Raw genomic sequence first — 144,179 nt, 5'->3', positions numbered from 1 at the left:
ACACGTACCCTGCTGAAATCGCATGTGGAACTTCCCGCGCACCCATGGAATACACGTACCCTGCTTGCACGGGGCCAAACGCATGTGGAACTTCCCGCGCACCCCTGAAATACACGTACCCTGCTGTAATCGCGTGTGGAACTTCCCGCGCACCCCTGGAATACACGTACCCTGCTGAAATCGCGTGTGGAACTTCCCGCGCACCCCTGGAATACACGTACCCTGCTGAAATCGCGTGTGGAACTTCCCGCGCACCCATGGAATACACGTACTCTGCTTGCACGGGGCCAAACGCATGTGGAACTTCCCGCGCACCCCTGAAATACACGTTCCCCGCTTGGCGTTTGCTGTTTGCCAGCCCGGTGAACTGGTCCAGGGTTAGCGCAGCCCTTTGCGATGATTTAGCGATTTTGATGGCTTTTCCTTGCGTGAGGGCGTTCTTGGGGGCGTTACTGGCGCTGCTGCAGGGTCGCTGCGATTCTCTGCGCCACGGCTGGTTTGGGAGCCTAAAATCCATGAATACGCTGTGCGCGGAAATCGGTTTTAGCGCACGTGCCTGGCACAGACAATCGCACGCGGACACTCTGCGCCAGCCGCTTGCGACACTTTTCTGCGAAATTCTATGAATTACCCTGTACATGTCTCTGCTACAACTTTTTAAACCATGGAGAAAAGAGGAAGAGATACTAGATAACTATGACTGCTATGAAGATGCTTTCAAAGCAAATGAAAACGCTATCACCGATGTGAACTTTACACAGTACAAAACAATGTTGCACAATGAACAACAACACGAAGAAGAACTTCAGGCCCAACTAGATAAGGACTCTTCCGACAGTAGTCAACCTTCTGTAACAGGAAGCCAAGAACTACTAGGACAGCCACTAATAGCAAATGAGGAAGAATTAGCTATGACAGAAGTGGAAAACACCATGTGTCACTATCAAGAAGATATAGAAAACTTAACTGTACAACAAGCAAAACTTAACAAAGATCAGCGCACCATTTTTGAAGATGTGACAAAACAAATTGCACATGGTGTACAATACGAAAATAAAGAATGTACCGGCCAAAATTGCAAACCTATACTGCTGTACGTCAGTGGTGAAGCTGGGTCAGGAAAAACATTCTTAATCAAAATCACCAGCAAGTTCTTTCAACAATTGACAAACCAAAAAACTATCAGCAGTTGTAACTGCCCCCACAGGTTTAGTTGCCTACAACATAGGCAGTGTCACTTCACCCCGATTACTACTTCTTTCAGTAGAACACCAAAACAAATTAGACTATTACAAACTTTCTGCAGAAGCTGCAATAGAACTATGCAGCGTATTAAAGCAAATGAAAATGCTACTAATAGATGAAGTGAGCATGGTCTCCAACCTAATGTTGGCTTTGATTCACCTCAGATTGCAAGAAGTACTTAAAACAAACTACGAAGAACTCTTTGCAGGGAAACACATTATCGTTTTCGGAGATCTTCTACAATTGACACCAGTGAAAGGTGAACCTATTTTTAAAACCTTAGGGCACACACTCTACCGTAAAACTGTTGGCAGCATAGGAAATGTCAACCTTTGTCAACATTTCCAATACAGAGAATTAACAGAAAACATGCAGCAATCTGCAGATCTCACTTATGCCAACATCCTAAAAAGTATTAGAGTTGGTGTACTATCTCAAGAAGCACAAGCAATATTGAAAAATCAGCACATTCATGCACTTTATGGCGATAATGCATGTGCTACTGATATTATGGTACAATTAGCGCACAAAAATGTCACTTGTATGGCCTTAATGCCAACTCTTGCAAGCTGTTTCAAATTCAATGAAACAATGTTAAATAAAGAAATGCAACCAATAATGGAAATTTGTGCCACAGACAAACTAGACGTACATGGTATGATACTACCCATGTGTGAGCAAGCTACAACAAGACTAAATAGCTTAGAAAATTCAATCTCCAACACAGCTGGGTTGGAAAAAATATAAAAATTATCCTTAAATTGTAGAGCAATGCTTAAACGTAACCTTGACGTGGAGCAAGGGCTAGTTAATGGGGCACTGGGTACAGATGTTGGCTTTCAATCATACCCACGTGACAACAACATTCAGTTTGTCAATATTCGCTTTGACAAACTTTCAGAAGTGAAAAGAATAGGGCACTTAAATGCTCGATTCCTTCTCTTCAAAGAGATGTATGTGCGTAGAGAACAATTTTCTCTAACTCTTGCATATGCAGTCACCATTCATAAATCCCAAAGTCTAACCCTAGACAAAGCATTGATAAATATAGGAAACACAGTCTTTAAAGAAGGCGTGAGCTACGTAGCACTATCACGCCTACGTACACTTGACGGTCTATTTCTAATCAACTTTGATGCAAGTAAAGTGAACGCTGATATTCCTTGTATTTTAGAATACAATAGACTATGTTCACTGTACACCCCCCATCTGAAACTATATCCTGTTCCAGAAAAAGTAAAATGTGGTAAAAGAAAGGTAATTCAAACGGAAATGCAGCACATTCTGACAGCAAATCTTTCAACGAAAAAACAAAAGAAGCTAAATTTTCATTAATTACCGCAAGCAAAGAAGAACCTATTAGGGAAAGTAAACCAGGTACTTCTTCAAAGAAGGAACAGAAACTCAGAAAAAAAGCACTCAGATACAGAACTAGCTGGTCCATTCAAATTTTCAAATAAAACTGGTGTAAGTTGCTATGCAAATGTAGCAATGAATATTCTATTTCGATTGCCACCAATTGTTAATAATATTTACTTACACAGTACAGACCAATTGTGTTTGCAAATGTTAGTCCTTCATAGAAACGCAAAAAACAATCCTGACAACCCGTACAGTGTTCACGGAATAAGACAAGAATTGGACTTCTGTGCTGGAATGGTGAGATTCACTATAAACTCACAAGAAGATCCACAAGAATTTCTAATGTACTTACAACAAGTACTAGAAAACAAAAGCATACCTATAAATGAAATCTTCCAGATTTCATACATGTGGAAACATACATGCACTCTCTGTAGTAATGTGATACAGGAACAAATCCCAAATGAGTGATTTGTGTATGTATCCATACCTAATTGTGAATTCATTCCATTTCAGCAACTTGTACAGAATGCAAACCATGGCAGATTATGTACTATGTGCAATTCAGACAATCGCTCTACCTTACTGATACAAACACATAGTAACTACATAATACTTATGCTGCTACGTGATAATGCAGATGGTACCAAAAACAACTGCAAGCTGACTGGATTCACACACGGTCAAGTGTCACTTGGAAAGAAAACCTTAACAGCAGTAGGTATAATCTACCATGCAGGAGCTACAACCAATGCAGGTCACTACACTGCATATATTAAAAAAGAAATGTGAATGGGTGGAATGTAATGATAGCACCATAACTCTAAAGCAGAGATTGCCAGCTAATCTTACAAATGCGTATTTAATCTTCTTAAAGCCAACATTTAATAACTAATGTGTACTTCAACATTACCAAAAAATGAAGTGAAAGACTACAAACAGTTAGAATACGCCAACAGGTATCTAACTGCCCAAGAGTGTATAACAACGACACAGATAAATGAATACCACAGAATCGTAACAACAAATGCACGGTTAGAATACGCCAACAGGTATCGCACTGTTGTTAAAAATCAGCAACAAGGCAACAAACATAACATTAATCAGAAAGAACAAGGAAACACTCAAAGAAAACAAAGAAATAGTTTGTAGCATAGCAAATAAAGGTTTTTTTTTAATCTGACAAGGATTTTTTTTCCCAGACCCAAGGATTTCAAAAACAAACACAGAAACTGAGCAAAATGCACAGTACACTGGTTTCTAAACTAAATATGAGGGTAAAGAAAGAAAAGCTAAACCGTCTATTATACAATTTAATAAGTCTTCATAAAATGCAAACACTAACATGCTTTTTTCTTTTGTCACAGAAATTAAAAAAGAATAGTTCTGACAAGTACTAAAGTCATGTAAGTCATATATGGATTCTGAACAAATGTAACAGTAAGTATAATTACAGTCATTTCATACATATGCAAATCTACATGTCTAATCTATGGCAGTAATGTGGTGCAGTGGCTGTAGGCTGGGCCTAGCATCTTCGATGTATAACCTACACCCTAGGGACTCTGGGTCCTGGCCAGAACCACCACAGCATATCGCAACCATTGTGGCTTGTAATTTCACTACGTATAAAGTTGGTTGTCTGGGTCCTGGCCAGGGCCACCACAGCATATCGCAACCATTGTGGCTTGTAATTTCACTATGCATAAAGTTGGTTTCCCAAAACGCTACGCCCTCCCCACAACCACCTGAATGATGTTTCATAGTACGAGTGTACCTTTACCTTTGATATGCTGCAGTAGTTGTGGCCACAGCCTACAGACTTGGGTGTAAGGCCATATATTTTTCAATGTATGGGTATGCAGTATATAAAATCCATAGTGGCTTACAACTGCAGTGCTTATAACTTTGATCTTGGGTGCATGGCCTGCACCAAAGACTCTACGTAGTGGCCACAACTATCACACCATATCATACCCATTGTGGCTTGTAACTTCACTACGTATAAATGTGCTGTTGGGTGCAGGCCCTCCCCACAGCCACCTGAGTGATGTTCAATACTACGGGTGTATCTATAGCTGTGATATGCTACAGTGGTTGTGGCCAGGGCCTAAAGTCTTAGGTGTATGTCCATACATATTTCAATGTATGGGTGTGAAGTGGCTTATAGCTCCAGTGCTCATAACTTTGTTCTTGGGTGCATGGCCTTCGGCCATGCAGCAAAGACTTTACACACTCCCCACAACCATCTGATCGATAACGAATACTACAGGTGTACCCATTGCTGTGACATGCTGCAGTGGTTGTGGCCAGGACCTAGAGTCTTGGAAGTATGGCCTATGGCCTACGGCCATGCACCCAAGACTCTAGGCCCTGGCCACAACCACCACAGGATTTTACACCCATGGTTGTTTATAAATCTGTAGCACACCCATAGAACGAAACATTTTAACTCTAGCATGTACTTAATTTGTACCCAAGACTCTAGGCCCTGCCCACACCTACCAGATATATAGTTGATTGTATGGGTGTGATGTATGGATGTAAGATGCTGCAGTGCTTGTGGGCAGTGTGTACATGCTTGGGTGTAAAGCATGCAGCCATGCACCCAAAAGTCTATGTCTTGCCCACAACCACCGCACTATATGAAACCCACGTTGGCTTATAAGTTAAGAGATTATAACTTTAATGCACCCAAGACTCTAGGCCTGGCCACAACCACCGCACCATATTACACCCATGGTCGCGTATACATCAGTAACACACCCATAAAATGAAACATTATAACTGTAGCATGTACTCAATTTGTACCCAGGACTCTAGGCCCTGCTCACACCTACCAGATACATAATCGAATGTATGGGTGTGATGTATGAATGTGATATCCTGCAATGTTTGTGGGCAGGGTCTACACTCTTCGGTGTATGGCCTACAGCCTGCAGCCATGCACCCAAAAGTCTATGTCCTGCCCACAACCACCGCACTATGTCAAATCCATGTTGGCTTATAACTTTAGAGTTGATAAGTTTGTTCTCGGGCGCATGGCCTTTGGCCATGCACCGAAGACTGCAGGCCCTCCCCACAACCACCTGAGTCATGTGCAGTAGTACGGGTGTATCGATAGGTGTGGTATGCTGCAGTTGTTCTGGCCAGAGGCTAGACTCCTAGCTGTATGTCCATAGATATTACAATGTATGGGTGTGCAGTGGCGTATACCTCCAGTGCTTATAACTTTGCTCTTGGGTGCATGGCCTTTGGCCATGCACCCAAAACTGTACACACTCCCCACAACCATCTAATCGATAATCCATACTACGGGTGTATCCATTGCTGTGACATGCACTCCCCACAACTATCTAATCGATAATCAATACTACAGGTGTATCCATTGCTGTGACATGCTGCAGTGGTTGTGGCCAGGGCCTACAGTCTTGGAAGTATGGCTTACGGCCATGCATCCAAGACTCTAGGCCCTGGCCACAACCACCGCAGCATGTCACACCGATGGCGGTGTACTAATCAATAGCACACCCATAGGAAAAAATAATGTAATACCGACATGTACTCAATTTCAATGTTCGCTAACACCACGCGTGTCCTTAGAACAGTTTCAAGGTGCCTGTGCACAGCAGGGACTGAAATACTACCCTTATTAGACCCCTCATTTTCGGTACATACAAACATCCAGAATAAGGCGGGCATAGAGAATAGATCATTAACACCTACCGCCTGAACGAATACAGTTTTTCACCCATCTCTTACTGTCTGAACCTCCCCAAGCACTATGACACAGCAAAATAGTTTTAGAAATAGCATGTTGCCCCTGGTCACTGCTGCGCTGTCTGCGGATCCAAGATGTCGGGCGCATCCAAACAATCTGACGCAGAACACGCCTCACTGCAGCCAATCGGCAGAGACGTCGCGTGTGCACGATCATGACGCCAGCCCCTTAGCCAATCGGTAGCTTGTCTGCGGAGCGAACAGGGAAATGTGACCGCAGAGCGGACATAGATATCACTAATTTTTTGAGACCTCCTTTTTGGTCATTTTAAATAAAACTACTGCACGGATTATCACCAAATTTACAAAAGCATGCTTTCGGGACCAAGCCCCTGCCCCTGCCACAAATTTGGTGAAAATCCATCCAGCGGTTTGGCCTGTAGCAATGCGCAAAGTTTTTCCCCCATTCAGTCTATGGGAAAAAAGACGTTTTGGGACCCCCCTATAACTTTCACCCAAATAATTCAGAGTGGCCCATATACTTTTTTTTCAAAGTTTGGTGAGGATTTGTCCAGGGGGAGCAGAGTTATAGGCCGCCCAACAAGTGTTCTTCCTACGGAAACAGCAACTTAACCATAACTACACAGCCACTACCGTGGCTGTGTGATATATATATATATATATATATATATATATATATATATATATATATATATATATATATATATATGTATATATATATATATATATATATATATATATATATATATATAATTTTTTTATGAAAGAGGTAAAGTTAAATCAACAAAACGTCACAAATATATACGTTAAGGTAGATACATAATACATGTTATCAATAATTTTAAAAATATTAAATTAAAAAGACCGCTGTATCCTTTACTCACCCATACACTTACAAGTACACAATAGTACCATACAATTATAACACTTCAAACATAAAAACAAGTAATCCTATAAAATGTAAAATGCTTCAAAAGTGCATTAAATGTAAACCTAGAATATATGTTAAAAGAAAGTATACACTATTTTTAAAATACAAAATGACTACATAAAAAAATAGTTTCCTATGTTTTTGTGAGGTTGTGTAATATTTTGGAAGTACTATTTAATTGTATTATATATTTATTAAAAATATATTAATGTGAATATTTGTTGAAATTGGGTTATTTTGAAGGGGTTGTGTAAAATTGAAACTATTTATATTTTTGAAAGTGAAAATATAATTTGTGTTATGCCCTCCACACCACCCCTTAAAACCGTTGAAAAAGAGTCCCATTGAAAATACCCAAATGGACATTTAAAAAATTCCAATTACAGTTTATTTATGTATAATAGCTTTTATAAAAATACCAATTTAAGGTTCTTTACTTATAGGGGCCATGCTCTCTCCACTCTATCCATAACCTGTCTACCGACACGGGGGGTAGCTCTTTGGATCTCTTATTTATCTCCTCCTCTTTCCCAGTCACTAATACTACTGTCACACCATCCATATCTGATCATTCAATTGTTTCCACCATAATCTCCTTTCCACCCTCTGACTTTTTCTCTCCACTTGCTTCACCTATTACTAAGGGAATTGTAAACCTTCTGCCATTCATAGTGCACAGCTACCTGCCCAGCTACCTGCCCGACAACTTCAAACTATAGCAAGCCAACAGAGAAAGAAAAAGAGGAGGAGGACTCGCAGTAACCTTCATTGGCCACCTAAAAATAAGAACAATCCAACCACTAACCATCTCAAACTGTGATTCACTTGTCTTAAACCTAACCTCAGACCTCGAAATAAATCTAAAATGTATACTTGTCTATAGGTCACCAACCTACGACGCAACCTTCGTAGACACTTTCGTAGAAGCTGTCACCAACATGGACATTACGTATGACCACCTGATCATTCCTGGCAACTGCAACATCTAGTTAGAAGAAAACATGATTTCACCCAAAACACTAACCAACCAATCGGCAAAAATGCAACTACGACAAATGGCGAAAGAAGAGATGCACATATCAGGCCACACTCTAGATGTAATCTTCACCAAAAATAATTTGATCACAACAGAACCCTCAATCCAGATACTCTGGAGTGAGCACCTCTTTATACCATTTGTGATCCAAACACCATCATGATCACCATCAACCTCCCTAATAACCCTCCAATATGGAAAGAAACTGGAGAAAAATCAACAGTGTGGACCTAAAAGTGAAACTGAAAGCCACCAAACCATCGATCACCACCCTAGATTGAACTGGCATAGAAGAAAGAAAAGAACAAATCCTCAACTGGATCAGGAAAAATAGATGACATTGCACCGGAAAAACATTTCAACCCATCAAGAAAGAAAACCATGGAAAAATGGTTGACACCTCAAAACATAGACAAAAAATGAAACAGGAACCTACAACAAGAATGGCGGAAACCTATGAACAGGACAAACAAATCACATATGAAAGACAGATTAGACTATACAAATCAAAAACACTCAAAGCAAAAAAAAACACAATAATGAACGGATCACAAAAGCAAGAAGCATTCAGAAAGAACTGTTCAACTTCATAAACAAGATGAGAAACCCAAACAGATGCAACAACGCCCCGATCCCTACACCGAAACTATGCGACAAACTCTTACGAACAAAATCAATAGCATCCAGCAAATCACACAAAGTAGGTCAAACTACCCAAGCACTAACCACCTCAACCAACCAACACCGGAATCACATACCAGACTGAATCTCCTCCCCCAAATTTTAAGAGATACATTCAACAGCCTTGTGAACAAAAGCAACAGAGCAGGTTCTCCAGCAGATCCCTGCTCACCAGACATCTACAAATCCATGCTAGCATGGAGACCAGCAGAATACTACTTCAGCCTCTTCAATCTCACTAGCAACTGGAACAGTGCTACGAGCCTTCAAATCATCCCACATCAAACTGCTCCTTAAAGATATATCCAGTAAGGTGGAAGACCTCTCCAACTACAGACCTATCTGAAACATTCCATACCCGAAAAAGCTACTAGAAACCTATGTATATGAACACATCGCGGAATACAATGAAAACAACCAGCTCACAGATCAAGCACAAGTAGGCTTCAGGCCCATGAGAGGAACAGAGTCTGCACTACTATCTACAGGGAATGAGCTAAAGACCAACACAGACTCCAACACAAACTCAGCATAATATTACTCAATCTGTTTGCAGCCTTCCAAACGGTCAACCACGACACCCTCATCAAAAGGATAGAAGACATAGTGATCGGCAACACAGCTCTGAACAGAAACAATATGGCACCATTCAAATCTACACATCGGAGTACAACATTTGGAGTCCCACAGGGCTCACCACTAACCCTGCAACTATTCAACATCTACATGACACCCTGAATCAGCCTCATCAAAAAGCAAGGCCCCACCTGCTACAACTACGCAGATAACACCCACATCATCTACAAAATCAGTGTCAATGAAGAGAAGAACCCCACACTTACTGACTGTCTCAAAAAACTAAACCAATGAATGAGCACCAAGAACCTTAAACTCAACCCAGACAAAACAGAAATCATGATTACACCCAATGACTGGGCAAACAACCTCCACATCCCATGGACCAACAAACTGGGAAACTCAACAGAACCATCCATGGTGGTCAAATGTATTGGAATCCTAATGGACAATAAGCTAACACTTGAGCCACAAGTCAGCATGATAATTTAGAAATGCTTCTACCATCTGCACACGATGATCAAAACGATACTTCCATCCTTCTCCTTCACACACAGAACACGCACCATCATCTCTCTTGCCATGTCAAGAATAGGTTACGACAACAGCATCTACCTTGGAAGGCCAGAAAACCTGTTGAGGAAACTACAACAAATATAGAATGCAGCTGCAAGACTTCTCCTTAAACTCACCTGAAGAGACCACATCACACTAGTGCTAAGGACGCTATATTGGCTGCCAGTCAAAAATCAAATCACCTTAAAAATATTCTGCATAACACACGGAGCAATCCACGGGCAAGGTACAGAATTCGTACAGGAGAAAATCGTCATCCAAACCAGCACGAACGCTTAGATCCAGCAACGGCATCTGCCTCCAACCAAAACAATACACACAAAAAACTTGGAGCTGCATAGCCGTAAAACTCTGGAACTCCCTCCCAAAGCTAATACTGTAAGCGATATTCAATCAACACTACAGCTAAGTCAATGCCTAGTCTGGGATGCTGAGGAAAACCCTTATTGATGTATTTTTATATCCAGTTCAGTACTCTGGATGACAACCCTTGTATAACACCCCCCTCTTAGAATCCCCCTGACCCCACTGAGCCAAGAAGTAGGTTTGTTTTGCAAATTAAAAGGTTTATTTGAAAAATTAAACAATATATATATATCACACTTTTATAATAAATTAATATCTGATAGTACACTTAGACATATGATGTTGATCAACAATGGGTAATCTGGCACTAGCACACTTCTTTACAATCAATGAGGAGTTAGTATAGGATGGATAAAGTAGCAAAAATACTTTTATGGTTTCAAGGGAAAAGCAATGAGGAATAAAATGCAGTACAGAAATACTTGAGATGATTTTAGCAAAAGATAAGATAATCACTTTTTCTCTGGCAATTCACCCCCCCTCCCCTATGCAATGTAAGAAATGGAAGGAGATAGAAAGAGGAGTACACAGTTCTCAGGAATGCAATCAAATACAAAACGAAATTCAGTTCCCGCCAGCAAGCTTAGAGGAAACAGGTAGGAGTTTGAAACACAGGCCCAAAATGCTTTTAAATGTGATGTCAATGGATGGGAAAATGTGCCAACTGATTTTAATTCCCTCTAGAGATTCCGGGTGAGTGGGAGATGCGTGTTGGTATTAGTTCAGGCTCACTTTAGCAATGCTCTATGAGTTATTACCAAGTTGCAAACGGATTTTAACAAAAGAAAGAATGGAGCTGCTATTTTGACAAGTGGAGAAATTGAGCCAAAATCGCAAATCGCGGTAAATTTCGCGAGTGCGTGAATCGCGATTGCGGTAAAAGTATAAGGAAGTCGATTCTAAGCTTACAGAGGAAAGTTAAATCTCGTTCCTAGCCCAAACGGTTCCAGAGATACGGACGATTAAATAAAGGTAGTTTTTCAGATTTAAAGTAAACTCAAAATGACAGGTGACAGCTTGCAGCTGCAGAATTGACAGGTGACAGTTGTGCAGCTTTAAAAATGACAGATGACACGATTTCTAGGAGGCAGTTCTACTTAGGTTAAAATAGTTTGGATTAGATTATTTTAACTAAGAGATTGGTTCTGCACAGTTCTGCTAGGTACTCACAATATAAATTTGAACTAGGCCTCGTCACGGATCTGGTCAACACGTCCGGCTGCAGTTCTGTCTGCTCGGCGGGTCAATCAGGCACCGGTTCTGCTCACAGCAATCTGGGTCAGCTCTGCTCTGCTGGTCTAGCCTCTCTGGATTCTGGATGTAACACTGCTTTCTGGGTACTGCTACAGGTTCTTGCAAAAATTCTCGGCAAAACTTCAAACAGCTCGCCCGGCTGTTGAATAGTTTGTTTAGTTTTGAGGCCTGCTGAAGAGGATTCAGCTGGTGGATTCAGGCCTCTCTGCTACAAATTCTGGAGTTAATTTCTCCTACAGGTTCTGGAGATTGATGGATTTGAAGTCTGGATCTCTGGATGTGAAGTCGTCGGTCAGCATGCTCCGCAGCAAATGGAATTGAATGTCTCTACCTGTCCCAGCAGTCTTTTTTTATGTGTTTTGGAAAGTGGGTGTGTGCGTTGGTCATAACTAAACCTGCCCCTCTCACTTATCATTGGCCAATTTCTCCTCTCTGCCTTGATTGGGGGAAGGAAATGTGAGTCAGAGTGATGCTGTAGGTTTTATGGTCAGAGGAACCTCCCCTTGTCAGATTGCACACAAATCTATTTATGACCCAAATACTTATTTATCTATGTACCATTTTTCTAATATTATAGGTCCAGTTAACATATTTTCTGTAGCACCAAACCATCCGATCCCTGTCTTTGTACGATGTTGTGTCCACTGATGACAGAATTCTCCCCTTTTCATCCAGATAACGACCTCTAAACCTTTCCAGATTTTACACAAATGTGCACCAGGGATATGGGTTACAGATGATAAAGTGTCAGATTTTTAACATGCATACATTTGGAGTGAGACCCTATTTTCCGCTAGCAACCCCCCAGAATACACCACAGGGTCCTAACGCCTCTTAAAATGTTCACAGAAAAATCACAAAAATAATTATATTATTTATATAATTCTGACAAGTCCGCACTATGAGTTATCTATCTTTTTAAAATTATGCTCTGGTCAAAAAGGGGTGTGGCTTCCCACATCACAGGGTGGAATAACTGGTTTATCCACTTCCCCCAAGCCAGCTTGTTCACAGAGGCACAGCTGCCCCCCAGTTTCTCCCAAGAGGAAGCTATTTTACGACGCCCCCAATATAACATTTGCCTGAGTCAAGGAAGTTGCATTGTTCTGTCCCTTCCAGTTCCCAGGTGCTCCAACCCTAATCTAATCAGAGAAGTGAACTCCTTTTGGCAAGGGGCAGCAGGATGCAGATAGGCCTGGGAAGAGTGGCTGTTGATCCAGTTTCAACTCCTGTCTGGGGTAGTTGTCAGGCAGAATTCAGTTTCATTAAGCCAGGTTTCAGCTAAATGTCACTTTTTGTTCCCAGTTTTCTACATTCAAATCAAACTGCCAATTTTTACCTATACATTAAATAATTACTTCCTTCAAGTCATTTCAGAATATAGTTTTACATTGTATCCACCTCTTAGCAAGTCTTTCCTTGGTCTGGTTTTGTTTCATTTGTTCAGCTTTACACAAAAGTCTGGTGGTTTTAAAACGCCGGCTTTCTGATAGTGGTGAGTACTGGTAATGCAACCATTTTTGGGATTAAGAAAATGAATTCCCCACAGTTCTGAGTTGCTTTTTGGCAATCAGCATTGCCATTCCCAATGGTTTCAGGCTACTGTGTGTGTAGCCCAATGGTGGTTTTAGGCAGTGCCCTCCTGTGCTCACAACATAGGCAAAAATGGGTGGCAGCCTATTCTTCATGTTTTCCCTGTGCACTCTCTGGGGAGTTCTGGCCATCATGATGTTTTCCATGCCAGTACTGCACAGTTTTATGGTAGGGCTTGGATGCATGGGTAAAAAACATCCCACAAGCCCCCCCTTCTTGCGATGGCCATTCTGATCCTTCACAGATGGAACTCGCAAGATCTGGGATGTTCTCCTCATCTTCTTCCGGTAGATGGCACAGTTCAGCATCTTTTCCCCCATCCGGTTAGATCGATCGGTTCTCCTTGCCGGTCCTGAAGGGAATATTGGGCGGTACCCCGGGCCCCTCGGATCTTTGCTCCCGGTCCTTGGATCGTTCTCCTTGGCCAGTCTCCAGGTTTTCTTTCTCCTAGGACGACAAAGGAAAAGCGGCAATACCTATTCGTAGACATTTTTCCATCACTACTAATGGTGTGGCAGACGTATACATTGTATACTTTAATATACCTAACATTTTACTTTTGAGATGCAAGTTATCATTCAAAGACAGTGGCTTACAAGAGTATAATATTTTAGAGACTATATGTGGGATATTTTAGGGTTGGAACTGAATTAATCTGGAGCGGTCCCCTCTGGTAATGCAGAGGACTCCTCCAGTTGCTGCAAAGTGTGCCTGGGATGGCAACACTTTAGCTGGTTAATATGGACCCACTTGTCTTCCCCCTCTGCCGAACTGCCTTTGGGGATGCGGATTTTGTAAGCTACAGGGGAGATCTTGTCTATAATTTCAAACGGTCCCTTCCATGTAGGCAAACATTTTCGCTGTTTGGCCTGGTTCCTTTGGAAATTGTATAGATAGACCCGGTCTCCCACATCATATTCCTTCCTGGTGGTTTTCAAATCATAGTGCGTTTTCATACTCTCAGCTGATCTTTCTAGATTCCGCTGAGCATAGGCAAAAGCATGCTGAAGGTGTTTCCTTAAATTCTCCACATACTCATGAGTTGTGGAGGCATTTATCAACATTTTCCCTTGGGTTCTGTAGAGCAAATGCTGGGGAAGCACCATCTTGCGTCCAGTCATCAACTCAAATGGTGACATTTTGGTTGCAGATGAAGGGGTAGATCTGATGGCCATTAGGACCAGAGGTAATCGGATATCCCAACTTGGCCCAGAATCTGCCACAAACTTTTTTAAGATGCTCACAATGGTTCGGTTATATCTCTCCACTGCTCCAGAAGAAGCTGGCCTGTAAGCAATGTGTAGCTTCCTTTTAACCCCCAGTATCTCCCACATCTTTGTCATTACTTCACTGGTGAAGTGGCTACCTCTGTCTGACTCAATCATTTGAGGTAGACCAAAATGGGAAAAGATGTGGTTAATCATCAGGGCAGCTGCTTTTTCTGCCTTGCAATTTGGGGCCGGGAGACATTCCACCCACTTGGTAAACAAGCATGTAACGGTCAACATGTACTTGTTTCCTCTAGACGAGCGAATCACAGGGCCTACAAAGTCGATTTGCAAATCTGACCATGGCAGTGTCATCCCCCTCTTTTGGAGAGGCGCACAGTGTGTGAGGGATAATGGCTGAAATTGTGCACACACAAGACACCCCTTCAAGTATTGGTTGAGGTCCTGCCCCATGTGTGGCCAGTATGCAACCTCTCTTAAGATTTCCAGTGTTGTATGAAACCCCCTATGACCGGCGGTGGCCGCATCATGGGTGTGACTTAACATCAGGCTTCGGAATGAGGTAGGAACCACCCACTGATCATGGCCAGCTTGGGATTTCCTTACCAACAAACCGTCTTGGATTCGGAACATTTTTGGACATTTCATCAACACTCTTAGGTCCTCTTTCCCAATGTAATTTGTGTCCGTCAGGGGAAAGTTCTCAGGGTCCTCAAGGTGTTGGTAAAACTTACCAATGATTGGATCCCCCTTCTGATCTGTAATCAAATAAGCATCAGGGGTCTCCTTGCTCCATTGGGCAGTTGAAAGATCATTGTGAGCATTTGTCTGGGACCTAGTGATCGCAGTGACCTGGATTTCCCCCAACAGGAACTCTATTTCTATTAGATCCCCTTGGATGGCCCTGGTTTTGGCCAGCTGATCAGCTAAGTCATTTCCAGTTTTGTCTGGTCCCTCTACTTTGGAATGACCCTTGATCTGTTTCCAGTAGATGGTCATCCCATTCGATGTGACCAGATCATCAATATTTTGGATTAACTTCCCATGTTTCAGGGGTTTGTTATTAGATCTCCGCTATGTGTTCCTCCACAGATGAACTTTTGATGAGGACATCATCTACATAAGCCAGGTTACCCCTCGCACCCAGGTCGGGCATGGCCTTATGTAGGAAAATGTTGAATTCATTGCCGGAGTTGAGGTATCCGAAGGGAGTCTGGGTCCATGTGTACTGCTGGCCCCCAAAGGTAAAAGCCAGTTTCTATTGGTCCTCCCTACTGACAGGCACGGTCCAGTATCCATTGGTCAGGTCTATTGCTGTGAATACCTGTGACCTCTGAATCTGGGCCAGCCCTTGGTCAATGTAGGGCAGAGGCCATCGGGAAGTATGGACCCGTTTGTTGAGCTCCCTAAGGTCGGCGCAGAGTCTCCACTGGCCGTTTGGCTTCAATATTCCCAGCACCGGATTATTGAAAGTGCTGTGGACTGGACGGATTATTCCCCGGGACTCAAGGTTCTTAATTATTTCAGTAAGGGACTCCATGAATGCGAGAGGCAAGCGATATTGCTTCACAAACACTGGAGTCATTCCAGGGTCCGTGGGAATTGTTGTGGTGTGGATGTCGGTGGGACCACAGCCATATGAGTCTACCGCAAAGAGATCTTGGAAATCCAAGAAAACTTGTTTCAACTTTTGCTTCTGTTCCAGAGTCACACAGGCATCAGCTAGGTTGACTCTCTCTTCCACCATCTGCCTGAAGCCTGGAACGACTTCTGGTTTGGCTATCTCAGCGGCCTACTCCAGCTGGTTGGAGAAGTCCCTGGTCAGAGTGCTGATTTGGACTGGAGGCTTCAGGTGGGAAAGGCAGCCCTCATGGACCTGGAAAATCACCTCACCCCTCCTGAAGTCACAAGTCACATCTTCCTTACCATAAGGGCAAGAAGTGTACACCAGGAAGTTCCCCCCATGCCGGGTGAAAATCCTGTCTGGTGTTGTATTGTCCTCACTGTCACTGTCAAAACAGTCCTTGGGGATTGGTCCTAACAGTTCATTTCCTAAATCAATGGAGAAATGTCGGTCATCAATCGCCATTCCAATAATGGTGCCTGCGGCTAGAGTAATACTCTTTAAGTCGCTGTTATCCACCTCTATTGGAATGGTGTCATGTTCTATGTTGACTAATGGTGTTGGGTTTACCCCTAACCCTTGCTGTTGGAGAGAAGCATTTAGATGGATATAAGCATCAGGGTTTTTCAATTTTTGTCCTCTTTTAACTTTCACTTCCAGGGAGAATTGTCGGGTCCTTTCTGGGATGGTGACTCCCTCTTTGATCTGAATTTCAACGGCATAAGGTAGCAATTGAGCTGACCTAAATGCTTTTTCTGGATCATCAAAGCCCATGGGATTATCCGCTAATTGGGACCAAGCTTTGAAGTTTATTAGGTCCAGACTAATCGCAAAGCGATTGAGAATGTCACTGCCTAAGTAAAAGGCGGCAGTGACTTCTTGCACGACCTAACAATTATGGACTATGCTCTTGTTGCCAATGGAGATTTTGAGCATACACCTGCTTGGCAGGAGATGTTTGGAATTAGGTGCTTCCAGGTCCATTTCCCATTTGTCTATCAGTTTGAATGTGGGAATGGCTGGATCTTTTGGGAGTTGGCGGAACATGGCTTCGCTGATGAAGCTCTTACCATTGTTCACACACACTCAAGCGAGAACAGAGTCCTTCCCATCATTTAACTGAACAGGGATGAACAACTGCTCTCCAATTTGCTGAATATCAGCCAGGCTCTGAGCTGATTTCACATCTTTCTGGACTATAGGAGTGGGAGTTTCTGATTGTGGATTAGTAAAGAATTTCAGGGTGTTTCCTTCCAGTGTGAAATACCACCTTAAACTGGAAGGAAGGTGGATTTTCAGAAATAGAGAGGACCCCCCATTACCAGTCTGTTGTCCTACTGCTATTACTGTCACGTCTGGAGTTTGGTTGTTCTGGAAGTGAAATTCTACTTGGTCAGACTTCTGTTCAACCATGTGGCAGGTGCCGTTTAAACTAACATGGTTGACACTCTGTTTTAATTTCATTGATCGGATAGTCTGGGTCCAGAGGACCTTGTTTACACAATCTATTAGGGGTGACAACCTTCTCAGGAGGTCATTCCCTAGTAAACAAGGGGTGCCCTCTGGAGTCACTACTATGACCGGGTGTTTCACCTTGTGTCGCCCAATTTTAATGTCCAAGTCTGCAGTCCCCTCAACGGGAATTTACTTCCCGTCAAAGTTCTGCAGTTGTCCAGGAATAGAGGTGAGAGGAATTCGGTAATTCTCCCCCCTTCCTGCATTTAATTCTTCATAGGCCCTTTCGGACAGAAGGGTAGCTTGGGATCCAGTGTCCACCAGTGCCAAAATTGTACCCTGCCCCTGTACTTGTACCGGGGCATAGTATCCTCCCTCCTTCTCCTCAAGGGGGCACAGATAATGCACATTTTTGGACAACTGGTGGGCTAACTTTCTGGTTTTTGACATTGCTAGCAAAGAGATTTGGGCAGAATTCTGTGGAGAGCCTTGGGAATCTGAAAGAAAAAGTTGGCAACTGGAGATCAGAGCCATTGTGGGTTCCCCTGGTTCCGGTTCTGGGCCACCCCCCCTTTTTGGAGGCAGTCACCAGGATGGGTTTGAACCAGGGGATTTCGGTATTGTGGGTTCTGGGATGAGATGATGGGCGGCGGTAGCTCAATCTCCACATCTCCCCAGTCTGAATTGGCGTCCCTTGGGACCAATTTTTCCCTGGGAGGAGTTCCCCATCTCTAAAGGAGAAGATCCTTTCCCCAGGATCCTCTGAGGATCCCTCTCCCTCAAATTGGAAGATCTGTACCTCCTCCACAAACTGGGCCTGTTTGGGTACTTTGTTTTTCCTACCTCCTCTCTGCTCCTTGGGTGGCAGACTTTCAGGGGTAGGAGATTTTGTTTCCGGTTCCTGGTTATCCAGGGGCTGTTTACAAATTGGGAAGGAAGCTTCCTCCAAGGCTTTACACCCCCCTTCCCCTTGTGCCTCCTCCCTGGGAACCGGTGGGTTATCGGGGTGCTGCCCCCGTCATTGTTCTGGAGCACCAGGTCCAGAGTTTGGGGCATTCTGCGGTGGCATGCTCATCTGAGGGTTCTGTTGAGCCCTCAGTATGTGACCCAGATCGCGTGCCATATTTTGGACCTGGCGCTCAAGTTGTGAAACCCGCTCAGGCTGATACGGGGCTCTATTTTCTCCCCTGGGATGATCCCGGGAAGGGTAGCTATCCCTTCTCCGGTAGTACCCCTGGTGGGGAAGATTTTGGTACCCCTCCACCCTTGGCCTCCCCTCTCCCGGATTAGGTTGTCTGGGCTCAGGGAATTGGGGAAAGAAGGATGGATGATTTTGGGGCTGGAAATTGGGTGGACACCTGGGGAAAAAGTTCTGCCCAGGATTTGGAGAATTTCTGCCCTCCTGTGGGAAGTTGGGAGGGAAGTTCCCTGGGTTTGGTGCTTGGCTGGATCCCCCCCCCCCTTGGGCTGGAGGAGTCCACACATAACCCAGGATTGGTCGGTTTCCCTTGTAGCGGGGACTTACATAGTCAGGGGAGCGCGGGACCCCATTTGTGGGACTACCTCCTCGACTACCTGTCTGTGACTGGCCCGAGGGCCTTCTGGGCTGTGAATTATTTGGTGCAGGCAGGTTTTTAGCCCCCCCGTCTCCAAATCTAAAACGGGGGCAACCTTTATCTCTGCCACCTTGGCAGCAGCAGGGGTGCTGTTGGTTTTGGGGTTTTTCGGCACGTTATTTTTATTTTCGATAGGCTTCTGCACCTCATAGATCCGGGTAGCCGGTTCAATGACCCAGTCTAAAGATCTTTTCTCATGAAAATCTCTCACGAGCTGGGTCATTATGTATTTGGGTAAGGCATGGAAAAACGTATTGATAAATTCTCTGCTATCCGTGTGCACCCTTCTGGTGGTGTGCGCAAAAGCACACTTTAATTCTTGCAAAAACTCTTGTGGGGCCTGATCCTCCCCAAATTGCAAATTGTAGGCTGCTTTGCGAGCCTCTTGAGGATTTCTGTGCACAGAAAAATGTTTCAAGATGGCCGCCCTGTATGTGGACCACCTTGACTGGTTTTGATCCTCCAGCCCCGATGAGGAGTATTCTGGTGAGAAGGTCCACTTTACATATTGAATACAGCTTTGGCTGTCCTTCAAATGGAAAGTCTCCATTATTTGCTCATAGAGCTCCAAGTGTTCCCAAACAGAATACTTGGCGTTTTTATGATAAGGCGTGATGACACTCCTTATTGCCTTTATTTGTTTCAATGAGTCCTTAAGCCAGGCCCTTTTGGCCTTATTGGCCTTTTTGGTTCGGGTAACCCTTTTCCATTCATCCTCCTACTCAGAAGCGCTGCTCCCAGAGGTGCCCGTCTGATCTTCCAGGTTTTCCCGGATTCTGCGAGCCTGGGAATGGCTGGTAGAATGTGGGGACCTGGTCTCCTGTGTCCTGTAATGCTCAGAGGAGTCTTCAGACCCCTCCTTACTGCCAGGATTTGATGGGTACCCCCCCACTGACCTAACTGGGCAGAGGTTTTCAGGATGCCCTTAATGGGCCTACTCTCCTGGGGTTCCCCACTAAATGGCACTGTGCTTGGGTGCCCATACCCGGATGCCTGCCCATCCATTCCTGGGAGGTACTGGCCTATGAGCCCCATACTTCTAGCTGGATAGTAATCTGCCATCTCCATGGCCCTGGGCTCATGTGCGCGAGGGGACATGGGGGTGGCAGAGTCCAGGGACTGGGAGAGATGAAGGCCTCTGGTACCAGGGCTCCTGAGGTTATGCTCAGGCGTTTCCCTTTCCCAGCGCACCTCGTCTCTATCAGCCCCTGCTCCCTGTTGCAATGCAAGAGCCTGCGCTTTCAGTTCCTCAGTTAAGGCCTTACTAGACTCTATCAGTCTCTCCTGCATCGCTACCTGTTGCTGGAGCCTATCATTGTGCTGACAGAGAGCCTCATTTTCTCTCTGTGCCTCCTGATTGGTCCTGGAGTACTGGGCCAGTCTCTGCTGCAGGAGTGTTACCTCCTGAGCTGTGTCCCTATTGGCCTGCTCCTTTCTTGCCAGAGCATCCTCCACCCTCCCGGTGTGCTCTAACAAGTTCTGGTGTTCTTTTTGGAGGTCACCCAGTCCCTGAAGGGCCAGGTGATTTTCTTCCATTTTCCTTTTTAAGTGGCAGACTTCCTGGCCTAAGGTATCCCTTTCCTGACTAAGAGCCTGCATCTGTGCCGCCAGGTCGTCCCTTTGCCTTTGGAAGGCACCAGCTTTCTGGCGCTCCTGGTCAAACTCTGCCTGGGTATCCAGGTCTTTCAAAATCAGTTTATTGCTCTCTGCCTTCTCCCTACCTAGGTGGCTTTGCAGGGTGACTACCTGCTCGGCACATGCCCTATTGAAATCTAATTGTTGCTCCAGCTTTTTCTGGCTGCTCTGCAGTAGGGAGTCCAAACCTCCTTGGTACTCCTTCTGCAAGGCCAGAAATCTGGTATCCTGGTCCGCCTTTTCCTGTTGCAGCACATCCATATCCTCCTTTATTTTAGTGATGTACTGTCTGCTGTCCTTTTCTGACTCCTGGCTCCTGAACAGCCTCTGCTCAGAAGAGTCCAGATCAGATTGGGCCTTCTCTAACGCCATCTGTTGCCTATTTGCCAGATCTTGGCCTCCAGCACATTTGTCCTGCATGGCTCCCATATATGGATACAAATATGCTGCTATCCTGGCAATCTTATTATTTTCTTCTTTGGCTTTAGGGGCCATATATAGTTCACTCAGGGCCACATGTAGGGGACCCTGATCTCCCCATATATCTGACCCTGTTTCAGTGACCTGTTTGTTTGTTTGTTTGTTTATTTATTTGGTAATGCGCTCCGAGCCCATGGGCATCTGGGCGCAGCAGTACAAGAGGACTCGAAACTTAGTTACAAAGCCTGACACAGGCTATTACAGAAAAACAGTGGTTGGTTACAGTAGGTGATACAATGCATATAAAATATCAAGTTTAAACGCAAAAAGAGCAGCATTATAACAGGTTGTGCCGTTTCCACTAGGGTGAGGGACGTTGCATGTCGTTGTTGTGCAGCCATTTGAGAGCGTAGGATCTGAATCTTGTGTAGGGTAAAGGGCATCTAAGGTCGGGTGGGAGTGTGTTCCATGATTGTGCAGCTCTAACTGGGAAACTTGCACCGCCCGCTGTGGTAAGTTTGAATCTGGGGACTTCCAGTAGGAAGGTATTGGCAGATCTCGTCAGTCGGTTAGAGGGTCTCCAGTTGATTCTTTCCGCTAGGTAGGGGGGTGCTTGATTGTTGAGGCATTTAGAAGTGAGGGAAATAGTTTTAAGAAGGATTCTGTCCTTTATCTTTAGCCAATGGGCTTCAATCCGGTGTTTGGAGAGATGTTCTCTGCGTGGGATGTTCAGAGCTGCTCTAAGAGCGTTATTTTGCAATCTCTGGAGTTTGTCAGTGACCGACTTGTTGGCACCTGAGTATAAGGCGTTGCAATAGTCGAGTCTGGACATGACAAGGGCATTGGCCAAGGTGAGGCAGCTGGCACTGGACAGGAAGGGTCTGGCGGCACGGATGAGTTTACACGTGTAGGTGGTTGAGGAGGCGAGGGAATTCACTTGCTTTTTGAGGGTGAGAGCTGAGTCAAGGTAAAAACCCAGCGTTTTGACCTCGCGCATAACTTTAATAGTATTGTTATCAATGTTAAATGAGGTGTAGTCCGGGGTGAGTTTGGATAGTTTGTGGTCTGAACCGAGGAGCAGGATTTCAGTTTTATCGTCGTTCAGGCAGAGGCCATGTGTGGCCATCCATGCTTGAATGAGGATGTAAATTTTATTCACCAGAGCCAGGTCCACTTCGTAGTTGCCCGAAAGGGGTATGAGGATCTGGGTGTCATCTGCGTAATTAGTGTAGGTGACGCCCAGACTGTCCAACTTGTCGAACAATGGCTTGGTGAAGATATTGTACATAGTGGGTGAGACACAGGAGCCCTGTGGGACTCCACATGTGATTTGGATGGGGTCAGCACAGGTGGTGGAGGAGAACACTCTCATAGTCCGGTTGGCTAGAAAGGATTGGACCCAAGCTATAGCATCTCCTGTGAAGTTGGCAGCCAGCTTGAGGTGGTTGCATAAGACTGCATGGTCCACCAGATCAAAAGCTGCTGACAAGTCCAGTAAGAGTAGCAACGCTGTTTTCCCATTATCCTTAAATTTCTCAATTTTGGTTTTGAGATCTATCAGGGCAGTTTCCGTGCCATGGAGAGGGCGGAAGCCCGATTGGCGCGAGCCTAGTAGATGATTAGCTTCTAGGTACTCTTGAATTTGGAGATAGGCTACTCTGTCGATAATTTTTAGTAGGAAGGGCACCGTGGTAATGGGCCTATAGTTAGTCGGGATAGAAGGATCGAGGGTTTGTTTTTTGAGAAGGGGGAGGACCCCGGATTCTTTTAAGTTGGCTGGCACTGTGTTAGATTTGAAGGATGAGTTAATAAGCTTTGAGATGAAAGGGGCTAAGTCTCTGGCAGCGTCCTTTATTATTTGAGCTGGGCAGCTGTCGCCCTTACAGTTAGAGGGCTTCAGTGAGAGGATGGCCTTTTCAGTGTCGATGATGGAGTTCGGTTTAAAGCTAAAAGGGGGGATAGTGGTAGGTTCAGTTACTGGAGGCAGTTGTTGATCAGTAAGAGAGAGGGCGTCTTTTTTGTTCGTTATTTTAAGTTGGAGGGTGGAGATTTTGTTTGATAGGGCATTCTGTATATTAGTGCACCATATCTTGTCCTTTGGGACTGTGTCAGATGGTTGGATAGGGGATTCCATTTCCCGGAGGATGGCAAATAGTTCCTTGGTATTCGATTTGGCATTGGTAATTCTGTCATTGAATACGTTTCTTTTGGTGTTGATGATTTCAGACTTGTAGTGTTTTGTAGCTTGGGTTAGCTTGGCTTTGTTGTCGTTAGTGGGCGAATTACGCCAGATGGTTTGGAGTTTTCGTTTCTGCTTTCTAAGGTCCTTAAGGTGGGGGGTGAACCAGGCGTTGAGGTGGGCTTCTTGCTTAGCTTTGCGTAATTTTGCAGGTGCAATGGTGTCTAGTGCGTGAGACATAGCTTTGTTAAAGGTGTCTACTAGTGTATCTGGGTCAGTGTTGTCCTTCAGACCGTTAATAGTGGGCAGGAGGAGGGGGATAAGTTTTTCTGTAGTAATATCTTTTTTATTTCTGGTGGGGAGTGGTGGTATCATTTTGATAGTCTTGGGGCTGGGGAGGTCAAGTGTGGCAGTGAAATTTATTAGAAAGTGGTCAGTCCATAGTTGAGGGGTGATGGAGGTGATGACTATGTTACAGTTGAGTTCTGAGACCCAGTCAAGGGTTCTGCCTTTAGCATGTGTGGGGGAGAGAATTTTTTGGGTAAGGCCTTGGTCGTTTAGGATAGCTGTTATAGAAAGGGCATTTTTATTGCCTGGTTCATTGAAGCCGATGTTGAAGTCGCCCATCAGCAACGTTTGCGAGTGTTTTTGGGTATTGTTCGCTATGAGGGTAGTAAGGTCATCTTCAAAGATTGCCTGCAACCAGACCGTTTGGTCCTGATGAGTCCACTCACCTCTCACAAATAGCTTATGTAAGAAGTGCTCTCTGGCTATTTTCATATCTACCAAGGTCGTCATTCTGGAAATTGAGTTCCTTCCTGACTTACAGAAGTTTGTATTTTATTTTGCAAAACAGACCGTTTCCTTAGAGCGTTCCTTTGAGGGATGCTTTCACAGTGTAAAACAGAGTGGTGATCTAACCGGATATGTGTATCTGGTCAGTTGGCACACTGTATTAATCTGCACAAGTGGTAATTCTAACCCAGAATATCCCGGCTCCGAGCCCCCACTTTTGTAAGCGATATTCAATCAACACTACAGCTAAGCCAATGCCTAGTCTGGGATGCTGAGGAAAACCCTTATTGATGTATTTTTATATCCAGTTCAGTACTCTGGATGACAACCCTTGTATAACACCCCCCTCTTAGAATCCCCCTGACCCCACTGAGCCAAGAAGTAGGTTTGTTTTGCAAATTAAAAGGTTTATTTGAAAAATTAAACAATATATATATATATATATATATATCACACTTTTATAATAAATTAATATCTGATAGTACACTTAGACATATGATGTTGATCAACAAGGGGTAATCTGGCACTAGCACACTTCTTTACAATCAATGAGGAGTTAGTATAGGATGGATAAAGTAGCAAAAATACTTTTATGGTTTCAAGGGAAAAGCAATGAGGAATAAAATGCAGTACAGAAATACTTGAGATGATTTTAGCAAAAGATAAGATAATCACTTTTTCTCTGGCAATTTACCCCCCTCCCCTATGCAATGTAAGAAATGGAAGGAGATAGAAAGAGGAGCACACAGTTCTCAGGAATGCAATCAAATACAATACGAAATTCAGTTCCCCCCCAGCAAGCTTAGAGGAAACAGGTAGGAGTTTGAAACACAGGCCCAAAATGCTTTTAAATGTGATGGCAATGGATGGGAAAATGTGCCAACTGATTTTAATTCCCTCTAGAGATTCCGGGTGAGTGGGAGATGCGTGTTGGTATTAGTTCAGGCTCACTTTAGCAATTCTCTATGAGTTATTACCAAGTTGCAAACGGATTTTAACAAAAGAAAGAATGGAGCTACTATTTTGACAAGTGGAGAAATTGAGCCAAAATCGCAAATCGCGGTAAATTTTGCGAGTGCGTGAAAAGTATAAGGAGTAGGAAGTCGGTTATAGGCTTGTTGGAAAGCTTAGGTTCTAAGGAAAGTTAAATCTCGTTCCTAGCCCAAATGGTTCCAGAGATACGGACGATTAAATAAAGGTAGTTTTTCAGATTTAAAGTAAACTCAAAATGACAGGTGACAGCTTGCAGCTGCAGAATTGACAGGTGACAGTTGTGCAGCTTTAAAAATGACAGATGACACGATTTCTAGGAGGCAGTTCTACTTAGGTTAAAATAGTTTGGATTAGATTATTTTAACTAAGAGATTGGTTCTGCACAGTTCTGCTAGGTACTCACAATATAAATTTGAACTAGGCCTCGTCACGGATCTGGTCAACACGTCCGGCTGCGGTTCTGTCTGCTCGGCGGGTCAATCAGGCACCGGTTCTGCTCACAGCGATCTGGGTCAGCTCTGCTCTGCTTGTCTAGCCTCTCTGGATTCTGGATGTAACACTGCTTTCTGGGTACTGCTACAGGTTCTTGCAAAAATTCTCGGCAAAACTTCAAACAGCTCGCCCGTCTGTTGAATAGTTTGGTTTTGAGGCCTGCTGAAGAAGATTCAGCTGGTGGATTCAGGCCTCTCTGCTACAAATTCTGGAGTTAATTTCTGCTACAGGTTCTGGAGATTGATGGATTTGAAGTCTGGATCTCTGGATGTGAAGTCGTCGGTCAGCATGCTCCGCAGCAAATGGAATTGAATGTCTCTACCTGTCCCAGAAGTCTCTTTTTATGTGTTTTGGAAAGTGGGTGTGTGCGTTGGTCATAACTAAACCTGCCCCTCTCACTTATCATTGGCCAATTCATCCTCTCTCCCTTGATTGGGGGGAGTAAATGTGAGTCAGAGTGATGCTGTAGGTTTTATGGTCAGAGGAACCTCCCCTTGTCAGATTGCACACAAATCTATTTCTGACCCAAATACATATTTATCTATGTACCATTTTTCTAATATTATAGGTCCAGTTAACATATTTTCTGTAGCACCAAACCATCTGATCCCTGTCTTTGTACAATGTTGTGTCCACTGATGACAGAATTCTCCCCTTTTCATCCAGATAACGGCCTCTAAACCTTTCCAGATTTTACACAAATGTGCACCAGGGATATGGGTTACAGATGATAAAGTGTCAGATTTTTAACATGCATACATTTGGAGTGAGACCCTATTTTCCGCTAGCAACCCCCCAGAATACACCACAGGGTCCTAACATCTCTTAAAATGTTCACAGAAAAATCACAAAAATAATGATATTATTTATATAATTCTGACAAGTCCGCACTATGAGTTATCTATCTTTTTAAAATTATGCTCTGGTCAAAAAGGGGTGTGGCTTCCCACATCACAGGGTGGAATAACTGGTTTATCCACTTTCCCAAAGCCAGCTTGTTCACAGAGGCACAGCTGCCCCCCAGTTTCTCCCAAGAGGAAGATATTTTACGACGCCCCCAATATAACATTTGCCTGAGTCAAGGAAGTTGCATTGTTCTGTCCCTTCCAGTTCCCAGGTGCTCCACCCCTAATCTAATCAGAGAGGTGAACTCCTTTTGGCAAGGGGCAGCAGGATGCAGCTAGGCCTGGGAAGAGTGGCTGTTGATCCAGTTTCAACTCCTGTCTGGGGTAGTTGTCAGGCAGAATTCAGTTTCATTAAGCCAGGTTTCAGCTAAATGTCACTTTTTGTTCCCAGTTTTCTACATTCAAATCAAACTGACAATTTTTACCTATACATTAAATAATGACTTCCTTCAAGTCATTTCAGAATATAGTTTTACATTGTATCCACCTCTTAGCAAGTCTTTCCTTGGTCTGGTTTTGTTTCATTTTTTGAGTTTTACACAAAAGTCTGGTGGTTTTAAAACGCCGGCTTTCTGATAGTGGTGAGTACTGGTAATGCAACCATTTTTGGGATTAAGAAAATGAATTCCCCACAGTTCTGAGTTGCTTTTTGGCAATCAGCATTGCCATTCCCAATGGTTTCAGGCTACTGTGTGTGTAGCCCAATGGTGGTTTTAGGCAGTGCCCTCCTGTGCTCACAACATAGGCAAAAATGGGTGGCAGCCTATTCTTCATGTTTTCCCTGTGCACTCTCTGGGGAGTTCTGGCCATCATGATGTTTTCCGTGCCAGTACTGCACAGTTTTATGGTAGGGCTTGGATGCATGGGTAAAAACATCCCACAATACGTACAACAGAAGACCACCTAAATTTAAGGAAGCTGTTAAAAACCTACCTCTTTAACACCCAAGCTGAAGAAAACATCTGAGAGACAAAATGCACCCGCCACATAACAAGTATCACACATGGAAAGGGACATCCTGAAAACAAAAATGAACCCAACGTGGACCAAGTTGGCCAACCTTGAGTGTGGCCACAGTAAGGAGCCTAGCCAAATGTGATGCAGCTATCAACTAACCCTACTAAAAATGTAATATTCTGCATACTCACCCTCAAACTCTAAACAAAACGCACCCCTACCGCTACCATGCGACAAACTACACACACTCCACAACACACACATTATAAACAAATAAAAGTACACACAAATCACCCATGCAAATCATACCTCAACACCACATTACATCTACCAACCAAAAACACACCAATGCTCAGTGACGGGTAATCTGAACTGAAGCTGCCAACAGCACATCAAAGCTCCCTTGGTCTTTTCCTTCTCAACTCCACTAACATACACCCCCATCCCTCCTTCCATTGTAGATCCGCCAGGGTGCCAAGAGACCACGCAAGTGGCAGCAGTGCACAGTACAAGACGAGATAACATAACATAACATTCCGCCATTTCATTTCATCCTACAGTTCTCACTGTCATCCTTCACACCGGATGCTTCTTCCACTAACACTGCCTTCTCCAGGTTCCAATCCTTACTATATGACTCATTCTCCTCTAACTTCCCACTGCTTACTTTCACCCCTAAATCTCAGCATCCTCAACCATGGGTCACCCCATTCATACCCTCTCTCTGCACAAACATGAGTCGGCTGCTGCTCAAATGGATGCCTAACCACGAGGTCCTGCAAATCTACCTCTCTGCCCTGAACTCTCTCAAGTCCACTCTTAATAGAGTGAAAAGGGACTTCTACCTAACCATCATTGACTCTCACTCCAACCATCCTTACCAGCGACCGGACACCCTAAACTCACTCCTCACGCCTCGTAAGTCTATGGCTATCAACTCCACTCTCAGAGCTAATGACCTAGCTGTATACTTCACTGCAAAAATGTCCAAAATTAGAGACTCTCTACTGCCTTTCCTCACACTCCCTCCACCTACATTTTATACTCTGCCTACTCTTCCATCATCCTCTGCCTCTAACTCCCACTTTAGTCACACTAATACTACGGAAGTGCTATCTCTACTGATGAAGACTAACCACTCTTGTGCCCCATTAGAGCCTCTTGCTCCTCAGGTATTCAAGTCTATAGCCCCTTAAGTGGTCTCTCACCTCACTGAACTCTTCAACCTGTCCTTTGACTCCCCTTGCTTTCCCTCTGTTTCCAAAATAGCCATGGTCATCCCTCTCCTAAAAAAGGAAGGGACTGACCTGAACCTACAAGCTAACTTTCCTTCTGCACTACTTTAAAGTGCTCCAAAGGGTTAGGTTCAACCGTCTTACCAATTTCTTAGACATCCACAACCTTCAAGACCCCCTACAAGCAGGTTTCCACTCCGGTCCCGCCACGGAAACTGCTCTATTGAATGTGTCCAACACCTCTGCTAAGCACTCCAACCTATCTCTTATCCTAATTATCCTTGACATTTCTGCTACCTTTGACACTGTTGATGACTCTGATGTCCTTAATACTCTCTTTCATCTTCTGATTCGTGATAAAGAACTTGCCTGGATTGAATCCTACCTTGCGCCTCACCAATTCTCTGTCTCCTCAAGCAACAACACCTCTCAACTCACTCCTCTAACTGTTGGTGTTCCACAGAGTCTGTCTTGGGTCCGCTCATGTTTACAGTCTACACCTCTGCGCTTGTGGCACTAATCTCTTCCTTTGGGTTCTCATACCAACTCTTCATGGACGACACCCAAATCTTCTCTTTCCTGAACTCTCCTCTGATCTCTCAAAATTTCAAACTGACTCTCTGCCATTAAATATCAGATGACTTTGCACTACCTGATGTAAAACTCTACAGAAACAGAGGTGTACTTCTTCCCTACCAAAAGCTCTCTCTCATCTCTTCCTCTGCCTATCCACTTACCACCTGACACTCTCCCCTACTCATTGTCAGCTAGAAACATCAGCATTATCTATGACCCTTCTCACACCTTCTCTACTTTCATCTCCAAAACTGGAACAGCAGCTCACCTCAACTGCCTAAATATTAGGAAATATCAGGCTCCTCCTTCCTTTCAACACCATCAAGCATCTCTTAACCACTCTTGTCTCCTCTAAACTACACTACCGTGCAAGCATCTGTCATGACCCGGCGAAATTGCCCCTTCTGGACCTCATGGTCATTGTCACGAAGGGCTTGTACTCCTTCTTCATCCCAACATGGCCATACCAAGCTCTGTGCTACGCACTAGCTTTCACGTCGTGGCACGTACTATAAATTGGTCATGCCCCTGCGGGTCCGCGCGTCTCAACGCTATCTTCGGTATTGACCCGACGTGTGCTTACTCTCTACATTGATTTCCTTGATCTTCTTGCTTCCTTCCTTGCCTTTATCCTGTTCCCGGATTTCCCCTCCTACTTACTCGTTCTACGCTAATCCTGGATACCCTGGAACTACGAACTTCCCGGAACTCTGAACGCGTCCTGCAACCTGATGAGGCTCGGGCGAGCCTATTCAAGACCCGAACCATCCACAGGAAGAGTCCTGCGGCCGAACAAGGGAGATCCCGATCACAGGTGAGACGGGGGGAGATTTACGACAGCATCCTCTTTGATCTCCCCAACTATGTTTTCTGTCCTCTTGACAAGATCATTAACTTCACTACCAGGACTTTCTTAAAATTCCCTCTCTCCACACCTACTTCATCAAACCATCACCCGGCTGGATGGCAGACGATACAAAACAGAGTTCGATTTATATGTCTTCTCCTGGTTCTCATATCTATCTATGGTGAGACACCACTGTATCTTTCCTACTCTATCCAACTCTACACGCCTTCTCTTAATCACTACTGTGCCTCCTCGACTACCCTTGTGACTCCTTGTCCTCTCTGTTCTTCATCTCACTTCCTCTCTTTCTCTCTTCTTGCTCCACTGGCATGGAATTCTCTACCCCAGACATCTGAGAAACAGTCCACACGGATTTGTTTAAAACCAACTAAAAGCCTACCTCCTAGCCTCTGAGTTACCCTCTTAACCCACCTCTCATCCAACTGCTAGCTAACATGTTTCCATAACCTGCCTCCGCCTATACTCTGGCCACATCCATAACACAGCTGGCTGTACTGCCTACTTGCACTTAAAAATGTCCAATGTTGGTTGTCCTTAATCTATGTAAGCACACTTCTGTATTATACCCATTGACCGTCCCATTTACTCCCCTCCACAACCTGGTCAGAATGTCCCTCAAACTCACCCCAATGTAAGAAGCGCATTGCTTGCCACCAAATCTGATTGCTTATCTTTTGTAAGTTCTTTTGTGATCAAAAGAGCATTGTTCCTCCTATATAAATAAATAAAAAAGAAAGAAGAAGAAGAAAAATAACACTTTCATGTACTTGCTAATTTGTCTCTGGATATCATTTCAAAAATCAAAAGAAATTAAGGAAGTATGTAAAAGTAGTCTTACATTCTTATTAAGATTTAAAAAAGATAGGTGTTTGACTTATTTTATTTTATTCATGTTGGTACTTTTAAATGTGTCCAATTAGTAAAAATTGTTTGTACTGTTAATATGTTTTGTACAGCATAAAGAACAATTAAAAAGTACATTATGTGTTGTGTTCATTTTTAGTATTAATGAATTCAATATTTTAAATTGGTATAAAATGTATACTATGTTTGTAAAAAATATTTTGTTTTAACAAATATTTACTTTTTAAAAGCACATCTTAATTGATGATCTTAAAATGTTTGCAGACAAGTAGATTCCTTTGCTTCTCATACTGCAATTATTCTTCCGCATTTTGAGCAGCCTATATATCCAATAAGCACACTCAGGATTAATACTTGGTAAATATGGATGTGACACACACTCCCCAACTTGATATGTTTTAGGAACTTTATACTGCAAGGTTAATTTCCTTTTTCTACAGTTTCGGTGTCTATATGTTTTCTTTCTGTATTTGTTTTTTTTGCTGTACTAACTACAGTGGAACTTTTTTATTGAAGTTTGGTAATTTGATTTTTGTAAACATTTTGAAAATATATCTGCTCATGTTTATTTTGCATATGTGATAACATTGCAGAATTTCATAAATGATACCTCTGAGGGTTACCCTTTTTTAAATTTGTTTTTTTCAGATGGTGCAAATGACTTTAGTTTTTGTTTCATGTCGCAAATGATCTTGTGCAGGAATTTGAAAGCAGTCCCAAATCAAAGATCCTAGTTTGGCAATTGGAAATGTCCCAGAGGTAGGTATATTTTTGGGATGTGCTTTATTGCTACAACTAGCACTTGAAATTGTTGGCCTACTGTCAATACTACTAACAGTTATGAAATGTGCTCAGTTGATGGAGCTTGTGATGTAGAAGTTAAGTGGAGTAATAGGTAAATTATCTTTTTTGATTTGTGGGCCACGCAAGTTGTGTTGTAATATTTGTTCAGTTGTTGATGTTGTTGATGTTTGTGATGTAGAAGTTAAAGCAATAGTAGTAAAAGATAAATGCTATTTTTTTGTTTTGTGGAATACGCTAGCTTTAATTTTTAAAATACACTCTACTGATATAGGATTTGATATTGGGATATTAGTTGTTTTACTTTTAGTTATATCAGGAGTTTTATTTGTTCAATAAAAGTAGCTGCACCATTGAAATAATACTAGTAGTAGTATTGATAGTTGTAATAGGAAATGTGTTTGTCTTATTTTGGGGGATTTGGGGACTTTCAACTGTTGGAATAGTATGCCTATTATTAGGTGAGGTATATTTTGATTTTGTGGTGTAACAGCACTTTCAATCATTAAAGCAATGTTAGAACTAGTAATAGGCACCAAAGGTTGTATTTGTGTGTCTATGGGTGAGTTTTGTACTGTAGAAATACATTTTAATTTAATTTCTGTGTTTTTTTTAATTTGTATTTGTTATTTTTATGTGTTTTGCATGTTGATTTTAATTCAAGGGATGTGGAATAGGTAGCCTCAGTGGTAACATTGGGAGTATTTATGGATACAGATCGTGAGATTTCAACCGGCGCAATAAATGTTGTTGTTTGGGTTGTAAGTTGTTCTTTTACAAATACATTTTTGACTTCTTCTGCTATTACCAAAAGTTGGTAAAGTTGCAATGTAATCAGTGGGAATGTTTGTTTGTTTGTTTGTTTATTTTATTTCTATAGCGCCCGGGCCCGGGAGTAAAAGGGCGCTTAGTACAAGTTACAAGGCACAGTACATGATAGTAAGCAGTAATAGTTGAACACAGTTATATACAGAATATACAGACAGTGGAGGTAATAGCAACCAATAATGACAAAAATGAGACATGTGCAATATGTACAGTTTATAGCTAAATCTAACTTCAAGGTTGACTTTTTGGGCCTCATTACGAATCAGGCGTTAAGGGGTTAACGGCGCCGTAAACGGCGCCGACCCTTAATGCCTGATTCCGAGGTCCCTTTGCGCCATGGTGAGTTTAACGCCTGCTTTTTGCAGGCGTTAAAATCCATGGCGCTAAGAGACCATGGTGCTAATTACGCCACCGTAATTTACAGTGGCGTAATTAGTGCCTTCCCCACTCCCATTATGCCCTATGGGGCAAAAATGGGAATGGGGAAGGGTAAAATGGGAAATGGGGATTTACCGCCCCACTCACCTTGGAAGGGGGCGGTAAATCCGCCATCCACCATGGTGTAAACGTAGTTTACACCATGGTGGTAAGGGTACGACCCAGGCGGTAACTTACCGCCTGGGTCGTAATGAGGCCCTTTTTCAGAAGCCACCCAATGGCAAGTTTCCTGAACGACTGGAAGGATTTGGATGACTTAATATTCAGTGGCATGGCGTTCCAGAGTTGGGAGGCGAGGACAGTGAAGCTCGAGCCTCCGGCTCTTTTAGAGGTAAATCTGGGTACTGTGAGACATAAGGTATTGGAAGATCTCGTGGTTCTGATGGAAGATTTCATGGTGAATTTGTTAGTAAGGTAGGTGGGGGCCAGATGGTTGAGAGCTCTGTAAGTGAGGCAGAGGGTTTTTAGATCGATTTTATGTTGGATAGTGATCCATTTGCATGTAGTTCTGGTGGCAGAGATGTGCTAACGCCTGGGAATGTTTAGCTGTGCCCTTAGCACATTGTTTTGAAGGACTTGGAGTTTACTAATTATCGCTTGGTTGGCCCCTAAGTAGAGGCTACTACAGTAGTCTAACTTAGATTGTATAAGAGCTCTAGCTAGCGTGAGGCAACTGTTGGGGGAAAGAAATGGTCTAGAAGCTCTAATTAGTTTTCCTGTGTAGGCAGTGGCTGAAGCGGTCGAGTTGACTTACTTAGTGAGGTTAATATTGGCATCGAGGTAGAAGCCAAGTGTTTTCACGTTTTTGGTGACCGGGATGGTATTGCCATCAATTATGATGTTGGAGTAGTTGGGACTTAGTTTTTGTAAGTTGTTAGGTGAGCCAACAATGAGCAGTTCAGTCTTCTCGTCATTCAGGCAGAGGCCATGTGTGGCCATCCATGCCTGAATGACAGAGAAGATTTCGTTGATCCTGGCTACATCAGTATTGTAGTTGCCCGAGATGGTGAGGAGTATCTGGGTGTCATCCGCGTAGTTTGTGTAGGTGACACCCAGACGATACAGTTTATCAAAGAGGGGCTTTGTAAAGATATTGTATAGGGTGGGTGAAACACATGAGCCTTGTGGGACACCGCAAGTGATAGGGATGCGGTCTGCTGCTGCCACCGGAGAGAAGACTCTCATAGTTCTATTGGCCAGGAAGGGCTGTATCCACGTGACAGCAGAGGGGGAAAAGTGGGCGGCAGAGGAGAGGTGGTTGCAGAGTATTTTATGGTAAACCAAGTCGAAGGCTGCTGAGAGATCTAAAAGGAGTAGGATGGCAGCCTTGCCCTTGTCTTTAATTTCGTCAATCTGACTTTTAAGATCAACAAGGGCCGTTTCTGTTCCATGTTGAGGCCGGAAGCCAGACTGACGCAATCCGAGTAATTGGTTGGACTCTAGGTAATGCTGAATTTGCAAGTAAGCAACTCTGTCAAGGATTTTTAACAGGAAGGGAACGGTTGTGATAGGCCTGTAATTTGTGGGGATGGCTGGGTCCAAGGTCTGTTTTTTAGTAGCAGGAGGACCCAGGATTGTTTCAAATTGTTGGGTACCGAATTGGTGGAGAATGACACATATATGAGCTTGGAAATGAAGGGGGCGAGGTCTCTTGCTGCATCTTTTATAATCTGTGCGGGGCAACTGTCCCCTTTGCAGTTTGACGGTTTGAGGGAGGTTATGATTTTTGCACTTCTAGTAAGGTTACTTTTTTGAAGGTGAAGCCATGGTTAGTGTTAGGGGTGGTGGGTGGGCTAGGGATAGGGGGGCTAGGGGTGGGGCTACTATTAGAAAGTTGTAGTCTTTTATTTTCAATTTTTGTTTGTAGGCCAGTGATTTTATTCGCAAGGGTATCTTGGATACTAGTGCACCAGAGTTGGTCCTTCACGGACAAGTCCGAAGGTGGATTGGGGTTTTCTAACTCCTTCAGGATGGTGAATAATTCTTTGGTACTGGAGCTTGCATTACTTATTCTTGTATTGTAGGCTTCCTTTTTTTGGTGCAAATTATTTCTTTTTTTATAAAGGGAGGATGCATTTGTGAGATTGATTTTGTGTTCCTCTGATGGGTTCATTTTCCAAAGGGTTTCCATTTTGGACTTTTTATTTCTTAGTATTTTAAGTTCTGGTGTGTACCAGGAGTTAAGATGTGCTTTGGGTTTACCTTTACATAATTTTAGAGGGGTAAGCTTTGGTCATGGCGTCATTGTAGGTCTCCACTAGTAAGTTAAGGTCCGATGTGTTGGGGATCATGTTTAGGGTGGGTAGAACCAATGGGATGAGGGCTTCAGCGGTAATGTTCTGCTTGTTTCTCGTCAGACATGCTGGTGCAGGTGGGCACTTTGTGTGGTGTGGGTTATTAGTGCTAATGTCAAATGAAAGTAGGAAGTGGTCAGTCCATATAAGTGGTTGGGGGTCTTTGCAGGTAATGTTACAGTTGTGGGCAGCGAGCCAGTCTAAGGTTCTGCCTTTCTGAAATGTAGGTAAGGTGTTGAGTTGAATGTAGTTGTGTTCGCAAAGTGCATTAGAAAGGGAGGATGCTGGAGTGTCGTGAGGATCATTGTATCCCAGGTTAAAGTCACCTAGAATAATATTCTGTGATAAAGGTTTAGATTTTTCAGCTATGAGGGAGGTTATATCTTCCTCAAAGGAACCTATGGGACCAGGGGGTCTATATATTAGTTCCAGGGTGATAGTATTCTTAGGAGTGGTTTGAATTTTAATGGATAGGTGTTCACAAGAATTTAGAGGAGGGGAGGTCACAGATCTAATGTCAAGCGAGGATTTGAATATAAGTGCTACACCTCCTCCACAGGCATTAGGTCTGTCTGCCCTGAGGATGGAGTAGTTGTCTGGAACCGCAAGGGTTAGGGAGGGACCTGCTGCTGCATGAAGCCAAGTTTCTGTGGTGGCGAGGAAATCCAGGTCTGCTGAACGATGATGTCGGCAATTTCCGTAGGGTGGGCCACAAGGGATCTAACATTAAGTAGGGCTCCTTTCAGTGGCACAGTGTTTGCAATGGAGTTTTTATTAGTGACTTTAGTTGTAGGATTGTTGGTCATTTTGCTGAGTAGAATGGGGAGTCTACAGCCTAGTCTGTCATTCCGGGTCATGAGGTTAGGGTAGGCTGTAGGGCAATGTTCTAGCATATTGCGTGAGTTCTGGATATTGTCAGAATGGTCATCTGTGGCGAGGTTAGGTGGAGGGTTACCTAAAGTAACGCTGATTTTAGTACTGTGGTCTGTAGGTGCACTGTGGGGGAAAGGAGGCAGGGAGGGCAGGAAGGGTGTGGGGCAGGGAATGGGGTGGTGTCTAGGACAGCCAACCTTGGTGAGTCCATTACTTAATGGGATATAACTATTTCTGCTACATGGCGTGTAATCGGGCATAATGCAAAAAGGGAACATGATGAGTACTAGCCAGGCTGGCATAGTTTAGATATGGATTTGGGGCGGGATGATGAAGGCACTAGAAGGATGGTGGGTGTTGTTGGCTGCGCTGGTGCTTGTAAGCACTGGGGCAGACAGGCTATTTGAGGTAACGCTGGATTTGAGATTGAGGCACACTTGCAAAATGGCTTGTAGATGGCGCGAATAACAGGCAAATTTAAGGTAGCAGCTAGCTAGCGACCATAAGGCATAACATAATCAAATGTGGTCTGTTAGCGACCATAAGGCACAACACAAATCAAATGTGGTCTGTTAGCGACCATAAGGCACAACACAAATCAAATGTGGTCTGTCAGCGACCATAAGGCACAACACAATCATGTGTGGTCTGTAAGCGACCATAAGGCATAACACAAATCAAATGTGGTCTGTTAGCGACCATAAGGCACAACACAAATCAAATGTGGTCTGTTAGCGACCATAAGGCACAACACAAATCAAATGTGGTCCGTTAGCGACCATAAGGCACAACACAATCAAGTGTGGTCTGTAAGCGACCATAAGGCACAACACAAATCAAATGTGGTCTGTTGGCGACCATAAGGCACAACACAATCAAGTGTGGTCTGTTGGCGACCATAAGGTACAACACAAATCAAATGTGGTCTGTAAGCGACCATAAGGCACAACACAATCAAGTGTGGTCTATAAGCGACCATAAGGCACAACAAAAATCAAATGTGGTCTGTTGGCGACCATAAGGCACAACACAATCAAGTGTGGTCTGTAAGCGACCATAAGGCACAACACAATCAAGTGTGGTCTGTGAGCGACCATAAGGCACAACACAAATCAAATGTGATTTGATAAGCAAATGCAATGTTGTAGAATTGTTCGGTTTAAAAGTGACTATTGCCATATGGAGATTAAAAAGACCTTAAGATGCTGCATTTCTGAATCAAGCACCAGCTATAGGTTACAGCATAGGCAATGATTAGATTACAAAAGACACAGTGGGCATAGAATAGAAGGCATAGGCAATGACTACATTACAGGCGCAGTGGGCAATGTTCATCGTAGGCTAGCAGGCTGCCATGAACATTTCCTAGGTGAGGGAATAGCACGGCATGGCTCCCACATGAAAGGTAGAGGGTAGTCTTACGCAGCTATGTGGGGGCTAGCTTGATACAAATTGGGGGGGATCTTAGAAGCACCACATAGCGGACACCAGCCTAGTCATGGACCAGTTCTAAGATGACCAGTTAGAGCAAGCATTACAGGTGCAGGCCATTTGAGAATCAGTATAGGCAAGCAGCAGAGAGGACCAATGGACTGACTTACACGGTCCCCGGCTGAATAACGCGTGGTCAGTGCGGGACAAACTACCGCCGACCCAATTAGTGTCAGTGAAGAAAACAGGGCACTAACACATACAGAGGGGTGTCAGGTATGAAACATTGCGTTATCGAGCGTGAGACAGGCGCTGAGAGGCATGCTTACATGTTGATAGTGTTAAGAATGTTCATCCGCTACGTCCGTTAGTTGAATGGAAATGTTGGAACAGTTCTGGTGTCGGGAATCCGAATGGTGAGAGGCGACCTCCACACAAGGGACTGGGGCCCTCGAGCACGACCAAGCTCAGTCAGGCTCAGTCAGGGGGGTAGCCTTTGTCTGTTGCCTTTGTCGGGGGCAGGCTTTCGCCTGCCGGTGCACCCCAATTGCTCAAAAGGGAGCAGGCGAACAATCACAGGCTTCTAGGGCTTGGACACAAAGCAGGGTGAGTGAGAAAAAGCGGCGGTGACCATCTTTAAATGGCAAAAACCTTGTGTTTTTACAATTTGATTTCTTGCTGTGCTGGACTTCGTTTTGGGGTCCCAGTAAGCCCAGAGGGCTAAAATGAACAGTAAGGCTGCACGAGCAAAATGCCTTAAATTAGGAAATGAAATTAGGCAATTTTCGAGTGATGAGATCAGGATGCCTAAATACAGATGGTGTAGCCTCCAGGCTTACCTAAGATCAGCCAGAGCTTGTGGCTGCGTGGAGCTGCTCCTGCAGCTGGTGAAAAAGGAGCTCCTGCTCGCACCTCATGTAGACCAGAAGACATCCAGGCTCAGACAGGGGGGTAGCCTTTGTCTGTTGCCTTCGTCGGGGGCCGGCTGCTTTGTTTGAACATCCTGGTGGCTAGTTATACGTTTACTTTTATGTTCTTTTTTGTGTTCTTTTTTGAGGAATGTTTGTGGTGTTTTTCTTTGTTTTCTTTTTTATTTTACTAACTTCTTTTCATGCTTGTGTTTTCCAGCTGCAATTAAATAACAAAGCATACATTGTTTATTAAAATAATATATTTTATATGTATTTTTACATTTTTATATTTACCATACAGTTATGTTTTTGCTTTGACCAAATGTTAATTTGATGAATGTTTTAATGTGTTTTTATAATAAATTATACTACAGTATTTATGTTGATGCTTGTTTTCTTTTTTATCATATTCGCATCTTCTCTTAATGTTGACATTTCATATATGTAAACGAAGGCATGCTGTTAAAGTATGAAATGTGCTGTTTAGCATATATGTCTATATGCTATAATTGTAAATACATTTGATACTGCTTATATTTTTATTAACATTTGGTGTATGATGGTATGTATGTATGGTACGCTAATGCCTCCAGTCATATTGGCCTTTTATTTATTGTGTTATTAAATGTATGCCAGTGACTTTATGCGTATTATTGTTTATATAGCATTACAAATATATCTGAATGTTGCATTTACATTTGTTGAAGCTAAGCAGCATAGGATGCCTGTTGACTTGTCCAACTGTTTACTGTACAACTTGTACGTTACAATTGAAAGTACATTAGATGCTATTGCTTACATTTATATTAACATTTTCTCTGTAGTACTATTTAGAGTACGCTTGTGCCTACATTCGTATTTACGGGGTCTTTAGATAAGACAGGGAATGTGGCATATCTAAACAACCTTCTGTCTGCACCCACCATACAATGCAGGCCTACTGACAAGACCACGGCACCCTAGCCTATTATGGGGCAGCCTGCTAGTGCGACAATTTTAAAACCAGATACACACCTGGCTTCTGGTAGTTGTCCCCTTAAATCTCATTACTAAATAGCAGATCTTTGGACAAGCATGCGATACATGTCGGTGACCACATGATTGACCAGAAGATCAATATAATGGGCCTCATTACGACCCTGGCAGAAATCACGGTGCAAAATGCACCATGGAGCATGGCGGAAAGCTGCCGATAGCGCCATGGGGGTTGGCGGATTTTCCGCCCCATTCCGACCTTGGCGGGGCGGTAAATCCCCATCCCCCATTTTACCCTTCCCCATTCCCATTTTTGCCCCATAGGGTATAATGGGAGTGGGGAAGGCGTTAATTACGCCACCGTAAAATACGGTGGCGTAATTAACAACAAGGTCCCGTAGCGCCATGGATTTCTCCGCCCGGAAAAACCAGGCGGAAAACGCTCCATGGCGCTACGGGAACTCGTAGTAGGGCGGACGGGTCCGCCGCGAATAACGCTGGCGTAAACCCACTCTGCCAGGGTCGTAATGAGGCCCAATGTGTCTAACTGAAAGTGGCTGCGCTACTCACTCCAGTGGCCCAAACATACTTCTAGCCTCCCCCACCCCAGCCCTGGGATATATATTCTTCAGCCAAAAAAGAGATGCTGATAAAGGTAGGGGATTTGCCATCCTGCCTCGTGACGATTTACATTTTTTTATGTTCACAATTCAGCTGCAATGATTGTGAAAATATGTTACTCAGAATCACCCCCACCCCAAACAATTGTATGAACATTGTTCTACTTTACCCCCCCTCCCCGCCCCCCAATGACATGCCACTCTTCAGAAAGTTCTTCCCCTTGTACCTGAGAAGTTTCATGCTCAGATTGTGACAGCAGGTATCAACAGTAGCATTGATTATTGCAACAGTAGCATTGATTATTGCAATTCGATCTATTTGGCTTAGCCATCTTATCTCCTCCATCGCTTGCAAGTTCTGCAAAACGCAGCAGTGCACCTGGCGAAACGCGTGCTTTTTGGAAAAAGAATATCCAGGGCACGGCAATCATTACACTGATTGCCTATTGAGGCAAGGGTCAAGTTCAAGTCATTGTGCATGATTCATCGTGCCCGAAATGGCAAAGGATGCCTAGCCGTTCAAGAGAAACTTCATAGTTATAATCCTAGTCGAACTTTAAGATCCACAAATACCTCTCTCTTGTGTGTACCTTGATACAAAAGTGAACGGCTGGGTGGAAGAGCCTTCTCATGGCTATGGAATTCTATGCCCGTACATTTAAGAAATAATGATGACTTTGCATCATTCAGGAAGGATCTTAAGACCTTTCTTTTTACATGGGGGTTCCCTTCCTTCTGGTATCACTGTTCTATATATTCACTTGGTTTAAGCGCCATGATGCCTTTGTCGAAAGTGCGCTTTAGAAGAAACAAATTGATTAATTGATTAATTAGCATATGACCTTATAGAAATGTTATCTTCTTATGATAAACCCAATAATTCTACACTTTTATTAGGAGATTTTAATCAATGGTATGGTAATCCCCAAGATGTGGAAGCCTCTAGCTTAATGCAATGGCTTGTGTCAGCGGGTTTTGAAATACATAGCAGAGATCGAACCCATAATCTTGGCAACACATTGGGTTGTTAGTAAAAACCTTAACTTAAGTCCGCTAGAAATTAGTCCTTGTATTTGGTCCGAACATTCTTTTGTCTCTTTCCAGCTGACACCACCCTCCTACAGTAAATAAGAAAAACACGCTGAGGAAACCCAGCAGTAGGAACTAATACAAAATCGACCATACTGATTTAGTAAAATGCCTCACTATTCTTGTGAAGTCTAAATCAGATATTGACTCTCCTGACTCCCTGGTATCTGAATACGACAAGGCTATACATGAGCTACTTGACCATTAAAGTCAAATTGTGTAGAGAAAGTCAATAATCATAAATGGTACACTCTAGCCCTGAATAAACGGAAACAGGAAAAATGCAAGGCCAAAAGAGTATGGGAAAAAGACCAAACGCTGTTGAATAAAGACAGGTGGAAATCTCTAGAGAAACTATATATCGGGTAGAAATTGTGTTAGTTAAGAAAAACTATTTTGACTGTCAGATTACCAATGCAGAAAATAATTATTTTTTAAATACTTTGTGATCTTGAAAAACCCTCAGCCACAGCACACCCTCTTACACCATCCAACTCTGGCTATAAAGATATCCAGAGGGCATTTCTCAATAAAATCGATAACGCCCTCACTAATATCACTCTCAATAAGGGTTGTATTACTCAGGAGTCACACATCATGACCACAGAGGCACCTTGTACCTTCAACCCAACTCAGCCGGAGAGACTCATCTTTGTCTTTAGTCCTATCCAAGAAGGAAAGTTGATAAAAAAAAGTTAAATTCAATGAAACCCTCCAGCTGTGTGAGAGAAACACTTTCTGCCAAAGTTGTTCTCGCCAATAAAGAGCTTTTTACTCCATTCTTAACGCGTCTCACTAGTGCATCCTTTAGAGATTGTAAGGCTCCTGATGCCTTGAAGGAAGTTGCTGTGACCCATGTAATAAAGAAAACAAGATTGGACCCTAAAGATTACTCCAATCTGAGACCCATCTCGAATGTCCCTTTCTTACTGAAGCTTATTGACAAAGTGGCCACAGCTCAATTGCAGACCCATTTGGAGGCCTTTGAGGTACTTGACTCGAAGCAATCCGGCTTCAGGGCACACCACGGCACAGAAAGTGCCCTGGTGGACGTGCAGACAGAAATGCTCCTCCTTTTAGACAAAAGTAAGGCGGGGCTGCTGATGTTGCTTCATCTCTCAGCGACCTTCCACTTAGTGGACCACACCATGCTTATAAATAGGTTGAAAAATATAGGTCACTGTTCTAATGAAACTGCCACATGGATTGAATCTTTTCTGGAAAATAGGATGTCTAGAGTTGTATGGGGCATGGCCAGCTCACCAGCAGAAATCTTGAGCTACAAGGTTCCTCAGGGAGCTTGTCTCTCCCCATCTTTGTTTAATGTATTCTGCCAAACGCTATGTGTTCTGCAGCTGGGAGCAATCTTTCCAAACTATGCCGATGATACTCAGCTGGTCATTGAGCTGACTGGAGCTTACAAGCAAGATGCAGAGAGAGTCTCCAGAATATACAACGCCATTCAGAATTGTATGGACAACAACATTATGTGCCTGAACGTAGCCAAAATCAAGCTGCTGCTTTTTGGTTCGCCTCAGCCCCGAGGGAAACTTGGTAACTGCTACTCTAGCTTCACTAGATAACCATGCTATCCTGACCGTTGCCAAAGTTAAAACATTAGGAGTAATTTTTTAATAAAAAACAGTTTTATTTTAAACCAGCAGCACATCAGAAGACAATTCAAGCATATGCAACATATCATAGTGAGGTCTAAGTGATTAGGACGAGAGCCCCAGTATCTCCACCCTCCTCCCCCACTCCCCTCATAGGTCGTTCTGGACCCGGTTGTAGGGCCAGTAGGGCCAGTTGTGCCAGCTGAGGCTTGTAGGTCAGGACCGGGAAGTTCCTGTCGAATTCCGTAAGCAAAGCCCAAATGTCTGTGAACCGTTGTAAGAAGCCGGCTTTGGCCGCCGTCACCTTCCCTGCTACTAGGATGTCCCAAAGTTTGATCCACCACAGAATCATAGAGGGGCCCTCAGCTGTTTTCAACGTGCAGGCAATCGTGATTTTCCCCGCCAACAGAAGTTGGGTTAGAAGTTAAGGCAGTCCACCCTGACCTTGGGTAGACCTCCGGAGCGGGAGCGCGTAATAAGATGATTTCCGGCTCTCTAGGGATAATTACATGAGTGATGTCCTCTATGGTTGAGATACATTGATTCCAGAATGTTTGCACGGTGGGACAATTCCACAACATATGGAAATATGAGCCAGGCTGGCCACAATAATGCCAACATTGGGGATCGAGGGACTTGTTAAACCTGTGCAAGTGAGTTGGGTGATAGTACCATCACAGTAGTAGTTTATGAGCACATTCCCGATTGGTGATACAAAAGGAAGAGGATTGGGTCCTTGACCATATGTCAACCCAGGTTTTGTCCTTCAGGGGGTGTCCCAGATCTGCCTCCCATTGTGCCATATAGGGGAGTCTGGCGGTAAGGGCGTCCTCTTGCAGTAGCTCGTGGAGATATTAACCCTATTCGGAAAATCCTTCAGTGTAAGTTCTAGAGGAATAAGAGCTTGTGTGGCTGCTTGTTGGGTCTGGGGGTGAGAACACCAATGCCAAAGTTGCGAGTAAGTGAACCTGTCCGATTCCGTTAGACAGAATGTCGCTTTGCATTGTTTAAAGGATCAGGGTTGATCGTTTTCAAACAGTTATCCCAGGGATTCAAGGCCACCAGCTGCCCAGTTTCTGTTTAGGGTAGGACCCAGGTGTGAAGGCTGGATTGTGAAAAATCGGGGAAAGAGGGCTTTAATGCCCTGTCCCACACACTGAGAGTATGCGTTGTGGAGGCCAAGATCCCTGTCCAAGTCCTCCGGAGAGGGGGCGGGATGTGTGGGAGGAAACAGAGGGGGAGAGTGAGGCGGGACTGTTCCAGCTCCATCCATTTTGGGGCCTCCGTAGATCTGACCCTTGCTTGAATACGTGCTAGTTGAGACGCTCGTGATATTAGCGCAGGTCATTATAGCCTGCTGGGATATTCTTGCCTTTCGACCCCTCCATTTAAACCAGCACATTTTCCACTGCAAGCGCTGTAAGGGAGGGAGCGGAATAGCAGTTGGAGGGGAACAACAGTTGTAGAGGAATTGCAGGAAGAGATTCATCTTGCATGCAGTAATCCTCCTGATGAGAGAGATTTCCTGTGAGGTCCAACGTTCAAGGTCCCCCTCCAGGACTTTAAAGAGTGGGGGTAAGTTTGCTAAACATACGTCCTTAGGACGGGCCGGAATCTGGACCCCCAGGTATGGAATGGATTTCTCGCTCCAATGGATCGGGCATAGGGGTTTCAGAAACTCCAGATCCTCTGAGGTCAAGTCTATTCCCAGAGATGTTGCTTTCCTGTAATTGATCCCAAATCCCAAAACCCTCCCAAATCTGTGAAGTTCTTGAAGGGCAGATGTCAGGAATGGATGGATGTTTGTTAAGAATAGCAGGACATCGTCTGCATAAAGTGAGATCTTGTGTTGGGAGGTACTCACTGGGAGGCCTTTGATACTCTGGTCTATTCGAGCCCACTGGGCCAGGGGCTCCATTCCATGATGAAGGCACAAAGGAGGGGGATTAGGGGACATCCCTGTCTGGTTCTGCAGTTCAAGAAAATTGGGTCTGAGAGGTTGCGATTAATCTAAGTAAGGACTTTGGGGACTGATAGTTGGCGCGGATACATTTTGGAAGTTCGGACCAAAGTGAAAGTCGTCCAGGGTGAGTTGGAGAAAGGACCAGTCTTCTTTGTCAAAGGCCTTGGTAGCGTTGAGCGCCAGCAGGGCCAATTTGTGTGAGTCTCGGGCTGCAATTTCCACCAGGTTCAGGGCTCTGCAGATATTTTCTCCAGTGGACCTGTGCCTGACGAACCCGGTCTGATCAGGGTCGATCAAGGGGAGTAAAACGGAGGACAGGCAATTAGCCAGTATTTTAGAGTATATATTGGCATTGATGTTCAATAGGGAAATGGGCCTGTACGAGGCATTGTCTTTGGGGTCTTTTCTGTGTTTAAGGATAAGCACCATTATGGTCTCTTGCATGGATGGGGTGATAATGCCAGTAGTACCAAATGAGTTGAAGTAGGTCGTTAAGGGGGCCACCAACTGAGGGCAAAATAGTTTGTAAAATCTTGTCGTGAATCCATCGGGCTCGGGGCTCTAGGCTTCAGAGACTTAATGGCAGCTTCCACCTCCTCACCTGGGGCGTCCAGTTCTTCTCAGTTGGACTCATCAAGGTGTGAGAGGGACGCTTCCTGTAGATATTTTACCTGTTCTGTTTTGTCTCGAGGCGTTGCAGCCATTGTTTTGGTGAGGTGAGATGCCGCCAGACATAGTTTATCTTGATCTGCATACTGTACTCGGCCCTGGGAGTCACAGAGGCCCACTATGGTGTTCCTTCTTTAGATTTTAGCCAATTAATTTCTTGACTAGGAGTTTGTTCTCTTTGTTACTCCCAGCTTAGTAGCCCTGTTTGGATTTGGTCAATAAGTGCGCCATGTCTTCAGCGTAGTGGGACTCCAACTTCTTTTGGGCAGCATTTAGGATGCGTTGGGACTTATGGGACCATCCCTTTCTCACATGCTGGTCCTCAGCCTTTCGGACCTCCTCTACTAGTTCCATGCGGGCCTGTTTGCGTCTACAATATGCTGCCCCGTGGGTGATTAGTTCCCCTCTTACTACTGCTTTCATAGCATCCGAGGTGTTGGCTGGGGACGTGTCTTCCACCAGGTTCTCCCGAAAGAAGTTTTGGATCGTTTTAGCTATGGAATCTCTCAATGGCATCTCCTTCAGGATGGGGTCAAATAGGTTCCAGCGGCGTCTTGGAGGCGGATCAGGGTCGTGGGCACACATTGTCAATTTAACCGGGGCATGGTCTGTGAGCACTTTGAATCCCAGGGATACTTTGTCTACATAGGAGAGGATTTGTGGTGAGGTCAGGATTAGGTCTATTCGGGAGGACATTCTGTGGACATATGAAAAGAAGGAGTAGTCTTTCTTGCCCGGGTGGAGTATTCTTCATGAGTCCACCACCCCCAGTGTTCGGAAGAAGTGGAGCAATTTTGTAGCGAGTTGGAAATCTCAAGGGGGCTGGGGATGCAACCTGTCCCACGGGGGTCCGGGACCACATCGAAGTTTCCTCCAATGATTACCTGGCCCTCTTAAAGGGAAGCAATGACTCTCCCAGAGAGTCGTAGAATGCCTCTTGACCCTCATTGGGGCCGTAAACGGAGACAAATGAATAAAGTTGACCCCATACGAAGCCTTTGACTGCTATGAATCACCCCTCTGGGCATAGTAGCATCTCTAGAGCTTGAAACTGAACATTCCTGGCAAAGAGAATGGCGGTGCTCCCATTTTTGGTCCCATTAGAAGCAAGATACTGGAGAGGGAAGCATCTATTTCGGATGCATGAGAAGTCCATCGGCAGCAGATGTGTTTCCTGTAGGAAGATCACAGAGCTTTCCATGTCCTGGAGCCGCTTCAGCATTGATTTTCGTTTGAAGGGGGAGTTCAGGCCTTTCGTTTTAAGTGAGATAAAGTTTAATTTCTGGTGCAGTGGGGTGTCCCCTGGGGCAGCCATGTTCTGTGGGGGAGGGGCCGGGGGTGAGTCAGTCACCATCTGCGTCCTTCATCATTGCGTCTCCTTAATGTAGTCGGGGTTTTAAATGAAGCTTTCAACGTGAAGCTTTAACAACAAACTTATAGGAAGTTGATCCATTTTCATCAGCGACTTCTTTAACTAACTGAAGAATATCGGTCTGTATTCCATTCCAAGGGTGTACAGGTGTCATCCACCTTGAAGTTGGGCATGTGCCGTGTGAAGCCCGCTGTCGATGTTCAGTGGCTTTGGCCTCATTTCAATTGTGGCAGTAAGGCAACAACGGCGCCGCATTACGAGTTCTGCTCGCGGGTGCCGCTCTGCATGCCTGATCAGACTAGGTGTGCAGAGCGGCACCCGCAAACAGAACTGGATGGTAGCACCCGTACCGTTATGAACAGTGCCGCTGCTACCATCCTCCCCATTCCCATTGAGCCCGATGGGGACTCAAATATGAATGGTGACATACCGGCTCCGGTTCGTGCAATAGGGGAATTACCGGGCCCGCTGAGGTCGGAATGGCCCGGTAATTTCCCTTTCGCGTGACCCGGAGCCGGACCCGAGTTGGGGGGTTACCTCTAACCTCGTAATGAGGCCCTTTGTGTTCTGTAACATTCTGAATCTGGTTGAATTGATCACTCGAGATCCGACACCCAGGAAAAGGAGGACAGCAGGCCGTGGGAGACCATCATATCAGGGCCCATTGTCTCAGAGGCGGGGTTCATCTGGTGTTTCGACTTTACTGCACCCTCGTCTAGGTAATGCGTTTCGGTTTAGGGGGGGAATTCTCTGGGCCATCTTCCAGGTGGGCTGGGAGAGCGTCCTCCATCCTTCTCGGGGACTTGAAGCACAGGATTGATGCTGCATCTTCCAGGTGTTCTATCGTTCTGAACACTCCTTTGTAAGAGAATTGCAGTGCAGATGGGAATAGCCAGCAGTACCTGGTAGGTTGGTCCCGGAGAAATGGCATTAGGGCCCTCTGAGCCCTCTTTTTTTTGTATTGTCACCGGGACCAGGTCCTGGTAAATTTGGATCGGCGAGCCCTGGAACGTCAGCTCATCCCGGGATCTTCCTATTGCCATCATGGCCTCTTTGGTTGTATAGAAGTGCACCCGGGTGATTACATATGGGGGGGAGTCCGTCTCCACTCCCAGCCGAGGCCGAAGCCTGTGAGTGCGGTCTAGCAGGAGTTGTGATTTATCCAAGTGTGGCAGCAAGGATTGAAAAAGATCACCAACGCAAGGTTCTGGTCGAGGATCGAGGAAGGGACCCCCCCGAATACATAGGTTGTTTCATCGGGCTCTGTTCTCAAGGTCTTCCTGTTTGAATTCCATGATCTCATTTTTGCTAGTTAGAGCGCTGAACCTCCAGGAGAGTCGCTGAGTGTTTTTGTGTCAGGTCCTCCACTTCCCCCAATCTCTGTTCCACCTCGGTGACTCTTTGCTCCGTTTGTTCTAGTTTAGTGGTGAGCTCCGTCATGCAAGATCTAAATTCAGCTTTGATGTCCAACATGAAGGCTTGTATATCCCCCTTGGTTGCCACCTGTCCCGCACCTTCAGAATGGGGTGGAGGCGAGGATTTCGGAGTCTCAGGCTTTTTCCCCTTGTCAGCAGGGAGTAGCATAGTGGCGATGTCGGCCCTTTTGGCAGCTTTGAGGTACTTGGCCACTTCTGTGAGATCCTGTTGAGGGTCACTGCGTGGCCTCTAGGGATTGATAACTGGGTACTGTGCAAGCTCTTCCTACTGGAGTTGAGGGGGGTGGCATTGTTTCTCCCAATCTAAGCGAAGGAAGCAAATGGAGGCGTAGGCCAGGGACCGCCAAAGTAGACAGAGGTTTTTGGCTCAGTGTCACAAATGGGCATTGCGGGCCCTGCTTTGTGTGCCACCAAAGGGCCTTCTGGAGTAGGAGTAGGAATACCTGCTTGTCCAAAATTGAGAGAAACAGCCAGGGACCCAGATCTCTGTTCAGCGCAACCTGATGAGGCGAGGGACACTCTATTTCAAGGCTCCTGCGATTGCCTTACGTAGATTGCCCAGACTCTAGGAGAGCAGGGCAATACTATGGCTCAAAGGGTTGAATTTAAGAACTTGTGCATTGTACACCGGGCCATTCATGGTCAGGGTGCAGAATACCTTCATGCTAAGTTCATGCGTTACTGTCCCACTCGTCATCTGCGCTCAGCCACCTCCGAACAACTGGTTGTTCAAAAGCACAACAGAGACCGGGTTGGCGGCTGGGCCTTATCTATTTCTGCAGAAGTTCTGTGGAATAATCTTCCACTTATAAAGAAAACTCCTAATTATCTGGAGTTCAAAAGATGGATCAAAATGTTCTATTCTAATTATCATGAGGCTGTCTCCCTCTCTCCCAGCACCATGATGCCTTCGGTCGACCGTGCACTTTACAAGAACTAATAGTATAACATAACATAACTGTCCCCTGGTCAACGATGGGGGTGAGTCTAGAAAGGAGATTGCTGGCCTTCAGAGCTGAAGTCAGGGAGCTGGGCATTGAGTTGGAGCGACCATGTTAACTGCAGTTGGCCTCGTTGGAAAGAAATGACAGTCGATCCTGTGGGGATCTGGGTAGGAGGCAAGGACTACATCTCAACAAATTGCCATGTCTCAGGATCCCTCATCCGATCCAGTGCCAGAGTGCATAGACACAGCCATATTATGGGCGCAGGGCATGATCCAGGGTGAGGGCTGTGCGGAGGGGTCAACAAGAGAGGAGCCCCCGTGGAAATCAGGTGCCTAAAGGAGAGATGGACTCATCGCAGTTGAAGGGAGGTTGGTCCAGGTTCCTCGTTATGTCCAGAAATCAGGAACCTTCCCTTATTGTGGAGCGGCAGGCAGGGGCAGGTCTCAGAAATGCTGTCGTAGGTACAGGTGGCTGTCGTGGTAGGCGCAAGGCTTATGAGTAATCTGCCTCCCTCCTGTCGTGGTATAGGCTCCACATTAGGAATGTGCACATCCTCCAGGCTCCGATGGGTGTTTAAATCAGGAGGACACTCCCGTATCAACTGGTCCCCTTGGCGGGCTCGGCGGAGTGTGGGGGGTGGGGTGCAGGTGCACAGGACGCCGTGGAACGTAGGACCCTTCCTTGGCCCAGCCGTTCGGGTGGGCTGATGTTCCCAAAGGAAACCACTGCCATATGCCAGCCCACTGCCTCTCCACTCACCGCCAGGTGAGGACGCCGGAGCGAACCACAGCTGTAGCTGTGTCCGTGGAATGAGATCCTCAGGGACACTGGGTCCGGGAGCGCCTTCACCACTGCATGTGCGGACCGACAGGATTTCAGCTCACCTCCCACTGCGACGTGCAAACGGGGAGGCTGCAGGTCATCAAACCAGGGTAAGGTCGTCCCGGGCACTCCATAAGGTGGTCAGATGTGTTAGGGCCATAGCAGGCTTTTCTCTCTCATTTGGAATAGCCGTCTGCCATTTTGGATCACATTGGCGGCGGGCGCTCTGTAGAACTGCTGCAAACAAGGCCAAGCGTGCGCATTGGAGGCTCAGCCTGCTACCAGCCGCGGCTCAGACATTCCGGTATCGGAATCTTCATTTTTATCATCAGAAGCACAGCAGGAACTGCATATTAATCGTTTATCGAGCAGGCTTCACACAGAGGCCATCAGAGGAGCAGCCACATTGATGGCGCTCCAGGCCACGCCCCTTAGGAGTGATTTTTAATGCATCACTGAGTTCAGATGCCCACATCCAAAGCGTGGTCTATAAAACCCAATACCACCTTAGACCTTTGCAGTTGATGAAACCCTATGTCTCGGAAGCCAACTGCACTATCCTGGTGAGAGCCTTGATCATGCCTAGGATATACTACTGCAGTGCACTACACATTGGCGCTAGCAAAGTAGGATTAGGACGTTTGCCGGGACTACAAAGCGATAATGTTTGCATTGTAAAAAATGTACACAGAAAAGAACCAATCTCAGCACATAGAAAAAGCCTTCACTGGCTCCCAGTCGAAGCCAGGATGCGCTTCAAAGCACTCGCTATTGTAAATAAGTGTCAATATGTACAGGCCACAGCCTGACTTAAAAACTGCATAAAAGCACATATTTACAAGAGACCGACTAGATGCGGCGAGTGCTTCTACATGACAGTTCCTAGAAGTTATCAATCAAGAGGCCTGGGAAGATCTTGCCCTGCTCTGGCTACCCAAGCATGGAACAATCTGCCCAAAGATCTACATGCAGATCCAGACCTCCTTAGTTTCAGAAAACTCCTAAAAACTACTTTATTTGAATAATTAGATCGTTTCCAACCTAGAGCCTCCTCTCCATCCCCTTCTTACTTCTGCACACTGATGTCTGCGGGCTCCAGCGCAATACAAACAAACCAATAAATAAAATACCTTTGTCATCTTTTTTTAATGTTGATATTTTACCCTTAGAAAATAAGACATGTTAGAATATAACATGTTGTACTGTTTACTGTACACCTGTATGTTCTAATTGTAAGGACATTAGATGCTACTGCTTAAATGCGTATGAACATTTTCTGTGTGATATTATTTAGAGTATGCTGATGGCTACATTCGTGTTAACCTTTTTGCATTTAGTGCTATCAGTAGTACTTTAGTGCCTACATGTGTATTGACACTTTTTATGCAGTGCTATGTACAGAACACTGCACCATATAGGCACATGCAAACAACAAGCGCATATGTAATGTAAAATACACCAATGATGTGGCATATACTTAATTACTCCAAAACCTTTAAAACATAACACTTTTTTTAAGTATGCAACTACAAATAATACATACACACCACATTTGCTTGAAAATAACTCCTAGCAGTTTTAATGAAATAAAATGTTGAATTACTAGGTAGCACTTTTTAGTTCACATACGTACATCCCAAGAATAACTTGCAGCGCATGGATAATGTAGCTTTTACAAACTTTTGGAAAAATTAAACAAAACTCTTTACTAGTATTATTAATAATGTTGCACTTGCATAATTAATAATTTAGTTTTTGAAAAACATAGCTGTATGCCTATTTTATTTCTGCAGTTTTTGGACATTGCAGCTGCGGAGGCTGGTTCATGATATATTATGAAATATACATTTACGAGTGAATGGAATAATTACCTATATATTAACATTGTTAAACAATGAAATATACCCTTCCATTTAGTTATTTTGTAATGCTATATAGCACTAAATTTTAACTGCAAATATGAATGCATGCAGTAGTGTACTATTTAAATGTCCAACAACTTTGTGCGCTTTATATGCTTTATAGTTTCAACAAAAGTTGTTAAGGATTTCAATCAGGCACACACCTAGGTCTCGCCTATCATGTAGTGTGCAATGAAACCCTTATTTATTTGTGTCTATAAGTTCAATATTCTGAATGATATACCACTCATCACACCCGTCTCAAAATACCCCCCAGGTCACACTGAACGAGGAATCAGGCTAGTTTGTAAAGGTAAATATTTATTTATTTAATATTCAAATCACACATAAGTTTTATATATATATATATATATTTATTCAGTGAAAAAACTTTGTTAAAAGGGACGTTATGGTTAAGTTGCGCTACTAAAAACCTATCAAATTCAGCAAAAAAACTTTGTTAAAGGGACGTTATGGTTCAAAGTAAAACCGAAAAACCCCTGAAATTCGACAGTTATGGTAAGATAAGCAACCATAACTCGCGCCACCGTGCACTGCTAACACTAACACCCAGGACATCAAAGATGACATCACAAATGTCATTGATGACATCACTGATGACATCACATGTGCATTTACTTTTCATGAAAACTGTGTAGGAGGGATTCTTATAATGTTGACCCAAAAGTGTCAAGGATCATTTGAATAAATATTATGAGCTAATTAGTGCATTAAGCAATGCATTGATATAAATAGCATTCTATTATGAAGTTCTATCCAGTATACTAAGCAACTCATGCAGAAACTTAGGCAGTGTGTGCAGTATATATGATGATGGTGCAATATTCATAATCTTGCCATGTAGAATAATGAAATGATAACTGCTTTCTTATTAGAGTTTTGCGTACTGTGAAACATGTAATAAGTAGCTAATAAAACCCACTTAATACATAATTACACTTAATACAGACAAAACACAAAGAGACAACAACACATACAAATATGAGTATATACAGGGACAGAGAAGTAAGCAAAAAAGCAGAAGTAGTAGCAGAAAGAGTTCATAACCTAACTGATTATCTTTATGCAGAGAAACTATTGCTCTGTTTCAAAGCTGCTACTTCCTGTATGTATGTGTATGAAATGATGTCAGTGAACCCTAAGGAAAGGAGTGTGAGTACAATGTATACAAATATGAGCATATACATGGAAGGTATAGTAATAAAAATAAAACTATGAGAAAATGCTGATAACTCTAATGATTATCTTCATGCACAGAAAGGATTGCTCTCTTTCAAGCCTGTGTCTTCCGCTATATATATGTTTCATATGATATGACTTGACCCTAAATCTACAAATATAGTACCTTTTCAATATTTACTTCCTGACTGTTACTGAAGAAAACTACGTGGCTTAGATATGTCAGTAAAGGAAAAAAAGGGAGAGCCAGCCATGTGATGTCATCAGTGATGTCATCAATGACATTTGTGATGTCATCTTTGATGTCCTGGGTGTTAGTGTTAGCAGTGCACGGTGGTGCGAGTTATGGTTGCTTATCTTACAATAACTGACGAATTTCAGGGGGTTTTCGGTTTTACTTTGAACCATAAAGTCCCTTTAACAAAGTTTTTTTACTGAATTTGATAGGTTTTTAGTAGCGCAACTTAACCATAATGTCCCTTTTAACAAAGATTTTTCACTGAATTTCATAGGTTAGTAGCGCAACTTAACCATAACGTCCCTTTAACAAAGTTTTTTTACTGAATTTCATATGTTTTTAGTAGCACAACTTAACCATAATATCCCTGACTTTATATACATGTAACATACAACATACTGACCCCATAGCTAGTAATTTCGATGTCGGCGGACTACCGCCATGTCCGTGGACATATCGAAAATCTGAGCGTGGTGAATGTAAATTTAAATAGTGTGCCCCATTTCCCCTTTGAGGTTGGCTCTGAAAAGAGCCGTTTTTTGGGGGTTTTTTTGCAGATGCTTGACAGACACCTGTTACTTTGTAGTTTTTTTTCTTTTTTTTCTTACTTTACTCCTAAAATCTTCACATAACCTTCTCCAAAGCAACCCTTACATTCCAAAACAGAAAGGCATTTCCCATAAAAGATAAGGAAATGCCATCTTCTTTAAAATAAACAGCATTACTGGAATCGATATTCTCATTATTACAGAAGAACATACCAGCTCTAAGCATGAAGGCACACATGCCTCGGTTGATTACACACCTAGCATTGTTTTGCTGAGGAAAAAAAACTGAACTATTGTCCTATATTGCCCTAGGTACTAATCCAGAAAAAATTACTTTGGCATTTGGAAGGATGTTCATTACTGCTTGAACCAAGTGTTCCAAATCTGCCAACAAAGTAGGGGCACTGACATAGCCCAAATGGAAAGCACCATAGTGCAAAACTACCACATGGGGACTGTTGATCCTGCCCATATCTTCACAAACTTGTACAATTCCCTGTACATTGCAATCAGGCACTGTGCTTCACACCACCTCCACTCCTTTAACATCAAAATTCTTTGCAACATGCCTGCATTGAGCATACTGTTGTAAACCATGCACAAACATATCTCCAAGCACCAACACCCTGACTTTCTCCACTTCTGCCATCTTCACTACACACAGTCTCTTTGAACACAAATCCACAACCTCAACATCTGATTGGCTGATCCCTACAGTCTTCTTTCCATGCTGGATTTGCTGGAAAACCCCGGATGCAGCATGCCCTGTCCGCAAACCGCATAACTCTTAGACAGCCCTTCTACCATTTCCACTTCATTCTCTGTGCCATTCCCTCATTGGATACAGCTGAGCAGGCACACAATACGGAGAACGTCCTCAGAACACCCCCATTTTGTTTATTTTCAAACATTTCAGGACACCGGGAGTGTTCTTAGAACACATTCAACTTGCCAGCGAACAATACGGACAACGTCCTCAGAACACCCCCATTTTCTTTATGTACGAACATTTCAGGACACCGCAAGTGTTCTTAGAACACTTTCAGCTTGACAACGAACAATACAGACAACGTCTTCAGGGCACCCCCTGCGAACATTCCAGGACCCCACGAGTCTTCTTAGAACACTTTCAACTTGACACCGAATCCATTCTGTTTATTTACGAACATTTCAGAACAGCCGTGTTGTCCGAGGAAAAATCGAACACAACAAAAGTGTCTAGCACATAAAAAAAACAGAACATTGAACCTATCTCATACTCCCCCACCCTCCCCAAACACTCTTACACACCAACACACTCCACTAAATATAATTTTTAATCCAAGTTTCACTGCGCTGTCCGCGGTCGTCCGCGAATGCAAGATGACGGGCACCACAGAAAATCTGACGCGCTTCACGCACCACGCCGTCCAATCAGCGAACACGTTGCATGTCCACGGACATCACGCAAGCCGCTCGGCCAATCAGGGCACTGTCCGTGGAGCGAACCGGGAAGTCCGTCCGTGGAGCGAACAGAGATATCACTAATTTTTTTGCCTTACATTTTGGTCATTTTAAAAAAAACTACTGGACGGATTTACACCAAATTTGCAAAAGCACGCTTTCGGGACCAAGCCCCCGCTCCTGCCGCAATTTTGTGTAAATCCGTCCGGCGGTTTGGGCTGTAGGCGTGCGCAAAGTTTTTTCCCATTATGTCTATGGGAAAAAACAAATGTTTTGGGACCCCCCCTATAACTTTGCCCCCCCTGGACCGAACCTCTCCAAGGGTGTCCTGAGGACGCTGTCCGTATTGTTCGCTGGCAAGTTGAAAGTGTTCTATGAACACTCGCAGTGTCCTGAAATGTTCGTAAATAAACAAAATGGGGTGTCCTGAGGACGCTGTCCGTATTGTTCGCTGGCAAGTTGAAAGTGTTCTACGAACACTTGCGGTGTCCTGAAATGTTCATAAATAAACAAAATGGGGGTGTCCTGAGGACACTGTCCGTATTGTTCGCTGGCAAGCTGAAAGTGTTCTAAGAACACTCGCGGTGTCCTGAAATGTTCGTAAATAAACAAAATGGGGGTGTCCTGAGGACGCTGTCCGTATTGTTCGCTGGCAAGCTGAAAGTGTTCTAAGAACACTCACCATGTCCGCGGACATTAAAAGTACCCATAAGGCATAGTTAAAATGTTTGACTCTATGGTTGTGATATGCTGCGGTGGTTGTGGCCAGGGCATAGAGTTTTGGGAGCATGGCCATATGGCCATGCACCCAAGACTCTATGCCCTGGCCACAACTACCACAGCATATCACACTCATAGTGGCTTATAACTTTGGGATCCAAAAACAAATTTATAAGGAACAAAGTTATAAGCAGCTATGGGTGTGATATGCTGCGATGGTTGTACTTATTATAATATACTTACTGTTTGGTTTAGTAACTGGAGTACATGTATTTCTTGTTCATTTCTGTGATAAAAGAAAAGATCATGTTAGTATTGGTATTTTGTAATGACTTATAACATTGAATAATCACCATTTTTTTTTTTGTTGACCCTCATATTTATTAGATTACAAACCAGTGTACTGTGGAATTTGCTCAGTTTCTGTGTTTGTTGCTAAAATCATTGGGTCTGTGGGAGAAACAAAAATCCATGTTGGAGTTTAAAAAAAAAAAACGTTTTTTGTTATGCTACAGTCTATTTGTTTGTTTGTTTTCAGTGTTCACTTGTTGTTTGTGGCTAATGCTCTATATTTTGGCTTGTTGCAGATTTTTGGAGCAGTTGGATATCATTTATTTGTTTGGATATTGTAAAATATTGGAGCAGTTAGATACCAGTTGGTGTATTCTAACTGTCTATTTTTTTATATAATTTAGTGGTATTAATTTATCTGTTTGGATATTGTAAAATTTTGGGGCAGAAGATACCAATTGGCGTATTCTAACTGTCTATTTTTTTATATAATTTAGTGGTATTGATTTATCAGTTTGGATATTGTAAAATTTTGGGTTAGTTAGATACCAGTTGGTGTATTCTAACTATCTATTTTTTGCTCTAATTTAGTGGTATGCATTTATCTGATTAGTTGTTGTAGAATCTTTGGGCAGTTAGATACCTGTTGGAATATTGTAACAGTTTGGATTTTTTACAAGTTTAGTTAAGGTTTAAGTACAGTTTAGTTAATACATTTTGGTTTTAAGAACATTAAATAAGCATTTGAAAGATTTGCTGGTAATCTCTGCTTGAGAGTAATGGTACTATCATTACATTCAAACCATCCACATTTCTTTTTTATATATGCAGTGTAGTGACCTGAATTGGTTGTGGCACCTGCGTGGTAGATTATACCTATTGTTGTGAAGGTTTTCTTAACAAGTGATACTTGACCATGTGTGAATCCAGTCAGCTTGCAGTTGTTTTTGGTACCATCTGCATTATAACGTAGAAGCATTAGTATTACGTATTTACTATGTGTTTGTATTAGTAAGGTGGAGCGATTATCCGAATTGCAGGTAGTACATGATCTACCATGGTTTGCATTTTGTACAAGTTTCTGAAACTGAATGGATTCACAATCAGGTATTGATATATATACGAAGCGTTCATTGGGGATTTGTTCTTGTGTCACATTGTTGCAGAGAGTGCATGTATGTTTTCACATGTATGAAATCTGAAAGATTTCATATATAGGTATGTTTTTATTTTCCAGTACTTGTAGTAAGTACATTAGAAATTCTTGTGGATCTTCCTGTGAGTTTATAGTGAATTTCACCATTACAGCACAGTAGTCCAATTGTTGTTTTATTCCATAAACACTATATGTGTTATCAGGATTGTTTGTTGCATTTCTGTGATGTACTAACATTTGCAAACACAATTGGTCTGTACTGTGTAGGTAAATGTTGTCAACAATTGGTGGTAATTGAAATAGAATATTCATTGCTACATTTGCGTAGCAACTTACTCCAACTATATTTGAGAGTTTAAATGGACCAGGTAGTTCTGTAGCTGTTTGATTTATTTTTAGTGTGTCTTCCTTCTTTGACGAAGTACCTGGTTTACTTTCGCTAATTGGTTCTTTTATGCTTGTGGTACTTGATGAAGTTTTAGTTTCTTTTACTCTCTTGTGAGGATTTGCAGTGACATCCTGTTGCATTTCTGTTTGATTTAGTTTTCTTTGACAACGTTTTACTTTTTGTGGAACAGAATACGTGTTTAGATGGGGGGTGTATAGTGAGCGAAGTTTATTGTATTCTAAAATGCAAGGAATATCAGCGTTTACTTTACTTGCATCAAAATTGATTAGAAATAGAATGTCAAGTGTACGTAAGCGTGATAGTGCTAAGTAGCTCATGCCTTCTTTAAAGACTGTGTTACCAATGACTATCATTGCTTTGTCTAGGGTAAGACCTTGTGATTTATGAATGGTGACTGCGTATGCAAGAGTTAGAGAAAATTGTTCTCCGCGTACATACATGGCTTTGAAGAGAAGGAATCAAGCTGTTGAGCGTTCTATCCTTTTTACTTCTGAAAGTTTGTCAAAGAGAATATTGACAAACTGAACTTTGTTGTCACGTGGGTATGTTTGAAAGCCAACAACTGTACCCAGTGCTCCATTAACTAGTCCTTGGTCCACGTCAAGGTTACGTTTAAGCATTACTCTGCAATTTAAGGATCATTTTTATATCTTTTCCAACCCAGTTGTGCTGGAGATTGAATTTTCTAAACTATTTAGTCTTGTTGTGGCTTGCTCACACATGGGTTGTGTCATAACATGTACATCTAGTTTGTCTGTGGCACTAATTTCCATTATTGGTTGCATTTCTTTATTTAACATTATTTCATTGAATTTGAAACAGCTTGCAAGAGTTGGCATTAAGGCCATACAATTGACATTTTTGTGGGCTAATTGTTCCATAACATCTGTAGCACATGCATTATCGCCATAAAGTGCATGAATATGCTGGGTTTTCAATATTGCTTGTGCTTCTTTAGATAGTATACCAACTCTAACACTTTTTAAGATGTTGGCATAAGTGAGATCTGCAGATTGCTGCATGTTTTCTGTCAATTCTCTGTATTGGAAATGTTGCCAAAGGTTGACAATTCCAATGCTGCCAACAGTTTTACGGCAGAGGTTGTGTCCTAATGTTTTAAAAATAGGCTCACTTTTTACTGGTGTCAATTGAAGAAGATCTCCGAAAACAATAATGTGTTTCCCTGCAAAGAGCTCTTCGTAGTTTGTTTTGAGTACTTCTTGTAATCTGAGGTGAATCAAAGCCAACATTAGGTTGGGCACCATGCTGACTTCATCTATTAGTAGCATTTTCATTTGTTTTAATACTCTGCGTAGTTCCATTGCAGCTTCTGTAGAAAGTTTGTAATAGTCTAATTTGTTTTGGTGTTCTACTGGCAGGAGTAGTATTCGGTGTAAAGTGACACTGCCTATGTTGTAGGTAGCTAGACCTGTGGGAGCAGTGACAACAGCTGACAGTTTGTTGTTTGTCAATTGTTGAAGGAACTTACTGATGATTTTGATTAGGAATGTTTTGCCAGAACCAGCTTCACCACTGACATACAGTAGTATAGGTTTGTAATTTTGGCAGGTGCATTCTTTGTTTTCATGTTGTACACCATGTGCAATTTGTTTTGTTACTTCTTGAAAAATGCTACGTTGCTCATTGTTTAGTTTTTATTGTAGTATAGTTAAGTCTTCTTTATCTTCATACTGACACATGATGGTTTCTACTTCTGTCATCGCTAATTCTGCCTCATTTGTTATTACTGGTTCTCCCAGTGGTTCTTGGCTTCCCGTTACAGAAGGTTGACTACTGTCAGGAGTGTCCTTATCTAGTTGGGCCTGGAGTTCTTCTTCGTGTTCCTGTTCATTGTGCAACATTGTTTTGTACTGTGTAAAGTTTACATCAGTTATAGTGCTTTCATTTGCTTTGAAAGCGTCCTCATATGAGTCATAGTTATCTAGTATTTCTTCTTCTTTTCTCCATGGTTTAAAGAGTTGTGGCAGGGACATGTTGAGGAGTCTTTCATGACAATTTGATATGATTAATTAAATTTGGTTTGGTGAGTTTTACTAAGCTGCCTTCACAGTTTGTCACTCTGTATTTACCTTTTTTTTCATCAGGTTTTATATTATTTTTGTATGTGAAGTTTTGGGCTATGTGGTATAGACTCATGGTTTCCAAAGTATTACTTCTGTTTGGGTAGTATGTGTCTAATAAATTGTTTTTTAAAATGTCTTGGCTGTTGGGATCATGTTTGGCTATTGTTTCTATATCTTCGTATGATTTTAGAACTCTTTTTCTAGATTTAACAGGACCAAGACTTAGCCATACTATATTTTCAGATTTACCATACAATGCAGTATCAGTTAAACGATCTGCTGCTTCATAGGATCCACATTCTCTATGGGAGAGCATTTTTATGCCCAAGCTGTATAATTTATGAGACACTGTTTTGTCTGATGACAGGTCATTCCAGAGGTCTTGGAGCTCTGTTTTTTCCGATTTTGGTTAAGTATGCTGTAACATATCGTGCAACTGCAGTGGAATTGTCTGCAATGTACTGCACATCTATGTTTGCATTCCATAAGTGGGAAATGATTGCATTGTTATCATTAATATATTTTCTTCTTCTGTTCTTTTTATGTGATATGTATCTTTAGGTGAATTACCTTTAAGACTATGTCTAACTGAAGACATGAGGTTGTTCACTTGACCTGTATTTGTAACCGGTCTAGGGAAACCAAAGCGGCATTTGGTGTAGTATTTCCCTTTGTTTTTGTATTTGCGACGACAATATTTGCCACATTTGTGTCTTTGAAATTGTAAAATTTGTGCATGAAGATCACTATTTGTGGCTTCTGATGGAATTTCACAAGTGACATATTTTTCAATAAACTGTAAAACAGTGGCATCACTGTCTTGACCAAATTTAGGAGCATCTTGAATCCATAAAAGCATGTCGATATGTGGTGCTCCTCTGGCTTGATATTCTTTTCTCCAAAAGAAGTGTTGCACTTCTCCAAGGGGAGGAACAGTTTTATTATAAATAAAGAGTAGCATAGCAGTGAAGCGATGGTGAAAATATCTTGAAAGATTAACAGGATCCAGAGAACACAGTTCTCCAGGTGTTAGTATATCTATGTTTGTTTTGTTTTTGTTTGATATGCGTAGGAAATCATGTAAATCTTCCCATGCATATTCTGCACAAGTAAATGTAACAAACCAAGTGGGTGGGCCAAGATTTCTGATCATACAACGTACATCTCCATGACGTCGAAACCAGTACTCTTTAGTACCACGCATATTTGCTAATAGATTTGTAATATTAGATTGTAAAACCTCATCTTTTTGTTGCACTTTTTGTAATAATTGTGTAGCTGACATATTTTGAAAGTGGGATCCTGATTTTAATGTGTGTGCAACTCCGTAACATAAAGTTGCTAGTTCACTTTCAAAGATTAGGTGGAATATGTATTCCACATTTTGGGGGTAATTCATAGAATTTCGCGCACAAGTGGCGCACGCGGCTGGCGCACAGTGTGCGTGCGAATGTCTGCGCCAGCCACGTGCGCTAAAATCGATTTCTTTGCACAGCGTATTCATGAATTTTAGCCTCCAAAACCAGCCGTGGCGCCGAGTGGCGCAGCGACCCTGCAGCAGCGCCAGTTATGCCCCCAAGAACGCCCTCGCGCAAGGAAAAGCCATCAAAACCCCAATCCAGCGCAAAGGGCTGCGCTAACACTGGACCAGTTTACAGGGCTGCCAAACAGCAAACGGCAAGCGGGGAACGTGTATTACTGGGGTTTGCGTGAAGTTTAACACGCGAAAGGGCCTGTGCGAGTGGGGTACGTGTATAACTGGGGTTCGCGGGCAGTCTCACATGCGATTTCAGCAGGGTATGTGTATTTCGGGGGTGCGCGGGTAGTCCTACACGTGAATTGGCAATGTGGGTCCTCCCAGGTGTTCCCTCTAAACACCCCACGGCCCCTGCAGGCAGCCCACACCACAGGGGACTACCCTGCAGCCCTGGTCATGTCCCGCAGGCAGCCCATCCACCATGGGCATGCCCCCAAGCCAAGCCACATGTCAGCTTGCACTACTAATCACCAACGCATGTCCCCCTGCACCCCCACCCCCCAGCAGTGCAGCAGTGCAGGGCATGTGCCAGCAGGCCCCTACTCATGTCCCCCTGCACCCCCACCCCACAGCAGTGCAGGGCACCTGCCAGCAGGCCCCCACTCATGTCCCCTTGCACCCCCACCACCCAGCAGTGCAGGGCACCTGCCAGCAGGCCCCCACTCATGTCCCCCTGCACCCCCGCCCCCCAGCAGTGCAGGGCACCTGCCATCAGGCCCCCACTCATGTCCCCCTGCACCCCCACCCCCCAGCAGTGCAGGGCACCTGCCAGCAGGCCCCCACTCATGTCCCCCAGCACCCCTCCCCCCCAGCAGTGCAGGGCACCTGCCAGCAGGCCCCCACTCATGTCCCACTCATGTCCCCCTGTAGCCTCACCCCCAGCAGTGCAGGGCACCTGCCAGCAGGCCCCCACTCATGTCCCCCTGCACTCCCACCCCCCAGCAGTGCAGGGCACCTGCCAGCAGGCCCCCACTCATGTCCCACTCATGTCCCCCTGCACCCCCACCCCCCAGCAGTGCAGGGCACTTGCCAGCAGGCTCCCACTCATGTCCCACTCATGTCCCCCTGCACCCCCACCCCCCAGCAGTGCAGGGCACCTGCCAGCAGGCCCCCACTCATGTCCCACTCATGTCCCCCTGCACACCCACCCCCCAGCAGTGCAGGACACCTGCCAGCAGGCCCCACTCATGTCCCCCTGCACCCCCACCCCCCAGCAGTGCAGGGCACCTGCCAGCAGGCCCCCACTCATGTCCCCCTGCAACCCCACTCCCCAGCAGTGCAGGGCACCTGCCAGCAGGCCTCTACTCATGTCCCGCTCATGTCCCCCTGCACCCCCACCCCCCAGCAGTGCAGGGCACCTGCCAGCAGGCCCCCACTCATGTCCCCCTGCACTGCCACCCCCCAGCAGTGCAGGGCACCTGCCAGCAACCCCCACTCATGTCCCACTCATGTCCCCCTGCACCTCCACCCCCCAGCAGTGCAGGGCACCTGCCAGCAGGCCCCCACTCATGTCCCACTCCTGTCCCCTTGCACCCCCACCCCCAGCAGTGCAGGGCACCTGCCAGCAGGCCCCCACTCATGTCCCCCTGCACCCCCACCCCCCAGCAGTGCAGGGCACCTGCCAGCAGGCCCCCACTCATGTCCCCCTGGAACCCCAACCCCCAGCAGTGCAGGGCACCTGTCAGCAGGCCCACACTCATGTCCCCTTGTACCCCCACCCCCCCAGCAGTGCAGGGCACCTGCCAGCAGGCCCCCACTCATGTCCCACTCATGTCCCCCTGCACCCCCACCCCCCAGCAGTCAGGGGCACCTGCCAGCAGGCCCCCACTCATGTCCCACTCATGTTCCCCTGCACACCCACCCCCCCAGCAGTACAGGGCACCTGCCAGCAGGCCCCCACTCATGTCCCCCTGCAACCCCACCCCCCAGCAGTGCAGGGCACCTGCCAGCAGGCCCCCGCTCATGTCCCCCTGCACCCCCACACTCCAGCAGTGCAGGGCACCTGCCAGCAGGCCCCCACTCATGTCCCACTCATGTCCCCCTGCACCCCCAGCAGTCAGGGGCACCTGCCAGCAGGCCCCACTCATGTCCCTTTGCACCCCCACCCCCGGCAGTCAGGGGCACCTGCCAGCAGGCCCCCACTCATGTCCCACTCATGTTCCCCTGCACACCCACCCCCCCAGCAGTGCAGGGCACCTGCCAGCAGGCCCCCACTCATGTCCCCCTGCAACCCCACCCCCCAGCAGTGCAGGGCACCTGCCAGCAGGCCCCCACTCATGTCCCCCTGCACCCCCACACTCCAGCAGTGCAGGGCACCTGCCAGCAGGCCCCCACTCATGTCCCACTCATGTCCCCCTGCACCCCCAGCAGTCGGGGGCACCTGCCAGCAGGCCCCACTCATGTCCCTTTGCACCCCCACCCCCCGGCAGTCAGGGGCACCTACCAGCAGGCCCCCACTCATGTCCCCCTGCACCCCCAACCCCCAGCAGTCAGGGGCACCTGCCAGCAGGCCCCCACTCATGTCCCCCTGCACCCCCACCCCCCAGCAGTTAGGGGCACCTGCCAGCAGGCCCCCACTCATGTCCCACTCATGTCCCCCCTACACGAAATAAAGATGCACAGTCATGGCCCACTTCTACACCAAGAAATACCACATCACGCAACCCCATTCTTGAGACGCAATGATTTCCCAATCCACCCCACACTGACATGCCTATCTCAAGACACAAACCAAAAGTCAACTATGTACATCAACACATGTCCATCACACACATACACTGGTTGGCATTGCCTATGTAAACCCACAATTTCACATGCATCAACCCAATGAGCAAATCCCACACATGGAACTAAAATATGAAAATGTATTATGTACATAAATAAATAAATGAAATGAAAGCATACCAAAATATCAAACATGAAATGAAAAGCATGTGAAAAAAATGAAAGAATGAAAATGATACGTAATGCAAACAAATTTGAAAGAAAAACAGTCCAAACTCTCCCTCCACCAACGCAAATCCAAAAAAAGGTTAAAAAAAAAGATATCCATTGTTTCATGTTCATAATGAGAAATAAAAATGCGAAATCAATCCATAGTCCAACTATTTACAATACATTGTCCTGAAAAAAAAAACATTACTCCATGTCCATGATGAAAAAAAAAAATCCAAATGAATCCATGATGTAACTATATAACATCCATTGTCCAAAATAAAAATCCATTAATCCATGTGCAAAAATCCCAAAAATAAATCAATACATTGTCCAACGATGTAAAGGGTCCATGAGCCCAACTAAACAAATGAAACCTACCTAAGAAACTACCTAAAAATATAACTATATACAAATGTGTGTGGCATTGTCCATTGACCACAAATAAAAGGAAAACGAAAAGGAAACCTAACTCTAAAAACTATTTACAATGGCAGCGGGCTAGTCCGACGGCTCACGTTTGGATGTCCCGGGCCAGGGCATCATCGAACTCCTGCTCAATGTCCTGGAGGCGGTCCTCTTCCATGGCCCCGAGGGTTCGCAGGGATGATGACATGTTCTCCTCCAACTCCCTACGAATTGCCTCGAGGCACTCGGCCCGCCTCAGGGCCCTCCGCATGGAGTTCTCCGCCCTGACCATCGTGAGCCGTGCCTCTTCTGCCTACTGCCGCTCCGCATCTATAGCATGGCGGAACCGCTGCCACACGGAAGACACTTCCAGTTCTGGGTCCTCCTGCCCTCTGGCCGATGCCTGCCCCTCCGATGACAAAGGCCCCGAGCCATCATGGATCCCACCTTGTTGCTGCTGCTGCTGTGCCTCTGCCTGTGCCCTGGCTCTTGCTGCCTGCACATCCTCCTCCAGCTGGGGTGCAGTTGTTGATGTGGTCACCCCTACTGGACGCCCGACTCCCAACTGTGTCAGGGATGTGTCCTCCACCAGCCTGGCCGCAGGGTCAGATGCAGCTCCTCAGGGTACCCAGGTGATACATGGGTGGGAAGATGGCATGGAGTACGACTGGCGCATAGGGGGTTCAGTTGAGGAGGGGGTCAGAACAAGGTCCAGCAAATGGAGGAATCCGGCCCTGGTGAGCTGTCCCAGTAGGTCAACGCGGTCAACGAGCCATTCGAGATGACGTGCAGTCTCCTCATGAAAAGACTGCAGGTCACCTCGCATGGCCCATTGACGCAACGCCACCCCACCCAGGACAGGCTCAACCCGGTCCCGGATAGCCACGTCCACAGGGAGAGGAAGGCCAGTTGTTGTAAGCGGATCCCCTCCCTGAAAACGGGTCTGGATGTAGGCATCCCTGCTGGTGCGGGATGATGCAGTCACAGGATCGGGGACAGGATTACACACAGGCACCTCCCGGTGGCCTGTGCTGCCTCCTGTCCCTGCCCCTGCACTGCACCACTAGCACCAGTGGAATCCCCACCTCCAGAACCCATGTCTGTCCCTTGCAAGGCCTCCTCCTCCACCAAACCCCCCACCAACCTGGATGACTCTGTGCCATCTTCCTCCGTCGGACCCTGTGGGGTCTCAGCTGCCCCTTCTGCTGCCGAGGAGTCCAACTCCGACCTCCACCTCTTGGACCTTCCCTCGGCAGCTGCGGCCTGGGACGCGGCACCGGACTCCTCACTCGATAAGATGACAACCTGGGAGGGGAGCCGGGCCTTGCGTCTCCGGCTGGCGGGATGATCCCTGCCGCTGTGCTCCACAGCACCCTCTCCGCCCTCTTCTTCAGTTGACGCTGCAGACAGGGAGAGATAAAACACAGGCATCAGGGCACTGTACAATGGACTGATACACACATGACAGTTGCACATGAGTGGCATTGTTTAACTACAGACACAGCATCACACTCCACGACACACATGTCATTTTAACTCACACACATGAACATTTCAACAGCAATATTGCACCAGGCAGCACCATCCATACACATACAACAGCATGAACAGCCAAAGGTGAGCCTGAAATCACATGAAACACAAGGAGTGCACTAGACATGCACACACGCCACCACACTTACATGCATGTCTACATCTCCTCCAACTGTTGCAGTGATGAGATCGACATACATGTCACATCTGCCATTCATCCTTCTACATATCAGAGTCACGTGCACCCATGTTGCATCACAGTTGCACACTTGTCAGATACACATACATGCACATGTACACAGTGCAGATACATGCATTATGAACCACCATCCATGCCACAACCATGCCAATGTACATACACAGAAATTCAAACATGTGTGCTCCCACACCTCCATTTGCCCAGCATGCTTACCAACACATACACCATCAATGTGTCTCACAACTGAGAGAACTCGCATGTGGCAGCCACACGCCCATGTTCATACACATCCCTACATGGCCCTACATAAACACATGTGCAACCTGCACACTACTGGCACACCACGACACGCACAGCATACTATCAACATGCATGTACACTTACCGCTCGCCTCCAGATGGGTCTGCCTCTCAAGGATCTGAACGTAGAGCTCTGGGCATATGCGTTCCAGGACCCTCATTTGATGGTTCGACAGCTGGCCCCGGCGCCCCTTGGCATCCGCTGCCTTAGCGAGGCGCCGGTCCTTGTTGAGGGTCCTGGACCTGAAGTCCTCCCAGCGCTTCTTGACATGATGTAAGTCGCGGACTGCCACCCTCTCCGCGTTGATGGCAGTCACGATGTCCATCCAGATCCTGGTTCGTCCTTCATTGTCGGCGCGCAAACTTCCAAAGAGGGCATCATACTTCCCCAGGACTTTCTCCACCAGGACACCAACTTCGGTGGCAGTGAAGCTTGTGGCCCTCTGCCTATCTGGCTAGGGGTTGCCAGTTCTGCCAGATGGTGTTGTGCTGGACATGGCAACCCCAGAGGCAGGAGTGGGTGGGCAACTGGGTCCTGGCGCTGGGCTGTGGAGCGATGGAATCCCAGTCGGGAGTCTTCGGTTCCAGCAGGGGTGGTCACAGCAACTACACCCCTGGCTGACGTGCAGGCAGCAAATGGCAGGGCACGTGGGCAGCAGGCAGTCAGGCAGCAGCAGATGGCAGGTGGGAGCATGCTCGGGGCTCTGTGGGGCAGTAATTCGGCCTTCTGGGCAGGAGCGTGGTCTTCCGTGTGTTTTCGCGTGGCCAGCTTGATACGGAGTGATTTGGCTCGTGAAAAAATTGCACGTCAGCGTGTAATTCGAGGAAAGAGCCTTAGCGCTTACGCGCGTCAGCACACACACGCGATTTCATTGGACCAAAGGCCCTTAGCGCATAAGCGCGTAAATTACATTACGCGCACGGGCGTTTCCCTCATAGCACGTGATGACAGAGCACACGTGGAAAAACTGCACGTACGAGTGTCATCGCCTTAGCGCGTAAGGTACGCACGCGGGCGTTTCCCTCATAGCACGTGATGACAGAGCACACGTAGAAAAACTGCACGTCCGAGTGTCATTGCGTGTAATTGGAGAAAAGGGCCCGCGTACACGCGTATCTGACGTGTACGTGTGGGCCGGTTTAAAAGCTACGTGTAGGACGCCATTTCCTTGTACGTGCTTTTTGTGGAGACCGAGTGGGTGAAATCTGTACTTCTTGTCGGTTCACACGCGATTACTTCACAGCATTTCTAGTTCGTACTCCCTGTTACCTCTGACAGCTCTTTTCTGATTTTTTGTTGGGCCTGTTTCCTCAAACAGAGTTCACTTCTCCTTTTGTCCTGTCTCCTCAGACAGCGTACAATTCTTCTTTTGGCGGGGGTGTTGCCAACGCGCACACGTGTGTATTTTTCACGTTCTTTTTCCAGGCAGACGCTAAGTACGCACGGTGAGTTCCGCACGTACTTAGCAACTGTGCTTGCCCCGTGTGTCGCGTTCCACTTCAGAGGTCATTGTAGGCTGCGTGTATTACGCGGACGCTTATTTTTGTGTTTCTGGGTGCCACAGCGTAGTGCGGGTTAATTTTTTCACGCACGTGGTCTACGAGGGGTTGCGTGCACGTTTATTTTTGATTTTGGGCTGCCTGTGCGTTGCGTGACCCATCATCTTCCCCCAGGGGTCACAGACAGCCTTGTTAGAGCAATATAGTACGAATTCCATCTAGTATCCTACCCCTTTGACCCCCAATTGCCCAGGACAATAGTTTACTGCAACTCCCATATGCACAACAACATCAGTGCCATGGTTGGGAGGCGACCAAGCGGTAAGGGCGGCAAAGGTGGCCGACCTTCAAAAGGTGGGCGTCTGTTACGCTCACCTGGTTCCCACAGGGGCGTCGATCGGACCCGGACAGCTGTGGTCTCCACCAACGTGATGCGTAGTGCAGAGATGACAGTCTGGACTGGCCCGCCTAATCTTGTCTGCTGGATCTGTAGAAGTATTCTCCTGCAAGTGGAGAAAGGGATTTAGCCACCCGTGGACTTTAGTGATAGCCCCTTCCCCAACTGTTCTTGTTCTCTCACTGATCACTTCCGATATCCCTTTTAGTAACCTCATCTTATGTTTTTAAATGATGAGCTATCCATCCTGCATGACATGCAAGGGCGCGTAGATACCAGTTACTTCACTGGTTTGAAGGTACTGGAGGAGTTCTGGAAGAATATTGGCTCCAATGTTTATAAAGTTCAAAGAGTTCAATATGTCCGATGTTCACTCTTGTTCCATTCCCTCGTTAGATTGCAGCTGGCTCCAAGAGATTATTGCCTGGAGGCAGCCAATGGAGTTCAGGTAAAAGTCTGTGTTATCAAACACTGTCTGGTAAAAATTTCAAAAAAGGTAGCTGGCGCTCCTCTCCAGAAAGAACATGGCATGATGACCTGTTCTGAGGTGAGAGTTTGCAGCACACGCTTTTGGCTCACTGTGCCTTTCACAGATGGGAAATATCAATTTGCATATCAATCTTTGTCCCTGTCTGGTAAAAGTTGCATGAATTTAACTTGTTGTTTTCTCTCCCTTTATAGGTGCGGCATAAGAAGATGCGGCGAATTAAAGAGTAATGCCTCCGTTGATAAATCAGGTAAGCCTATGGTGGCAAAAGAGATTGTCTTTGTCGGTTCTCACGGCTCACCTTTTGTTTTCTTTTGTTGTTCCTTCCAGGTGCTGGGTTTCAACGAAGAAAATGATGGAGGCAGTGCCGAGTCAAAAGATGCTGTGGACTGCTGAGTATAACACAGCGCTGCTGCTGGCGATGCTGCACGTGCTGGAATAATGTCCTTTCCAGGCTCGGAGATGTGCTGGGTCCAGAATCAGGTAAGGAATCAAATAAAGTTTGTTTTCTAACCTTGTCCTTGTCTTTATTCTAGGAGCTCCGGATGCGAGGCGGGCGTGGCAGAAGACTGGATGCTGGCTGCAGGCACGGTGAGCGTCACGCTGCTGGATGCAGAATAACGCGAAGCGTGTGCTGCTGTTCGGGCGTGGTTTAAATAGCCTCCAAAGTAGTTCCAGGTAAGAAGTTCCCTAGAGCCACGTCCGAGTAAAAAATAGTCCCTGTAAAAAAATAGTCCCTGTAACAAAATAGTCCCTGTAACAAAATAGTCCCTGTAACAAAATAGTCCCACCAGGCCTCATGTAGGCTTGGGCTCTTTTGCAGTCTGCATCAGGTAAGTAAAGTCTATGAGCCTGGCGCCTGTGGCGCCAGGACTGATTTCTATGATGAGCCTGGCGCCTAAGGTGCCAGGATTGAACCCAGACAGCCCCTAGCCGGGGCTGCTGAGGTTTAAATAAATGTCTGGATACCTGCTCCCGGAGCTGATGGCCTTGGTCCTGATGCCCGGGGGTAGGCATCATGACAGCGTGGTGAGCGCAGTAGGGGACGTGGCCGGGATTTGCAGGGTGCCCCTATACCCCCATGTGTGGAGGAACAATCAGGGACATCCATGCCCCCTCCATGGTTGAGGGAAACGTGTCTGACACCATCCCAGCTCAGCCCCTGTTGGACCAGCCCATTGTGGCACCTGACCTGGCACAGAATGACTCCCAGGCTGACTTCCAGGTCAATAAGTCTAGGCCACGTGTGGTGGTGCAAGTTGTTGTCACCAAACCACGTGGATCTGGGGCAGCTATGTCATCTGCTGCCCCAAGTATGCAGGGTGGGGATGCTGCAGGGGCAGCTGCAGCTCCATCCGCCCCAGCTCTGACTCTCCCAGCCAGGACAGTGTCAGTCCAGGTCCATCAAACTGACGTTCCCCCTGCCAACATTACCCTGCAACCAATGCCTGCATCAAGACCTATGGTCATTGTGCATTCCCACACTCCTACTACCCAGTCCACCAGTGATTCTGCCCCTAATGACCAGAGAGGCGTAAGCCACCCTGGCTCCGCTCCGCCTTTAAAGAAGAGGAAGAAGGGTGCTCTGGTACAACAGGCCGAGACCCCAGACACGGCTACACACTTCAGCACATCAAGGAAGCCTTGCTTTAATGACGCGGAACTTGATGCTCTTGTGTCCTATGTGTCGGCACATAGCCACGATATGTTGGTGACTGCAAGGTGCAAGACCACACCTGGTCAACGTAGGGCACACTGGCAGACCATCGCGGACCGCATAAGTGCCCTTGGATTTGTGAGGCGCACAGCTGATGATTGCTACAAGCGGTGGAATGACCTGAAACGCAGAGCAAAGAACAAGCTGGCCTCAAATCATGCCGCTACTCTGGTGACTGGCGGTGGGTCTCCACAAGAGGACAACGAACTCACTGAACATGAGTCTGTTGCTGGGGCCTTCGTCACAGAGGAACAGATCCAAGGTGTGGGAGAACTACCTGATTATGATGCATTGTCCGGTGAGTGCCCATGCATGTGTGTGTAATGCATGCGTGTGTTGTTTGGGTGACGAGTTCTGATTGAGTGCCAGGTGAGGGTGTGTTAGCCTGGGTGGTATGGGTCACCCATGTGCTTCATCCAAAACATTCAGCGGCCTTGGATTTGGGTGTGACAGTATCCCTTCTGCCCACAGTAGTAATTTAGCGCAACATTACGGCAGTTGCTCTTGAAGTGGCATCTTGCAACAACATTGTTTGTATTTTTCAGTGTTCGTTCAGGCTGATTGTTTCAATTATCCCACTTTTGCTACGCATTCCTCAGCCCTATTGTCACATTTGTGACATGCTTCTGTCATTGATGAACCCCACATTGGCCCACATGTGTTACCTTGTTAGGTGAATGATATGACCATTCAGGCTGATTGAGTATTGGCCTAATCACATACATTTTTGGAGCCTGTTTGAATGTGGTACATGATAGTTGTTTCCTGTCATGTTGAAGTGCACAAACATTGATGTGTACATCGGCCTGCAATCACTGTATTTTTGTACACTGGATGTGTTGCAGTGTGTGGCACATGCATATTTTGTCACACTATGTAGCATTTTTCATCTCATTATGTCCATTTCACATGGATGGCTGACAGTACTCATTCACTGACATATGGATGTACTTGTGGAATGTACCATGGCTATGGTACATGCCATCTGTGTAATGACATGTGTCATGTATGTGTATTGAACATGCCACTCACAGGCCAATGTGTGATGACAGTGCTACCCAGCATGCAGCAAATGTGTTGCTCTTCCATCTTGGTGTCATCAGTGTTTGCCTTTTGTCTCCCCTTCCAACTCAGTGACAGTGCATGCATGGGAGGGTTATAGTCATGTGGGACATGTGTAAATCATGTACTGGTTCTGTAGCTTGTCAAGCCTATTTGTGTGCTATGGTGCTAATGCCTGTTTCCATTTTTTGTCTTTCATGTTTTTGCAGGGGATGACGCACTTGATGCTGTTGAGGTTGAGGAGATGGTGCGGACCCAGGAGCAATCTCAGGCACGACCGGGCACCAGTGGGCGACGTGGTGTGGTGGTGGGTGAGAACCCAATATTGCTGCAAACCATTCTGTCCAGGGGTGTCTCTGGGTGCACCTCCCCAGACCTCTATTCAGGTGCTGATTCGGATGACGAGACCTATGTGCCGTCGCAGGTAAGTGTTTCTGGCAGGGATTCTGTTCTGTCCAACCCAACTGCACCAGGGGTAGAACCCTCTATGGGGATGTCAGTGTTGGTAAGTCCGCCTTTGGCGGTTACGGATGCAGAGTCACACTCCACAACATCTGATCCTGTTCCTGGGCCAGCAGATCAGAGGGGGAATGCAGTCCTGCAGCCTCAGGCAGTGCCGGCACAGCAAGGCGCAGATCGCCTTGCCCCAAACAGGTGTGGTGCCCGCCGACACGGTGGCCGTACGCCACCAGGCAATACCGTATGGGAACAATACATGTACGGTATGGGAAGCCAACAGGCAGCATCAGTTGAGATGATGGCTCAAGCAATGGAGAGGGTGGCCACTTCCATTGTCCCCCCTGAAAGGCAGATGGAGCAACTACAGCAGGCAACAGACTCCATTTGCCAATCACACAGGAAGGACATGTTGGTGTCCAACAGGGACAGACGGGCAGCACTGGAGACTCTACGCCAATCGATATCAATAGAGTCCCAGGGCCATAGGGAAGCCCTAAGGGTAGAACTCCATCACCTCAGGGAGACTCTTGCTGACCTTGAGGCTTCCACTAACTTGAGGACAGAACAGTAGCTGGAGCGGCTCACATGTTGTAACGCTCACCTGATTCCCGCAGAGGCGCCGGTCTTGACTGGGTGAATGCCGTATCTTCAAAGTTGATGTGTAACACACGGTTGGCTCTTTGGGCTGGACCTCTGTGCACTGTATGTCTGACTCGAAGAGTAAGATGTCTGCAGATAGAAAATATGGGATTAATGAACTGGGGTTATTGGGTGCCTCTCTCCTCTTCCCTTTCTCTTCTCCTGTAGAACCCCAAAGGTTAACGCCCTCACCTTAGGTAAGTGAACGCCGAGCTCTCCATCTGCCTCGGGGCAGGGTGCCGTAACCAGTTTCTTCACTGGATAAGGGTGCAGGCCTCTTGACCTCAGAGGACTGCTGTCCGTCGTTAACTGCACGGACGGTAAGTTCTGGGCACTTCAAATGTCTTAAAAGTCTTTTGTAATGATATCTCTTGTTTTGCAGGGTTCCGGCGATGGCGGATGGCAGGCTGATGAGAGTTGAGGATCGAACCCGCGTGAGGAATAGAAGCGCCTGGAAGCACGTAAGTAAGCGCTTGTAGCCTGCTTCAAGATGCGCACTAACTGTCCCTTTTATCTTGCAGGTACGAGTTCGGAGCTTTAGAGAAGCTGAAGGGTGCTGGAATACCCACTGGATTCGGCGTGGGAAGGAGTAATGGCACGTGAGTAATAAAGTTGCCCAATGTCTTTAAACGCACCTTCTTTTGTCTTTCAGATGCGGGATGCAGCGCCGAAGGCCTCCGGAGCGTGCGAAGAGCTGGTAAGCTTTTGTCTTTCAGATGCCGAAATGCAGTGCGAAGACCTCCGGAGCATGCGAAGAGTAGGTAAGCCTTTGTCTTTCAGATCTCGAAATGCAGCGCGAGGCGTTGGTGACAGCCGATGGACCAGGTAAGAGATGCGCTGCCACTGAAGACCGTAGTGCTAACCTGTCTTTCTTTGTCTGTACAGGTGCTGCTGAAGACTGGATTCCAGGATGGTAAGCCTTTGTTCCCTTAGGCCCAGGATCAGAAGCAGAAGACACGATGAGCATTCTGCTGCAGAGAATGCAGAATAACGCAAAGCAAGATTCATCCATCGGGTGTGGTTTAAATAGCCTCCTGTAGTGCTTAAGTGTCTCCTTCCACAGCCACGCCTAGGTAAGAAAAGAGTTCCTGCTTTCCAGAAGAGTTCCAGTGTTCTGAACCTAGGGAGTGGCTCCTGCCCCACCCAACAGGAAAAGTAGTCCCAAACAGAAGAGGATCAGGGGTTCAACTGGCAGGTAAGTAAGCAGCATGGTCTGCTGCAGGTAAGTCCACCCAAGCATTATGAGCCCGGCGCTTCCAGCGCTGGGACTGGGCATCTTTATGAGCCTGGTGCCACTGGCGCCAGGACAGGGTCCAAAAGGTCCCAATTGGGACTGGCTGGCACTCGGAACCGGGGTTATGGGTCTGCTTCCAAGGGAGTCGGGCAAGTCCTGATCTTTTGGAAGCAGAGATCATGACAGCACCCCCCCTCAAGGCCCCTCCCAAACCGGGCTTCTCCGGGGGTTTGGGCTTGTTAGGAAATGTTCGATGAAATCTTTTGATTAGACGAGGCGCGTGGACATATTCTGCAGGTTCCCAGGATCTTTCTTGGGGACCGTAGCCTTTCCAGTCAATCAGGTAAAATAGTTTAGATTTGGAGATCTTGGAATCCAGGATGCTTTTGACTTCAAACTCGAGTTCTCCATCAACTAGAATAGGTTTTGGAGATGTAGTTAGTCGGGTTTGAGGTTGCACGGGTTTTAATAGAGAGACATGGAAGACCGGATGTATCTTCATGTGAGGGGGCAAGTCCAACTTGACCTCTACTGGATTTACTATGGTAGTGATGGAATAGGGACCAAGGTATCTTGGGTTGAATGTGCGTGGTCCTTTTAAAGGTAGATATTTGGTGGATAACCAGACTTGATCTCCTACTTGATATTGGGGGGCTTCCTTCCGATGTTGGTCTGCTCCTTTCTTGTATTGTTCTTTAGCCCTTTGAAGGTGAGAAACGGCTTCCTTAAAGGCTTGGGTGATTGTAGAATGCAGGTGGTCTACTGCTGGTGTTCCAAGATCTTGGAGTGGATCCAACTCCGAGGTTCGAGGGTGACTACCGTATAAAAGAAAAAACGGGGTCTTCCCAGTTCCCGAGTGGACAGAGTTATTGTAGGCATATTAGGCTATCCAAAGGATATCTTTCCAAGTTTTTTCAGTTTGTTGTAGCATGCAGCGCAAATACTGTTCCAGAGTTTGATTGGTCCTCTCGGTTTGTCCGTCGGTTTGAGGGTGGTGGCTGGTCGAAAGTCTCACATCAATTTGAGTCGACCGACAGCAACTTCGCCAAAAATGAGAAATAAATTGACTACCTCGATCCGAGATTAGAACTGAAGGAAAACCGTGCAGTCGGACGATGTTTTCGAGAAATTCTCGGGCCAGAGTTGCTGCTGTTGGTAAGCCTTTGAGTGGAATGAAATGCGCCATCTTGGAGAATAGATCCACGATTACTAGGATCGTATTGTATCCGGAGCATGGAGGTAGATCGGTGATGAAGTCCATGGAAAGTGTATGCCAAGGGCGAGGCGGGATGTCAATAGGGCGTAAGAGGCCGGCTGGTTTTTCCTTTTGACTCTTGTTTTGGGCGCATACTGCACAGGACATTATAAAGTCTCTGATATCTTTTTTCCAAGACAGCAACCAGAAGTAGCGCTTGATCTTTTCCGAGGTCTTGGTCATACCGGGATGTCCTTCCATTAAAGAATCGTGATAACAAGAGATTACCTTTTTCTGTAAATCTGTGCTGGGCAGGTATAACCGTTCTTGGAAATATAATAGGTTGTCCTTCACCGTAAAGTCCTTTCCCTGCAGATGCCAATTCTGTATGTCTGCTGGAGTTACCAGTAGTCTGGCTTTATCCTTAACTTCCTCTATGGATTGTGTGGCGATTACACCTAGAATTCTTTGTTCGGGAATGATAGGTACAGGTTTAGGATTGATCAAATGTTCTTCCACTCCCATCCGAGAAAGGGCATCAGCTTTACCGTTTTTTGTACCAGGTCGATAGGTAATTATGAAGTCAAACTCGCAAAGAATAGTGCCCAACGGAGTTGCCTAGAGGATTGAGCTTTTGCGGTTTTCAAATATTGCAGGTTTCGGTGATCTGTAATCACAGTAACGGTGTGTCGGGCCCCCAGAAGATAATGCCGCCAAGCCTTAAAGGCGGACTTGATAGCTAGAAGTTCCTTATCAGTAATAGTGTAATTGATTTCAGGAGGCGAGAATTTGCGGGACCAAAATGCCATGGGATGCAACTGATTGGTTACTGGGTCGTTTTGTGATAGAACTGCCCCCATGGCAAGGCTCGAAGCATCAGTTTCAACGATGTAGGGGAGTTCTGTGCGAGGATGTTTTAAGATCGGTGCAGAGATAAATCTAGTCTTCAAATCCTGGAAAGCTTGTTCCGCCTCGGTAGACCATTCAAAACGTTTGTTTTTCTTTAACAAGGCGGTGATGGGCTGGGCTATTCGAGAGTATTCGGGGATAAACCTGCGGTAAAAGTTAGCGAAGCCTAACATGCTTTGAACACCTTTTACGGAGGATGGCGATGGCCATTTGAGAATTGCATCGACCTTCTTTGAATCCATACGCACTCCGCTAGGTGATAATATGAATCCCAAGAATTCAACTTCAGTCACGTTGAAAACACATTTTTCCAACTTAGCGAAAAGTTTGTGTTGCCGCAATCTCTCGAGGACCATTTTCACGTGTTTCCGATGTTCAGTTTGCGATGAAGAATAAACGAGGATGTCGTCAATGTAAACAACAACACACACATCTATGAGCTCTCTGAGGACATCGTTCATAAAATATTGAAAGGCGGCCGGGGCATTGCAAAGTCCGAAGGGCATGACCTGATATTCAAATAGCCCATACTTGGTGCGGAATGCCGTCTTCCATTCATCGCCCTCTTTTACTCGTACCAAGTGGTAGGCTCCTCTAAGTTCCAGCTTTGTATATATGCATGCTTTTCTGACTTGGTCCAGGAGTTCAGGGATCAAAGGTAACGGATATCTATTCTTAACGGTGATCTGGTTCAGGGCGCGATAATCTATACAAGTTCTAAGGTCCCCTTCTTTTTTTGGAACGAAGAACAAAGCTGAGGAAGCAGGGGACTTGGAAGGATGAATAAACCCATTCGCTAGGTACTGATTCAGGTATTGTCGGAGGTGAAGATTCTCAGGCTCGGTGAGGGCATAAATTCTACTACAAGGAGGAGTAGATCCAGGTATCAGGTCTATCTGGCAGTCATAAGACCTATGAGGAGGTAGAGAGTTAGCCTGATCCTTCCGGAAAACATCTTGGAATTCTAGGTATTCAGGAGGTAACTGGGGAGCCTCCGAGGAAATTGCTGCCAGTGCAACACCAGGTCGAGGGTGACAAGTAGAGACACATTCTGGAAACTGAACCGTTCTTGCTCGCCAATCGATCTGAGGATTGTGCTTCTCTAACCAAGGAATTCCTAGAATAATCTGGAACTGAGGGGCCTTGATCACATCGAACACGATCTTCTCATGGTGTCCATCTTGACTTACTAGCGTCACTTCTTGGGTGGTATGCGTTACTGGTCCGGAGGCTATCTCCGTACCATCCACCGTAGTAATGACGTCCTTTACAGCCTTTGGACAAAGAGTCAGATTCATCCTCAAAACCATTTCATGATCCACATAATTGCCGATGGCACCGCTGTCAACGTAAGCTTCAATCTCATGTAATCGATCCGGATGTTCAGGGCTAATGAGGACCATAGTTATCACGAAATGCGAGGTCACGGAACTGGTTTTAACGCTCGGCAAGAGGACCTCTATTCTTGTCGGGCGAGGTTGTTTCCTTGCTCAGAGTTTGTGACCCTGGTAACTGCAGCTCCTACTGCCTTCTTGGCTGGTTTCACCGGACAGTCTCGAAGAAAGTGCCCTGAGTTTCCGCAATAGAGGCATAATTGCAGCTGTTTTCTCCTTTCCCGCTCCTTTTGTGTTAGTGGTCCTTTCAGGCCCCCTATTTGCATGGGTTCCCCGGAGTCTACTCCTTTGGTAGGAGTTGGTGGTTTGGAAAATACTCGAGCATCAAACTTGGAACTATCGGCCTTCCTGTTCTGCAGTCTGTGGTCAATTTGAACGACTAAGTCAATATAGTCCGAACAGTCTTGCAGGGGATTCACTACTTGGGCTAACACATCTTTGAGCTCTCCACGTAGACCTCTATAAAACAGCGTAATCCTTTTGTCCTCAGGCCATCGAGTTTCCACTATCAGTCTGTTGAAAGAAGCAATATAAGCCAAAAGGTCTTGATTACCCTGTCTCAATGAAAGGAGCTCATTGTCCAAGGCCTGCCCCTGTGAATGTCTTGCAAACAGTTTTTCCATACTGAGCTGAAAAGCTTGAAAATCATGGAGAACCGGATCATCTTGATTAACTAGAGGGATCGACCAGTCTGCCGCATTGCCACTAAGGTACGAAAGCACGAAAGCTACCTTAGCTTGATCAGTTGGAAAGGCTGCTGGCCGGCATAAGAAGTGCAACCGGCACTGATTAACAAATACTGCAAATCTCTTTGGGTCAACAGAAAATCGTTCGGGCGGAGCCAGAGGTACATTCCCAGGTAGGTTGATCTGCACTGGGTTCGTAGAGGATGTTGAAGGAAGATTTGCCCCTGATGCGGGTAACGGAGTTTGTCCGGCTTGTGACTGTAGCAATTGTCTAGCGAGATCGTCTGTTCGCTCCTTGGAAATAATCAGTTCCCTTCTTAGAGCATTCGTTTCCTGACGGGCTGCATGCACTTCTGCTCTTAGTTCCCCAAGTAACTGGGCTAGCTGGTCGGTATCCGAGGTTTCCATAGCGCCTGGGTGGGAGTTTTGCGGTAGGCTTTGCGTTCTGTAACGCTCACCTGATTCCCGCAGAGGCGCCGGTCTTGACTGGGTGAATGCCGTATCTTCAAAGGTGATGTGTAACACACGGTTGGCTCTTTGGGCTGGACCTCTGTGCACTGTATGTCTGACTCGAAGAGTAAGATGTCTGCAGATAGAAAATATGGGATTAATGAACTGGGGTTATTGGGTGCCTCTCTCCTCTTCCCTTTCTCTTCTCCTGTAGAACCCCAAAGGTTAACGCCCTCAACTTAGGTAAGTGAACGCCGAGCTCTCCATCTGCCTCGGGGCAGGGTGCCGTAACCAGTTTCTTCACTGGATAAGGGTGCAGGCCTCTTGACCTCAGAGGACTGCTGTCCGTCGTTAACTGCACGAACGGTAAGTTCTGGGCACTTCAAATGTCTTAAAAGTCTTTTGTAATGATATCTCTTGTTTTGCAGGGTTCCGGCGATGGCGGGCTGATGAGAGTTGAGGATCGAACCCGCGTGAGGAATAGAAGCGCCTGGAAGCACGTAAGTAAGCGATTGTAGCCTGCTTCAAGATGCGCACTAACTGTCCCTTTTATCTTGCAGGTACGAGTTCGGAGCTTTAGAGAAGCTGAAGGGTGCTGGAATACCCACTGGATTCGGCGTGGGAAGGAGTAATGGCACGTGAGTAATAAAGTTGCCCAATGTCTTTAAACGCACCTTCTTTTGTCTTTCAGATGCGGGATGCTGCGCCGAAGGCCTCCGGAGCGTGCGAAGAGCTGGTAAGCTTTTGTCTTTCAGATGCCGAAATGCAGTGCGAAGACCTCCGGAGCATGCGAAGAGTAGGTAAGCCTTTGTCTTTCAGATGCCGAAATGCAGCGCGAGGCGTTGGTGACAGCCGATGGACCAGGTAAGAGATGCGCTGCCACTGAAGACCGTAGTGCTAACCTGTTCTTTCTTTGTCTGTACAGGTGCTGCTGAAGACTGGATTCCAGGATGGTAAGCCTTTGTTCCCTTAGGCCCAGGATCAGAAGCAGAAGACACGATGAGCGTTCTGCTGCAGAGAATGCAGAATAACGCAAAGCAAGATTCATCCATCGGGTGTGGTTTAAATAGCCTCCTGTAGTGCTTAGGTGTCTCCTTCCACAGCCACGCCTAGGTAAGAAAAGAGTTCCTGCTTTCCAGAAGAGTTCCAGTGTTCTGAACCTAGGGAGTGGCTCCTGCCCCACCCAACAGGAAAAGTAGTCCCAAACAGAAGAGGATCAGGGGTTCAACTGGCAGGTAAGTAAGCAGCATGGTCTGCTGCAGGTAAGTCCACCCAAGCATTATGAGCCCGGCACTTCCAGCGCTGGGACTGGGCATCTTTATGAGCCTGGTGCCACTGGCGCCAGGACAGGGTCCAAAAGGTCCCAATTGGGACTGGCTGGCACTCGGAACCGGGGTTATGGGTCTGCTTCCAAGGGAGTCGGGCAGGTCCTGATCTTTTGGAAGCAGAGATCATGACACACGTTCGCTCTCAGCTGAGATGCAGGCAACTCGGGAGGAGATCCGGGCATCACGTCAGGTGCTGCATGGGGATCTCTGCACAATAATCCTCCAGAACAAGAGCTTCCCCACCCGCATGCTTGCTGCCGTGGAGGACCATACCAGGGCTTTGTGTGGGCTGCCTCCCATAGCACCACCACCTCCTGATGCAGCAGCAGAGGGTGATGAGAGCGACAGCAGCAGTTCTCCCACATTGGCATAGCCGTGCAGGCCATGAGCCCATGGAGGTGTTTTTTTCCCCAACATCCACACAGGTGGCTGTTGATGCGCACCCTGTCCTCGGACCTCCTGGGTGCCCCCCCCCCCAGCCCCCACATGGCCATTTTTTTTTTTTTTTTTTTTTTTTTTTTTTTTTTTTTTTACAGTGTGTTGCCTTGTGTGGCTCCCGTGGGCATCCACTGTATTCCGGCTGGGCACATGCAGGCTTGTCCTGAGTTTGGGTTAGATGCTTGGGTTCGTGAGACACACACCCCTCCTGCTTCCCATTTCCATGGGCTTGCAAAGGGTGTGCCCAAGTGACAGTGACTTACACAGTGACGTTGGACTCCCACGAGCTGTGTGGGCAGTCTGTAGTCAATACTGTATATACATTCCTAGTGGATATTGTTGTTGTTTTGTACACTGCATGGTGTATTGATATGTGCTTGTGCATCCATGTCTTCCTCCTAATTTGCAGGTTCATTCCTCATGTCTTCACAAGGCCATCTACTTTGGAGATGGAGTTCATGTTGTAAGCAGTGCACTTACACATTTGCGTGGCAGCAACACTGTACAGTTGGAAGGGGTCGATGTGCTGGCATAATCAGGTTGTAAGACTACCACTACTTTAACTTAATACTGTCATGTTTTTGCTATGTTTGAGGTTGTGTAGCTGCATTGTATTGTTGATAAGTATTTGGTCATGTGTGTTGTTAGTTCTACATTACTGGGAGCATATTGTGTGTGGCCAGTTTCCATTAGGGACACTGTACTTTGTGACACTTGTGTCAGGTTTTGGGGATTGCTTTGTTTGCTCTCACATAGCATGACATGCCATGGTGTGTTGGGTGGCGGTGCTGGGGAGGGGTTGGGTGACATGGCACTGTTGTCATGTTGTATTTTGCAAAGGGGTAATGAATTTAGCAGCATAGAAGTGTGTCTTTTGATGACACAGCATTAGTGGTGTTTGTGTAGGTAGGGATTCACACAATGTTACACTTCCAGGTGACCAATCTCAGGCTGGTATGGTTGTGACAGTTGACTGTCCCTTATGTCATCATCATTGATTGTCAGATGGTATGTGCCAGGGCTGTGTGCACTCCACAGGGGTGTGATTTTAGGTGAAGTAATTAGCCACCAGCTGCGTACGGGCTGCCTCACCCCATTCCCTTTCCCCTCCCATGCGCAGCGGGCATGCATGTGGTTGGGGTTGTGGGGGCACCACCATATCCACGGGCAGGCCCCGGCGTGTTGCAACGTTGCGCAGGACACATGCTGCCACTATGATCCTGCACACTACTGTGGGAGAGGCATATAACAGCTGCCCGCCAGAACCTTCAAGGGAGCGAAAGCGTGACTTCAGCACTCCGAATGTGCCCTCCACTATACCCCGGGTTGCAATGTGGACTGTGTTGTATCTTACCTCGGGTGGCGTGGTGGGGTTCCGAATTGGCGTCATCATGTGGGTGCTCAGATAGTAGGCACTGTCCCCTGGGGAGGTGGTGATGGGTATCATTAGTGGTGTTGTGACATTACTCAGTATCTGACATGCATGCATGTGCTGTGGCATTTATACTCACCGAGCAGCCATGTATCGCCATGCCGCCCAGCTTCTAGGTCCCGGTTTAGGGTTGACATTCTGTAAATGAAACTGTTGTGGGTGGACCCTGGATAGTTGGCATATACTGAGGTGATGATTCCCTTGGCATCATATACTACCTGGACGTTGATGGAATGCCAGTGCTTGCGGTTTCTATAGATGTGCTCTGATGCCCTGGGAGGACATAGAGCCACATGGGTGCAATCAATGGCACCTAGGACTTTGGGGAATTGTGCCACACTGTAGAAATCCAGGGCGGCAGCCTGCCTTTCTGCAGGTGTCCTGGGAAGGTATATGTGCCTGCGGACTGATGGGCGTGCAGTGATGATGTTCAAGGCCTGGTGTAGGCAGCGTGACTGCGTGGCCTGTGACACCCCACCCACTATGGCACTTGTCCGCTGAAATGATCCAGTGGCCAAGAAGTGCAGTACATTAAGGACCTTCTCCAGGGGGCTGAGTGCTTGGGAGCACAGGGTGGGTGATGTGAGGTCATCCTCCCACTCACTCACCAGGTCCAGTATTATGTGAGGTGGAAACCTGTACCTCCCATACAGCTGGTCATCAGGCATCCTAAAAAGGCTGGTTCTGGGAGTGAAAATTCTGGGCCTGACTATCCTCCTCCTCCTCCTGCGGTATTCCACAACCACTGCTGCTAGGAACGGTATATTCATCCTGGCGTCTGAGCTTGTTTGTTGTTTGCACGCACTTTTATGCTGCGCGGGTCCATGTACGCCTGCTTCCTGCTGGCGTACGTGTTTCCGGAATAGCTGTCTTTTTGGCGAATCCATGAATACGTGTTTTGAATGTGCGTGTGGGCGTTCTGCGCATTTGCCTCCTGTACTTCCCCCGTGACGCCCACATTTTCACGCGTTGTTCCCCATTCCGCGTGTCACGCCCTCTGTTCCTCCTACTTTTGTTGTGTGCGCCGTGCTATGTGCGACTTCACTGTGCACGTAGCGCACGCTGTTTGGAGACGTGTGCGCCAGCGTGCGCCACGCAGAATTTTGGCGCACATCCTGGGATTGACACGCGCACGGACTTCCATGAATCGCTGTGCGCGGGTTTCGCTGCGATTTTTGCACTGGCACTGCGATTCGCACGCTTCCGCACGCTTGTGCTGAAAATTTCAGCGCACATTAATTCCATGAATCGGCCTGTTTGTCTAAATCTGGGATCTTCAGAATAAATCCGTAATGAGCGGTATTCTGATGCTGATATTTGAATAGGTCTCTCATCGTACCTTCCTCCTTTACCAGTAGGAAAGAGTAGAGGAAAAGCACGTACTTCTATACTTTTTTCCCACATGCTGATTGGTGATCCTTTTGTTTGACGCATTTGGTACGTTTCTAGTGCATCTTCTATGGTGTCATTAGAGTGCAATGGATGAATTGTATAATGGTCTAAAGTATTTGATATTGTAGCAGGATCTAGGAGCTCAAATTGACCAGCTTCTTGTGTCTCTTGAATTATTTCAGTTGTATCCTTCAAGTTTTCTTCAATGTTAATTTCTTTGTAGTATTAATTATTCTCTTTGAGATATAAGGCTTGTCTAACTTTATGTAAATCTACCAGCTGTTGCCATATTTTTTTGTCTTTTGTAGGTACTCCATTTACTAAGATAATTAAAGATTGCTCCATTGGACGTTGCACTCCTAGAGTGTGCACATTTTCTTTTAGATCTAATGGTAAATACACTACTTTTCCACGAATACCTTTCACTAATTCAGAGGGAGGTAATTTTGCTGTTTTTGGTTGAAGGCGTATTATTGATTGAAATGGGTGCACTGTTTGAATTATGATGCTCTCATATAAATTAAGTTGTTGTAGGGGTTTTGGTAGTGGATATAATTCCAAATTATTTGTGATAGCACGTGAAGGAGTTTGGTTGTTGTCAAGTTTTGTAGTGCAGTAACTGCAAAGTATTAAGGGGTCAGTTATTTCGTATTTGTTTTCTGCTATAAGGCAGAGTGCTAATTCAAACCATTTAGAATCTTCATTGTCTTCTATTTTGTATTATAGGTCTACAGTTTTTGCGTTACTTTTATAAAAAGTTCTGCGGCAACATACACACACATGGTTTGGTACTTCAGCTGATGTACTTTTAAATTTTAGTATTTCTTTTTTGTATTTGTGTGGTAAAAGGTTGCCATACATAGAATTGTTGCTAATTTGGTTTAAAGCTATTTCATTCTGTAAGTGGCTTTCACTTCCAAAATATTTTTTCTGGATATAGTCGATTTCTTCAAGTAGGTCTTTTGCTGTACAATGTAGAAGAATGTTATTTTAATTGGCTGGTGCTAAAGCAGGACTTTTAGCATAGTACAGTTTATAGACTAGATTTCTTATAGTTGAATGATGTGTTGATATCCTTTTGATATCATGGACGGTGGTTTTGCAAGTAGGTCCTGTAATGCATGCCAATGAATGTCCTTGTAGTCCTGTGTACTTGTGTACTGGACAGGTATCCATATTTTGCAGTAGTTTCATTTTGATTTTGTCTTTGCCTTTCACATATTGATTGAGGAATTGGCGTAAAGACTTGAAATTTTTTTTTGGGAATGTTACACATTAATGTGCATGGCCATTTATATACTAGACGTTCTGATTCAGTTGAATGGAGAGGTAATTCTAAGTTTTCAGGGCATATTTTTGTAAGCAGTATTTCTTGTTCCATTATGGTATTATTAACTGTTTCATCACCTCGACCACTGCTATGAATGGCAATTGTATTTTTGCTTTTATTTGTATGCTTCTTCATTAAAGTATGGTTCTGTGCTTGTACTGTGACTCCATTCACCTCTGCAGATATTTAAGAAGTTCTTTCTGTTGACATTTCGTTTATTGAGAAGTCTTTTTTGTAATTGAGTCATTAGTTTTGTTAGTGGTTTCATTTTGTTTAACACTAAAATAAATAACTTTCTTTTGAGAAGAATTGCACTGTCTATCAACGCTTCTAAGATTAATTTCCTACGATAGGTTTTAAGGGTTGAACCTGGTTTCTCTCCTGTTTTTATAAGATTTTGAAGCACTCTGTGACAGAACATTTTGGCTAAAACACGTTTTTTGGTATGCTTACATTGCACTATATCAAGATTTATAGAAGCTGTTTTATCTGTAGTGATAGCTGATTTTTTGTTAATTGTTTTCTGGTTTGTTTTACATTTTGATAGAGGAGGCAAAGTTTCTGTACTTCAAACTTCTTTTGTTTCACTAAATGACTGTATAAGCTGTTTTGTTTCAACTTTTTTTTACAAATTCTGCTAGAGATGGAGCTTATGTTGGACACTTTTATTTTCATTTGCTCTACTTCTGCGTTGCTTTCTACGGACTTGATTTTTGGTAGGCATTCTTTAGGGTCTGTTAAAAAAATAAAGAAGGTATGGGTTGGGGTGTTCTGCAATGTATGTGTACCTTGTGCATGAGTGTTTGAGTAAGATGATAAAGTTGTATGTAATGGTGTATGATTGTGCATTGGGCAACTACAACTAGTAGGGATGGGTTTTCTTGAATTAATGTGCTACTAAACTGGGGTTCAGATGACAGAAAAAAGTAAGCTAGTGGTGTGGAGAAGTACAAATAGTAAATCTAATGCTATACAATTAAAACCAGTCACGATGGTGGTGTCTATCCATGGGGCCCCGGAACCTACCCAGCGGCAATGGAAACTGCAAGATTACATCCTGACCGATATAACGGCTAGCTCGGATCTCACTGAGGTGATTCGGAATTACTTCTCCGAGAACACAACCCCCGACTCCTCAACAGCTATGGTGTGGGATGCCATGAAACCGGTGATTCGAGGGGTTGCAATGGATCTAACAGCCAGACTCAAGCGCCAAAACCTACTGAAGCAACAAAAGCTCGAGCAAAGACTCACAGCCTTGGAAAACAAACTCAAGGCCTGTTACAGGAAAACAACGCACCAAGAACTTAAAAGAACTAAAAGAGAGCTTGAGATCCACCTGGCGGACCGGGCCGCTAAAGCATTAACTTATACCAAACAATACTATTACCTGAACAGTAATAAAGCGAACAGGCTCCTAGCACACAAACTGAAAAAGCTTCAGACCAGGAACCACATCCAATCTCTGCAGGACAGGAATGGCACCTTATACCACCGGGAGCCCGAAAAACTCGGGTTAATGGTGCAACACCACAAAGAAATCATGGCAGGGCCCCCGACAGCCACCTCAGCCATCACCCAATTCTTGACCTTAACGCCAAAGAAACAGCCACCTCCATCCCTAGTGGACTTAGAGCGCCCTATCTCAGAGGAGGAAGTTAGCGAAACGATCCGCCACCTGAAGAACACAACACCTGGCCCGGACGGGTTATCGGCAAAATTCTACAAAAAATTTGCTCACCTGCTAGCCCCACAGTTGGCAAATCTATTCAATTCATTCCTGTCCACTGGTTCCACGTCCCCTTCTATGAACGAGTCAATACCAGTGCTGATCCCTAAACCAGGAAAAGACCAAACACAATGTGCATCGTACAGGCCCATATCGCTCCTAAACAACGATGCGAAAATATTTGCAAAAATCTTAGCAAACCGGCTGTCCCCCTTCCTCCCAGAGCTCATCCACCCGGACCAGACCGGATTCATCCCGGGCCGGGGTACCCAAGACAACATTCGCAGAACTATCAACATCATTGAACCAGCGAACAGACTGGGCACAAAGCTGGCAGTTCTCTCCTTAGACACACACAAAGCTTTCGACATGCTCGACTGGGGCTATGTTAGGAACATTCTAGAGCACTTTGGCTTTGGCACGAACTTCGCAAAATGGGTTCTAGCCATCTACCAAAGACCCTCTACAAATCTTCGCCTCAACGGGGCCAAATCCAGTAGAATAAACATAACTAGAGGCACGAGACAGGGATGTCCTCTCTCCCCACTTATATTTGCCCTATCTATGGAACCATTCGCTGAAAGGGTCCGCCGAAATGCATCGATATCCGGCCTAACGTTTAAAAAAGAATCCTATAAAATCGCGCTATACGCGGACGATTTGCTCCTCACACTCACCAGTCCAGAAGAGTCAATAAGAGCCCTATGGCAAACGCTCGAAGAATTCCGAGTAGCATCGGGATTCACAATAAACATCACCAAATCCGTCGCACTGGGCATAAACATCCCAAGAAAGACCAAGGCTCATCTCGAAGAGGAGTTCCAAATCCCCTGGGCAGGAAGCAGCTTCAACTATCTAGGGGTGCAGATACCCAATAAAACTGAGAAGCTGTATAAGACCAACTTCCCGGCACTCTTCAGAGATCTGAGAAATGACATCAACCGCTGGAAAAAACAGGAAATCTCCTGGTTCGGCCGAACCACTGCGATAAAAATGAACCTCACACCACGGCTGCTATACTACGCCCAAGCCCTGCCGGTGTCGATCCGGGAAAAGGCCCTGCAAAAACTGCAAGGAGAGGTGCTGAATCTAGTCTGGAAAGGAAAGAAATCCGTATCCCAAAACGCATCATGCTCCGAAGTACCACCCTGGGCGGCCTAGGGGTCCCAGACGTGTCAAGGTACTGCCTCGCGGCCCAACTTCCCCGGCCTTTGCCTGGAAGCTTCCAACCAACCGACCCCGGTGGCTAAACCTGGAGGAAGATTGGTGCCAGACCCCACTAGAATCCTTGCCCCACTCCAGGGAGCCCAAAGGGGCCCGGGACCTGGGCCCCCTACCAGCAACAAGAAACACAATCGCCAGCTGGAAAGCGGCTGCACGCCGGTAGAAATGCAGGAGCACAATGGGTCCACTCACACCAATTTGGAACAATCCCGACTTTTCCCCCGGAATTACACTAAATCAGTTCACGGAGTGGCGAGCCGGCGGCTTAGAAACTATCTCCGATTTCTTCGAAAACGGCCTCCCTTTGAACTTCGAAGAGTGTAAAGCAAAGTTCAAGATCCAGGAAACAGAAAGGTTCCGCTACTCCCAGCTGAGGCACTGGCTATCGCACCCTCAGGTTAGGAAACTAGGCAGCAGGGAGCTAACGGCATTGGAACACACCCTTTCGACAACCCCCCCTAGGGGAAAAATATCCGCCCTGTACAAAATACTAGATAGAACAGATCCCACAAAAAAAGAGCCATATATGGTGAAATGGGAAGAGGACATCGGGAGACCAATTGAACTGGAGGAATGGCAACACATCTGGTCCCGCGCACTGAAAAGCTCAAAATGTGTGACGAACAAAGAAAGTGCGTTCAAAGTTTGCTACAGATGGTACAGAACCCCGTCAATCCTTAACAAATGTAACCCGGCTATCCCAGCGCAATGCTGTAGGGGATGCCCGGACCGCGGAACCCTATTCCACCTCTTCTGGTCATGCCCCAAAGCCACCCTATTTTGGAAAAACATCCTGGAACAAATTAAGACAATCACCAGACTCAACATCCCCTGGGATCCAGGGATTGTGCTACTGGGGTCGACAGGAGAAGGCCAATTCCCTCTAACCGGCAATCTGGCGGACCTATGCTCCCATCTCCTGACAGCCGCCAAAATTACCATCGCCAGACTCTGGAAAAACCCGGAGGGTCCGTCCACACAGATGTGGTGGTCTAAATGCTGGGAAATCGTCGCAGCACAGAAAGTCACAGCCATCAGGTCAGGCAATTAACCCAAATTTGAACGCACATGGGCGCCCTTTCTGGACTATGGGCAGCAATTCCCTGGGGTGGCAAGGCAGCCACCTAACTTACGCTGGATGGAAACCCTAGACTGAAAAAGAAAGCACAGCCCCAAGCCGGACAGGCAGCTGAGTTCCTCCAGTCCTCTGAAGTGCCACGAATGATCAATCGATTTCCCCTGACTTGGAAGATCCGGCGCTAAAAGTACCCTGATGTAATCTAGTGAAAGTGCCACCTCGAACCCTTGAACTAGTCTCCTTGTCGAAATAGACAGTAATCTGTTCTTATGTGAAAACAGCTCCTTGTGAAAACTGCTCCTTGTCTCTTGCTCCCCCCCTCACCCCCCCACCCTGTTGTAGTTATTACTTTTATTATTTTTTATTATTGAAGAGAACGCAAGACTAGCTAAGACCAAAGCACGCAAAGTATTGTTCTCCTAATTATATGTTCTAACAAGCTGGCATACATGTAATAATCTTAACTTCTGCATGACTTGTTATGTTGAAAACAATAAAAACAAGTTTGGAAAAAAAAAAACAGTTGTTTGTTCTATAACATCAAAATTCTAGCGGCTGAGTTGGGTCATTTGTGTGTCGAAAAATAGGAATTTATGGGCCATTCTGGCTGTAAATTGCTGTTTAAGAAATGGGGATTTTTGGACAGAATGGTGCACAATCTCTATTTTTAGGCACAGAAATAGCATGAATTAACCTTACAGTGTGTTTGAGTAATAATACAAATATTATGGTGATATTCAACTTACCTTTTTTCTAAAATGAGCACGTTTCTTCTTAGTTGTTCTTTGTACTTCAAATTCGGCTGCTTCTTTTCAGGAGAATGGTCTTCACTGCAATTGTAAAAGAAACAAATTAGTAATTTTGTTTGTATATAGCACTGTTTTTAATTTAGACATTGATTTCTTTAATTGACATCCTCAGCGCTTTCCTCAAAACCATGAAAACTATCTTATTCACATAAGATATGTCGCACCAGTTCAATACATATCATATGTTCTTAATGAATAAACTGTATTGGAATGACTAACTGTAGCAAACAAAATATCAGTTCTATGCTTTGTGAAATTCATAATGTACCACTGAATACCACTATTCCTGTAACTAAGCTCTTTCAAGTAATAGTGCCTCAGTGTCATGGGCTGCTTGCGCTATATAAATATAAGTAAGTAAATAAATAAATAAATGTTTATGTTATTGTACAAGTATTGTTGTTTGAGATTTGAACATAGTGTGTGCATGCAATTTTGTTTGACTATGTGCACTCTATATATTGTATTTAAAATATGTTAGTTCAACATGCTTTGAATATGTGTGTGTAAAAAGAAATTAAATAGTATAAAGGTTTGTAAGTGACACTTGATTTTAGGAGATGGAAAAAAAGACAGTAAATTCATTTTACAGATTATACAAGCTAAAAGTCAGTTAATCTGTTTATATGAAACTAGAAGAATTGTACATGTACTTTACAGAGAATATGCATACCTGTAGTTTGTGTTCATTCATATGGATATGCATGGAGCTGCATGTAGAAATCTTGGACACTTGTACAGTATTTCTTGTAGAAGGTGCTTTCCAATGAAATGACACTTGTACTCAGAGAGATTAACAGTACATTTGCAGTGCTGATCTATGATGATGCAGTTAGATGTCAAGGTCTTCTATGTGATTGGTGGATGGTTATGTGACTTTTTAGCTACATCCAATGAGGGAATGGCATAGAGAGTGAAGTGGAAATGGTAGAAGGTCTGTCCATGTTATGATATGTCCGCGGACATGGCGGTAGTTCACAGACATCGGGTGTTAAATCCAGGGATTTTTGGGTTGGGAAGCCATGCAAATGAGATTAAGCATAGAAAGGAAAGTTCAGTGGGTGTGTTGTGCCAGGGGAGAGTTTCTCAGATACTCTTTTTGCTGAGAGAAGAACAGAGAGCTATGGCTGTGTGTTTCAGAAAACAGATTGTTTGGATTTTGGGAGACTCGTGGATACATTGGTTGAAGGTGCATGCAGAAAGCTGTGGAGTAGCTCTAGGTCTTGGATTCCCACATGTGGAAGTACACTGGCATGGAGTACGTGGAATGAAGTGGTTGGACTTTCTACCTCTCTGTGCTACTTTGGAGACAGAGCAACATCCAGATATAATTATAATTCATTGTGGAGGGAGCAGTTTAGGACATGTGTCTGGAATTCCTTTGCAATTTGCAATGAAAGAAGGACTTGGGAAGGTCATGGACATGTTTCCAAATTCTCACGTAATTTTTTCACGGATTGCGCAGAGACAAATGTGGCTTCATTCTTCTTCATTTGGTCCACAAATGGAGAAAGCAAGGCGCAATGTCAATAAGGCTGTTTGTGCCTTTCTAAGAGATTTTGGCATATCCTCTTTTCACAATGGAAATATTATGCTTCGTAGTACATACATTTTTCGCAGAGATGGAGTCCATTTTACTTATGCTGGCAATCAGATTTTTCTGAGAAATGTACAAAATGCATTGCGACCTTTTTTAGAATTACAGCATCCATTTTGTAGTAGGTGTTGAGTATTTCTAATTTTTCAAACACAAACACCACCAAAAGGCTCTTTTCAGAGCCACCACTTCCTCCCAGAGAAAATTGCAATGGTTATGATAGGGCAGCACCCCAAAATTTTAGATGTCCGCAGACTTTCCGCAGACTTCTAAAAAATACACAGGTCCCTGCTTCATTTATTTTCACTTCTATTTTTTAACTGTGAAAGGCGGCTCTGAAAAGAGCCTTATTTTTTTTAGATTTTTGTTGTTTTATATTTTTTTTGTTTTTTATACAAGACACACTAGGAGAGGAGGGGAAAGGAGCTTAAGGGGGGACACCAACCACGGGGATAAGAAAGGGTGAGCTGAGAGAGGAAGATGTAGAGTGGGTTTTATTTGGGTAGTTAGCAGATCTTCTCGTGCTCTGAGACGATAGTCTCAAAAGCACTTCGAAGTCGCTCCCCCCTCCAGAGTACTGCGTCGCAGTACATACACACAACTGTGACCCTCGAAAGGTAAGGGTCATCAGCATTGTGTATGGCCTGTGAGGCAGCTTGAGGAATATGCAGTACCACAGGAGTGTTCCTTGTGGTGACAGGATCAGAAAAGGAGGATGAAGTAGAGGAAGTCAACCTGCTACACTCTTCGCAAGGTACAACCTTGCGAATGGCCCCAGTGTGGAATGACTTTAGGTGTCGCTTCATGGTAGTGGTCACAAAGCTGTATGAACCAAGCCTCCCGCAACTGAGTACCATTTTGCACTTGTTGCAGGTGACTTGGTTCGCACGAGCCTTAGGACCATTCCCACGAATGGTAAATAACCGCCACACCCAAGACTCACGCCGAGTGCGGGTAGTAGGGAGTTCAACTACCTCATCCTCATCATCCTCTTCTTCCACCTCTGCATCCTCACTCCTGTTCCCCTCTTCAGGCCCTTGGGGAGGTGGTGGTGGTGGAGGGTTTAGAGGTGGTGCTGAGGCAGATGCAGCACCAGGTGGCAGCAGTGCAGCCACTAATGCCATCAGGTTCTCGATGGAAATCTGCAGTTGGTAGTAAATTTTGCTGTGCTCTGTAGGATAGCCAGAAACACAAACAAGCGCGCTGTCCGCAGACCGATCGAACACAAAAAAAGGTTCAAAAAGTTTCAAAAAGTATGTAGAAACTCAGGATTAGTATGTGGGACTTGTGCTATGGTGAGTTTTTATTGAAAAATATTGTGCATTACTTGGAAATGTACTTTTAAATTGTTCAGGGACACGAACAGTGTCCGCATTCAGAACACGCGATCAGCGTGGGCGCGGTCACATGATAGCTTTGCGAACATGTCCGCGAAGGGAGCGACTGTCCACAGGACACCAAATGCACTGACAGTGCTTTGTGCATGCGCCTTGATGTTCTACGGACACTGTTCGGGTCCTGAAGTAATTAAAAGTGCGTCACACGTCAAACGAACAGTTACGGACAGGCGTTTGTTCTTAGAACAGTTTCAACTTGCTTGCGAACAATACGGACAGACATAGCGTCCTGAGGACACCCCCATTTTGTTTATTTACGCACATTTGAGGACACCACATGTGTTCTTAGAACAGTTTCAACTTGGTTGCGAACAATACTGACAGGCATAACGTCCTCAGGACACCCCTATTTTGTTTATTTACGAACATTTCAGGACACCACGTGTGTTCTTAGAACAGTTTCAACTTGCAAGCAAACATTACGGAGAGGTATAGTGTTCTAAGGACACCCCTATTTCATTTATTTACGAACATTATAGGGCACATGATGTGTTCTTAGAACAGTTTCAACCTGCCTACGAACAAAACGGACAGGCATACCGTTCTCAGGACATCCCTATTTTGTTTATTTACGAACATTTCAGGACACTGCGTGTGTTCTTAGAACAGTTTCAACTTGCTAGCGAACTATACGGACAGGTATAGTGTTCTTCAGGACACCTCCATTTTCGTTTCTTTACGGACATTCCGGACACCCGTGCTGTCTGCGGACACCTAAATTGCTTTAAAAAAAAATATGAAATGAATTAGAACACAATATAAAAATGTAACTTTATTTAACATGTATGATTAATTTATGACAGAGAAGGTGAGGCAGAAACTGAAACAAAAACAGGAGAATTAGGGGTTTCAACAGGATTTGTATGAGGTGAAGAAGGGATGGAAGTCTCATCAAAACGTTTTGGTTCATGGAGAGGGTTTGGGGATAATTGACTGGGATATGGTGAGGGGGGACAGGTGCATGTGGGACAATGGTACATGGTTTTTTGTTTAAAATGATCTTCCACAAAAATGTTTAAATTATTAAAATTAGCCAACAGTAAATCCTTTTTTTCTTGAATGCTGTGAAGAGTGTTATCCATAACAGCTTTTTCTGTAGTACTTTCTATTTTGGTATGCTCTGTACAAAAATGTTTTTATATGTTAAATGTATATAAAATAATAATAATTAAATGTTTTATATTGTAAAGTGTCTACCATTAGATTCACTATCTTCTGACATTTCCTCATGTAGGAAATGCTCCTCTAGCCACTCCAGAGTACTAGAAATTTCTGTGAGAAAAAAAACATAATATTATTTTTTTTTAATCTAATACAGAAAGTTTATAAATATATGAGTAAAATGCAGTACACTTACTATTTCAGGTAAGGTATGTTCTGAGTGGCCTGTAGATCTGCTGTTCTTGGTTGTGGAGTTTCTGTGAGGTAATCATGTTGGAAGCCTATCTTTCTTCTTTTGGTATATTCCATTTTAGAACATATTGTATTTAAATGAATGGTTAGTGTGTTACATATATGGGTTACACTTCTTATGTATTACTACATATAATGTGTATGTGTGCTGGTTTGTGAATTTGTAAAATGTTCATATGTTATGATATAACAATTAAACATACCCCCCCAGAGTTTTTGGGTAGTGGTGCTGTTGTTCGAACATGTCCGCGGACATTAAAAGAGTTCGCGGACATCAAACTCAGTAGAGGGGGTTCAGTATGTTCAATTTTACATGTACATAAAATCAGAGTTATTATTATTAAATTGTGCTACTAAAAACCTATGAAATTCAGTGAAAAAACTTTGTTAAAGGGACATTATGGTTAAGTTGCGCTACTAAAAACCTATGAAATTCAGTGAAAAAACTTTGTTAAATGGACGTTATGGTTCCAAGTAAAACCGAAAAATACCTGAAATTCGCCAGTTATGGTAAACTAAGCAACCATAACTCGTGCCACCACCGTGCACTGCTAAGACTAACACCCACGACATCAAAGATGGCATCACAAATGTTATTGATGACATCACTGATGACATCACATGTGTATTTACTTTTCATGAAATATGTGTACAAAGGATTCTTATTATAATGTTGAGAAAAACGTGTCAAGGATCATTGCAATAAATATCATAACCTAATTAGTGCATTGAACGATGCATTGATATAAATAGCATTCTATTATGGGGTTCTATCTAGTATACTAAGCTACTCATGCAGAAACATAGCATTGTGTGCAGCATGCATGATGAAGGTATAATATTCATAATGTTGATAGGTTGAATAATGAAACGATAATTGTTTTATTAATAGATTTTTGTGTACTGTGAAATATGTAATAAGTAGCTAATAAAACCCATGTATTACATAATTGCATTACTACATACAAAACACAAAGAGACAAGAACACATACAAATATGGGTATATACAGGGAAAGTGAAGTTAGCAAAAAAGCAGAAGTACTAGCAGAAACAATTCATAACCTAACTGATTATTTTCATGCAAATAAATGATTGCTCTGTTTCAAAGCTGCTATTTACCCTATGTATATGTATCACATGATGTGATTGGACCCTAAGGAAAGTAGTGTGAGTACAATGTATACAAATATGAGCATATACAGGGAAAGTACAGCCATAAAAAAACAACAGAACTATCAGAAAGTGCTGATAACTCTATTGATTATCTTTATGCACAGAAAGGATTGCTGTCTTTCAAGCTTGTGTCTTCCCCTATGTATATGTTTCATATGATGTGACTGGACTCTAAGGGAATTACTGTAAGAACCTACTTGAAGGATAGGTCTACAAATATAGTATGTTTACAATTTTTAGTACCTGACTGTTACTGAAGAAAACCACGTGACCTAGATATGTCAGTAAAGGAAAAATGAGAGAGCCAGACATGTGATGTCATCAGTGATGTCATCAATGGCATTTGTGATGTCATCTTTGATGTCCTGGGTGTTAGTCTTAGCAGTGCAAGGTGGTGGCGCGAGTTATGGTTGCTTAGCTTACCATAACTGGCGAATTTCAGGGGTTTTTCGGTTTTACTTGGAACCATAACGTCCCTTTAACAAAGTTTTTTCACTGAATTTCATAGGTTTTTAGTAGCGCAATTTAACCATAACATCCCTTTAACAAAGTTTTTTCACTGAATATATATATATAGGAGAGCAATCACCTACTGGTGACAATACAATTCAGAAAATAAGCAAAGCAATTGAATTCACTTATAATGATACAGAATAGACAACACAGGAAAATTAACAGTTTTGTTTTGTCAACAGATAGCGTTTCGGTTAATATTCTCCCTGCAAAGTTCGGTTTAGATACAAATGTGCAATCCTACACAGATGTAAGTAACCAGCAGGTATTGAGGAATGACAGACAATGGGCCTCATTACGAGTCCGGCAGTAACCGTGCCGTAAATTCCGGCATGTTACCGCCGGAATCATATTACCATTCCGCCCTCGTGATTGTCAGAATCACCAGGGCATTACAACCCCGGTGACCCGGTAATTCCAGAGGCGGAAATCAGTAAATCCCCATTCCCATGGAGTCCCATTGGACTCCATGGAGATGGGGACCATGGAAACACCGGCTCTGTCTATGACAGAGCCGGTGTTTCCATGTCCGCCTGCAGGCGGGTGGTGTTAAACCCGCCAGGTCAGACCTGGCGGAAGTGACACCTCCCGCCTGCAGGACTCTTAATCAGCCGGTCCGGAAAGAACGGCCGTGGCGGATTTACCACCACCGTTCTTTCCAGACCAGCAGGGTCATAATGAGCCCCAATGTCTAGAGTTTAAATGCAATCGTCCCTTCCCAAACGAGAGAGAAAACCGTTTTTGGAAAATGACACCTTTAAACTGACAGGTGAAAATTGCTTTGTAAAATAATGCAAAAGGTTGCAAAAATGCTTAAATGGAGAAAGTTCTGAGGAAAGCAACACTAAACAGGTCCTAACACACATGAGCTACAATATATACAATATAAACAACAGTACACACTTTAGATCAGGATGGGATTGATGAAACCTTTGAATGGGAAAAGACACGTGGGAAACCTTTTCTAAAATGTCAATTCGTGGCAAACTCTTACTTTGCGATTTTTGATAAAAATGGGTCAAATACACTGTTCTGCGATGCGGTTTTTGGTGGATGTAGGTAAGGGTCTTAGGAATCAGTGAGAGTTGAAATTTCTTTTCTATCTATAAAACTGCAGATGTTATAGAGGTTTTAGTGAGAGGTGTTTTTGAAAAATAGGCACGAAATTGAAAACAGACATTCAATTTTAAAAATGACAGATTGGTTTTATTACACTAAATTAATGACTATGAAAAAGATAATGCCACACATGAATCTCCAGTTACTCACGGCCGCTCATAACTCTTTATGTGTGATACTCTAGTTTCCTTTCTGTATGGGAATTACTTTAATTAAACCAAATCACTAATGGGTTATGGTTTTGTAACACAGATGAGAAAAATCAGCACAAGGAGGATTCTAACAATACTAGGGTTCTGAATTTGAAGATGGGATGGGTTAAGATTGGGATGATACAATGCAGATATACTATGGGTCACTGTTCCTATTTATACTTACAGTCCCTTGTAATTAAATTGGACGGTCATGGTTCTGGTCATTGGATTGGGTAAGGTCTACCGGCAGCAGGGCACTTCATAAGGGATTGGATCAGCGGCGCGGTTCTGGTCAATTTTGGACTATGCCTCAGACTGGATTTGGATGGGCCCTTCTGGTCACTGGACACGGTAGATTACAGGATGCAAGTTTCAGCGGGCAAGCCTTAATGGTAGCAAGTCAAGCTGAATCAGAATTCTTTTAAGTTTTGGATGTTTGAAATTGGGTCTAGCTAGCAAGAGTTCAGCAATGATAAAGTATGGATTCTGCAAAGAAATCTGGAATCAAAGAAGTCTGGAGTCAGCTACAAGATGAAGAGTTCTGGAACAAGGTGCTGCGCGGAAATCTGGATGTGTTCTGGAAGCAGTCTGTCCATGTGGAGTGCAGTTCCTATATTTAAACTATCAAATGACATCACCAAGTTTTATGGTGTGGGCAGAATTTCAAAACACACCCCCACAGCTTTTGTTTTGGTTGGCAGTCAGATCATAGCTGTCATCTTTACAATGGGATTTAGGAACTCCCACACTGATTTTGACCAAAACCTTAACTTTTGCACAAACGTACATTTCTAAACTTATGTACCCTAATAAAATTGGACACATAAATATGATATTTGATTGTCTATATTCACATTCAATCCCCATCTTTGTGAGAGCTGTCTTTGTCATTCTATGGATTGTTATCAATTTGAACCATAACAGTTTGGATTCATCATTTCTAATTCGGTACATCTCTTGGCGCTTATCAGTGGATCATGTACATACAATCTTAGGTTTGCAACATTAATCGTTATGCTAGAATGAGCATTTTCCCGTAACTTTGGTTCCTTAAATGGTACAGGTTTCATCAATGTCTTCAAATCAAAAGCCTGAAATTAGGTTAATGTCTACAAATTTTTAGATTTATCCCTCTTTGGGTTGCTCAGTTAAAGAGTTTCAACTTTAATCACAAATAAGGATTAAAAAAGTCACAGCATTTTTTTTCTTTTTACCTCCCCTTCACTGGCAACAGCTGTCACAGTCCTTTGATCAGGGAGGTATGTCCCCCTCCTCGAGAAGGAAGCTCCCCTGTAGAGATCAGTTGGGCAGCTTACCATTGTTCTTGGCTCAGCCCCAGACTAATGTCTACTGAGGCCTCATTGTGCTCCTTGTTGTCATTATGCGGGAACCATTAGGCTTCCTGTTTTCAAGGGAGTGTCAAGCTGAGATCTCAACCTTTCCAGGCCAGGCACTGTCCAATCAGAATTAAGCAGTTACTTACACTGGGTTACTGTAAGATTCACAATTAAGTCTTTTCTTTAACACATATACAAATAAGCACAGTTTATAAGGAATTTGGCCATTTACAAGAATTAAGCCCTTCACAAACATGCTTTAAATAGGTGCATTTTGAAATTTCTTCCAGAAAAAGAACACATTTAAACTGGGTTTGACAGATAATTTCCTTAAGCAGCTGTCAGGCAGTGAGGCCTGGATTCCTCTGACAGCCTGGAGAATCTATGAATTGCAGCACACTTTTCCTTTCAATAATTCACTGGGAAAATGACTGAATTTAGTGCCAAAACAGCACTTTGAAGGTTGCCATTGATTAGAAAGCTGTATTTGAGGGTATTTTCAGATTTTAGCCCTTCTGTGGCCTTTCTTCAGGTGACAGGTGACATTCAGTGATTCCTGTTTTTACACCAATTTTGACTTTGTGTAGCAGGGTGTGCAGCCTTTTGATATAGCACCATGTGCAGTTTTGCAGGTTTGGCGCACACAGGGGTTAGTGCTTCCATTTTTGGCAGTTTCTTTTCCCCCATTGGCAAAGGGTGCAGTGGCATGGGTAAAACTATTCCACGGTGTGTATGCTCAATAACTATCCATTAAGTACACTTCATAGGTAACAAGAGTCCTAGTAATTATGGCATACATTTGTTTACCGATACTGAACATATGAAATCAGTAAAGTACCATTCTCTAAAATTTCAATTAGCAGCATAATAATGATAGCAGTACTGTAATGATTAACTGTGTATACTAATGTATGTAATGGCATACTTTGTATAGGTTTAAGTTTGTAAGCTTCATACACTGTAACGCTCACCTGATTCCCACAGAGACGCTGACCCGAACTGGACTGCTACCGTTTCTTCTATCGTGAGGCGCAGGGCCCAGAAGATGCTCTGGACGGGGCCTCCGAATTTGGATTGCCTGGCTTGTAGAGTAAGATTTCTGCAGGTGGAAGAAAAGGGATTGATTACCAGCTGGGGTGGATATGTGTTCCCACCAATCTCCCGTTTCTCACTCTTCTTGACCCCCCAACTTGGTTTCTGCGAGCTCTCACCTTAGGTATTGTAAATATGAGCTCTCCATCCTGCTTCAGGTGCAGGGGTACGTAGGATCCAGTTACGTCACTGGATGGGAAATAGTTGCGGACACTGTGTCCTTTCGTCTCTCCTGTGGTAGCCGTAAGTATGAGTGTCTTTTCTCCACAGGAGCCGGTGCCCAGAAACCTAAAGCAGTCTCTTGATGAGTATTTGTTCTCCGTGCTTAGTTAGTGCTCACCATGTATTCCTCTTATGCAGGTGCTGGGATGTAGCTGGCGTCGTGGCCGCGGTGGAGGAAGGTAAGTGAAAGAAAAGCGACTGCTTACTTCTAATGATTGTCTTTTTCTGCTTACAGGTGCCGAGATGTTACCGGCGACACAGCCGCTGTCACGTGTGATGAAGCACGTAAGTAAGTGGAAGGAATGTGGCCGCTTTAGAGCGGGCACCTCTAATGACTGTCTTTTTCTGTCTTTCAGGTGCCGAGATGCTGCCGGCGCCGTGGCCGCGGTGGAGTTCGGCGAGGCCATGGATGGGTAAGGCAAGGCGGCGCGGCTGCGAGCGTTTGAGAGCGCTGCTAATCTTGTACCTTTCCTTTGCAGGATCGTCGGAGGTAGGATTGCTGAGGCCGGATTCCGGTAAGTATAATTTCTAATGCTCGCCTTCTCTTTTCTTGTCTGTTTGCAGGTGTTCCGGGTGCTGGCGGGCGTGTCAGGAGCCAGGATGCAGGAGCCAACTCGGTGAGCGTCCTGCTGCTGATGCAGAGTAACGCGAAGCACGTGTATTCCATCGGGCGTGGTTTAAATAGCAGAGAAGTGCTTCAGGTGTGTGTTCTTCCACCGGCCCCACCCAGGTAAGAAAAGAGTTCATGAATAGAGGAAATAGCTCCTCCCAGCCCTGATGGCTGGGGACTTCAGCCAGACTGGATTGTTCTGGGTAAGTATGCAGCATGGTCTGCCTCAGGTAAGTCCACCCAAGTATTATTACACAGTTTATCAATATGAGCCCGGCGCCTATGGCGCCGGGACTGAAGTCCTTTATGAGCCTGGTGCCAAAGGCGCCAGGACACGGTCCAAAGGGCCCCTGTAGGGGTCTGCTGGGTCTGGAGATGTGGAAGAAGGGTCTGCTTCCGGGGGCGCTGGGCCAGTCCTGGCTCCTCGGGAGTAGTGCTCATGACATACACTTTATAGCATCAAAAGGTATTTTCTCTCAAGTTAAACAATAAAAACATACCCTTTCAGTTAGTTATTTTGGAATGCTATATCCCACTTAATATTAACTGTAAATAGTAATGTATGTAGTACCGTACTATTCTTACATTGAATGAGGGTGTATACTTCATACACTTTTTAGCTTAAACAGGTGTGTACACTCAAGTTAAAAATTAGAAGCATACCCTTGCAGCTAATTATTTTGGAATGCTGTGTTGCATTGCATATTAACTGCAAATACAAATGTATGTAGTAGCATACTAGTCATATGTTAAACAGGTTTGTGCGCTTCATACGCTTTATAGCTTCAACAGGTATGTACACTCAAGTTAAATACTAAAAAAGTACCCTTATGGTTCATTAATTAGTAATGCTATATGGCGTTAAATACTTTACCCACTTGCACTTCATTGCAATGTAGAACACGTATTGGACAAAATAGACAAACCCAAATATACAGGACTTGAACATGTCTGTCTTCCACCAAGAGAAGGTAACAAGGAATTGTTCCTCAGACAGCGAGGAGCAAAGTGGATCAACAATACGGAAACGTGCCACAGTGGGATGAATCCAAATAATTAACTAAATGTTTTTTTTTTTATCAATGGCCGCTCTTCATTTCGTTATAATTTTGCATCCAATTGCATATTGTGGTCGTAATTTAACTATTTTAATTTCGAAAAGGGTCTGCTTATCACTTTGAGCACCCAAGAGGTTTCCACTAGGTCAACTTTCACAATTGCTGTCATTGTCCAGATGAATACACTGATTTAAGACTTGATTCACACTAACTTCTATAAGTACCCCATCATTCATCCACGGTACCCAACGTTCCAAAAAATATTAATGACAATATTTACATTAAATAGGTTTTACATACAGATATCGAATATGTGCAATATAAATTCTCTCTTTATGAAAATGATCCCCTAATTGTGGTATCCATATGTTAGACACTCTAAATATGAGTATGAATTGTTCTCTATTTACCATCTTTAACATTAGAAATACACAATGGAACTAGATTGAGAATAGCGTTGGGATAGAAGGATTTCCACCACCATAGTGGCCGTCACGTGATGTGATGACATCACTGAGTACAGCGTAGCATGGTGATGTCACCAATGTTACTATAATAAGATGCCATTTTAGTTTAGCAATGCTGTTTGTACATTTTTCAGCGTGCGGGAGATGCCAGTAAAACATTCTGACTCCCAAAAAACATTACAGGTAATCTTTCTTGAAACATTTTGTATCTGCTAAAGCATAATCGTTATTCTTTGCTTTAAACACATGGCATTTGACCTCTATTCAACCAGTATGCTGCATCTCACCAAATGTTAGCAATATAAGAACATTGCATAAACATAGCTAACGTTAATTATATCCTTCTTTTAGCCATTAGAAGACTATTTTAATTAACCAGATAAAGCACATCCAAGACTTCGGAAACTAACCTGAGATCAGTAAATCGTTCACTCTTATTATTTATCTACATGATCAATTAATTTTACAGCAAATTTAGTAACAAGTATTACATCAAATTATGCTTCAGGAATTTTTTGTTAATTGTCCTCCTGATGAGCCACTTGGTTCTGGGAAATAGGTGTCAAGGATTAGAAGATTTGGAGAAATAAGGATTTATGAACTCATAAGATTTATAGCTATATCTTTTCATAGAACTAAAAAAGGAACAACAAGAATCAATAAGTATTGTTACAAAAAAATTGATGATTTACTCAAATAAAATTCCAGGACTAAAAAACACAGCCTTCATCAAACTATCAAGGAAACATGTTTTAAGACTTGCATACAGCAAGGAAACAGAGAAATTGAATACTAAAGACATTTTCAGTGCTATTAATTGATATAAGAAACTTAAAAAAAGAAAAAACGTGTTTATTGGCGCAGTGCTTCTTCAACCTTTTCGCCAATATCTCATTAAATATTAACTACAAATACAAATGCATATAGTAGCATACTATTCATACGTTCAACAAGTTTGTGCGCTTCATACGTTTTATAGCTTTAACAGGTGAATAATCTTCAATTAGGTACACTTAATATTTAACAAGTGTCTTGGTAATTATAATGTACATTTGTTTAACCCAACTGTACATATAAGATTAGTAACGTACAATTTTCAAAAATGTTAATTACCAGTGTACTAATAATAATGGTACCTCTGTAAATATTAACTTAAATTCATAGGTTCAACAAGTTGGTATGCTTCATACGCTTGATAGCTTCAACAGCTGTGTATGCTCAATAACCTTCCATTAGGTACACTTCATATTTAACACGTGTCCTCATTATAATAATGTACATCTGGACACTCCTACTGAAAGTATAACATTAGTAACATCCAATTTTTTTCAAAATGTTAATTATCTGTGTACTAATGCTAACAGTATTATTTAGAGGTGCAACGTTTTACAAATGTTCTGTTAATTTGGAAAAAATGACATCGTACTATTTACACAGCATTTCGTTATTTTCATACTAACTACAACTGTATATTTTGTCCACAAAAAAGCTACTATTTTAGGTTTAACAAAAGAGTTCATTTAATGAGTAATGTAAGGGTGCAGAAGAAAGAGGCTGATGAAAAGGTGATATGTTTGAGGCTAAAGACTTTTACTGAATACAAAAGAAAGAGGAAACCTTTCTATCCCTATTCCTAAGAGGGGTTTCCCTGCCTCAACTAAAGATAAGGTGTCTTTGAGGATGTCAGTCAATTCAAAAAGAGTCCATCATCCTGTATCAGAGACAACCTTACGTCTGTCCCTTGCACTGCAAACCAAAGAATAAGGCAGTATTGTTATGGTCCCAGGAGAATGACTCTCTTCTCCTGGGTTATGGTTCCTGGTTTGATGAAACAGTTCCCAAATATTATAACAGTCTTGTGTCTCCCACATTATGAGAGGGAATGGCTCCCTTCCCCTGATGGTAAAGTTCCAAGCAATACTTTCTTGGTGGGTCAGAAGATTGTCTCCCTTCTCCTGACGTCCAGTCTCAGATAGTCTGGGGGAATGACTCCCTTCCTCATGCCTTTCTGGAACTTACTGCTGGTCCAGGTTACTAGGAGAATGACTCCTTTATCCTGGAATCTTGTTATAAGTTCCTTATAACCAGGAGGAATGACTACCTTCCCCTGGTCTTCTTTTCATTAGGCTTCACACCTACAACACCCAGTTCTAAGTGTTAGGAGGTTCTGAGACCCTGGCTTCTCTTCTTCTTTGATTTGGCCCACTTGGTTCACTTCCTTTCCAAGAGCTACCATGAGGAAGATGACTCGTATTACTTTCTTGCTTTGTGTCCCAGACCCTGGTTTCTCTTTTTCTTTGCACTGGCCTACTTGGTTCATTCCTCTGCAAGTACTGCCATGACGAAGATGACTTGTATTCTCTTTAGGGTCCATGACCCCACTTTGGCTTTAAGTGGACTTATTTCTGCCACTGTCGTAAGGTCTCACCCTCTCAATATGGTGCTTGGGGTCCTTGACCCGTCCCTGGTTGTCAACAGACTTTGTTCCACCACTGTGATAAGGAGGAGAAGATTTGTAGGCTTTCTGCTCCTGCCGTGCCACCCAAGCGGTATGGTTGCAAAGGGACCTAGGGAAAACTGCATGCACCCTTTTGGTAATAAGTCCTTTGTTTCTTTCACATGTTTAATCTTCATTGCTTTGCAGGGCCAACTTGCCCCAGTACTTGGATTACCTAGGTTCCTGCTGTTCCTCTTCATTGCAGTACTTTCAAGAAACCTGAGGTACTCTGCCTTAAAACAGTGCATAGTTTTACTGTCACAAGCAGGGGAAGAAGAGGCTAAAATATGTGCGGGTGTGATGTTCCCATAAGGGATGAGCCCTAGAAGGTTGTGCTTATCCCCAGAGGAGGAGACCCTGCCCATGATACCCTCCCACATTATACCCCTCCCGAGGGACTATTGGGTAGTGGTCTCACATTCCTGGCATCATGGCACAGGGCTCCTCATCATGGAGAAGTGACAACATCTAGTGAATCATCACAGTAAGTTAATGAAAAAGTATTACAAGGCATGCAGTAGTAGCCCTACTAGTTATGGTTAAGTTCCTCAACTCAAACAAAGAGCACTTTTTGGGAGGCTTATAACTTTGCCCCTTGGACGATGACTCCTCACCAAACTTTGCAGAAAAGGTATATGGCAACTTTGGAATGAAGAATGTGACGTTTGGTAAGGTTTCATTAAGGGGGGGCCAAGTTATAGGGGTGGTCCCAAAATGTTTGAAATCCTCAGACACAATGGAAAGAAATGTTGCTCGTGCCTACAGCCCATCCCGCTGGATGGATTATACTCTCTTCTGTAGCAGGTTTCGAACTGCAACTCCCATGATCCATCACCTTTCGCTACCCTGCCTTGGATGGATGGGATTTGTAGTCCAAAACATAAGTACTATACTGTAATGGCTTGCTTTTCCTGCTCTTCAGTATATAAACCGAATCTCAAGTATTACATTGTTTTTTTTTTTATATCACACTTCATGCCGGAATCCATCTAAGCACGCAAATGAGTATTGAACCCATGCTGTTCAGTGTTGTCTTGCTCCCAAGACAAGACAACACTCATAGCCGACGTTAATACCAACGATGCGCAGGGAGGAGAGGGCAGGAGCCTTCTCTCCCCCTCAGCACTTCGCCTGAAAAGAGATGACCCATCCTTCACTACCACAGCCCGATGAGAAAGGTGGGGATTTAAATATTTTTGGTGGATCTCGCTGCCATAATTACTCTTTTCCACCAAGAAGCCCTACAAATTTAGACTTTGGCACAATCTGAGCCGAGAAACCAGCTTTTACATCGTTCGCACATTCAGCCGCCATTGCTACAAACATGGGTAAAGCCTGCTTCTCCTGACGACATCTGAGCTGCAGCATACCGCCCAGCAGCATCCCAGGCCGCGGATTGGCTTCCTCCAGCGACACCCGCCCCTCGACTTCATCATGAGGCGACAGCCAAAGGGCGAGCTAAAGGGCTTGTCTGGCCCTGTACGCGATGGGCTGCAGTTGGTCGAGCGATCCCCTGCCTGTCCATGCTACTCTGTAAGTACGCTTCTTCAAAATGCCTCCGCTCTCCTTAGACACTAATGCCTAATAATTATAAATGATTTAGTGTGCGTCTCTCTACCTTGTATTCGCACGTCTCTGTCCACCTCGGACACTTAGGCCTACATACAATGGTGCCTGCAGATTACGCCTACTAGTGCTCCTTACAAACTCTAATGACTGCAATGTTTCAGGGCGCACTCTCATTGACTGTTTTTATCCTAAACGTGCCTAATGATGTCAAATGCATTCTATGCAATGTTTAATGTTGAGCCTCCTGTATTGTATGAGTAAAGACCATTATTGCCTCATGAGCACTCCCCTACCTCAAACACCTTTACGAGACACTCCCCTCTTCAGAGTACACTGTATGAAGTAATCCATAGCTTCATTATATATTCTAGGTATCCATGCATCTAGCATACACTGCCTTTTGTGCTAATGTTTGTATACTGTATTTAGCACTCGCCACCATGTTTTCTTTATTAGTAGCATACTGCCTCAGTTCAATGGTGCCTTCTGAGTTATTGTGAGCATACTGCGGACCAGAGCACCAAGCCAATTTGCCTTGTTAGCAGATCATCGCATTTAGCCTTCTGTGTTGCCTGTGTTATTGTGTAGTATTTTGAGCGTAGCACACCAAGCCAATTTGTATTATTGGTAGCCTATTGTATCTAGCCTACACTGCTCTCCTTATTACTGCGAGTATATTATGTTCAGCACACCAAGCCAATTTGTACTATTGGGAGCTCACTGCATTTAGCCTACTGTGCCTTCTCTAGCTATTGACAGTATATTGTATCTAGCGCCCTGCCTTCTGCTTTCTCAGGCTAGAACTGTGTACTCAGCCCATTGCCTCTCAATCTGTGTATTAAACGGTTTAAGGCAATCTTATGCCCGCCCAACCGCGCATTACATTGTATACCTAGCCCGTGACTGCCAAACCCAATTATATACACACTTCTACCCAGTCTCACCTCATACTGAATATAGCTATGCTAGCATGGATATTTCTTGCCATATTCCCATACTGTATTGTCCCAGACAGAACTCACTGCACAGCCAATCGCCTATTGGTACTCAAACGGTCTTTCAAGACTGGAATGCCCCAGACACCATCCCACACCATGCCAGACGCCCTTCCTTTCCCCCACGACACCTTTTCCATCTAGCCTAGATCATGCCAAGATTACAAGCTCAACCTCAAGTTCTCCCTTTAGAGAGCATACATCCCTAAACCCAATAGCAGACCATTCGCCCACCCCCAGACCTCAATTGATATTAAAACCAACCCCTTGATGGAATCACTAGGACTCTTCACCTAAGATCACATGCTAAACTTCTCCGTGTTCACCACACCCCTGCCTTCATGACACCTAAAATATCCAATTCCAATGACCCTTGTCAAAACAAAAAAATGAGCCACCCATTGCCTTGACCCCTATCAGTACCACCAATGCCCCTCAGCCTCTGATGCCTAAGAGTCTCACAATAGCTGATCTGAAGTCACTTGCCAGCCTTAAAAGTGCCCTCATCAATGCCCAGTCACTAGGAACTTATTCTATTGAAATTCATGATCTAAGCACTGAACAAAATCTGGACCTTCTGATAATCACAGAATCCTGGCTTGACCAAGCCGCTGGACCTCTTCTCGCTCTGGCCATACCGCCCGACTATAATATATTCAGAACTGATAGAACTCACACCGCAGGAGGTGGTGTAGCCGTCATAACTAGGAGCAATCTACAACTCAGATCCAGTCCCATCAAAGATATCTCAGGTCACGAACGTCTACTAGTTAAACTCGCCATGAAGGAGAAAACCACAATTAACATTGTAGTGATATATAGAACACCCATCTCCAACAGTCATCCTGAAACAGATATCCCTTTATTTCTTACCCCGCTCATCAAATCTAACACTAAATGCATTATCCTTGGATACTTTAATCTAGGGTTGAATGATGATTTAGACCACAATGCTGCATCCCTACATTTAGCACTCAAAGACATGAACTTTACTCAACTGGTAATTTGGGCCCACACATGTCAGGGGTAGAATCCTGGATTGGATACTGTCATTTAACACCAGTCTAACTAAAGATTCAATCACCTCCCTCGACTGGACGGACCACTTTTGCATAAAATTCACCTTCATGGGTGAGGAACCCCATCCTCCCAAGACTAAAACCTTGGACACCATTGAAACCAGAAATCCCTGTAAGCTCACGTCAGAGAACTTCACCCCTATTCTCCTCACAAATCTTGAAACTAACGTAGTCACTAGCAATGGCCCACGTAGCATTGCAGACTATTACCACAAATGCCTTACTCTCACTAACGACGAAGTAGCGCGGCTTTCAACTAAAACATGGCAAACCTGTTACGCTCAGCTGGTATCCACAGGGACGCCACCCAGCCGGGTCACTCGCTGGTATGCTTCTCAGCTTTGCCCTGATGTGGTCTGCGGGGAAAGTTCTGCCTGAAAAAACAGGAGGACTGTGTTCAAGACTGACCGACTGGGGTAAGTATCCTCCCTCCACCCCCGTATGATTTCAGTCCCTCTGGTGTCCTCTCCTCACCTTGTGGTAGAATTAGGCGTGCTCTCTGTCCTGCCTTCTTTGCAGGGGTGTGTTGTCTTTCATGGGCGAGTGCGTCCAGTTACTTCATTGAAGCCGGCCCGTTTGATATTGTTCAGGTAGGTCTTATTGCTGTTCTTTAGTTTTGTTGCTATCCTGCATGCCTTTCTTTGTTTAAAATGTCTCTTTTTTCTCCCTTAGGTATGCAGAGCTTCAGCGCGGCGAACTGGCTTGGTTGAGCCCTTCTGGTAAATGATGGCGCATTAAGAGCGCTATGATGCAGTAAGTAAGCGCTATGCGCAGCGCTGGGAAGTCTTGCCTTTGCTAACCTGTGTTTTCCTTCCTTGTAGGTCGTGGTGTTCTTCAGCGCAAGTGGAATGTCCGGCGTGGTGCCAGCCGAGAGGCGACCAGCCAGGTAAGCCTTTTGAGCAGTTCGTAATTTGTAAATGTCTTTCTTTAGTGTTGCCTCTATCTTCCTCTTTCAGGTCGTTCTGTCCGGGAGGCGTGCAGATTCGAGGAAGCTGTTCTCAGTAGCTGTGAGTGTTTAAAGAGGAAGACTGCAGGTAAGATGCTGCTGCTCATGATGTTGCTTTTGTCTCCTTGCAGGTTCTGCTTCTCCAAGGTTCGAGGGAATAGCTGGACACAGTGAGCGTCACGTTGCAAGCTGCAAAGTAACGCGAAGCATGTTGTCTTGCTCGGGTGTGGTTTAAATAGCCCCAACCAAATAGTCCAGGTAAAGTAGGCCCTAGGCTTCCACACCCAAAACACTAGACCGCATAGCTTGGTTCTTAGGAACCAAGCTCTGTGGATGACTCCATGTTGCCTGACAATACAATAAAGTAGTTCCCAAGCACATTGTTTTTCATGGTGTATGAGCCTGGTGCTATAGGCGCCAGGACTGGCCCCATGAGGGCTTTTGAAGAGGATGCCAGGCTCTAGAGGCCCGAGTCCTGACTCCACCTGGCCAATGGGTTTGCCAGAGGGGGTTTTGGGTGAGGGTTGTGACAGCACTCCCCCCAATGGTGTTCCTTCTGTCTGGCCCAGGTTTGGTTGGGAAGTTCCAATGAAATTTCCTGATTAGACGTGGTGCGTGGATATTCTCCCTGGGCTCCCAGGATCTATCTTGTGGTCCAAATCCTTTCCAATTGACAAGATAATATAGCTTGGTCCTAGAGTATTTAGAGTCCAAGATATCTTTGACTTCAAATTCTGGTTCTCCGTCAACAAGTATGGGCTTAGGTGGTGTCCCAATCCGTGTGCCGGGTTGCATTGGTTTCAGGAGGGACACATGGAATACCAGGTGGTTGTGTAGATTAGGTGGTAAATCCAGTTTCACGGCTGCTGGGTTGATAATTGCCTTAATGGTATAGGGTCCTAAGAATCTGGGATGAAAGGTCCGGGTTCCCTTGATGGGTACGAATTTAGCGGCTAACAAAACTTTGTCTCCTACTTGATAATCAGGGGCCTTTTTCCGGTGTTGGTCGGCGAATCTCTTTTGTTTTTCTTTGGCATGAATAAGGTGTTTCTTTGCCCTTTTGAAAGCCTGAGTAATGGTTGTGTGTAGAGTCTTTACCGCTGGCATTTCCAAGCTTGCTGGAAGGTCTAGTTCAGAGGTACGTGGATGTCTGCCATAAAGGGTATAGAAGGGCGTTTGTCCCGTGCTTGAATGCAAAGAGTTGTTATATGCATATTCGGCTATCCATAGTAGGTCTTTCCAATTCCTTTGTTCGTGGTGCAGCATGCACCGTAAATATTGCTTGAGTGTCTGATTGGTTCTCTCGGTTTGGCCATCTGTTTGGGGATGGTGCCTGGTAGATAGCCGAACGTCGATCTGCGCCATTGCACAACATTTTTTCCAGAAGTTTGAAACAAACTGGCTTCCTCGATCAGAGAGCAGAACTGAAGGGAAGCCATGTAGCTTAACCACGCCCTCTAGGAACACTTTTGCTAAAGTGGCTGCATCTGGGAGGCCTTTGAGAGGAATCGAATGGGCCATCTTCGAGAATAAGTCCACAACTACAAGGATGGTGTTGAACCCTTGGCTTGGAAGTAGATCAGTGATGAAGTCAAGGGAAAGAGTGTGCCATGGAACTGGAGGAATGTCCAATGGTTGTAGGAGACCAGATGGTTTTTGTTTCTGTGATTTATTTTGTGCGCAGACAACGCAGGACTGAATATACTGAATGATGTCCTTACGCCAGGTCGGCCACTAAAAGTTCTCTTTCACCTTAGCTAGGGTTTTGGCGATCCCAGGATGCCCTTCGATCAGTGAATCGTGATAGTTTGAAATAATATGCTGTTGTAATTCCTTCTTGGGTACATATAGGCAATCCCTAAAATAGGGTAGATGGTCCTTGATGGTATATTGTTCTCCTTGAGTTTACCATGCGAGGTAGGCATCAGGATTCATTGTCCGTTGGATTTCTTTTCTTAGTTCTGCTTGTGTTAAGGCTATCATGATACCCAAGAGTTTGTCTTCAGGTATAATAGGTACAGGGTCTGGAGTTCTACATACTATTTCATCTATGCCCATGCGATATAAGGCATCCGCCTTTCCGTTTCTGACTCCTGGTCGAAATGTGATCACAAAGTCATATTCAGCAAAGAAAAGGGCCCACCATAATTGGCGCGAGGACTGGGCCTTGGCTGTTTTGAGATATTGCAGGTTTTGGTGATCTGTGATGACCGTAATGGTGTATCTGACCCCCAGAAGGTAGTGCCTCCAGGCTTTAAAGGCGGATTAGATAGCCAAGAGTTCCTTGTCCATGATGGCATAATTAATCTCTGGAGGTGAGAACTTTTTCGACCAGAAGGCCACAGGATGTAGCTAGCCGGTTTCCGGGTCTCTCTGTGAAAGGACAGCCCCATTGGGGGACTGGACGCATCAGTTTCAACGACATAAGGGAGGTCTGGACGAAGATGCCGCAGGATTGGAGCAGAGGTAAACCTTTGTTTAAGTTCCTGAAAGGCTTCTTCTGCTTTTTCGGTCCAAGCAAACTTTTTATTGTTTTTTCGTAATAGTACTGTGATTGGGTGCACAACCTGAGAGAAGTCTGGGGTGAACCGGCGGTAGAAGTTCGCAAAGCACAGCATGCTTTGTACCCCTTTCAGAGATGTCGGTGTAGGCCATTTCATAATGGCATCTACCTTGTGCACGTCCATTCTGATGCCTCCTGGAGTAAGGATAAACCAAGAAATTCTACTTCGGTGACGTGAAAAAAGCATTTTTCAAGCTTTGCAAACAAGCAATGTTGACAGAGCTTGGTGAGGACTGAACGAACGTGCCTGACATGATCTTGTTCCGAGGCTGAGTATACTAAGATGTCGTCTATGTACACTAAGGCACACACATCAATTAACTCCCTTAAGACGTCATTCATGAAATATTGGAATGCCGCAGGAGCGTTGCATAACCCGAAGGGCATGACTTGATATTCAAACAAGCCGTACTTAGTACGAAAGGCGGTTTTCCATTCATCTCCTTTTCTGACTCGGACCAGGTGGTACGCTCCTCGAAGGTACAATTTGGTATAAATCTGGGCATCTTTAACTTGGTCTAGCATCTCAGGGATAAGTGGCAAGGGGTAGCGGTTCTTCATGGTGATCTGGTTCAATGCACGGTAGTCAATACCGGTTCTCAAGTCTCCTTCCTTTTTCGGTACAAAGAACAAAGGACTGGCTGCGGGGGACGTCAAAGGACGGATACATCCGTTTGCAAGGTACTGGTCTAAAGCAACCAACCATGGCATCCCTAGTATTAGCCTGAACTGAGGTGCCTTGATGAGATCGAATGAAATAGTCTCCAGATGTCCGTCCTGGCACAGCAAGGTTACCCTGGCTGTGCCCTGTGTTACTGGTCTGGAAGCGATTTCTGTCCCATCCACGGTGGTTACCTTGTCCATAGTTGGCTTAGAACACAAAGGAAGCCCCATCTCTGCTGCCAGTTCTTGATCAATATAATTTCCATACTAACTACAACTGTATATTTTGCCCACAAAAAAGCTACTATTTTAGGTTTAACAAAAGAGTTCATTTAATGAGTAATGTAAGGGTGCAGAAGAAAGAGGCTGATGAAAAGGTGATATGTTTGAGGCTAAAGACTTTTACTGAATACAAAAGAAAGAGGAAACCTTTCTATCCCTATTCCTAAGAGGGGTTTCCCTGCCTCAACTAAAGATAAGGTGTCTGTGAGGATGTCAGTCAATTCAAAAAGAGTCCATCACCCTGTATCAAAGACAACGTTACGTCTGTCCCTTGCACTGCAAACCAAAGAATAAGGCAGTATTGTTATGGTCCCAGGAGAATGACTCTCTTCTCCTGGGTTATGGTTCCTGGTTTGATGAAACAGTTCCCAAATATTATAACAGTCTTGTGTCTCCCACATTATGAGAGGGAATGGCTCCCTTCCCCTGATGGTAAAGTTCCAAGCAATACTTTCTTGGTGGGTCAGAAGATTGTCTCCCTTCTCCTGACGTCCAGTCTCAGATAGTCTGGGGGAATGACTCCCTTCCTCATGCCTTTCTGGAACTTACTGCTGGTCCAGGTTACTAGGAGAATGACTCCTTTATCTTGGAATCTTGTTATAAATTCCTTATAACCAGGAGGAATGACTACCTTCCCCTGGTCTTCTTTTCATTAGGCTTCACACCTACAACACCCAGTTCTAAGTGTTAGGAGGTTCTGAGACCCTGGCTTCTCTTCTTCTTTGATTTGGCCCACTTGGTTCACTTCCTTTCCAAGAGCTACCATGAGGAAGATGACTCGTATTACTTTCTTGCTTTGTGTCCCAGACCCTGGTTTCTCTTTTTCTTTGCACTGGCCTACTTGGTTCATTCCTCTGCAAGTACTGCCATGACGAAGATGACTTGTATTCTCTTTAGGGTCCATGACCCCACTTTGGCTTTAAGTGGACTTATTTCTGCCACTGTCGTAAGGTCTCACCCTCTCAATATGGTGCTTGGGGTCCTTGACCCGTCCCTGGTTGTCAACAGACTTTGTTCCACCACTGTGATAAGGAGGAGAAGATTTGTAGGCTTTCTGCTCCTGCCGTGCCACCCAAGCGGTATGGTTGCAAAGGGACCTAGGGAAAACTGCATGCACCCTTTTGGTAATAAGTCCTTTGTTTCTTTCACATGTTTAATCTTCATTGCTTTGCAGGGCCAACTTGCCCCAGTACTTGGATTACCTAGATTCCTGCTGTTCCTCTTCATCGCAGTACTTTCAAGAAACCTGAGGTACTCTGCCTTAGAACAGTGCATAGTTTTACTGTCACAAGCAGGGGAAGAAGAGGCTAAAATATGTGCGGGTGTGATGTTCCCATAAGGGATGAGCCCTAGAAGGTTGTGCTTATCCCCAGAGGAGGAGACCCTGCCCATGATACCCTCCCACATTATACCCCTCCCGAGGGACTATTGGGTAGTGGTCTCACATTCCTGGCATCATGGCACAGGGCTCCTCATCATGGAGAAGTGACAACATCTAGTGAATCATCACAGTAAGTTAATGAAAAAGTATAACAAGGCATGCAGTAGTAGCCCTATTAGTTATGGTTAAGTTCCTCAACTCAAACAAAGAGCACTTTTTGGGAGGCTTATAACTTTGCCCCTTGGACGATGACTCCTCACCAAACTTTGCAGAAAAGGTATATGGCAACCTTGGAATGAAGAATGCGACGTTTGGTAAGGTTTCATTAAGGGGGGGCCAAGTTATAGGGGTGGTCCCAAAATGTTTGAAATCCTCAGACACAATGGAAAGAAATGTTGCTTGTGCCTACAGCCCATCCCGCTGGATGGATTATACTCTCTTCTGTAGCAAGTTTCGAACTGCAACTCCCATGATCCATCACCTTTCGCTACCCTGCCTTGGATGGATGGGATTTGTAGTCCAAAACATAAGTACTATACTGTAATGGCTTGCTTTTCCTGCTCTTCAGTATTTAAACCGAATCTCAAGTATTACATTGTTTTTTTTTATATCACACTTCATGCCGGAATCCATCTAAGCACGCAAATGAGTATTGAACCCATGCTGTTCAGTGTTGTCTTTCTCCCAAGACAACACTCATAGCCGACGTTAATACCCAACGATGCGCAGGGAGGAGAGGGCAGGAGCCTTCTCTCCCCCTCAGCACTTCGCCTGAAAAGAGATGACCCATCCTTCACTCCCACAGCCCGATGAGAAAGGTGGGGATTTAAATATTTTTGGTGAATCTCGCTGCCATAATTACTCTTTTCCACCAAGAAGCCCTACAAATGTAGACTTTGGCACAATCTGAGCCGAGAAACCAGCTTTTACATCGTTCGCACATTCAGCCGCCATTGCTACAAACATGGGTAAAGCCTGCTTCCCCTGACGACATCTGAGCTGCAGAATACTGCCCAGCAGCATCCCAGGCCACGGATTGGCTTCCTCCAGCGACACCCGCCCCTCGACTTCATCATGAGGCGACAGCCAAAGGGCGAGCTAAAGGGCCTGTCTGGCCCTGTACGCGATGGGCTGCAGTTGGTCGAGCGATCCCCTGCCTGTCCATGCTACTCTGTAAGTACGCTTCTTCAAAGTGCCTCCGCTCTCCTTAGACACTAATGCCTAATAATTATAAATGATTTAGTGTGCGTCTCTCTACCTTGTATTCGCACGTCTCTGTCCACCTCGGACACTTAGGCCTACATACAATGGTGCTTGCAGATTACGCCTACTAGTGCTCCTTACAAACTCTAATGACTGCAATGTTTCAGGACGCACTCTCATTGACTGTTTTTATCCTAAACGTGCCTAATGATGTCAAATGCATTCTCTGCAATGTTTAATGTTGAGCCTCCTGTATTGTATAAGTAAAGACCATTATTGCCTCATGAGCACTCCCCTACCTCAAACACCTTTACGAGACACTCCCCTCTTCAGAGTACACTGTATGAAGTAATCCATAGCTTCATTATATATTCTAGTATCCATGCATCTAGCATACACTGCCTTTTGTGCTAATGTTTGTATACTGTATTTAGCACTCGCCACCATGTTTTCTTTATTAGTAGCATACTGCCTCAGTTCAATGGTGCCTTCTGAGTTATTGTGAGCATACTGCGGACCAGAGCACCAAGCCATTTTGCCTTGTTAGCAGATCATCGCATTTAGCCTTCTGTGTTGCCTGTGTTATTGTGTAGTATTTTGAGCGTAGCACACCAAGCCAATTTGTATTATTGGTAGCCTATTGTATCTAGCCTACACTGCTCTCCTTATGACTGCGAGTATATTATGTTCAGCACACCAAGCCAATTTGTACTATTGGGAGCTCACTGCATTTAGCCTACTGTGCCTTCTCTAGCTATTGACAGTATATTGTATCTAGCGCCCTGCCTTCTGCTTTCTCAGGCTAGAACTGTGTACTCAGCCCATTGCCTCTCAATCTGTGTATTAAACGGTTCAAGGCAATCTTATGCCCGCCCAACCGCGCATTACATTGTATACCTAGCCCGTGACTGCCAAACCCAACTATATACACACTTCTACCCAGTCTCACCTCATACTGAATATAGCTATGCTAGCATGGATATTTCTTGCCATATTCCCATACTGTATTGTCCCAGACAGCACTCACTGCACAGGCAATCGCCTATTGGTACTCAAACGGTCTTTCAAGACTGGAATGCCCCAGACACCATCCCATACCATGCCAGACGCCCTTCCTTCCCCCCACGACACATTTTCCATCTAGCCTAGATCATGCCAAGATTACAAGCTCAACCTCAAGTTCTCCCTTTAGAGAGCATACATCCCTAAACCCAATAGCAGACCATTCGCCCACCCCCAGACCTCAATTGATATTAAAACCAACCCCTTGATGGAATCACTAGGACTCTTCACCTAAGATCACATGCTAAACTTCTCCGAGTTCACCACACCCCTGCCTTCATGACACCTAAAATATCCAATTTCAATTACCCTTGTCAAAACAAAAAAAATGAGCCACCCATTGCCTTGACCCCTATCAGTACCACCAATGCCCCTCAGCCTCTGATGCCTAAGAGTCTCACAATAGCTGATCTGAAGTCACTTGCCAGCCTTAAAAGTGCCCTCATCAATGCCCAGTCACTAGGAACTTATTCTATTGAAATTCATGATCTAAGCACTGAACAAAATCTGGACCTTCTGATAATCACAGAATCCTGGCTTGACCAAGCCGCTGGACCTCTTCTCGCGCTGGCATACCGCCCGACTATAATATATTCAGAACTGATAGAACTCACACCGCAGGAGGTGGTGTAGCCGTCATAACTAGGAGCAATCTACAACTCAGATCCAGTCCCATCAAAGATATCTCAGGTCACAAACGTCTACTAGTTAAACTCGCCTGAATGAGAAAACCACGATTAACATTGTAGTGATATATAGAACACCCATCTCCAACAGTCATCCTGAAACAGATATCCCTTTATTTCTTACCCCGCTCATCAAACCTAACACTAAATGCATTATCCTTGGATACTTTAATCTAGGGTTGAATGATGATTTAGACCACAATGCTGCATCCCTACATTTAGCACTCAAAGACATGAACTTTACTCAACTGGTAATTTGGGCCCACACATGTCAGGGGTAGAATCCTGGATTGGATACTGTCATTTAACACCAGTCTAACTAAATATTTAATCACCCCCCTCGACTGGACGGACCACTTTTGCATAAAATTCACCTTCATGGGTGAGGAACCCCATCCTCCCAAGACTAAAACCTTGGACACCATTGAAACCAGAAATCCCTGTAAGCTCACGTCAGAGAACTTCACCCCTATTCTCCTCACAAATCTTGAAACTAACGTAGTCACTAGCAATGGCCCACGTAGCATTGCAGACTATTACCACAAATGCCTTACTCTCACTAACGACGAAGTAGCGCGGCTTTCAACTAAAACATGGCAAACCTGTTACGCTCACCTGGTATCCACAGGGACGCCACCCAGCCGGGTCACTCGCTGGTATGCTTCTCAGCTTTGCCCTGATGTGGTCTGCGGGGAAGTTCTGCCTGAAAATACAGGAGGACTGTGTTCAAGACTGACCGACTGGGGTAACTATCCTCCCTCCACCCCTGTATGATTTCAGTTCCTCTGGTGCCCTCTCCTCACCTTGTGGTAGAATTAGGCGTGCTCTCTGTCCTGCCTTCTTTGCAGGGGTGTGTTGTCTTTCATGGGCGAGTGCGGTCCAGTTACTTCATTGAAGCCGGCCCGTTTGATATTGTTCAGGTAGGTCTTATTGCTGTTCTTTAGTTTTGTTGCTATCCTGCATGCCTTTCTTTGTTTAAAATGTCTCTTTTTTCTCCCTTAGGTATGCAGAGCTTCAGCGCGGCGAACTGGCTTGGTTGAGCCCCGCTGGTAAATGATGGCGCATTAAGAGCGCTATGATGCGGTAAGTAAGCGCTATGCGCAGCGCTGCAAAGTCTTGCCTTTGCTAACCTGTGTTTTCCTTCCTTGTAGGTCGTGGTGTTCTTCAGCGCAAGTGGAATGTCCGGCGTGGTGCCAGCCGAGAGGCGACCAGCCAGGTAAGCCTTTTGAGCAGTTCGTAATTTGTAAATGTCTTTCTTTAATGTTGCCTCTATCTTCCTCTTTCAGGTCGTTCTGTCCGGGAGGCGTGCAGATTCGAGGAAGCTGTTCTCAGTAGCTGCGAGTGTTTAAAGAGGAAGACTGCAGGTAAGATGCTGCTGCTAATGATGTTGCTTTTGTCTCCTTGCAGGTTCTGCTTCTCCAAGGTTCGAGGGAATAGCTGGACACAGTGAGCGTCACGTTGCAAGCTGCAAAGTAACGCGAAGCATGTTGTCTTGCTCGGGTGTGGTTTAAATAGCCCCAACCAAATAGTCCAGGTAAAGTAGGCCCTAGGCTTCCACACCCAAAACACTAGACCGCATAGCTTGGTTCTTAGGAACCAAGCTATGTGGATGACTCCATGTTGCCTGACAATACAATAAAGTAGTTCCCAAGCACATTGTTTTTCATGGTGTATGAGCCTGGTGCTATAGGCGCCAGGACTGGTCCCATGAGGGCTTTTGAAGAGGATGCCAGGCTCTAGAGGCCCGAGTCCTGACTCCACCTGGCCAATGGGTTTGCCAGAGGGGGTTTTGGGCGAGGGTTGTGACAGCACTCCCCCTAATGGTGTTCCTTCTGTCTGGCCCAGGTTTGGTTGGGAAGTTCCAATGGAATTTCCTGATTAGACGTGGTGCGTGGATATTCTCACTGGGCTCCCAGGATCTATCTTGTGGTCCAAATCCTTTCCAATCGACGAGATAATATAGCTTGGTCCTAGAGTATTTAGAGTCCAAGATATCTTTGACTTCAAATTCTGGTTCTCCGTCAACAAGTATGGGCTTAGGTGGTGTCCCAATCCGTGTGCCAGGTTGCATTGGTTTCAGGAGGGACACATGGAATACCAGGTGGTTGTGTAGATTAGGTGGTAAATCCAGTTTCACGGCTGCTGGGTTGATAATTGCCTTAATGGTATAGGGTCCTAAGAATCTGGGATGAAAGGTCCGGGTTCCCTTGATGGGTACGAATTTAGCGGCTAACCAAACGTTGTCTCCTACTTGATAATCAGGGGCCTTTTTCCGGTGTTGGTCGGCGAATCTCTTTTGTTTTTCTTTGGCATGAATAAGGTGTTTCTTTGCCCTTTTGAAAGCCTGAGTAATGGTTGTGTGTAGAGTCTTTACCGCTGGCATTTCCAAGCTTGCTGGAAGGTCTAGTTCAGAGGTACGTGGATGTCTGCCATAAAGGGTATAGAAGGGCGTTTGTCCCGTGCTTGAATGCAAAGAATTGTTATATGCATATTCGGCTATCCATAGTTGGTCTTTCCAATTCCTTTGTTCGTGGTGCAGCATGCTCCGTAAATATTGCTTGAGTGTCTGATTGGTTCTCTCGGTTTGGCCATCTGTTTGGGGATGGTGCCTGGTAGATAGCCGAACGTCGATCTGCGCCATTGCACAACATTTTTTCCAGAAGTTTGAAACAAACTGGCTTCCTCGATCAGAGAGCAGAACTGAAGGGAAGCCATGTAGCTTAACCACGCCCTCTAGGAACACTTTTGCTAAAGTGGCTGCATCTGGGAGGCCTTTGAGAGGAATAGAATGGGCCATCTTCGAGAATAAGTCCACAACTACAAGGATGGTGTTGAACCCTTGGCTTGGAGGTAGATCAGTGATGAAGTCAAGGGAAAGAGTGTGCCATGGAACTGGAGGAATGTCCAATGGTTGTAGGAGACCAGATGGTTTTTGTTTGTGTGATTTACGTTGTGCGCAGACAACGCAGGACTGAATATACTGAATGATGTCCTTACGCCAGGTCGGCCACTAAAAGTTCTCTTTCACCTTAGCTAGGGTTTTGGCGATCCCAGGATGCCCTTCGATCAGTGAATCGTGATAGTTTGAAATAATATGCTGTTGTAATTCCTTCTTGGGTACATATAGGCAATCCCTAAAATAAGGTAGATGGTCCTTGATGGTATATTGTTCTCCTTGAGTTTACCATGCGAGGTAGGCATCAGGATTCATTGTCCGTTGGATTTCTTTTCATAGTTCTGCTTGTGTTAAGGCTATCATGATACCCAAGAGTTTGTCTTCAGGTATAATAGGTACTGGGTCTGGAGTTGTACATACTATTTCATCTATGCCCATGCGAGATAAGGCATCCGCCTTTCCGTTTCTGACTCCTGGTCGAAATGTGATCACAAAATCATATTCAGCAAAGAAAAGGGCCCACCGTAATTGGCGCGAGGACTGGGCCTTGGCTGTTTTGAGATATTGCAGGTTTTGGTGGTCTGTGATGACAGTAATGGTGTATCTGTCCCCCAGAAGGTAGTGCCTCCAGGCTTTAAAGGCGGATTTGATAGCCAAGAGTTCCTTGTCCATGATGGCATAATTAATCTCTGGAGGTGAGAAGTTTTTCGTCCATAAGGCCTCAGGATGTAGCTAGCCGGTTTCCGGGTCTCTCTGTGAAAGGACAGCCCCATTGGGAGACTGGACGCATCAGTTTCAACGACATAAGGGAGGTCTGGACGAAGATGACGCAGGATTGGAGCAGAGGTAAACCTTTGTTTAAGTTCCTGAAAGGCTTCTTCTGCTTCTTCGGTCCAAGCAAACTTTTTATTGTTTTTTCGTAATAGTACTGTGATTGGGTGCACAACCTGAGAGAAGTCTGGGGTGAACCGGCGGTAGAAGTTCGCAAAGCACAGCATGCTTTGTACCCCTTTCAGAGACGTCGGTGAAGGCCATTTCATAATGGCATCTACCTTGTGCACGTCCATTCTGATGCCTCCTGGAGTAAGGATAAACCAAGAAATTCTACTTCGGTGACGTGAAAAAAGCATTTTTCAAGCTTTGCAAACAAGCAATGTTGACAGAGGTTGGTGAGGACTGAACGAACGTGCCTAACATGATCTTGTTCCGAGGCTGAGTATACTAAGATGTCGTCTATGTACACTAAGGCACACACATCAATTAACTCCCTTAAGACGTCATTCATGAAATATTGGAATGCCGCAGGAGCGTTGCATAACCCGAAGGGCATGACTTGATATTCAAACAAGCCGTACTTAGTACGAAAGGCGGTTTTCCATTCATCTCCTTTTCTGACTCGGACCAGGTGGTACGCTCATCGAAGGTACAATTTGGTATAAATCTGGGCATCTTTAACTTGGTCTAGCATCTCAGGGATAAGTGGCAAGGGGTAGCGGTTCTTCATGGTGATCTGGTTCAATGCACGGTAGTCAATACCGGTTCTCAAGTCTCCTTCCTTTTTCGGTACAAAGAACAAAGGACTGGCTGCGGGGGACGTCAAAGGACGGATACATCCGTTTGCAAGGTACTGGTCTAAAGCAACCAACCATGGCATCCCTAGTATTAGCCTGAACTGAGGTGCCTTGATGAGATCGAATGAAATAGTCTCCAGATGTCCGTCCTGGCACAGCAAGGTTACCCTGGCTGTGCCCTGTGTTACTGGTCTGGAAGCGATTTCTGTCCCATCCACGGTGGTTACCTTGTCCATAGTTGGCTTAGAACACAAAGGAAGCCCCATCTCTGCTGCCAGTTCTTGATCAATATAATTTCCAACTGCTCCGCTATCGATGTATGCTTCAACGGCATGCATTCTTGACGACTGTTGGTGGTTAATTAAGATCACTGGTATTGCAAAGTGCGAGGTCAGCAACGCTTTCTTCTCACTCAACAGACTGACCTCTACGGTTGTCGAGCTTGGTAGTTTTCCGATTCCTAAGCTTCATCCTTCTCTGTGGCCCCGACTGTTCTTCTTGGGGGTTTTACTGGACAGTCCTTCAGGAAATGTCCTGGTTTCCCACAATACAAAAAAAGCTGTTGTTGTCTTCTTTTGTCCCGCTCTTGTTTTGTTAATGGAGGCCGTATCCCTCCAATCTGCATGGGTTCTACAGCATTTTCAGGTACACGGGGTGTGTTTTCCCTTGGTCGGACATACACAGTCCGGGAGTCCGTCTTAGACCGGGCTGCCTTTCAGTCCTGCAACCGGTGGTCTAGCTGCATGACCAGATTTATGAATTCTGCACAGTCTCTGGGTGGATCAACCACCTGGGCTAAGACGTCCTTTAATTCGCCTCGTAAGCCTCGATGGAATAACAGGGTTCTTTTGTTTTCTGGCCACCTAGCTTCAGCGACCACTCTGTTGAAGGTAGCAATGTACGTTAACAAGTCCTGATTCCCCTGTCAGAGGGACAAGAGTTCATTGTCTACTGCTTGTTCCTGGGTATGGCGAGCAAAATTGTTTTCCATTTCTCTCTGGAACCCCCCAAAGTCATGTAATAGAGTATTGTCATGGGTTACCAACGACACCGACCAATCTGCTGCACTACCACTCAGGTATGATAAGACAAAAGCTACCCGTGCTTGGTCGTTTGGAAATGCTCCAGGCCTACAAAGAAAATGAAGGCAGCACTGATTGATGAATGCCGCAAACTTCCGTTAGTCGCCTGAGAACCTTTCTGGTGGTGCCAGGGGCGCTGTTCCAGGTAACGTGATCTGTACCGGAGTGGGAGGTATGGCAGGGTTTTGCATCATTGGATTGCTTCCAGGTAGAGGCGTCTGTCCTGCCTGTGATTGCAAGTATTGCCTGCTAATCTCTTCAGTGCGTTCTTTGGTCACTATTAGGTCTCTCCGGAGGGCATTAGTCTCTTGTCGGGCAGAATGAACCTCAGCACGAAGCTCTCCTAGTAATTGCGCCAATTGGTCAATTTCTGATGTCTCCATGGCGCCCAGGTGGATTTGTTATGGTAGGCTTCGCATTCTGTTACGTTCACCTGGTATCCACAGGGACGCCACCCAGCCAGGTTACTCACTGGTATGCTTCTCAGCTTTGCCCTGATGTGGTCTGCGGGGAAGGTAGTATCCTCCCTCCAACGCCATATGATTGCAGTCCCTCTGGCGCCCTCATCTCACCTTGTGGTAGAATTAGGCGTGCTCTCCGTCCTGCCTTCTTTGCAGGGGTGCGTTGTCTTTCATGGGCGAGTGCGGTCCAGTTACTTCACTGAAGCTGGCCCGTTTGATATTGTTCAGGTAGGTCTTATTGCTGTTCTTTAGTTTTGTTGCTATCCTGCATGCCTTTCTTTGTTTAAAATGTCTCTTTTTTTCCCTTAGGTATGCAGAGCTTCAGCGTGGCGAACTGGCTTGGTTGAGCGCCGCTGGTAAATGATGGCGCATTAAGAGCGCTATGATGCGGTAAGTAAGCGCTATGCGCAGCGCTGCAAAGTCTTGCCTTTGCTAACCTGTGTTTTCCTTCCTTGTAGGTCGCAGTGTTCTTCAGCGCGAGTGGAATTTCCGGAGTGGTGCCAGCCGAGAGGCGACCAGCCAGGTAAGCCTTTTAAGCAGCTCGTAATTTGTAAATGTCTCTACTGCTTTCTTTAATGTTACCTCTATCTTCCTCTTTCGGGTCGTTCTGTCCGGGAGGCGTGCAGATTCGAGGAAGCTGTTTTCAGTATCTGCGAGTGTTTAAAGATGAAGACTGCAGGTAAGATGCTGCTGCTAATGATGTTCCTTTTGTCTCCTTGCAGGTTCTGCTTCTCCGAGGTTCGAGGGAATAGCTGGACATGGTGAGTGTCACGTTGCAAGCTGCAAAGTAACGCGAAGCGTGTTGTCTTGCTCGGGTGTGGTTTAAAGAGCCCCAACAAAATAGTCCAGGTAAAGTAGTCCCTAGGCTACCACACCCAAAAAACTAGACCGCATAGCTTGGTTCTTAGGAACCAAGCTATGTGGATGACTCCATGTTGGCTGACAATACAATAAAGTAGTTCCCAAGCACATTGTTTTTCATGGTGTATGAGCCTGGAGCCATAGGCGCCAGGAATGGCGCCATGAGGGCTTTTGAAGAGGATGCCAGGCTCTAGAGGCCCGAGTCCTGAATCCACCTGGCCAATGGGTTTGCCAGAGGGGGTTGGGGCGAGGGTCCTGACAGAACCAACAAAAAGAACCATTTCTGGTTTGACGAAGATCTAGTTTCTTTGAGAATTGCTAAACATTCCTGTGAACATGCCCATAACAAACATCCCACACCTGAGTCCGCTAAAGCATTCAAGGATGCCAACAAAATCTATAAAGCAGCGTCATCTCCCACAAAGCGAATGCGTATAACACACGTATTAGCAATGACTCATCAGACTCTAAAGAACTCTTCACTATTCTCAGAGAATTATAGAATCCCACTCCAATCACGACCCCTACAAATTCCAGCAAAGAATGGTGTACCACTATTCAAGACGCACTCTCTGCCAAAATTGCTCTGCTACAAAACAAAATCTCTACCAAAAGACTAGCTGTAGCAGACAAAAACACTTCTAGCACCAACCCCCTTCCCACCCCTTCTGAAAATCCTAACTCCTTATTCCATTTCGCCCCGGTCACCCAAGAACTTGTCCAAACTAACCCATCTCCAAACTAAAAGCCTCCAATTGCAAAGGAGATAGCGTACCAGCCAAACTAGTGAAAGCTTGTGCTATCACCCTCAACCCCACCATTACCAACTTTATCAACTCCTCCTTCAACACCAACACAGTCCCAGCCAGCATTAAAGAAGCCTGGGTCACCCCACTTCTAAAAAAAACCAACACTGGATCCCACAGTACCCACTAATTATCGGCCAACAACAACAGTCCCCTTCCTACTTAAACTCATAGACAAAATTGCTACAGACATATTTAATCACATCTCGAACAGAACCAGCTCCTAGGAACCAGACGTTCAGACTTCAGGCCAAATGATAGCACGGAAACGGCCCTCTTGGATCTCAAAATCCAGATGGACACAATTAGAGATTCAGGGAAACTTTGTATTCTATTGTTATTATACCTCGCTGCAGCTTTCGACCTTGTGGATCACGATAAGCTGTGCACATCATTAGCCAATGACTTTAACTTCTCCAATGATGCCACCTTGTGGGTAAAATCTTTCCTTGCCAAACGGACCTCTAGAGTGACCATAGGCAGGGAAGCTGCTGATCCTATACTTATACCCATAGGAGTACCCCAGGGTTCATGCCTCTCCCCAACACTCTATAATGCCTACACAAAGCTCCTCTTCTCTGCTCTAGATGACATGAGTGTCATCTACACCAACTTTGCAGATGACACCCAGATCCTCATACCCATCTCAGGGAACTACGACCAGGATACCTTAACCATTACAAAATATACACCATTATCCAAAACTGGATGGCGCTAAACAGCCTCTGTCTTAATGATGAGAAGATAGAAGTCCTCATTGTGGGTTCACTAACCAAAATAGTAAACCTTCATGCAGACTACACCTCTATCAACATTGAAGGCACTCTGATCCCAGTTGTCAAACAAGTAAAAACACTAGGCGTGTACCTAGACGCCAACCTCGCCATGACCAAACATATCAGCTCCCTGTCATCATCCACGGCCTACACATCCAAATTGATTGCACTAAATCGATGATTCCTCACACCGACCAACTGCCTCACCCTGGCTAGAGCCTTAGCATTATCCAAGCTGGACTATTGCAACCTGTTGCTACTAGGGAATTCCAACATCAACCTCAGTAAACTGCAACTTAAGCAAAATAAAGCTTTAAGGGCAGCATTAGGGATAGCAAAGTGTGAGCACATTTCCAAGATCAGGAAGGATGCCCACTGGCTTCCCATCAAAGCCAGAATCATCTTTAAAGCATCTCGCATAAATGTCTTGCTATAAAAGCCCCTATATATCTGAACAACACCCTACAGAAAAACGAAAACATCACAACACTGAGATCTAATGACAGTCAACACTTAGTATCACTCCGCTACAACAATACCAGAGCAGGGGGCAGCAGCTTTCTTGTCCTAGCCCCTAAACATTGGAACTCCCTCCCCATCAACATCAAAAAAGAGACTTCCTTTCCCGGTTTTAAAAAGCAACTAGAGACATGGTTGTTCAACCAGTACTAGTACATTGCTAAACCGATACGAGTGTAACCTCTCCCGCTTGCCTGTAAATATTGTTCATCAGTGCTTTGTATGATTTGCTGCTTGTAAATAATTTTTGTACGCCTTCTCTTTCTAAATGTATGACCAATTACCAAGATGTCTGTAACCACACCACGCCGTGATACCCCAGGGTCTGGGCGTGTAACAAATGAAAATAAATTAATAAATAAGCACATTACCCGTGTGCTATCCTATGGGCGAACTGTGCTAATATCTCTGGATAAGAACAAAAGTACAAGCAAAACAGGGTTAAAATGTGTATGCTGTGTGACTTGCCACCACATTCTGCTTTAGTGTTCCTGTACGGCACTTAATTTATTTTCAACTTTTTTGAAAGGCACAATCCTGCTCTTCATACAGACCTGTAATGGGACTTGAATGTCTTTAAAAAACACTAAAACACTAAAACCACACATAGCAGAGTGCTTTCTATATAAATAGCGAATTGACTTTCTTCACATTACACGTCACCTTTGTTTTTCAGTAATGCTGGCCCTATTGGGGTCAAGGGTTATCTCCAGTGGCGTACCAATCATGGGCTGCTGCCCCTCCCCCCCCACCCACCGGCTCTCTTGAGAGCCTGAGCAGGACTTTAGTCAGTGGGACACCTCTCCCGTTCGGCACCTCAATGAGGGTGCCCAATGGGAAAGGTGTCCATGGTTTATGAAATAATGACTATGGCTTTATCCAATGGGGATTTGTTAGGCTCACATTAATCTGCATGATGCTATTGTGACTTTGCACGCAGGATGGGGAGAATAAAACTAAAACCATCCTCTATTTGCTCACCATATTTCTAGGATGATGTATATAGTGTAAAGTTAAATATGAAAGGATAGTTAATTATGTAATATTTTTTGCTTCCAAGGCATTGCTATAAATGAAGTATTATTTGAGCACATGAAATGCAAAGGGAAACCTTTTTTAATAAATATCTATATCAACTAAACCTGTCAAGGGGTGCTCAGTTGCTTAAATTGTCCACATCCCGGTTTCAGCATTTAACCAAAGTGCGTGATCCTGGGCAGATCATTTAATCACAACGTGTCTTATCTGCAGCTCTGTAAGTGATTCACTTCAGAGTTTATGTAAATGTATCACAATGTTATTTAAAAAATCCTGACTGTAGAGTGGCTCTGTATATAGCAATAGTGCAATTTAAGTATTTTGCAGCCACGTGGCTTACTTATGACAACGTATTCTAAAGCCACATCCATGGTGCCTCCAAGTAACACAGACTGATGATGCTCCTTGCTTGCAATGACCTCTGGCATTGCTCTAGGCAGCCCTCCAGACCATCATTGTTCTCCTGCCAAGCCATTACAAAAGGAGTAAGACCATATGCAAATCAGGCTTGGACCCACCCCAAAAGGGGTGTCCAGCCCGAACTGCTTAGTCATATCCCTTCTGCACAAGACCACAAGCATCCACAGACATGTTACAGCCTCATTGGGCGTCATCAGTGAAGAGTAGCTTGGTTCTCTCCACCAAGCAGGCCCTGGACCCACGTCTGAGCATACCCGTCCCACTCGAGGTGATATTAGCAAACGTTTTTTAATGAGGCAGGCCCCTATAACCCTCTGCTACACCCACCACCCCTTCTCTTGACTAGGACTACCCCAGAAATCAATATGCAGTGTAAACATTTGCAGCCCCCTAGAGAAATGTTGCATAAAATGCGGCAACATGGCTGTTTCATCAAATGCAGTGAAAAAGCGACAATCAGATGGCTGTGTAGCACTGCATCACCACGTACAATACACAGCCTCAGGCTTGATGGAGAATGTGGCTCTTAAAAGGTGCAGAACGTTCTGCAGTCCTTCCCTCTTTACATCGATCAATTCTTTAGAGAGTTTAATTGTGGCAAAGGATGAGCCACACTTGTAGCTCTCCAAGATGTTTTGGATCATATACACCTCCTCCTCTTCAGGATCTTCCTCAGTGTACAAAAACAGAGTCAACTTAGCATGTGATTGGTGTTGATTAAGTATGTTCTCATGATGCCTGGCGTGTGCTCCTGGCTTGTCCTAATGCTCCCATTGCTGACCATTCTGAAAATGCTCTGGGGTCCTGTCCATTCAGTGACCATCTTGTCTGGGCTAACCTGGCTAAGCACAAAGATATCTTACTCTTGCCAGTAAGAGCAGAGATGAATGGCCTTGAAAGATCATGTCTCCCACTTCGATAGACTTTAAAACACAAAAGGTATCAATCAATGGTGGCTTTTCCAAAATGTTCAAGTGCACAGAATTAACATAAAGACTGATTGACCAAGATTGATCTTTGTGTCTTATGTTTCCCCCAAAAGCTATCACAGGTCATCTGGTGAGGGTGCTGCAACTGCCACCCATATAGTTGCTAGAAAGTAGAAAAACCTCTGAGGCACCTAACAAAAGGCAAAGAGAAGTTATGGGAGATACATCTCCCACTGGCAGGCATGTGTCTTGGAAAAAGCATTAGGGATACTATTGAGGGTTCCATTGGCCTGCTCACAGATTCCACGTGTCTCATGGTAGAAACTGGTTCTGGTTGATGATTCAAACTGTGGTCCTTTAGGCTGCATTTCCTGGATCATAATTGCAGTAGGTGGCCATTTTCACACTAAGATGACCACTCTATTGTATTGCTGCAAGAATGATATTACATTATTTGTGTACCTAAATAATCAGTGTGTATCAGTTCCAAGGGATTATTTTAAGGAATTGTGGCTGATTTTGCACCATTTTGGGGTGACATGGATTAATGTGGCTCAAAACAGACAACGTGTCCTAGACCATTAACCAATGATAAATACTTTCTTTACTATTTCAAAATGATATGACATCATTTGAGGCACAATGGGGCATCACACTGGGTCTTCAGCAGCCACACAGGGCAGGAGGGCGAAGGAAGGGGCAGGAGTGGCAGGTGATTGGAGAAGAAGGATGGTGCAGCCCGTGCTGCAACCTACATGAGTGTTCCTGTTGAGAAATGGTGCACCTGCTCATGAGATAAAGACAGCAAGAGTGACACCTCCTTGGCATCTTGCTTCATCTGAGTTTTCTACGGTTCCATGTGTTAAAATCGTGACAAAAACGGCTGTGGTACAAAATATTGTGGCAAAAAGGCTGTGGTTTTGCCGCCACAATCCATGTAAAGGATGTGTGGGACACCCCCGCATCCCCCGGGCCCATTATACCATTTAAGTGGAGTGGGGGACAGCCCCCCCAACCCCTGCTCCCCTTTAATGGTATAATGGGGTACACCTTTACCGGGTCAGGTCAAACCATGGCATTTTTTACGCAATTTATTTTGTAGAGGCGACATTTTTGATGCGATTTTATCACTGCATACCGTTCCTACTTATCACCTTGTCATCATGCTGCCATGGGCAGTAGGCATTCATCTCTACCATGCTCACACAGTGGTAGCAGGCCACAAGAGTAGAAAGGTCAAGCTTGTAGCCCCTGCCACTCAGACCTCTTGCCTTCTGCAACTGTCTGTCAATTAAGCCACTGGGATGGCTACAGCAGTACAGAGATTTTATTAGCCTTGGCTATTTTGAAAGAGACCTCAGCACAAACTCGTGCTCACTGTGAGACCTTTCATATATGCTATCAGACTCCTGCCACTGGGTTAGGCCCCTTTCTTTGAGAACTTAGCCCATTACTCTATGTGAGTGCCCTCTCCTGTGAGAGTAGACTCCTGTAGGAGTATGGAAACCCTGGCAGTTTGAGATTCGGCTCATATTGCCACATGAGAACACTGGACTTTGAAATGATGCTCTTTCTTCCAGGAGAGACCCTTCTTGGTGAGACCATCATCGTCAATGCCTAGGCTCAATCCACCGGGTATGACCCATGTCTAATCTACTCAGTCACCAGTCCTTAAATGGAACACCTTCACCCATGACCCCTGCGGCAAGTTGCACTTTCAGAAACAGAAACAAATGGCAGGTACTACTCCCCGAAGGAAGGACTGCCCTTCACAAGGATTTTAGACCTTAAAAAGTAAAATAATGGAAAGCTTGAATTGATCCTAAACACTGGGTATCTTCGATTTTATATTTTTTCTAACATGTCTGTGTCATTACAAAGTGATTCAGCCGTAGAGTATGCAATTCCATCTCTATCCTGCCACGAGTGGGAGCAGTCAAGGCCCACTGATATGTCATGTCCTGTAATAATTAATTCATAAAAATGTCATGTGCTTCATGAAACAAGGTGCATTTTGAATGGCTTCATGTTTAAATATCATAATGCCACATATAACAGGAATTGTGTTGATTGAAAAATGGAACTTGCTGAGAAGGCCTATACTTTATTAAATTGACATTAACAGTAGAAATTACACAAACAAATGCTCTCTTTTATATGCAACCTTGAAATAACCAGCTTAGCTGAACTTCGGTTAAACCTAAAATATGTGTTTATGCAGAGCCCAGCCCATAAGACAAGGTAGAGGTCAGCTTTCTGTAAATCATACCTCACCATTAATCAGTTAATGGCCACTTCAGAGGAACAGATGTGCACATAAAACATTGAAGCTTTATCTGACAAAGCAATAGACCCACTTGTAAAATGTGTGTCTGTTCATTAATCACTATATTAAAGTGATTCCTATATTAAATCACTATATTAAAGGATGTCTGTTCAGCACTTATTTTCTGTTGATTTCAAAATTCCAGAAAAAATTCCAAGGTGCAGCCTTGGAACAAAATGCATTTAAAGTAACAAAAATAACAAAATAAACAATCAGCGTTAGCTACTGAACCCAATGCTCATTTTAAAAACCATGACTAGTTTTGAATTCAACAAAGCAGCACTGATCACATTCATATAAACAGGACATATTGAAATACATGATTTATCAATAAATTCACATATTTTAATAACGGTTATCCCTGCAGCTACAGAAACCTGAAGAATGTCTCTGAAGTAAAAATGTTATTCTTATTCTGAATATATAGGCCTCATTATTGAAACAGGTCCATACAAGAAATTATAAGGGAAGACATATTTAAGTGCAATTTGATTAAAATTCCTGAGGAGGGTGGCTAACTCATAGCTAAATGCATCTCCTTAAGATTCAAGACATTCAACATTATTAGCAGAAAGGCACTATATAGGACCACTAATCTTGTTTTACCGTACCATACCTTACACCACATAGCAAAATACAATGGGGCAATCAAAGCAAAAAGGAAAATTCTTATCGGTGTTAGTATGTGAAGGGGACCTATGACAAGACCTGTCTAATACAAAATGGATGCATCAAATGATGCTGCATTGGTGGAGTTTATTTGTTATTTAAAGTTAAACATACAGGAAGTTAGGACCGTTTTTGGAAATGCAGCAGAAGAAGAGAGTGTATGAGAATGGTGCACAATTTGATTCACAAATGTTTATGAATTGATATATATTGACCTTTGAAAACCATAGTTTACATAAAGGAATATCCTTACTAGAGTTTTCCAACACCTCAAATGTGTCTGGCTACCTCAGCATTGAAAGTTAGGGGACCACCTTTAATTTCTTGATTCATTATTTGCCACAAAACAGAATATTCAGTATAATAACAGCCTGATTCTTATCCCAGATTGTGTGGTCAGATTATCGTGGTAGGGAGTATCGGACCAGTGACATTTCTCTGTAAAATAATCAAACATTTGAAATGTAGACACATTCCATAGATTGAAGTCATTCCAATCCCCTCTGTACAGGAATTTGAATAATCCAGACATATTTCAGCCTGGTTTGGCACAATCGGTGAGGCACAAATTGCAGTGGCCTGTTTGTATAATTCTTCTTTTTTGTTGGGCGTATTGTCCTTTTCAAAGAATTTAGGAGTATTGGAAAATGTCCTCTCTTTCTAACTGGAACCGCTCTCTGATTTGATGGTGTTGATAGCCTTATCAACTCAACCATGACAAATAGTCTAAAAATGAACATATTAGCACTGTCCATCAAAACACAAAACATGAATGAGATTTTTTTCAAATGCTAATAAAGGCTGTTATAATTGGCTATTTGCCATCTATTTTCAATATTTGCTTTACTTGGCTCCTAAATTATTAAAACGTTAATTTTTTTGAAGACAAGTGCAACAGGAGGCATTAGTTAACCTATCAAAAAGTGACTCATAATTTTTTACTTTAAGAGCAGCTGCTCACTTCAGCAACTACAAGGTGTTATAAAAATAAAATTAGAGGGGGGAAATAATACAATCGTTTGGCTATCTACAAAGTCAGAAAATAAATCACAATCATTTTTATAGAATCCCAAAACTTGAAAAATTCTTGAGATGGTGGGAGCAAGCTTTGAAATGACCTGAATAACCATTTTGAATGGCTTAAAGTGTTATGTGTCAATAGCCTATTCTCACCCTAACTCCTCCCCAAACCATTACCACTCCAATCCCATTCCCCCACCTTTACCTGTTTCATCTTTATCAGGAGCCAGTGTTGGGAAATTGCCCAACATGGTCTGTGCCCTAGGTATTAGGTATCTGTTTTTTGGGTCTGGCTGATAGGTGCAGTACTCTAGTACAACAATGTTCATCTCCTTATGCCATTCACATGATGCAAACCTACTGCATATGTCCTGAGAACCAATCGTAACTCTCCAACTATTATTTATTAGTAACCACATTTTTTAAAGGCCAATAGTTTTCTACGACACCTGGCGAGCCTAATTACCTGAAAGGTTTTCACATGTGATACCTCAAAATTGGGAGTGGGTTAACAAGAGACACAACGTATGCAGGAATTTATTCACATAAAGGCTCTTTGTCTTAATTTGAATATTGGACACACTTATGAGTGACTACATGAATAGTAATTACCTTGATGTTTACAAAGGATTTTGCAAAAGGCATATTGCATATTGTCATTTAAGGCCCTAAACAAGCACATATTGTAAGATTTTCTTTAACTATATGTTGAGAAAAACATGTTGTCCAAGACATTGGTGTACTAAGGGACGATTATTTGCCAATAATCATATGTATTTAATCCTGGGATTTGCTTATCCTGTGGAGTAGGAATTCAGATTCAGGGACCCACATTGTGCATTAATCTTATTTAGGGGTTATTTGTACAACATTTGGTTAATAAATATTTCAGGTAATTTATCTGGCTGTATTATCACAGTGGTTTATTGTCCCACTCCTTCATCATTTAGTATTCGCATTCTATCATTGGTTATACATCCTGAGATGTGCTAGCAGCACAGATACCCAAATAGCTTTTTTGTATTGTGAGCAAAGGACTCCTTGAGACACCTGTAATTCAGGATCTCATCTTCTCACTTGTTTTGTTAACGTCCAGCATGGAACAAAGCAACTCTTGTCACAGTACCAAACTGAATCCAGATATTTGGGCATGTGAACAGTATACAGATGCAGGGACTTGCCAAGCAACACATGTATCGAGAGGTATCCTGTAAGGTCTGAAACCGCAAGGAAGGGCCAACTTGCCATCTAAGATTATGACACTTGTTGTATTTTCTAGAATGTAGGTTAATTTCATTCTAACAATAACATAGTCCTCATTATGTACACTCCTTGGATACTAATGTGTGATGAGGCAATATGTCCCGAGGTGGCGGGCCGACCCGGTAGGTAACGGGCCACTGCCCAAATTAAGGGCTGAGTGCAGCGAGGGTCCCTTAATGAGAGAAGTGGTGCCATTAACGCAAGTGTTGGCCCGCTATTAATGGACATATTGCCATTAGCACCCGAGTTGTGCAAGAGAATGAGAAGGAAGGAGAATAGAGCAAGGAAGGAGAATAAAGCAAGGTAGGAAATGATTGAGAGAGGGTGCCATCAATGATGAGCAAGAGGAAATATGAGTGCGAAAGTTCCAGAGTGAGAGGGTAAGAAATAAAGCGAGAGTGTGAGAGGAAGGATGAGAAGGGGTAGAGGTGGGTAGGTTGTAGAGAGATCTGGGTGGGTGGGGGTAGAGAGAGAGTTGGGGTAGGGTGGGTCGGGGTAGGGAATGGTGGTGGGTGGGAGTAAGAGAGTGGGGATTGGGGGTAGGTGGAGGTAGAGGGAGTGGTGGTATTGTGGATGGGGTAGGGAGAGTGTGGTAAGGTGGGTGGGGATAGAGAGAGTGGGGTAGAGTTGGTAGATGGAGGTAAAGAGAGTGATGGTAGGGTGTATGGGGTAGACAGAGTGTGGGTTGGGTGGGTGGGTGGGGGTAGAGAGAGTGGTGGTAGGGTGGGTGGATGGGGGTTTGAGAGAAGGCAGTAGGGTAGTGTGAGTGGGGGTAGAGAGAGTGGCAGTAGGGTGGGTGGATGGGGTTAGAGAGTGCGGTTTCTATTGAATCCGCCTGCTTTTACGAGGTAAAAATGTCAGGCTGATTACATTAGAAACCTATGCATTACCGCCAGTATGAAAACCTATGCTGGTGGTAAGGCAGCTGCATTTGTCCGGCAGTTCGAGAAATGGAGGCGGACAAGGTAGGTCCGCCCTGCTCTCCAACTCCACCTGACAAATGCACACAAATACAGTGGATCAGAAAAAGTGGCTGTAACAGTGTTTTCTGTCACCTTACTAATTCGAGTCACCTGGAAAATTACCCTCTGTATGTATAGAAGACAACTAGTGATGCCAAATCGCTGAAGCAGTGCTTGATATAGTTAGGTTTCTATTTATAAGGGCCATGTTGATCTTATGGGACCTATGCCCTAAACTTCAGCGGTTGGTGGGCAGAAGTGACAATCGGCAGAATAGAACATCCATGTCTTCAGTTCTTTGCGAAAATGCGCCATGGACTGTGGAGTGATCCCTTGAGGAACAGTTGGAGACAGAGTTGCACAGAATCTTTGATTGATATGAGAAAGCAGGCCACCTCATCTCAGATGTTTCACCATAGGAACTAATGACTGGCCCTAACTTGATTGGCCAACTGTTTGTCAAGGCTGGTATTGGTTGAGCTAGTGTGAAATGAGGTCATTTAATTAGTGTCATTATTCTCAGTGATTTCACATGTGCAATTATTCTTTCACAATAGGGACACTTGAGAAACAAACGAGCATACACTTGCACCCATTGGAATTTTGTCATTTCTTTTGTTTGGAGCCCCAAGTACACTTCATTGCCGTATTATATTGTGGTGGATATGGGAGCTCCAAATACACTTCATTGTTGTATTATTGTATTATATTCTGGTGGATATTAAAAGCTATCAACTCCCCTTATTTAATGCAGGATGGATTGAAGGCCCAGAATCTTTCAGGGCCATGGCAACGTTTAAAGCCAAGTGTGGGTTACCCGTCTATTCTGGGCTCGGAGATTGGTCTGCTTACCTATGGGTATGCCAACAATTTGAAAGATCCTCTACTGAGAACTAACAAGGCTAAACAGCCTGCTCTATGGGAAGATGGCCACTTGGGGAGGGGAGGTCTACACAGGGGTGGACTGGCCTATAGGAAACTCTAGACATTTCCCGGTTGGCCTCTTCACCCTGGGCCTCTTTTGTGTGGTAACCTATTTAATTTCAAAATGTTCTGACAGTAAAAGGCTTGGGCTTGTTGACAATGTGTAATATTGTGCCACTTCGAAATTATTTCAGGGCCTCTTTTCTTCCCAGTCCACCCCTGGGTCTACAGTCACATGTTAGCTCTCTGTGACTTACCAGAGGCGCAATATCTCTTTGCATACCAGTCGCAGTCAACTGATGGTTCAGGACTGAAATGCCAGTAAATTGTGCTTTAAAGAGTAGTACCAAAAGCGAGCTCAGATAGATGTTTTTACTTTGTTGGGTGTTATCAGTAAGGTGTGGTTGTGCTATGGTGTTCCTATAAGCAAAGAGAGGCGAGGGGTTCACGTATGAATTACCGTTACTAATTTAGAGTTAAGTTAGAATCCTAAGCGTTATAAAATGTGCCGACAATTTCAAAAACTCTCTGCTGGGAAGGAGCAGAGCCAAATAACTAGTTGTATGTAGCGGTGGCCAGATATTCCATGTCTGACTAGCTGGCAATTCTCATTTGAATCGTGATTGTAAAGCCTTCTGCGTGGGTACCAGAGCATTACACAGGCTATTTCGCCTCATCGATTCTCAGGAGAATGGCACTCACAGTTTTGGTGATTGGTGTGATTGGTGTTGTTTATGTTTGGCCTGCTTGCTAGTGAAGTCATTGATGCAAAATGTCTCTGCATTGTTCTTCAAAAAAGTTCATTTCTTGGGTTCAGAAGGTGGATGTGTGCAACATGTTTGTATTGTTAAAACAGGTACTAAAAGTTCTAACAGTCAAAGAGCCGGAAAGTCAACACTGGATAATGGTGACTCAGGTGATACATGCCCAATGGGCCACTTGGGGATGTTAGTTTCAGGCTAAAGGACACTGGCATCGACAACAATATTTTTCCAAAGTGTTTTGTTGGTGTCTTGCAGAATGTTTAGATCTTTTAACTGCAACATCTCTGGAGGATAGCGCAGGCGCAACATTCTTGCCTTGGAAGCAAAACGACATGGATTCGATCCCCGGGTCTGTGCTTAGAAACCCCTGGGTATTAAGTGCGTTATAACCTATCATACCATTGCTATTTTGGTCATACCACATATCCCGTGACACGTTGCTTCAATGAAAACACTTGAGAGACAGAACTAAGACGTGTCAATCCTCCCTGCTCTTGACCATCATCCATAAAGTTCCAACACCACCTCAAAATCCCCATAGACTCGAACCCAGAACTGTAACAATTCGGCATCCCAATGGACAACAACACGACAAAACCTCCCCTCGCAAGTCAACAGGAGGTTCAAACGTTTCTTTGAGAAATAAACTCCAATTCCTGGTGTCTTCATTAACTCTAAGTACCATCCCCTACACCCAACTAACTGGCTCACCTCTCCTCTTCTAGAACCTTTGCAGTAGACACAGACCACCAAACATGCAGCATCTTTATACCTACTAATGCCACATTGACCTCAGCAGTGCAATGCCAGAGTTCACATCTTTGGCTATTGCCCTCCACCCCACAAGCTAATGCTTATCCCAGTGTCCCAACAATATCCCAATGCTATCATCTTCTAGAACTTTGGTTCCTCCTCCAGATAAAACATTTACTCCACTGTCACCCATACCCGCACTGAGGACTCGGGTACTTCCTGCACTCAGCACCATTTATGCTTTGCAATTGGCCTCCCTTTACTGTAATTGTTTATTTACACAGTGCTTATACACAGGTGAAGTGCTTCAAAGCACTTGAAGGCCGGAAGAGAACAAGGAAATGCAGTAATCATTCTTAGGCCTTGAAGTTTCTGAATGATCTAACATAAAAACTAGCATACTAGGCCTGACGGCATTTCTTCTAGTGCAAGTGCATGAAGTGTTACAGTTGCGACCAAGCTAGGGAAGGGGGACAGAAATATGTGGGGGGAACACAGGGCAGGCAAATTTACTAGTCCTATTACATTTAGGTCATCCATGCGTACAGACGGAGGTGCGAGGAAGGGGATTGGGGGAGGAGCAAAACACGTCCAGTCCAGCAGGGCCCTGGGTTAAGTGCAGAGAGGTTACCCTGCTCATGGAGCGTAATCTGAAAGTGCTGTAATGTTGAACATAGTGCAGTGGCCCGGAAGTAAGTGAAAAAGACTGGCGGGAAGCCTGGGACCTGTAGGCCCTGGTGGTGAACCAGGCAACCACTCAGCAAAAACTGAACAGAGTTAGCAAGGAGGTTGAAGGAGGGTGGAAAGAAAAAGAACTGAGTTTAGCAGGGGAGAGAGAAGGAGAAGTAGAAGAGGAAGATCTTGAGGAGTTTCCAGCACTTAAAATGGTCTGGCTCAAGACAGAGGGAGGCAGGGAGGCTGTTCCAGAGGGAGGAACCGGCAGAGGATAAAGATCTACCCCCAAATCTCTGTTTGTGAAAGCGGCTCACCCCAGGGACATCATTTAGGGGTTTTCAAGGGTCACAAGTGCGACCCCTGGGGTATCCCTTGCTACCCTTGTGGTCTCCCTTGCTACCACTAAAAAAAACATTTTTTTAAAAAAAAAAACATTTTATTTTAAATGCTAGCTCCTGGGCTGTGGCCAGCGGCATGTGGCTCTTTGCTTCTGGAGTGGCCGGCTTTCTTGTTCAGGCCGCCTAAAAAAAAAAGCACAGGAGTTCCACAAGTCTAACACTTTCAGCAGTGCCCCTAAATAAGAGAGAATAGGAATACCAAAAAATGTGTCTTCTGGAATTCTTACAATAATTGCTAGACTCATTAAAGGTTTATTTCAGGTACACTTCAGGGGGTGAGTCACTGATTTAGTCTGTTCTTAAACACCTCAACTCAGCCATTCATCCTTCTCAGGTCGATAAATGAGTACCAACACATGTTGGGTGATATTGTATGTACATTTGTTCTATATGAAGCGCTTAAGCGTAAGTGATATACATTAACACATCATTATCATTTTGCCGTGGACGTCTGCTTGCATTCAGTCATTTCGTAATATGAGCCTATACACACTGATCGTAATTATACATATGGCAATCCATTCTTGTATGAAATGTATATCACATTTAAAGTGATATCGTAACCATATTTTTCGTAGTGTACTTAGGGACAATGCTATGTGATGCCACTTCCTGTTTTGTCAAGGGGTCACAGGTCATGTTCCATCACTTCCTGTGGTATCACTTTGGGATGGGGTCACATGACATCACTTCCTGTGATGTCATCAGAGGTTAAGTGTCGTGTGATGTCACTTCTGCTATCCCTGGCATTTTGGTGAAATGACGTCCCTGGCTCACCCGCAGAGAGTTGGAGGAGAATGAGCGGAGGACTCTATATGGACCGTATTTAGGAAGGGCGTGTTGTAGATAGTGTGGGCCCCGCCCCCAGAAAGCCGTGTGGATTATGCAGAGGGTCTTGAACTTGATCATTGCAGCACTTTGGTTACTGAACTATCCAACGTTTCCTCTTTTCCAAAAAAGTCACAAACAACGGGGCCACCAAAATGACACCAGTGCAATATCCAAGCCCATTTTACGTTACATCATAACTGTTACCAGACAATGGCCCTCATTACGACCCTTGCGGAAATCAACTGACATGACCGCCATAGCGTAAATAGTGTTTCCGCCACTGCATGATGGAGGAAAGTGCGGCTAATTCTGACCCATCGGGCACGAGCATTACGCCATGGCGGAAGTGCAAAGTCCGCGATGGCGGAAATGACCCCAAAACGCCCCTTACCGCCGTCGTACGTCGCCGTAGGTGCAATTCCGCCACCCATATTAGCGGTCACCGTAATGAGCGGTCAGCGCAAAATACGGTGACCGTAAATATACGGAAACGGAAGTAAAAACATGGGGCCGGAACGGGAAACAGCACGCCGTACACCTATAAAAGCAGAATCCCAACACAACCATTAAAAATCCGACCCTGAGACACATCCCAACCCGTCATCCACCCCAGTTAAAAAAATAAATATGGGAAAAGTTGCTAAAAAAGCGTGCGACCGCAAGCGGCAGGTCCACTTCTCCCACGAGGAACTCACCGTGCTCACAGAGAGCCTCCAGGAGAACGCTGCCGTCGTCTTCTCGACGCAAATGACCAGGACGGCACTTGCGAACAAGAAGGCCATATGGGCGCTGGTGGCACAGCGGGTAAGTGCGGTGGGGACCGCACCCCGCAACCCACAGCAATGCAGAAAGCGATGGGACGACCTACGGATACGCGTCCGGAGCATACTCTCTGCCAACCGGAACATTGCCACAGCTACCGGGGGAGGATCGGAATCACCCATCAAGTTGACCCCCTGGGAAGAAATCTGTGCCTCCACCATTGGAATGGAGAGCATAGAGGGAGTCGGAGGGATGGAGAAAGGAGTGCAGACATCAGAAGAATCAGGTAGGTGGCCCAAATGAAACTATGCCAAATCCACAATTACCAACCATGTGCAGTACCATGTGTCCCCATAGTGCACTAGAAACACATGTCCAGGAGAACGTCCACATACATTGCCATGGCAGCGCCCCTTAAAAGTCAGATTAAATAAATAAATATTTACAAATCCAAAAAACACACTCTACATGTGCAGCATGCACACCCTAACTGCAGACTGCCAAATAACTGCATCCCCAATGCACAAAAAAATGAGACCACCTCCAAGGCCCTGACCCAATTCACCCCCAGGTACCACCCCAATGCATGTGATACAATTGCCATTACAATTACCACAGACCCATGAATAACGCTCGCCCTCCTTTACTCCACCACAGGGTCAGATTCCAACGACGAGCTTCAGGACACCCCTACCAGCACACCTGCAAAGAGGGCCAAGACCAACGGCCAAAGACCCTCCACCTCAGCTGCACGGATCAAGACACGTCAGCAGCACGAATCGAGTGGCAGCACACTGGAGGGGACATCAACAGGCACCCCAGCAGCCAGCATGTGCACAACAGCAGCACCACAGGTCCCCCCAATGGATGCCACAGAAGGCACTGCTTCTGGTGGCAGCAGCACCATAGGTGAAACTGCTTTCATGCCAGCATGCTCCGACACAGAAAACGGTGCTGTAGATGTAGGATCCATCCATGACCTGTCCCAATCCCCCTGTATGTTTCATCCCGTACACCATGAGGACACCACGCAGGGGCACCCACAAGACGACGACTGGCCAACCCCAACAAGGCCTGTTGCAAGGCAACATGAGGCGTCCAGCCCCTCTGTGACACCACCGCAAATGGGCATGGCCCAGCAGAGGCAACAGTCCCTCGAGCAGATGATAGTGCAACAGCAGCAAATGGCCACGCTCCTCAAGGAGCATGCTGATGAATGTGGGGGTTCTAAGGCAGCCATTGAAACATCTACTGAGACACTTAGGGCAGAAATGGAGCGTAGTACAGAGACACTAAGGGCACAAATGGAGAGAAGTACCGAGAGCCTGAGGGGGGAACTGCATGCGACGTCCAAAGACGTATGTGGTGAACTTGCCGCTGTGCGCCGTGTGCTCACTGAGCTCTCACAAACCCTTAGGGACATGCATGGACGTGAGCAGGCAGAGACATCATCCGTTGCAAGTTCCGTCCAGGGCAGCCCCCAACGCAGATCTGGGAGGAACCTGCGCTCCACAGGCAGGGGTGCCCCTGATACCCGGAGAGGGGGCTTGCAATAGCGTCTGACCAATGACAATGAGCATCACTGGACACTGGTGTTCGTGGGGGGGTAGGAGGGTGGAGGGGGTGTGTTGTGCTACTTTGGGTGGCGGGTCGATTGGGTGTGTAATGTCATTTCACATCTGCAATACAATTCTTCATATTCATCCAATGAGATGTGTGGACATTGATCTCTGTGTACGAGGCCTATCCTGGTGTACAGGCCACATTGTGCATGTTCCCGACACACACAGTGCCACAAGTCCCGTGTCCATGTAACAGCCACCAGGCGTGAGTGCTAGAAGCATGCATCAATGAGATTCTGCCGTAATTCACGGGCCTCCTGTGCCTCGCGGACCCCTTGAGGTGCTGCCACATCCCCACCCTCATCATGACCATCTTCAGGTGCTAGCAGTTCTGCGTCAGGGGGCATGGCCACATTCCTACGTACGCACATGTTGTGTAGCATGACACATGCCATGACCATCTTTGCCAGCTTCTCATGGCGGTACAGGAGTGCCCCGCCAGACCTGCTGAGGCAGCGGAAACGAGCCTTCAGTAGGCCGAATGCCTGTTCTATGACCACACGGGTACGTGAGTGGGCATGGTTGTAGTCCTCCTCATGCTGGTCCTGTGGGTTCCGGATTGGTGTGAGGAGCCATCTCTTCAGTGGATACCCGCAATCACCTGTATGTGGACAAGAAAGGATGTTTGTGGAATGTCATTGCTACGTACGCACCCCCCCCCTTCCTGCCAGGTCATTCACGCATCACCTACCCCACATACTCATGCATTAAATGAGACTCACCGAGTAGCCAGGATCGGCGCCCTGCATGTCGCTCCATGTAGCGTGGTATTCTAGAGTTCCGCAAGACCATAGAATCATGTGTTGATCCTGGAAATCGGGCAGAACAATGTGTAAAGATCCTGTTGGAGTCACACACCATTTGTACATTGATAGAATGATATTGTTTCCGGTTGCGGTACTGGGCCTCCATGGCATGTGGGACAACCAATTCCACATGGGTGCAGTCGATGGCACCAATGCAACCCGGTATGCCGCCAAGTGCATGGAATCCCACTTTTGTGTTTGTAAGCTCCTGCTCTGAGCGTGGTAAAGAGATGTAGTCGTCTGAGTGCTTCAGGAGGGCATCAAGCACTTGGAATAGTGTCCGTGAGAATAGTGGCTGTGAAATGCCATGCAACTGTCCGACTGTGTGCTGGTAGGTGCCTGTGGCCAGGAAGTGGAGTACAGACACCACCTTCAGTAGGGGTGGGATGGCGGTTGGGCTATCTATCATGCTGACAAGGTCAGCGTGTGTCATGTCGACAATGGCGGTTATGGTGTCCCAGTCCAAACGGTAGAGGGTGTGAATCTGCTCAGCTGTGAGGTTGAACGGATTAGCTCGGAGGCGTGGGATTGCGGGCTGCCTGCGTGGTGGTAGTGGCTGTGCTGGTGGGGCTTGCTGGCCATGCCTTGCCCTCCTCCTCCTCCTCCTGCGTCTCCTCTGTGCGGCCGGTTGTTGCAGTCGTTGGCGTTCGTCTTCTTCTTGAAGTTGGAGTACTTGCAGTGCAATCAGGTCCCCCAGGCCCAACATCGCTAGTCCTGCCGGTAGCATTCTGGAGTGGGTGTGGTTGTGGGAGGGGTTTGGGTATGCAATTTATGTGTTTTCAGGCTGTATAGCCTTCACCTGTGGTGATTCATTCCACCTGTGTCAGCTGCAATGCCTTTCGTGCGAGCACGTTCCGCACACGACGCTGCAATTCGACGCATGGCATCTTGCATTTGCATTCATGTTCTTAATCCCGTAGGCTGTGGAATATTGGTTTATATGTTAATTCTGCTATGGTCCCATTGTTGCACATACGATATTTGCATTCGCGAGCAGACTTGTGAAGGGTCAGTGGAATGTAGTGCTCGATCAACGGTGGACCCTCATGCAGCACTGTACCGAGGTTCACCGACGGCGGGGAGTCCCATCAGTGATTGAGGGCAGTTACCATTTTCACACACAGCCGCACTGCATAGATGTATTTGTGAATACAAGCGTTCACAGATGCCTTTTCAACGTGATGTTGCAAATTAGGAATTCGAAGGACAGCGCTTTCGGTTTTCGACTAGCGGCGTGGAGACGCCCACAGGTCTGACAGGAAATGTAACGTTCTATTGTTGAATGTCCTTGGGACAGGGCCCATGATGGGAATGCAATGATTGATATGATTTGAATGGGATGCGCTATAGCGTAGTGGACGATAAGGCAGGACGTTCCCAAATACATGTGACTTCACTACACAAGGAATCCGGGCAGGAGCACAGTGGATTTTGAAGGCTGCATTACGCACAGACTCAATGGACATTTCGAATGTTATGTGAGTGAATATTCAGGCGTTTTCATAACGGGATGAGGGAATGATGAATGGATGCATGGGAAGATGATTTAATTGGGAGTCGGCCATGTACATGGCTATTTGGAATGTATCCCATTCCCCTGCGCTATGTGATGCAAGGCTGCCATAGTGGGACCATCGTCTGTCTGCCCTTGTTGAACCCTCCCTGTCTCGACGCGCCTTCAATCACTTGTGTCTATGCACGTTGATGATCCCATCTGATGGATCCTGTTCTGACAGGCGCATGCACACAGACACTCGTTTGAAATAGTGTATTCACCTCGATTTGTGTCGTAATGATTCGCAAGTGATTTTTGGGTGCAATTGATCCTTATGAGTGGGCTAGCATGCATAT

This window comes from Ambystoma mexicanum, chromosome 7p (assembly GCF_040938575.1).
Source record: "Ambystoma mexicanum isolate Mex_15411 chromosome 7p, UKY_AmexF1_1, whole genome shotgun sequence".
Taxonomy (NCBI): domain Eukaryota; kingdom Metazoa; phylum Chordata; class Amphibia; order Caudata; family Ambystomatidae; genus Ambystoma; species Ambystoma mexicanum.
This window is presented reverse-complemented; position numbering follows the sequence as displayed.